Raw genomic sequence first — 119,734 nt, 5'->3', positions numbered from 1 at the left:
TTAATAATTGAATAAAGGATTTAAATAAATATTGAATAAATATATAAATAAATAAATGATTAATAATAAATGATTTAAATAAAAGAATGAATAATTAATAAATAATGTATTTAATTAAATAAATGAATAAATAAATAATTTGATAAACGCGAAAAATTACGGAGCGTTACATGAGATTCAACAGTTCCTAGGTTTGGCAGGATATTATCGCAGGTTTATTGAGGATTTCTCGAAAATCGCTCAACCGTTGACTTCCCTCACGCAAAAAGACAAGAAATACGAATGGGGAGACAAGCAAGAAGAAGCATTTCAGTTGTTGAAAAACAAGCTTTGTGACGCACCAATATTATCTCTACCCGAAGGCTCAGACGACTTCGTGGTATATTGCGATGCTTCGCGTCAGGGTTTAGGCTGCGTGCTAATGCAGCGACAGAAGGTTATAGCATATGCTTCTCGCCAGTTGAAAGTTCACGAGAAAAATTACACCACGCGTGATTTGGAATTGGGCGCAGTTGTGTTTGCTTTGAAAATCTGGCGACACTATTTATATGGCACGCGATGCACCATCTACACTGATCACAAGAGCCTGCAGCACATATTCGATCAGAAAGAGCTTAACATGAGGCAAAGACGCTGGGTAGAGCTGTTGAATGATTATGATTGCAAAATCAAGTATCACCCAGGGAAGGCGAATGTGGTCGCAGATGCCCTGAGTCGAAAGGAAAGGATCAAGCCCATAAGGGTTAGGGCTTTGGAAATGATCATACAAACGGACCTCTCATTGCGCATTTGTGCCGCGCAAAGAGAAGCTCTTAAAGAAAGGAATATTGAGAATGAATATCTCCGTGGGATGGAGAAGCAGTTGGTACCAAACGGGGAAGAAACGTTGTGCTTCATGAAACGAATTTGGGTTCCCTTGTTTGGTGGTTTGAGAAACGTTATTTTTATGAAGCTCACAAGTCACGGTACACGATCCATCCTGGATCGGATAAAATGTACCAAGATTTAAAATATTTTTATTGGTGGCCGATAATGAAAGGCGATGTTGCGATATATGTTGGCAAATGTTTAACTTGCGCCAAGGTAAAAGTCGAATACCAGAAGCCTTCAGGTCTCTTGCAACAACCTGAAATACCCCAATGAAAATGGGAACAGATTTCGATGGACTTTATAACAAAATTGCCAAGGACGCCCAAGGGCCATGATACGATTTGGGTAATTGTAGACCGTTTAACGAAATCTGCACACTTTCTGCCAATCAAGGAGAAAGACAACACGAGTAAGCTTGCTGAGCTATACCTGAGAGAGATTGTTGCACGACATGGAGTGCCTCTCTCAATTATCTCTGATAGAGATGGAAGATTCGTGTCAAGGATTTGGCAATCCTTTCAAGAAGCTTTTGGTTCTCAGTTGAATCTGAGTACTCCATTTGACCCGCAAACAGACGGACAGAGCGAACGAACGATTCAAACATTGGAAGACATGTTGCGAGCTTGCGTAATGGATTTAGGTGGAAGTTGGGACACTCACCTACCATTGGTCGAATTTTCATACAACAACAGTTACCATGCAAGCATTCAGGCCGCACCGTTCGAAGCTCTCTATGGACGCAAGTGTCGATCACCATTATGCTAGGCTGACGCGGGTGATAGACAGCTTGTTGGCCCGGAATTGGTCCAGGAAACGACTGACAAGATTATACAAATCCGAGAGCGCCTCACGGCTCGTGATCGTCAAAAGAGTTATGCGAACAGAAGAAGGAAACCTCTGGAATTTGAGGTGGGAGATATGGTTTTGTTGAAGGTTTCACCCTGGAAGGGTGTGGCACGCTTTGGGAAGCGTGGGAAGTTGAACCCCAGATACATTTGTAAGATCGATTTGACGATCAAGTGAGTCAATTAAAGTCAATACACCACTGTTTGAGTGGCGGAAACAAACAAACAGTGTTGAAACAGAGAGAATTGAGTAGAAAACAGAAGAATATCACTTTAACACTTGTTTCTCATTAATATATCACTTGAAAATCCGGCAGCAGTTCGGTATACAACTTTGGAATCCGTGCCAAATGAGAAACATACATGACTATTTTTAGCCTCCTGATTTCGCTTGAAATGACACAACACATTTCAAACGAAATTACTTACTTTAATTTCAAGCGGAATTATACATGACCATTCAAGCGAAATCACTATAAAACAATATAAAAATCCTATTTCTTGTAAATTGAACTTCTGTTTTCGTGTGTATGTATTGTACTTTATGTGAAGATGTGTATGTATGATGTCACTTGTATGATGTCATCATCAAGAATGATGACATCATTCTCGTTCAGATCCGCAACGAATCCAAGACTCGATATAAGACGAAGTCAACAGACATATGCACTAACAGTCTCCCCCTTGGATGTTGACGGAGTCTTTAGTACGAGACTTTAGTACGTCAAAACTTTAGTCTTAATCAGTCTTCACACTTTCTCTTTAATCACTAACATCAGCTATTCTTCAGACTCTGAGTCTGTTTCATTCACTCTTCAAACTCCCTATTGCTAACAGAATCCCCCTTAAGTTGTTCCGGGATCGTAATCTGATATAGCACTTTTACATGTTTTGTATCGGAAACCAGGCTTTAACTTTGCACAGGCATCGACTCGGGGATCTTCACAAATCTCTATCTTCTCACATTACCAACTTTCACAAATACAGGACCATCTCCTGGCTCTCCGTAGCAACAAGATCAGGAACCTGGCTTTTATGTCTACAGACTCCCCCTTTCGACAAGCTGGGATCGCGGTCTGGAATTCACTAGCTGCATACCTGCATACACTCTAACTAACAGTAAGATTTGACTTTATGCTTACCACTTGTATTTAAAATGATTAAATTGGTTTCAAATTAATGATCCATTTAGCCATTTCAAAGACAATTCACATTTCAACAAACTTTCCCAAACTTCTGTTCTTCCTGTTTAGCATTTAAACTTTGAATATCAGCTTTCCAACATTAGTTGTCGAAAATCTTTTTGGATGTTTCAAAATTTCTGCTAAAACACATTCTTTTTGGATTTTTGATTTTGATGAAAAGCAGCAAAGAAATATTTACAGATAATATTTTTGTGAGTTTGCGTAAGAGGATCATATCAGATTTTGAGACAAATCACTAGCACCATTAAGCTTTAAACATATTAAGTTCTAAACGATTCACATAGATTGACAATATATTTGTCCTCTTAAACTCAATCTAAAAACTTTCGAAATGCTTACCGATACGTTAAGGTATATTAATTTTGCACTAAATTCTTATGGACCCCACGATCTCAGCATATCCCCTCATCATGTAATACACTAACTCAAGTAATGCCTTTAAACTTTCATCAATTGTGATATGTGCGAAAACAACACAGAATGTTTAAACATTAACAATCAGGTCGATCTTTCGATATGCAGAGAAAGTCCAATGTTTAAACAAAATAAGAAATAAAAACAAGTTGAAATTGTTTAGGCTTTAACCACCAGGTCGATACTCCCGTATACGCAGAGGTGATCCAAAGCTAAAATGAAACACCAAAGAAAATAAAGCAGAACGTTTAGGCAATAACATCCAGGTCGATACTCACGTATACGCAGAGGATGTCCAATGCTTAAACAAAATAAAGAAATAAAACAAATTTAAATATTTGCAAAATGAAATGCACAATCACAGCGACTTTTCAGCAAAGTTGTGAAAGCTCACAAACTTAACTAGTTTTATGTCTTTCGACAATTAGCGATTACCGAGTAGGTACACAATCAAGAAGGACAAAACCAAGTACTATGCTTTCAACCATGTTTCCCACTAGAACTAGGCTTTTTCATTTAAGTTTGTATCATTATCGCAAATGTACTAGTCTAGCTGAGCCTATCGTCACATCTTTAGTGAGACCGTTTATCACATTTAATATTTCATTTCTTTAGCGTACGTGATAGTCTAACTGATGTACTATCATTTCCTCTTGTCTCAACAGAACTCATTTTTTATTTTTCGATGTTTTTGACATTTTTCAAATTTTATATTTTTTTAAAAAATTTTTCTCCCCCAAAAATCAAGATATGTTTCAATTTTGATTTTCTGAGAAAATTTGAAAACAAACTGTACAAGAACGTGACAACATGATATCGAATTGCTTCAATTCGCCATCCACTTGGCTTAAACAGTCAGAACTCCCCCTGACAACAAACTATTTTCCCATTATGATTTCAAAACACTTAAGTCTGTTTTAATTAAAATGGTTTTTCCGGAAAATTAGTTTTGTCTGCCATTTCACAAACATGGGGTTTAATTCATCACACTATTTGCAACCACTTGTAGGTGTATCACAAAAACCATTTTCCAATAATCATACCATTTTTAAGATAGTTAAATCAAGTACAACTTAATGTCCTTGATTAACCACTTGTAAGTCGAAATATCACAGTTAACAAACTATGAATATCTCAAGAAAGATGCCGATTCCTACTCCCCAATTACCAACCTGGGAGTTCCAGCAAGTCAGGTTTTTCATTTAAACAGTTTCACCCAAGCCTGACGGTCCTTGGGTGCTTTTGAAATTCCTTTTGACAATGATGGAAAATTTTCATCATTCATTGTCAAACCGGAATCACCACTTTTTACCTCAACCATTGGCTCCTCTGGTTTTGACAAACCAGATTCATTACCTGAACATGGCTCCTTTGACTTTGATGAGTCAAGATCATTGCCAACAACTGGCTCTTTTGTTTCAGAAGAAACAAATTCATCACCAGGAACTTTTCCTTTCTTCACACTCTATTCTGTCCTCAGATTTGCATCTGATGAATTCGTTTTGCTTGATTTGTCATTCTTTGGAGAGCAAGACAATTTATCAGAACTCTTCTCTGATTTTCTTGTTGTATCCGAGGACAAAATCCTTTCGAGATACTCTCGTGCTTTCTTCTTTTTCTTTCTCAATCGATCTTTCTGTCCTTGTGAAAGTTTCACTTTCCGTTCTTTCACTTCTTGTTTTTTCTGTGCTCTGGGCTTTTCATCAACTTTGACTGATTTTGTCACCTTTTTCTGAGATTCAGCCCTCGATCTTTCCATTGATCTCATTGGGCAATCTCTTGCAATATGTCCTTTGATTTGGCTGTTATAGCATCTCCTCGTCTCAAATCACTGATTCTGGCAATTAACAGCAATGTGTCCTTGAATACCACAAGTGTAGCACACTCTGTTATCGTACCATTCACCACTTTCACACCAAACGCTCAGATCATAACATTGTCTGGCTTTGTGGTAATCATCACTCCTCCTGAAAGCTGGATTTATCTTTGAAGCATTGTGGTCAAACCTGCACCACATATTACCAACTTGTTGTGAGTTTTGATTTTTCAATTTTTGTGGTTTTTTTATCTTGATTGGATGATTGAACTGATGAGCTTTTATTCTTGTTTTGAACATTTTCTGAATTTTTAACTTTTTGTTTCTGTTCTACTTTCTTCTTCAAGGGTTTTTGCGTAGAGCATTCACCCTTTTCAGTTGATTGCAGAACAGTTTCTTGAAAATTTTCTTTTAATTTCAAAAATATTTTCTTTTTCTCATTTTTCTCATTTTCATCATCAGTTTTCTCATCACAATCTTCAATTTTGACTTTGTCAAAATTTGTGACATTGTCACTTATTGGATCAGAATTGATTGGTTTTGGACATAATTGATCAATCATTGCTGAAGTGGTCACAAAACCTTTCAATTTCTTTTCAAGATCATCAATTTTGTTTCTGGCATTCTCAACTTCTTTCTCGAGTTGAAAAATCTTCTCAAGATGAAGATTGATTGCCTTTTCATTCACAATGTTATTCTCTTCAAGAACAGATTTTTCATTTTCAAAAACTCTTATTTGATCTTGAAATTTTGTTTTATTTTGTTTCAGATTTTTGTTTTCAAGTTTTAGCCAAAAATCTTCATTTTCAAAAGATTTTATCTTAATTTCAAAAACTTTTTCATTTTCTTTTAATTTTTTAATTTCCAATGTCAAACTCTCCACATCCTTCAAGAGTTTGACATTGTCTGCTTCAGATTTATCACATTTTGAGCATTTCTCGGTCATCTTTACAGCTTCAGCCTTCATCTCAACCTTGATAGCTGAAATTTCGTCAACTTGCTTCTCTACCACTTGAACATTTTCTTCAGATTTGACTTTTTCTTCAGTAGTTGCTGTTTTATGATTCTTTTCTCCTGAATCAGACTTTAATTTTCTAATCTTTTGGAACTCAAGTTCTTGAGCTTGAATCTTCTCGACGAACGCACTAAGGTTCAAATTAACATAATCTGAACTGTTCTTCAACACCAGCAAATAAGTACCCCACTCATCATTTGGTAAAGCATTCGCCAACTTGTCAACCCACATCTCATCCATTTTGTTAATGTTCAAATTTCTCATCTCTATATGCAACTTAGCATACCTCTCGATCAATTCTTTTGTAGACTCTCCCTTGATACCCTTAAAATTATCAAACTTGTTCTGTGCAACATAAAACTCAGAATCCATGTTTCGGTATTGATAGATTCACAAAGACAGATTTTCAAACGATACGAAAATTCACACAATCTAAGATCAGTTCTATCACTTTATCAAACAACTGAATCAAATGAATATCCGATTGAACGGAAAAAATCAGACGACAGTGGATCGAGTGTGGATTCGCTCGGGCGAGTATCCGATGCTTGACAAAACACTTTAAACACAGACAAACAAAACTGATTAGGATCAGGTGGCAACTCGTTCGGATTGCCACTCGATTTGATGCACTTTAAACTTGAACAAAACAAAATCCTTTAAATCAGTTTGTGATCTGATGAATGTGTTAAACAAAATCAACTTTCTGACCCAACACTTGACTAATAGTACTACACAACAAAAACAAATCACATGCAATCCTAGTTTCAAAAACACTTGATTAAATCACAAATGAATATGCAACTTGATTGAACCTAGATGATCACATGGGCTGATACATTCAATATGTTCACATGGTCCGACAAACTAAGTTCACTATGTGATTGAGCTTCTACTTGATATTAAACAATTACTCAACAAATTGATTGGACCGAGAATGTGTAGTGGGCTAACATGCAGACTTATATCAATACATGGGCCGAAAACCCACTAAGCCGATAACATTGTTTGATTGGACCTTTAAACTTTGAACAAACAAATGCAAAGTCTGATGAATTGTATTTCAATTGGACCTTTCAAATTTAATCACATGCAAACTTTTAAAACTCGCTGATTGAACCGATACTTTGAACAAAGATATTAATCACATGGGTCTTCACATGCACATTTTAAAAACTCAAATCAAATGCTGATTGGACCGGAATACCACTAAGCCGACAACTGTTTCTCATGCATTTCTCAATTAATGACCGATTGACTTTGTTCACGATATTAAATGTTTCACATGCAAAATATACATAACACACGATTGGGCCGCTATTGATATGATCAAATCACATGGACTTATGCAGTCAACATTCAAAAATCATTGGACCGTTCAACTGTTTTTTTTTTAATTCATTGGGCCTCACACTGAGTCTAATCACATGCAAACTTGATTTCGAACAATTGATTGGACCTATCAAATGATATCACGTGACCTGATAATATTTCATACGAAATTAGACAACTTCACATGCTCTGATGATTCACTTAATATTTCAGATAAAGTTGACTAAATGACCGATCAACCCTGATGCAACCTGACACAAATCACATGATCTCTTTTCCCAATTACTGACAACCTCGTAAAATGTTTCACAATTTTCAAACTTCACTGTTTCACAAGTCAAGTGGAATCAGAAGTATTTTCAAGCGGAATACCTTAATGCAAACGGAATCAGGTATAATTCAAGCGAAATCAGTTATTTCGCTTGAAATAACCTCAAATTTTTCAAGCGGAATCAAAAACTCGTTCAAGCGAAATCAGATTTTCAGTTCATTTTTAGCAGATTTAGGCCGAATTTTAATCTGATTCTCTCAAGGGTTTGTTAAAACACTGTTTTACACACAATACTAAAAACTCGGTCCATTTTGTCCGTTCAAACGTCCAGAAATCCAAAAAATGTAGAAAAAAATGCTCTGAATCAGGTGTATTGGCTCATAACTGGCTCTGATACCAATTGTAGGATCGATTTGACGATCAAATGAGTCAATTAAAGTCAATACACCACTGTTTGAGTGGCGGAAACAAACAAACAGTGTTGAAACAGAGAGAATTGAGTAGAAAACAAAAGAATATCACTTTAACACTTGTTTCTCATTAATATATCACGTGAAAATCCGGCAGCAGTTCGGAATACAACTTTGGAATCCGTGCCAAATGAGAAACATACATGACTATTTTATAGCCTCCTGATTTCGCTTGAAATGACACAACACATTTCAAGCGAAATTACTTACTTTAATTTCAAGCGGAATTATACATGACCATTCAAGCGAAATCACTATAAAACAATATAAAAATCCTATTTCTTGTAAATTGAACTTCTGGTTTTGTGTGTATGTATTGTACTTTATGTGAAGATGTGTATGTATGATGTCACTTGTATGATGTCATCATCAAGAATGATGACATCATTCTCGTTCAGATCCGCAACGAATCCAAGACTCGATATAAGACGAAGTCAACAGACATATGCACTAACAACATTGGTCCATTTAAAATCCTGAAAAGGATTGGTTTGGTTGCATACAAGTTGGATCTACCCGCTGAACTTAATGGCGTTCATGATACATTTCATGTATCAAATTTGAAAAAGAGTCCAACTCAAGAGACAATGGTCATTCCTGTCGACGAAGTTCATATTGACGACACACTCCACTTTACTGAAGAACCCGTTGAGGTTACTGATTGGAAGGTCAACAAAACACGCAGGAGTAGTGTCAAGCTCGTCAAGGTTCGATGGGATGGAATGCACGGCATGGCCCAGAATTCACGTGGGAGCGTGAGGATCGCATGAAAGCCAAATACCCACATTTATTCCCCAAGACCCCTGCATCTAGTAGCAGCACTAAATCGGGACGAAATTTTCTTAACAGGGGGAGAATGTGACAACCCTCATAATTACAGGTATCCGTACAATTAATTAATATTAAATCTGTGCTTAATGACTGTGCTTAATTACAACTGATGATGTAAACTGCTTTATGATTTCTGTATCATACATACATGTGCATCACATTTCATACTGTCACACCATTCATTACATACAAACTTTAGTGACATACTTGATGCACAAAGCACAGTTAGCAAGGTTAGCGGATAACTCAGAAATATACAGACAGTGCCAGTACATAGACAGACAATATTTTGAGGCCCAGTATGAGCCAGAGATAAGGTACTACACTAGTATGGAGTGTAGGGAAGTAAGGACCATAAAACTGCGTCACTAGGTGATAATTTAAGTGCAGGAAAGTGCCTAAACCCCATTCAAAATGCAGAATTCTGCATTAATTAACAAAATTCAGCATTTTAACATGCTAGTAATGTGAAAAAATATGGCAAAATGGTCCTTTATGCTTTCCTAAGTGCCGGGAATTAAAAGTGTCACAAAAAGTTACATAAAAGACACTATACGGAATAACTTAGCACTTTAACGGAACGGTATCTGTTGGATCTGAGTTTGATTTTGATTGTATTTTGTGTTTGTAATTAAGATGAAAGTGGATGAGTGTGCAGCGGAATTAAGATGAAAACAAACTTTGCATACAATCAAACGAGAGTAATACTTTGATCAAACATCTTTACACAATGAACCGAAAGATTGAATTTATTTCAACAACGATTACAATGATTGATGAATGAATGCAAACTCCCCCTCAGCAAGAGCTCAGTTGTTTGTTCGTGCAAAGAAGACGAATGATGCAAAAGAGCTAATAGAACAGTACAAAGTACTAAACTATTTATAGGCACTTGCAAACTACTGAGCATCTTAGCTGACGTCACCATGAAAGTGACATCTAACCTCCTAACAAACTCTAACCTCTGATCTATACAGACACTGCTTGTGTTAACTACTGCTAATACATTCTATTACAAAACAGACTTTAGAACAGCTGCTGCAACCTTCTACTGCTGTGAACCCAGCAGCACTTGTCTGGATTAGCAGTGCTTGACTCAAAGCAGTAGATTGAATCAGCACGACTTTAGTCTTCCATCAGATCTTTTACTTGAGCAGCAGTTGTAGGTCAGCACTTTGCAAGATCAGCAGATAGGAGGTCATCAGTTGTTGTAATCACTTTCAAGGGGAGAGACTTGTATGTAAACATCTGCTTATTCTGGATCCACTGCTCTGATCCAGTTTTGGCTTTAATTATCTGTTCCTCTGATAGGGTTCAATCCCAACAATCTCCCCCTGGAACAGATAATGCCAAAACTCTTCATTATTGTGGACATTTTATTGCCTCATTAACAGCTCCCTTATCTGACCTTTAAATTGTAGTTCAAAGTCAAGGGCATCTGTGTCTTCATCATCCTTGCTAAGTGGAAGATCAAGGAGATCCTGTAAATCTTCAAGACTCAGGCCAAGAGCTTGTTCCCTTGATATTTTCTCCACTTCTCCACCAGACCTGAGCAAAGTCAATACGCAGGTCTGTTTGTCAGTTTCCCACTTTAGTAATTTTGAGCCTGGTGGGTTTCTTGGGAGATGCTTATTTGCAGAGGTATTTGGTGAGGCTGGCCTATTCATAACTGGCTGAGTAGTTTGTGCAGATTGACCCAACCTAAGAGTTTCTATGATCATTTTCTTTATGCCTTCTTTTACAAGGTCATCTCCTTTTATCAACTCTTGGATGGTTTCAGCTCCCAACTGTTTGTGTATCCTTCTTTTGTAGATGGCAGTACCAGTTGGAGCAGTGGCCCTCCTGACTTGCAGCTTTGATGGTCTTTTTGAAACCTCTGCTTCAGGATAGTCAGGCTTTTGAGGAACTTTTGGATCTTTCTTTCTTAATTCCTCCAACCTTTTGTAGGTTGTCCTGACCACATCTTCTTTCCATCTTGCAACTTGTCTTTTGTTACCATATTCAGCAGCAACCAGTTCTTCTCTCATTCTTTTCAGTTCTACCTGTTTGTCAGGTACATTCTTTCTAAACTTTGCCCAGTCAGGAGGAGTGTGAGTGACTTTCCTTTTTATCATGTGTAGGATCGAATTTCGCGACCTAAACGAGTCGTTCGGAAGAGCTCAACTCCGTTTCAGAGGCGGAAACAAAGAAACGGATGCGTATACAGCTTGATTCACACTCTAAACCTCTTGTATATTGATTTTACACTGTTTTGATTACAAGGAACAACCGGCAATACCTCGGTACAATTCTGAACAACTGTTACAAATGAATTGACAAAGTACCTATATATACTAGTTCTGAACCGCTTGAAATGCATTGCCTCAAAAGCGGTTCACACATGATGCCATATAAGCGATTCCCATGATTACCTAAAAGCGATCCTCCACATGTTCTGTATAAGCGATCCGAAATGTCTGACAAATAAGCGATTCCAATCATCTCATAAAAACGATCTGCTTCAATTGACTTTCTTCATGTCTCCATGTTTGTCTTCTAGTGAACATTTATATAATTTGAACTTCACTAAAACCTTCATGTATTGGACCATAATTTGGAAGCATACCATTGGACCTCCTAATGGTCTAATCAACACCATCTTGCATTTGACTTTTTGTGAGTATGCATATTTCTTGTATCTTTTGTCATTAAACGGCCAACATCAATTTTGTAGATTCATGACATCACTTGTGATGTCACATGGGTGATGTCACTCGTGATGTCATCTCCGATCAGATCCGCACCGTGACTGAGACTCGACATGAGACGTAGTCGACAGATGACTGCACCAACAGACTCCCCCTCAGATGTTGACGAGTCTTAAGTGTCGAGTCTTCAACGACTTCAGTCTTCTTACAGTCTTTGGACTTCTCTCTCTCTATCTTCAGACTCCCCCTCTCGATTTGCTGGCATTCCTTTGATCTTCAGCAACATCTTTAGGATCGACGTCTGGCTTTCCTGCAAAAACTCTACCTCAGAGTAAATTTCTTTCACATATATTTATCAAACATATAAACTTGAACCAATCCAGATTCTCATTCAAAACATACTCAGATTGTGATGAACCACTTGAAAAGGTTAGATTATGAAAACAATTAATTTCACACACACACTCCCCCTCAAGAATTGCTCATCATGTTTAGCACTCGGAATTTTGAAAATCAGCTATTCAACATCAGTTGTCGAAAATCTTTTTGAATTTTTCAAAAATTTATGCTAAAACACACTGAAAATCTTTTTGGATTTTTGACATAAGAGAATTTAAAATGCAATAAAGAAATATTTACAAACATTATTTTTGTGAGTTTGTATAAGAGGATCATATCAGCTTATGAGACAAATCACCAACACCGTTAAGCTTCATTTCATTTTAAGTTTTAAACAATTTACCTAGATTGTCAGTATACTGATCCACTTAAATTTTCACACAAAGTTCAACTGATCCGAGATACGATATTAATGTTTTAAGCACTTAAACTTATCTGTGTGTCCCACTACTTGAATATACTCCCGTATCCAGATCCCAATATTCAGTCTTACAGGTGAGTATACCACAGCTGATATCTGTAAGGGGTTAGATGCGAAACCGTGAGAGCTCAGGTCAGAACTTCCGTTCAGCAGAGAGATGACGACTCGACTTTTGGTGGGTCCCCTTTAGAGGATCTTTTTTTTACAACAGCAATGACTATCAATTTTATTGTTTCATCGATTTGCTGAGGGCGGCGCTTTTTCAAGCATTTGCAGAAAGTATTATCCGGGGACTAGGTCAGTACTTCCATACAGCAGAAGTCCCGGGATAATACCCCAGATATCACTGAGCATAAAGACCTAGTATCTCAGAATAAGGGACCTTTCAAACAAGATTTCAGGGGTTACCTATATATCCAAGTTTGTGTTAACCCACAGAACAAGCAAGTTTGAAATTTAGGTTTATATCTCGTCACAGTTTATTAAATGTGCGAAAACCTACTGACATATCCGCAGTAAGATTGTTTAACACTTTTAAACTTTCCAATTCTTTAGCATGTTGTGATAGTCCGCTGATGTACTATCATTTCCTCTTTTTCACAACAAACTCATTTTTGAATTTTATCATGTTTTTGTCTTTTTCAAATTTTCTAATGTTTTTGGATTTTCTGAAATTTTTACTCCCCCTAAAATGCAAACACATTAACGAAAATTGAAAACAAACTGTACAGAAACATGACAACCGATATCAAATCGCATCAATTCGCCATTCACTTTGGCATAAACAATCAAAACTCCCCCTATCAACAAACTATTTTCTCATTTAGATTTCAAAACACTTAAGTTTGTTTTAATCAAAATGATTTTTCCGGAAAATAAGTTTGGTTGATTAAAAACCACTTGTAGGTTTATCATTTTTAAGTACCGGGATGTGGTTCATCATTTTGTCTATCTTTTACTCATATGTAGTAAATCAAGTACAACTTAATGTCCCTGATTTACCATTTGCAATCAAGCAATCTCTAAACCAATTGTAAAAATAACTACTTGTAGGAATGTTACGTCTACATCACCATTTTACCAATCAGGATGCCGATTCCTGCTTCGCACTTACCAACCTGGAAGCTCTGGCATAGTCCTCTCACCTGTAAAATTTTAACAATTTCAAACTTTCAAATCATTCTAATTAAACATGAAAGATGCCGATTCCTGATCCACGATATAATCTTGGGATCTCCGGCAAGTCAGGTTTTTCATTTAAACAGATTCACCCAAGCCTGACTATCCTTGGGTGATTTCGAATTCTTGTTCAACAATGGTGGAAAATTTGCATCATCCATTGCTAAACCTGAATTCTCCTTTTTTACTTCAACCAAAGGCTCCTCTGGTTTTAACGAACCAGAATCATTGCCTGAATGTGGCTTGTCTGATTTTGACCTATCAGATTCATCGCCGACATGAGGCTCCTTTGTTTCCGAAGAAACAGATTCATCGCCAGGAAGTGAAAACTTCACTTTCTTCTTTTTCTTCTCCTCTTTTGTCCCCATATTTGTATCTGATGAATTCTTTTTGCTTGTCTTTGCAACTGAGGGAGTAGATTCATCAGAACTGTTATTCTGTTTATCCCGTGAACCCGAGGACAAAATCTTCTCGAGATACTCTCTCGCTTTCTTTCTTTTCTTCCTCAGTCTGTCTTTCTGCCCCTGTGAAAGCTTGACTTTCTTTTCTTGAATTTTCTGTTCTTGAACTTTAGGTTTTAGAACCTTCTGTTCCTGGGGCTTGACTTTGACTGGAATCTTTGCCAATTTCTGAGAATTAACCCTCAATCTGTCATTCGATTTCCTTGGGCATTCTCTGGCAATGTGACCTTTGATGTTGCAATTAAAGCACCTTCTGGTCTCATAACTCCAATACTGGCAGTTAACAGCAATGTGTCCGTGATATCCGCAGCTGTAACACACTCTGTTATCGTACCGTATACCACCTTCACACCAAACGCTCAGATCATAGCATTGTCTGGCTTGGTGATATTCCTTCCTCAAGTTTGCTGGATTTGGCTTTTGAGCACTGTGGTCCGACCTGCACCACTTATTACCAACAATTTTTGAATTTTCATTTTTTACTTTTTGTAATTTTTTCTTTTGATTGGATGATCGATCTGATGAACTTTTATTATCTTTTTGTTTCTGTTCCACTTTCTTCTTCAAAGGTTTCTGTTTAGAACATTCACCTTTTTCAGTTGATTGTAGAACAGTTTTCTGAAATTTTTCTTTTAAATTTAAAAACAATTTTTGTTTTTCAATTTTAACATTTTCATCATCAGGTGTCTCATCACAATCTTCAACTTTGACAGAGTCAAAGTTTGTGACATCGTCACTTATTGGAACTGAGTTGATTGGTTTTGGACAAGGAATATTTATCTTGTCAGGTGAAGTCACAAAACCGATCAACTTCTTTTCAAGTTCATCTATCTTGATCCTCGAATTCTTAGCTTCTTCCTCAAGCTTAGATATTCTCTCAAGATGAGACTTGATTGAATTTTCATTTTCATTTTTCAAAATTTCAAGAACAGACTTTTCATTCGTCAGAACTTTTATCTGTTCCTGAAGCTTTGATTCATTTGCTTTCAGATTTTTGTTTTCCAATTTTATCCAGAAATCTTCATTTTCTGATGATTTCTGTTCGTTTTCAAAAACCTTTACATTTTCTTTTAAATTCTTGTTTTCAAATGTCAAACTGTTCAAACCATCCAACAGTTTGTCATTTTCAATTTTCAACTTCTCACTATTTTCCTTCAGAATACGAATCTGTTTATCATCAGTCTGTTTCTCATTTCTCAACTTCTTGATCTCCAATGCCGAACTTTCCGCATCTTTGACAAGTTTGTCATTGTCGGTCTTCAAGTTGTCACATTTGAAACACACTGATGCAGAACTTGAAGAGTCATTCTTCACAGATTCTTTTTCAGTTTTCTGTCCTTCAGCTTCCTTTGTTGAACTTTCTTCAACTTTTTCTTTTTCATGGATATCCAACTCATGCTTTTCAATTTCCTGAATAAACTGTGCCAGATTCATAACTTGAGACTTCCTCATTTGTTTTACAATCAACAGATAAGTTCCCCACTTCTGTTGGGGTAAAGCCTCGGCTAGCTTATCAATCCACTCATCATCCTCTTTCTTAATATTCAGTTTATCCATTTTCAATACCAGATGACAATATCGATCAATTGTCTGCGTTGTTGTTTCATCTTCAAAAGCCACAAACGTATCAAATAATTTCTTCAATAACGCAGCTGAAACTGTATCATCCGGTGTATCAAGAGCATTGTAAAAGTTCTCTTCCATGTTTCAAAAACCAGATAACACTTCGGGAAATTCGATAATGCTTCGAGAAATACCACACTGACTGTTATCACAAGTAATGGGGCGGTGCCTTTACTGCTATTGGCCCACAAGTTTAGTGGGCGGTGGTCAAGTGGGGGCGGCAACTATATGATGTATATTATAATTGGGCTGCACTATGATAAATGATGATTGGGCCTTGAGGATTAATGGGGCAGTGCTTTCAACTTTTATAGGGCCAAAATGAAGGGTTGGATTTTCAAGGAGGGTGCTTTTATTTTGGACAGTGCACTTTTAATTTCTTTTAAAAATCGATTTTGGGCTTCAAAAGTTATTAGGCGGTGCAATTAAAAACCGATTTCTGTTGGTTCATCACGTGCAGTCTATTTGTGCTTTTATATAAATGGGCGGTGATAACAAAGAATTTATAGGGCCGAGATCTTCTGACAAACAGACACGATTTTTAATCTGATCAACTTTTTCAAACAATGCACAGTTTACAATGTATTATTTTTAAGCGGTGCACACTATTGTTTCTAAAAGCGATTCAGATTGTTGACATATAAGCGTTCCGACATGAACTGTCTAAAAAGCGATCCTCATTATTGACTAATGAGCGGTTCAAAGCATATTTTTATGAGCGATCCTGGATATTTTACCAAAAGAGCGATCCTAACATGTTTTAAAGAGCGATCCACAATAGTATTTTGAGCGGTCCTGGATGTGATGTCAGCAAACACGAACCGCTTTTGAGTGAAAGTTCAATTTTAATCAATTTTAAGCCGAATTAAGGTCTGAAAATCTCAAAGTTTAGTTAAAACATGATTACGCACACAATATGTAAATTTGAAGCGATTTCGACCGTAAAAAGTTGCGTTTTTTCGAAACAGAATGGTGTAGAAGCAGAAAAAGTGATGAAAACGAGCTGTATATGCGAGATCTCCTCCTCCTTGGCTCTGATACCAATTGTAGGATCGAATTTCGCGACCTAAACGAGTCGTTCGGAAGAGCTCAACTCCGTTTCAGAGGCGGAAACAAAGAAACGGATGCGTATACAGCTTGATTCACACTCTAAACCTCTTGTATATTGATTTTACACTGTTTTGATTACAAGGAACAACCGGCAATACCTCGGTACAATTCTGAACAACTGTTACAAATGAATTGACAAAGTACCTATATATACTAGTTCTGAACCGCTTGAAATGCATTGCCTCAAAAGCGGTTCACACATGATGCCATATAAGCGATTCCCATGATTACCTAAAAGCGATCCTCCACATGTTCTGTATAAGCGATCCGAAATGTCTGACAAATAAGCGATTCCAATCATCTCATAAAAACGATCTGCTTCAATTGACTTTCTTCATGTCTCCATGTTTGTCTTCTAGTGAACATTTATATAATTTGAACTTCACTAAAACCTTCATGTATTGGACCATAATTTGGAAGCATACCATTGGACCTCCTAATGGTCTAATCAACACCATCTTGCATTTGACTTTTTGTGAGTATGCATATTTCTTGTATCTTTTGTCATTAAACGGCCAACATCAATTTTGTAGATTCATGACATCACTTGTGATGTCACATGGGTGATGTCACTCGTGATGTCATCTCCGATCAGATCCGCACCGTGACTGAGACTCGACATGAGACGTAGTCGACAGATGACTGCACCAACATCATGTCTTGAATTCTTGCTGCTTCATCTTCAAGCTCAGGAACAGTCCACTCTTTGTATATGTATCTCTCTCCTTTGTACTTCTTGTGAGCCATGATGCTTTCAATGTAGTATTTCTTCAAAGTTTCAGCTGCTCTTTCTGAAATTTGTTGACTGACATTTTTTGCAAATCGTTCAAGGGAGCTGACTTGTGTGAGCAGATATTGATAGTTTCTAGAAATTTCTTTGTCAGACTTCCCTTGAGTGTTTTTCTTTGAGATATCCTCTGCTTGCTTGGCCTTGATTTTCAAGTACTCATCAACATTTTTAGGCCAGGGATATCCTTTTATTGATGGCAAACTCCTTTTGGCAGGGTCATCCTCATAATAAAAAGATTTTATTTCTTCTCTAACAGCTTCTAGTTCAAGAGGAAATTGAACACCTACAGGAGGTAAGGGCTTGTGCATTGGAACTGAAGAAAGAGGAACTGGTTTTGGTATTGTGACAAGAGCTTCTTCTTTTCATCAATAAGATTTTTATCATCTCTTGATCCTGAAGTACCCTGATCCGGATAATCAACCCTGGCTTTCCTTTTGGCCTCTCTATCCCTTTTTACACATGCAACTGCTTCTGCAAGTGCATTTGTGGTCACATCAATTTTCTTGCTTCCATCTGGCAGAGGGATCTTTTTGGTCATATTTGAATTTTCTGGTGCAATGTAGAGGCCATCCTCTATTCCCTTTCTTCCCCATTCCTGAATTTTCTCCCCCTTTTTGGCATTATCTTCGGGAAGTTTATCAATGAAGAAAACTGGTGGAGGAGCAGTGCCAGTGGTATGCAGGATCTGAGATTTGAGAGCCTTTAGATCTGCCTGGGTGTTTTTGAATCTTGACTCCATTGCATTTCGCAGTTGTTGAACATGTTTTTCATGTTGCTGATCTGCTATTTTTGCTTGTTGATAGAGAAAAGGTTGAAATAGATTCCAGAGCTCTTTGGTAGCAGATGCCTGTTGTGGAGCAGGTGCTGGAGATGGAACAGCAGTGGATTGTACCTTTTGTACTTGTAACAACTGTTGTAGCATATCTTTGAGTTCTGCAACAGAGTTATCAAGTTTCTCAACACGAGCCGTCAATTTCTGGTACTTTAAACCAACACCCAACTTAATGGGATCATCTGATTTCCCACTATCAGTGGTTTTATCAGTGGTTGAAGTAGGGAGTGTACTCCAAACATTAACCACTGATGCCCCTTTTTCTTGGTACTGGGGTCTTCTTCCTTCAACACTTGACAACCTTTTGATGTTGCCAGTAGGATAAATAAATCCACTGGTGGTTGGCAGAGGTGTTATAAAAGGAATTGCCTCTAAGGAAGACTTATTGATATAACCACTGTCCAACTGTAAACCAGTGGGTTCAACAGTTGTAGTGGCTGCTTCACTTGGATTACCACAAAGAGTTACTTGTAACTCAATGGGTGTAACCTCCTCAGGTTGTGTTGGTGGGTTAGCAATGAATGATACAGCAGGTTCAGTCATTTGTTGAGGCATATTCTCATTAACAGGTGATTGAGAAGGACTGGGTAATGCCTGGTTCAAATCAATTGCATCCAACAGAAGTTGTGTTTTTGGTGGAATTGTGGATGTGATGGTGGGTGTAGAAAGCGGATTTGCCTCGGGCATTGAGCTGTGGATGATGGAAACGAGTGTATCCAGAGCATCATAATGTGGTGGCCCTTTGTGTACAACCTGTTCTTTTTGTGAAGAAGCAGGAGGAGTTATGGTTATGGGTTGAGATATTTGTACCAACTACTGTGAGGAAGAAGCAGCAGTGGTTTCTTGTGACATTTGTGTTGTCACAAGCATTAACTCTGGTATCTCATCCTCCAGAGATGCCATTTTGATTGGTTTAGGGGGTTTTTGATTTTTCTTTTTGTATAGCCTTTTGGGATTGGTAGGTATGGGTTTCAAACAGTTGGTCTGCTGCTTTGATCACCTAGAGCAGTAGGCTCAGCAGCAGATACCTGAGGAGCAGTGGTAGCTGCTAAATTCTGCTCAGGCACCCCTGCTTGTGTTTTGCAAGGTGCTAACATTCGTGAAAAAGTTTCAGATGTTAGGCAGTTTATTACAGTTATCTCACCTTGGTTTATTAAAGCTAAATCATCCTTACTGAATTTCTTTGCAAAATAGTAACTTAAAAACCTTGGAAACAGTAAGAATGATTTGGTTTCAACATTATTAACCAAATCTTTAAAGATTTCCCGAGAATAGTTAAAATTTTCTTCTTGAAGAATTGCATATCCCAGATTTTGAATCTTTATAGGGATCTCATTAAAAGAAGTGGTTTTGTTTGAAACACATAGTAGGAGGGTATGAAATAGGAATCTGGTTGCAGGAGGAAAATAACCTTTTTCTAAGGTAAGTTTCTTCATCATTGTGGCTTCATACCCTCGTTCAATGAAGTCAATGTGCAACTCGTTTTTAGTGAAGGAAGTTTTACCTGCCTGATCCTCGAGTTGAAAGACTTCGGAGATGGATTGTGGCGTGATTTGGACCTTTTTACCCTTTATAGAAGAGTGTATGGTGGTTGCAATGTCTCCTTGTTTTTCAAGGGTTGCATTCTTCCAAAACTCCCTTTGGGTCGCCAAATAGATTGGTGCATCGGCGGTGAACAAAGTTTTGTACTTTGATTTTGCCATGATGGAAATAATGGAATCGAAAACATTGGTGGTTCCTGGTTTTGTGAGAAGACCCAGGAGATTGTGAGATGATTTGAATGGAATTTCAGTGGAAGTTGCCTTTTGAGAGGCTGTTTTCGATGATGATTTGGATGAGGGTTTTGCAGATGGCTTCGATTTTGTCATTTTTGGAACGAATGATCGAAGAAATTTGTGAGAAATGAGAAGAAAAACTGCTTTGAGAAGAGAATTTTTAAGAATTCAATTCGACAGTAAAACCCTGTTTTGGTGGTGAGTGGGGGAGTTTATAGGGAAGAGAGTGAATGCTGACGTGGCAGCCGTTACAAAAGGTCTGACTGCTATGTACTGCCCACGTGATAACCCCTGGTGAAAAATGAAGGACAGTACTTTGATGAAAGCAACTGATGAAGGCAGTGGTAAGGAAGCAGTGGATGATTTTCACTATCAGTGGATAGCATATCAGTGGATAAGACACTGCTTTTGTGCAACAGAGGTTATCAAGAAATGAGAGAACAGAGGTTGCCTTTCAGCAGTGGGCAGGCTTTTTGAAGTAGAGCAGACTTTTGAACAATCGGTGGTTATGGCAGACTTTTAAGGATTTTAATGAAATTTTCATTTTTAGCTATTTTCAAGGATGGATTTTTGATTTTCTGAAAACATTTTGTTGCTTTTATTCATAGAAAAACAAGATGTTGCTTGTTATTCCATGTTTAGCATCCCAATCCTAGAGACCAGACTTTCAAAAGTGGCTGTATCAAGTGCTTTTGTGAGCACATCTGCCAGCTGGTCTTTAGTTGGGACATGATGCAGAGAAATCAAACCTTTTTCATAGCAATCCCTCACAAAGTGATGTCTGATGTCGATGTGCTTTGTGGTAGAGTGGGAAACTGGATTTTTGATGATATTTTCTGCTGCCTGGCTGTCCAACATGAGTGGTGTCTTTAAGGCAGTGATACCAAAATCCAGTAACTGATTTTGAAGCCACAGGAGTTGGGCTGTACAGCTTGCAGCAGCAATGTATTCAGCCTCAGCAGTGGATGTTGAAACTGCTGCTTGCTTTTTGCTTTGCCAAGTAACTAAGCAATCACCTAGAAACTGGCACCCTCCTGAAGTGGACTTCCTTGTGGTGTGACATCCAGCAAAGTCACTTTCTGAAAAACCTGAAAGCTTGATATTCCCATTAGCTGGATACCAGATACCAAGTGTGGGAGCACCTTTTATGTATCTGAGAATCCTTTTTACAGCAATGAGATTTGATTTTCTGGGAGCTGATTGACTTCTTGCACAGACACATGTTGCAAACATGATGTCTGGCCTAGATGCAGTTAGGTACAATAAAGACCAATCATGCTTCTATAAAGTGTTTGGTCAATCAGCTCATCCTTTTCATCAGACATGACCAGCTTATTTGTTGCCATGGGTGTGCTGCATGGTTTACAATCATTCATATCAAATTTGGTTAAAAGTTCTTTAGCATATTTGCTTTGATGAATGAAAGTTCCATTTTGCAATTGCTGTACTTGGAGACCAAGAAAGCATTGCAGCTCACCCATTGCACTCATTTCAAACTCAGCTGTCATGAGCTCTCTAAACTCTTCACACATTTTGGTACATGTGCTTCCAAAAATAATGTCATCCACATAAATTTGGACAATCATTAAATCTTTCCCTCTCCATTTAAGAAACAGTGTTTTATCAATGGTACCTCTTTTGAAACCATTTGAGAGTAGAAAGTTGGAAAGAGTTTCATACCAGGCCCTTGGTGCTTGTTTCAAGCCATACAAGGCTTTGTTTAGCCTGTAGACATGAGCAGGATAAAAATGGATCCTCAAAACCTGGAGGTTGACATACATACACCTCTTCATGCAATGTACCATAGAGGAAAGCACTTTTGATATCCATCTGAAACACCTTCATGTTGTGGTTGACAGCAAAGGCCAGGAACAGTCTAATAGCTTCCAATCTTGCAACAGGGGCGAATGTTTCATCATAATCAATCCCCTCTTCCTGTCTGTAACCTTGAACCACAAGCCTGGCTTTGTTCTTGACAACAATGCCCCTTTCATCTGTTTTGTTCTTGAAGACCCACTTTGTGCCAATGGGACTAACCTCTTCTGGCAGTGGTACAAGCTCCCATACTTGTTGTCTTTTAAACTGTTGGAGCTCCTCTTGCATGGCTTCTACCCAGCTATTGTCTTTTAGTGCCTCTTGGTACTTGACTGGCTGATGGAGTGATAGAAAACCAGCAAAAAGACAAATGTTTTGGGTTTGGCTTCTTGTGAGCACCCCTTCATTGATGTTGCCAATGATTTGATCAGGTGGATGAGATCTCAAGAAGATTAAATCTCCTTGGTATGGGATGATGGCATTTGTTGGTGAAGGCTGCAAATGTGTATCATCTAAGCTAACCACTGCTGGTGACTTTGATGACCCAGCAGTGGCTTCAAAAGGTGGTGGAATAGGAGGTAATGAAGTGGACCACTGCTGACTTTTATCCACTGTTTGAGGACTTTTGTCAGCAGTGTTTGAGGATGTGGAAGCAGTGGTGGATGGGCTACTTTGGTCAACAATTGTTGAGGTAGCAGTGGTTGAGCTTTGGCAGCTGTTTTGAACAACTGGTGCTTTTCCCTTTGTGGCAGACCTTTGAGGGATGATGATTTCATACCCATAGTCTGTTGTTGTATCCTCTATTGGACCTGCACTATTAGTCTTGACAGCAGTATTTTCAAAAGTAAACTTTTCAAGATCAAATAGATCAGCAGGATTTGCTGGGATTTTCATTGAAGAAAGTTCATTAAACTTTACACTCAAAGTCTCTTCCACTGCCTTGGTCCGTGTATTGAACACTTTGTAGGCCTTGGCAGTGGCTGAGTATCCCAGATGATAACCACAATCAATTTTGGCTGCAAATTTTGAAATGGAATCTTTTAAGTTCAAAATAAAGCATGGACAGCCAAATACCTTGAAGTATGAGATCAGTGGTTTGATTTTATACAGAATTTCATAAGCAGTCTTTTTGTGCCTGGGGTTTATTAAAACTCTGTTCTGGACATAGCAAGCAGTGTTTACTGCCTCTGCCCAGAAAGTTAATGGCAAACCTGAATCTGCAAGCATAGTTCTGGTAGCCTCAATCAGAGTTCTGTTTTTTCTTTCAACAACCCCATTTTGCTCTGGTGTTCTAGGGATGCTGTACTGCCTTACAATCCCTTTCTTCATACAGAAGGCATCCAACTCCTTATTTTTAAATTCTGTGCCATTGTCACTCCTGAAGCTTTTTACTGGAAGGTCAAATTGCTTTTCAACCTGTGTCACAAAGTCTTGCAAAATGCATGCAGTCTCATCTTTAGAGTGTAAAAAGAAAGTCCATGTAAACCTAGAAAAGTCATCAACAATAACCAAACAATATCTTTTCCTTTTAAGGCTCATGACTTGAACTGGGCCAAACAAATCCATGTGCAGCATTTGCAAACACTGGGCTGTTTTGGACTCTTCAATGGACTTATAAGAACTTTTATGATGTTTTCCTTTTAAACAGAAAATGCAATGTTCAGAACAAGAAAACAATTTTTGTGGTAGGCCTCTCACCAAACCATTTTTTGAAATTTCTGTGATTGTCTTAAGATTTGTGTGCCCCAGCCTTCTGTGCCAAAGTTCTGTCTCTTTGTTAGAGGCAGCTGAGAACAGACAGGCATCAGCTCTGGGACACTCTTTTGACATATCAACAGCATAAACATTGCCACTTCTTTGAGCAACAAGTTTAGTTTGACCAGTTTTGATTATTGCTTCAATCTTTTTGACCATGTCTGGTCCAACAATCCTACAACAATCTTTTGTGAAGAATGACCCAAACCCTTTGTCACTCATTTGAGATACACTCAGAAGGTTGAATTTCAGATTGTCTATTAGATTGACATTTTCAAATTTTACATTTCCAGATTGCACTGTACCAGACCCCAGAACTTTCCCTTTACTATTATTCCCAAAGGATATATCACCCCCTCCATGGATTTTAAAGTCTTTGAGGAGGGCTTTACATCCTGTCATGTGCCTGGAGCCTCCACTATCTACATACCAAAGACTATCAAAGCATGCAGAAGCTCCCTGCACATGAAGTAAAAGGATTAGTTCATTAAGGACTCCAAAGCCAACAAGGCTTTGGATGGAGTCTCAACAGTGTCTGGTATGGATGCAGTGTGATGGACAGTGGTTAAGTCAGGGGTTTGGACAGTTTTAGTACTGTTTCTAGCTAACCACTGTTGGGGGTCTTGACCAATCACCTGCTGATAACCAAAAGGATGCCTGTTCACTCTGGGTTTAGAGAGCTTTTTGTAGACCTCATAAACGTGTGGAATCCTTTGGTAAGACTGTTTTTCCTTGCCTTTTCTGAACTGATTGGCAGGAGGTGCATCAGTAACCTGAACACCTCTTTTGACAGATGTTTGGTTCAGCTGTTTTGTGACAGCTGTTTGAACTGGCACAAACAGTGGTTGTTTCTTGGTGAATTTGACAGATGGTGATGATGCTGATGAACTCAAGGATGTTTTAGCAATGTACTCATTCTTCTTCACATCAAAGTTTTTTAGATACACACATGCTTGAGTTTTATGGTTTGTTTTACCACAAACACTGCAACTTTCAGCTGAAGTAATGACACTTGTTTTGTTTAAATCATAAGCTTTTAAGTGGAAGCAGTCTTTTGTTAGATGATTCCTTTTCTCACAAAATTCATAAAACAAGTTATCAAATTTTTCTTTCTTCTTTCTCTTTTCAGACTCCTTTGCAGCAGAGGTTTTAACCACTGCTGGGATGTCCTTGAGAGGTATGACTTTAGCTTTTGGAGCTTTAACACCATCAGTTGATGTAAAGTCCATTGGCTTGAAATTTTCAAGAATATCACACTCATCAGACCATTTTGGTTTAAACTGATGATTTTCAATCTCCTCAAAAGCAGAGGGACCCATTGGTCTGTCAAGTGTGATTTTGTTACCAAGTTTGTCAGTGATCTTCACTTCTTGGCCATTCTTGTTTGTGGGAATGAACTCAGCAGTCCCATCAGTGGTTGAGACAGATTTTCCAAAAGCAATGTTTTCATCATCATGTTTTCTATAGCCAACCCCAAATTTCACATTGTTTTTTATCTGTTTCTCAAGCATAACCTCATACCCTTTGCATGATTCCACCCATCTCTCACATGTGATCTGGGTGGATTCTAACTCCTTTTTGCAACCTTGGTATTTTTCTACCAAGGTTTGGAGTTGGGTTTTGGTTATGCTTTGCTCTTCTTTCATGATGCTAATCTCTTTCTCTTTTTCAGCCAATTTGTTTTTAAGTTCTTTTAGAGATCTTTTAAATTTGACTTCATCAGATAAGATTTTATCACGAAGGTTTTCATTCACCTCTTTGATGTTAGCAAAAGCAATAATGCAATTGTCAGAACACAGTTTTTCAAGAACTTGAGGTGATACCTTGGCAGCAGCCATCATTGCACAATCACATTGAGGATTTTCCTCATCTTCGGCTCTCTCTTCTTTCTCACCTGCCTTTTCTTCTTCTGACCATGGATCTATCAGTGGTTCAATCAGGGTGCCTGAACTTTCTCCCAACAGTACTTCATTAGCCACAGCAGTAACCACTGCTTCAATCACCTCATCCACTGTTTCAGAAACCAGCTGTTCCTCTTCAGATTCAACACCCTCCTGTATTGACTCTAATGCCATCAAACAAAATTCATCATGAGAAGAAACCTTTGAAGCATAGAGTGCAAAATTTTCATCACTAAGGTCTTCAGGCATACTGCTCCAGTCAACAAACCCTTGAGTGAAAAAGCTTTGTTGATCTGGTTGTACTGCTGCTGGAGCAGTGGTTTGAGGTGCAGGTTGCACTTGTGCCTGAGGGACAGGGGTTTGAACATATTGGATCTGTGGAGCAGCTGTTTGGACATAATGTACTGGCACAGGGGCAACAGCATAGTGAGCAGTGTTCACTTGAGCTGCTGGGGCATATTGGGCATAGTGCACAGTGTTTTGATTTTGAGGTCTAGGGTTTGAACTAGGATGAGTGATTATGGGGCCAGCAGTTTGACTCCTACATTCCCTAGCAAAGTGTCCTAACCTATTACACTTGTAGCACTTGATTTTCGATTTATCCAACCCAACCCTTAGATTCCCATGCAACCCTGGGAATTTTTGCCCTGTTCTTTTATAAAATTTGCTAGTTCTAACACTTAGCAACGCCAGTTGATGCAGGATGTCCATTTCCTCTAAATCAGTGGGGTCAAAATGCTGTAGATCATTGAGTTCAAAGCTTAGATTGTCTGACATCTGGTTTTCGTTTGTAGTGAATGCATAACTTGTAGAGTGAGGATCAGGGTTGTTAAAATTTGCACCAGCAGTTATGTCAATGAAGTGATCATAACCCTGATCCTTACCACTACTCCCAGATTCTTCTTGACCCAAAAGAGCAGTGTTACCGAATGTATAATCATCAACGGTTTTTCCTGACTCTTGTAACTTCCTTTTCTGGTTCAACTCCCTTTCGTAGGTCAGGAGTCGACCATGGAGTTGGGTCAAGGTCAGATCCTTGAACTCAGGTGAATTTCGGGTGACAAAAGCTATAGTGTCCCATTTTTCCGGCAGTAACCTGAGGAACCTGCTGTTTTGAGTTGAGTTTGTAAAAGTGGTTTTAACAAGCCTCAGTTCACTGATGAGACAACTGAAATGCTCAAATTGTTGCGTCAGTGATTCACCTTTAACATGACAAAATGTTTCATACTGTTGGTTCAGGATTTCCCTATTATTTTCTATGACTTCTTCGGTACCCCCAAACTGTTCCTTAAGCGCGTCCCACAATTCTTTGGCACTGTTACAGTGTAACAGTCCAGCATATATTTCATTGGGCAGCGCTGATGCTATGATGCTAAACGCTTTAGCATCTAGTTCAATCCTTTGAAAATCGGTTTCCGTATAGTTTTCAATAGGTTTTGGAACGGATTGTTTAGCATCTTCAGCGCTTGGCACTATAGGAACATGGGGACCAAAGACGACAAACCTCCAACAACCTGTGCTTTGTTGAGCGAGGATGTGACCCATCCTCCTCTGCCAGATGTTGTATTCATTTCTTTTTAGCATAGGTGGTTTAAAAAGCGAGCCGATGTTGTTTTTATCATCCTGAGATTGTGACGTCATTCTTGTTGTTTTACAGATACTGAGAAATCAACTTTAATGGTGATTAATCCTTACTCTGTTTTTCAACGACGAACAAACGATCAGTATCAACTATTATGAGCTGAACTATTTACGTCAAAATGATTGTTAAATCAAATTTGACTGTCCTAGCTCTGATACCAATTGTTGGATCTGAGTTTGATTTTGATTGTATTTTGTGTTTGTAATTAAGATGAAAGTGGATGAGTGTGCAGCGGAATTAAGATGAAAACAAACTTTGCATACAATCAAACGAGAGTAATACTTTGATCAAACATCTTTACACAATGAACCGAAAGATTGAATTTATTTCAACAACGATTACAATGATTGATGAATGAATGCAAACTCCCCCTCAGCCAGAGCTCAGTTGTTTGTTCGTGCAAAGAAGACGAATGATGCAAAAGAGCTAATAGAACAGTACAAAGTACTGAACTATTTATAAGCACTTGCAAACTACTGAGCATCTTAGCTGACGTCACCATGAAAGTGACATCTAACCTCCTAACAAACTCTAACCTCTGATCTATACAGACACTGCTTGTGTTAACTACTGCTAATACATTCTATTACAAAACAGACTTTAGAACAGCTGCTGCAACCTTCTACTGCTGTGAACCCAGCAGCACTTGTCCGGATTAGCAGTGCTTGACTCAAAGTAGTAGATTGAATCAGCACGACTTTAGTCTTCCATCAGATCTTTTACTTGAGCAGCAGTTGTAGGTCAGCACTTTGCAAGATCAGCAGATAGGAGGTCATCAGTTGTTGTAATCACTTTCAAGGGGAGAGACTTGTATGTAAACATCTGCTTATTCTGGATCCACTGCTCTGATCCAGTTTTGGCTTTAATTATCTGTTCCTCTGATAGGGTTCAATCCCAACAGTATCTAACCGAACAACCGGACATTACCCGGAACACTAAAATATTGTTAAAGACATTGTTTTACTTTTTCTGAGCTAGTCATGGTTCCCGAGCACCCTAACATATTGTAAAATACATGATGCATTAAAACACTAGACTTTTACCTTAACCATTCACTAATTAACTTACTTACCATCAAAAATTACATTTACCCCCTTCCCCATATATAATTCACGGCCACTAGTGAAGGCCCCACCATAATCTTTAAGATTTCACTAAATCTTCTATAATATTCATTGGGATTTGGTGGGATTATGTAAGTACTTATGGAGACACATTACATATTGGATAATAACACTTAGGGATTATAAGAGCATCATCATCTTCCTAAAACCCAACACCACAATTCCTTCTCTTCCTTATAAAAGCTACGACCGACCCCTTGTCCACACACCCACCATATTTTGTTGCAAGTCCATCCATTTCAAGTGTAATACAAGGTGCTAGAAGGTCACTAACGAGGCTCGGTGCTCACGGAACTTGAAGGACCACCTCGTTTGCTATTATCCACCACATTTTCAACCTTGATCTTCCCTAGCTTTAAGCTAGTTGTAAGACTTCTTTAAACTCTTGATACTTCATATGTTTAGTGGTTAAAGATTATATTATGTTGAATCATACAAGAACACTAAAGATCATAAACTTAAAGCTTAAACATAAAGATGATATATGATGATATATGGTTGATATGATGTTGTTTAGTGAATGTATGATGTGTGCTTGATGATTACTAATAATATGATGATTGATCATCATATGGAACTTGTTAGAGTATGATTAAAAAATGGTTTAACAAGTTAGGAGATGGTTATGTGCTTTCATGAAATAATCATCTTCTAGACTAAACATGAGCTTGATAATAAAAATGATTTTCTTATAAAGTAACAAACCAAGTGAACTAGTAAACTTGTAAATCCAAGACTTGTGAATGATTTTTCTAAACAAACCAAGTTCAAGAGACGGTTTTTGAAAGATCATAACTTTTCTTACACTTACATTACTTTTGGAAATAAAATAAGTGTAGGAAGGCTAGTAAAACAAGATGTTGTAAATAAATATTTTTGTAAAATGAGTTCACAACTTGTAAACATCTAGAAATCCCGAGAATGAGATTTTAACAAAAGTAAATACACTTTGGAAGGTGACTAAAACCACTAAACACCTCACCAAGTTACTACGCGTTTTTTATAAAATATCAAGTTCATGTTGTATTATAAATGGAATAGTTTTGCACTTGGTAAGTGTAATATTGTTTAGAAAGGAAACTATGGCGAAATTTTCTAAAAATTATAAATGGAATATGCTTAATAGCGTGGACACCTTCATTTACAAAGGAAACTATGGCGAAATTTTCTAAAAATTCCAACACTTAGAAAATATTTTGTAACAAATGTTACAAGTATATTTTTAACTTTGTTTTTCAAAATAAACTTCGCCATAGGTTTTGTTACAAAAATACAAAGTATCGGAGGTTGGTTTTTGTAAATAAAAATGGACAAATATATATTTAGAATATATATTATATATTAAGACACTTGTGTGGATATTTGTTTATTTTGTGGAATAGTTATAATATTTTAGGGTAAAATAATATAACTTAACAAATTACCATGACATTTACAACTCCAAAATAATACCAAAAATTACAAGGAATAAAATATTTAAGTGACACTCTTGATATTGTGAAACCGAACGCTAAAACGTAACTTATGAAATATTCCGGAAAATACTTTTACAAACATATTTTTGGTAAATATTGTTTTGGAAACAAAGGAGGTGAAAATATGATTTTTGTGAATATTACAAAGTTATATCATATTTTCGACAAGAAGAAAATATATTATTTTTCGGAGATAAAAATATATATTTTCCTAATATATTTAGAAGATATATAATTTTTGGGAAATATATATTTTCTTGGGAATACATTATTTTTGACAATAAGTTATATATATTTCCTAAGTGGGACTTAAAAATATATTATTTCAGAATTATAATATACATGTATAAATACCCCCATCCTTGGGAAGGAAATTCGGAGTTAAAATACTTGTGAAGTATTAATACCAAAAATATTGATTAAACAATTATTCCAAAATTAACTATAATTTAAAGTTAAAATAATTATTATTTTAACAAATAGTTATAACTTGGAATAATATTGGAATAACACAAGAAACGCAACTCAAAACATTAAACTCTAAGCCAAGGCACGGTCCATTCGTCTAATAGACGTTAGTACGTTGTAGGTTGTCGTGTAGCTGACAGAGTTTGAGTTGACGATACTGAAGACGCACTACTGTGAGTTCATGTCCCCCTTTTTTCCTTAAACTGTTTTGTTTACTTACTTTGGGGGTGAAATACATGTTACAAAGGGATACTTACAATACTATTAGTATGATTAGCCTAGGAAAGAACCATAGATCATGTGATAGGGTAGGCAGATACTTGGGACCATTAATCCTCGTATCAGGACCGAGGGGCATGAGTGATAGATCTATTTGGGTGTAGCGAGCCCCACACCCATGAGGCCGGGGCGACCCATAGTGGTGACTATGTCTTCCAGCCGGAAGCCCGGTATAACTTTGCTAGGTTTGAGTCTTCCTACACCGTCACACATATCAGTGGCCTTGTAAGCCATTGGTGATCTTTTCCTTGTGGAATAGTTATATTATTTTAGGGTAAAATAATATAACTTAACAAATTACCATGACATTTACAACTCCAAAAATCAAAATAATACCAAAAATTACAAGGAATAAAATATTTAAGTTACACACTTGATATTGTGAAACCGAACGATAAAACTTAACTTATGAAATATTCCAGAAAATACCTTTACAAACATATTTTTGGTAAATATTGTTTTGGAAACAAAGGAGGTGAAAATATGATTTTTGCGAATATTACAAAGTTATATCATATTTTCGACAAGAAGAAAATATATTGTTTCGGGGAGATAAAAAAATATATTTTCCTAGTATATTTAGAAGATATATAATTTTTGGGAAATATATATTTTCTTGTGAATACATTATTTTTGACAATAAGTTATATATATTTCCTAAGTGGGACTTAAAAATATATTATTTCAGAATTACAATATACATGTATAAATACCCCCATCCTTGGGAAGGAAATTCGGAGTTAAAATACTTGTGAAGTATTAATACCAAAACTATTGATTAAACAACTATTCCAAAATTAACTATAACTTAAAGTTAAAATAATTATTATTTTAACAGATAACTATAACTTGGAATAATATTGGAATAACACAAGAAATGCAACTCAAAATATTAAACTCTAAGCCAAGGCACGGCCCGTTCGTCTAATAGATGTTAGTACGTTGTAGGTTGTCGTGTAGCTGACAGAGTTTGAGTTGACGATACTGAAGACGCACTATTGTGAGTTCATGTCCCCCTTTTCCTTAAACTGTTTTGTTTACTTACTTCGGGGGTGAAATACATGTTACAAAGGGATACTTACAATACTACTGGTATGATTAGCCTAGGAAAGAACCATAGATCATGTGATAGGGTAGGCGGATACTTGGGACCATTAATCCACTCAGGACCGAGGGGCATGAGTGATAGATCTATTTGGGTGTAGCGAGCCCACACCCATGAGGCCGGGGCGGCCCATAGTGGTGACTATGTCTTCCAGCCGGAAGCCCGGTATAACTTTGCTAGGTTTGAGTCTTCCTACACCGTCACACATATCAGTGGCCTTGTAAACCATTGGTGATCTTTTCCTTGTTTGCAATCATACCAGTACATACATACATTGTTTACAAAGGTTTATACATACTCACTTACACATGAACTCGCTCAACTTTTGTTGATTTTTCAAACTTCATGTATTTCAGGGAACTAGTGGATCTGGATGGGTATGCATGTGTCGTCAAGCTGCGTTTAAATAAAAAGATGTTATCCAGGGTTGTTGAGTTTAGAGGGTGTATCCCTTTCCTGGACGGGATACATAATTCTAAACTCAGGTTTTCTTTACGTACTTTTGTTGAGTCTTGTGAACTCATTTAAACACGTCATGGTTTGTAACTTAATTCGGTATTGATGTTTCTTTAAACAATGGTATTGTGGTAGTTCCTAAACTTTATTAATGGATAAACTCTTGTGTTTTTATCATATAGAATTATTGTGATTGATTTCTATGGTATTAAGAAGTCACAACAAATAACCACGCTTCCGCAAAAGTCAGGGTGTGACTGCTTGGTATCAGAGCCTCGATCATAGCAAACTAGGATTCTTTCTCGAGTCTAGACTATGATCATCAGGGCTCTCACGAAAACATTTTTACATTGCATACACAAAAACGTCCAGATCCAGGGAACAAACATTTTTACAAACAAAAGGCACAAATACACATTTTCAAAACTAATATTTATAATTCAGTCTTAGAGGCTGGGGATGGTTCAGTCTTAGAGACTGAGGGAGGTTCAGTCTTAGAGACTGAGGGAGGTTCCGCCTTAGGGGTTGGGGAAATTGAGTCTTAGAGACCGGGGGATTCAGTCTTAGAGACTGGGGAGGTTCAGTCTTAGAGACTGGGGAGGTTTAGTCTTAGAGACTGAGAAGTTGGTCTTAAAGGCCAGGGAGTTAGTCTTAGAGACTGGGAAATTTGGTCTTAGAGACCAGGGAGTTAGTCTTAGAGACTGGGAGGTTTGGTCTTAGAGACCAGGGAGTTAGTCTTAGAGACTGGGAGATTTGGTCTTAGAGACCAGGGAGTTAGTCTAAGAGACTAGGGAGTTCAGTCTAAGAGACTAGGTGGGATAGTCTGGGGAAGACTAGGATGATTACTTGCTTACATTGTTATTACTGCATACATGCTTACTTGCTGATTGTTGATATATGCGCGTATGTGTGATTGTTTTGTCACAGACACCATGTCATCATCCTCCGAGAGTGGAGTGTCAGACACCATAGACCCGATAGCTATAGTATCAGATGGCGAGATTCTTCCAGAGGGGGAGGTTTACACTTCAGATACTACGAGCAGTGACGACGATGACTTCCAGCCCTTCGCCTTACCGGATTTCGGAGACGATTTACCTTTAGCTGATGGTTTCCATGATGGGGATCTACCTCTCATTCAGATCCCTGCTCCTTTTCCGCTGGCTGCATTTCCTTTAGAGGATTTGCCTCTTGACGATATGTCCGATGACGACGTCGATCTCTTCATTGAGGGTCCCCCTGAGGACGACTAGGATGGCGGGGCTCCGATTGATGACGATGTTGCTATTGCTATTGATGAGATTCCTGTTGTTGATGTCATTCTACCTGTCGTGGTTCCTGTTGTGGAGGTTTTATCTGACCAGTCTGGTCACGATTCGTCTGGTCACGATTCTTTTGAATCCGTGTCGTCTTCTACTCATCATGCACTGGGATTACATCGATATCCCACAGACACTGATTCTGACACTTCGATGTCTGCAGCGCCTGATTCGCCGCAGGATTTTGAGTTCGACGATGAGTTTGACCCTGATTTTCCGTACGATTTCGATCCAGACCATGAGGTTGAGTTTATCCCTGAGGAGCAGCCTGTTGAGGCACCTGTTTTTCCTGATGGTCAGCACCCTGATGTACCCACTGATCATGAGCTTGCTCCCACCGACCCAGAGCCTGAGTTAGAACCAGAGCCCATTTTTGCTCACGACCCTTTACCTGTGCACGACCTTATCCGTGTTGAGGTGCCAGTCGTTGCACCACCCGTTGTTGATGCTCCAGTCGTTGCACCACCAGTTGTTGATGTCCCAGTTGTTGCACCACCAGTTGCTGAGGTCCCAGTTGTTGCCCCTCTGCTTGACCCTATACCTGTGTTTGTTGACCGTGCACCAAAATTAACTATAAAATACTTGTGAAGTATTAATACCAAAAATATTGATTAAACAACTATTCCAAAATTAACTATAACTTAAAGTTAAAATAATTATTATTTTAACAGATAACTATAACTTGGAATAATATTGGAATAACACAAGAAATGCAACTCAAAATATTAAACTCTAAGCCAAGGCACGGCCCGTTCGTCTAATAGACGTTAGTACGTTGTAGGTTGTCGTGTAGATGACAGAGTTTGAGTTGACGATACTGAAGACGCACTATTGTGAGTTCATGTCCCCCTTTTCCTTAAACTGTTTTGTTTACTTACTTCGGGGGTGAAATACATGTTACAAAGGGATACTTACAATACTACTGGTATGATTAGCCTAGGAAAGAACCATAGATCATGTGATAGGGTAGGCGGATACTTGGGACCATTAATCCTCGTATCAGGAAAAGGGGGTGCCCAACGTCATGCCTTTATCGGATCCGTACCATCCCTTTCACATTGGGTACTCTACGGATGATATACTTTTATCCTTTCAGTTATAGCAGGATATGTTGAGTCGGAGAGTCGTTGAGCTAGAGAGGATCCCGCGTCCTCCATCTGGTGCTGGTCCGTCACAGTTTGCTGTCCCACCTGCTCCTCTATTTCCTTACCCGGATTTCGGCATCCGATTTTTTACTATGGAGCAGCAGATTGCTTGTTTGTTGCGTATTGTTCAGGCACTAGAGGAAGATTTGGTGCATCTGTGCCATTTGCTTTTCATTCCTCCTCCTCCTCCCCCGTCAGCTTGAGGTTTTTGGTTTGTTGCAGATATCATGCTTTTGATGAGAGTTCAGCTATTGAGTCGATTGCACAGCATTTTGGAGACCACATTATGACTTTTGATATTTGACTTTTGGTTATTGTAGACTGTAGACGATTCAGACATGGGCGATGTGACCCTTAGTCTCTTTTGGATGTATGATACAATTGTAAAACTTGTAAACTGTACTTGTGGTCTTGTTATATGATAGCTCAATCGCAAAATCCTCATTACATGCGTTGTTGGATTAATTGTTTTGTGTTATAACATGGGATGTTATGTGTTATTTGTGTTGATGAATGTTATTACATACGCGTGCTCATTATACTTATTACGGCCTGACCTATACAATCTTCTTAGAGAAGATGCCACCACGAAGGGATAATCGTTTACCCACTATGGAGGTCGAATTGCAAGCAAGGATCTCCCAAGCAATAGCAGATTACAAGGCATCACGCGCCGAAACTAGCGGGGGTACCTCGAGGAACAACCCTCCAAATGGTAATGTTTAAGTCGCTTGAGACACGCTACATTTGGACATTCCATGTGCAATTGCTAATGCTTCCTGTGAATGACATTACTTGTACAGGCTGTACTTTTAAGCAATTTCTAGACTGTAAACCGCTAAACTTTGATGGCACCGGGGGTGCAGTGGCTTATGTTCGATGGACGGAGAAGACAGATTTTGTGTTAAGGATGAGCAAATGCGCACTAGAACAGCAAGTTACCTACATTTCCGGATTGTTCACTGATGGAGCACTTTCATGGTGGAATCTCTAGGTCCAAACTCTGGGAGAGGCAGCAGCATACGCTTTGAATTAGACAGGGCTGAAAGAGCTCATGCGTAAAAAGTATTGCTCCAGGGCCGAGATTCAGAAGCTGGAAACCGAATTTTGGAACCTAAAGATGGACGGCCCGAAGATCGCCGAGTATGTTCAGAGATTTCATGATCTATCTCACGTGGTACCATACATGCTTACTCCAGAATTCAAACGCATGGAGCATTTCAACTGGGGGTTGGCACCTCCGATTATGAGCATGGTAACATCTTCAAAGCCTGCAACAATTACTGAAGCTATCGATCTGAGCGTGTCACTGACTGAGGAAGCTATCAGGTTAAACAAGTTTTCAAACTCTGACCCCAAGAAAAAGGAGACTCATGTGGAGTCCTCGGGAGAGAACAAACGGAAGTTCTCCAACTTTAAGAAAGGTACCAGCAGCTCGAACAAGAAAGATGAGGTGAGCACACCGGTCAGGGCCAAAGGAAAGGGGTATATGGGCACCTTGCCCAAGTGTAACGCGTGTCAGTTGCATCACGAGGGACGATGCAGATCTGGAAAATGTGAATCTTGTGGAAGAGTTGGTCACTCAAAAGAATCATGCTGGGTTGGTACTGGCCGTGGCGGTCAAAGGGGTTTTGGTAACAACAACCGTGGAGGTAATGGGAATGGAAACCGCCCACAAGGAGGGAATGCCGGAAATGGTAATCGAGGAAATTTTGGAAACCAAGCTGGAGGTGGGAATCGCAACCAAAACAATGCTCAAGGTGGTAATGGGAATGGTCGAGGACCAGGGTGTTTCAATTGTGGAGACATGGGGCATTTCAAACGTGAGTGCCCGAAACTCAATCAAGCACAAGGAAGAGTTTTTAATATCGGTGCGAGTGAAGCACGCCAAGATCCAAATGTCATTACTGGTACGTTCCCTATTAATCAACGCTTTGCATCTGTGCTATTTGATACTGGTGCCGACTATAGTTTTGTATCGCTAGAATTTAAGAAAATGCTTGGGTTAACTGCTAGTAAGTTAGACATTCCGTACTCAATTGAACTGGCTAATGGAAAGCTAGTTGAAACAAATGAAGTCATCAGAGGATGCGTGATCGAATTGGGAGAGCACGAGTTTACATTGGATCTACTGCCAGTAGAGTTGGGAAGCTTCGATGTAGTAGTAGGGATGGATTGGTTGCCCAGCAACCTGGCCGAAATTGTATGTCATAAGAAGACCATTCGCATGGCGGATGGAGAAACGATTGTGGTACACGGAGAGAAGCGCGATACGCCCTTAAGGATCATTAGCTGTTTGAAAGCTAGGAAGTGTTTGAAGAAGGGATGTGTTGCCTTCTTGGCACACATCGTTGATAAAGAAGCCGTTGAGCCGAAATTAGAAGACATTCCATTCGTGAAGGAATATCCTGAAGTCTTTCCAGAAGACTTGCCAGGATTGCCACCACAAAGGCAAGTCGAGTTTCATATTGACTTAGTTCCAGGCGCCGCGCCTGTAGCTAAGGCACCCTATCGACTTGAACCTTCAGAGATGCAAGAGCTGTCAACGCAACTCCAGGAGTTACTGGATAAGGGATTTATCAGACCAAGCTTCTCGCCTTGGGGAGCTCCAGTGTTGTTCGTTAAGAAGAAAGATGGTAGTTTCCGTATGTGTATCAACTATCGCGAGCTGAATAAGTTGACTATCAAGAATAGATATCCTTTGCCAAGGATTAATGACCTGTTCGATCAATTACAAGGTTCAAGTTTTTACTCAAAGATCGATCTACGATCAGGATATCACTAGTTAAGAATTCAAGAGGAAAATATTCCCAAGACTGCTTTTAGGATTCGATATGGACATTACGAGTTCCTGGTTATGCCGTTTGGTTTGACAAACGCGCCAGCTGTATTCATGGATTTGATGAACAGAGTTTGTAAGCCATACCTCGATAAGTTCATGATTGTGTTTATTGATGAAATTTTGATTTACTCGAAGACAAAAGAAGATCATGAGCAACACTTAAGATCTATTTTAGAACTGCTTAAAAGAAGTTGTACGCAAAGTTCTCGAAATGCGAGTTCTGGTTACGGGAAGTCCAGTTTCTTGGTCATGTAGTTAATGGAAGTGGAATTCATGTGGATCCCACAAAGATCGAAGCGATCAAGAATTGGGAGACTCCAAAGACGCCAACTGAGATTCGACAGTTCCTAGGTTTGGCAGGATATTATCGCAAGTTTATTGAGGATTTATCGAAAATCGCTCAACCGTTGACTTCCCTCACGCAAAAAGACAAGAAATACGAATGGGGAGACAAGCAAGAAGAAGCATTTCATTTGTTGAAAAACAAGCTTTGTGACGCACCAATTTTATCTCTACCCAAAGGCTCAGACGACTTCGTAGTATATTGCGATGCTTCGCGTCAGGGTTTAGGCTGCGTGCTAATGCAGCGGCAGAAGGTTATAGCATATGCTTCTCGCCAGTTGAAAGTTCACAAGAAAAATTACACCACGCATGATTTGGAATTGGGTGCAGCGGTGTTTGCTTTGAAAATCTGGCGACATTATTATATGGCACGCGATGCACCATCTACACTGATCACAAGAGCCTGCAGCACATATTCGATCAGAAAGAGCTTAACATGAGGCAAAGACGCTGGGTAGAGCTGTTGAATGATTATGATTGCGAAATCAAATATCACCCAGGGAAGGCGAATGTGGTCGCAGATGCCCTGAGTCAAAAGGAAAGGATCAAGCCCATAAGGGTTAGGGCTTTGGAAATGATCATACAAACGGACCTCTCATTGCGCATTCGTGCCGCGCAAAGAGAAGCTCTTAAAGAAAGGAATATTGAGAATGAGTATCTCCGTGGGATGGAGAAGCAGTTGGTACCAAACGGGGAAGGAACGTTGTGCTTCATGAAACGAATTTGGGTTCCCTTGTTTGGTGGTTTGAGAAACGTTATTTTTGATGAAGCTCACAAGTCACGGTACTCGATCCATCCTGGATCGGATAAAATGTACCAAGATTTAAAAGATTTTTATTGGTGGCCGAGAATGAAAGGCGATGTTGCGATATATGTTGGCAAATGTTTAACTTGCTCCAAGGTAAAAGTCAAATACCAGAAGCCTTCAGGTCTCTTGCAACAACCTGAAATACCCCAATGGAAATGGGAACAGATTTCGATGGACTTTATAACGAAATTGCCAAGGACGCCCAAGGGCCATGATACATGTTACAAAGGGATACTTACATGTTACAAAGGGATACTTACAATACTATTAGTATGATTAGCCTAGGAAAGAACCATAGATCATGTCATAGGGTAGGCAGATACTTGGGACCATTAATCCTCGTATCAGGACCGAGGGGCATGAGTGATAGATCTATTTGGGTGTAGCGAGCCCCACACCCATGAGGTCGGGGCGACCCATAGTGGTGACTATGTCTTCCAGCCGGAAGCCCGGTATAACTTTGCTAGGTTTGAGTCTTCCTACACCGTCACACATATCAGTGGCCTTGTAAGCCATTGGTGATCTTTTCCTTGTGGAATAGTTATATTATTTTAGGGTAAAATAATATAACTTAACAAATTACCATGACATTTACAACTCCAAAAATCAAAATAAAACCAAAAATTACAAGGAATAAAATGTTTAAGTTACACACTTGATATTGTGAAACCGAACGCTAAAACTTAACTTATGAAATATTCCAGAAAATACCTTTACAAACATATTTTTGGTAAATATTGTTTTGGAAACAAAGGAGGTGAAAATATGATTTTTGCGAATATTACAAAGTTATATCATATTTTCGACAAGAAGAAAATATATTGTTTCGGGGAGATAAAAATATATATTTTCCTAGTATATTTAGAAGATATATAATTTTTGGGAAATATATATTTTCTTGGGAATACATTATTTTTGACAATAAGTTATATATATTTCCTAAGTGGGACTTAAAAATATATTATTTCAGAATTACAATATACATGTATAAATACCCTCATCCTTGGGAAGGAAATTCGGAGTTAAAATACTTGTGAAGTATTAATACCAAAAATATTGATTAAACAACTATTCCAAAATTAACTATAACTTAAAGTTAAAATAATTATTATTTTAACAGATAACTATAACTTGGAATAATATTGGAATAACACAAGAAATGCAACTCAAAATATTAAACTCTAAGCCAAGGCACGACCCGTTCGTCTAATAGACGTTAGTACGTTGTAGGTTGTCGTGTAGCTGACAGAGTTTGAGTTGACGATACTGAAGACGCACTATTGTGAGTTCATGTCCCCCTTTTCCTTAAACTGTTTTGTTTACTTACTTCGGGGGTGAAATACATGTTACAAAGGGATACTTACAATACTACTGGTATGATTAGCCTAGGAAAGAACCATAGATCATGTGATAGGGTAGGCGGATACTTGGGACCATTAATCCTCGTATCAGGAAAAGGGGGTGCCCAACGTCATGCCTTTATCGGATCCGTACCATCCCTTTCACATTGGGTACTCTACGGATGATATACTTTTATCCTTTCAGTTATAGCAGGATATGTTGAGTCGGAGAGTCGTTGAGCTAGAGAGGATCCCGCGTCCTCCATCTGGTGCTGGTCCGTCACAGTTTGCTGTCCCACCTGCTCCTCTATTTCCTTACCCGGATTTCAGCATCCGATTTTTTACTATGGAGCAGCAGATTGCTTGTTTGTTGCGTATTGTTCAGGCACTAGAGGAAGATTTGGTGCATCTGTGCCATTTGCTTTTCATTCCTCCTCCTCCTCCCCCATCAGCTTGAGGTTTTTGGTTTGTTGCAGATATCATGCTTTTGATGAGAGTTCAGCTATTGAGCCGATTGCACAGCATTTTGGAGACCACATTATGATTTTTGATATTTGACTTTTGGTTATTGTAGACTGTAGACGATTCAGACATGGGCGATGTGACCCTTAGTCTCTTTTGGATGTATGATACAATTGTAAAACTTGTAAACTGTACTTGTGGTCTTGTTATATGATAGCTCAATCGCAAAATCCTCATTACATGTGTTGTTGGATTAATTGTTTTGTGTTATAACATGGGATGCTATGTGTTATTTGTGTTGATGAATGTTATTACATACGCGTGCTCATTATACTTATTACGGCCTGACCTATACAATCTTCTTAGAGAAGATGCCACCACGAAGGGATAATCGTTTACCCACTACGGAGGTCGAATTGCAAGCAAGGATCTCCCAAGCAATAGCGGATTACAAGGCATCACGCGCCGAAACTAGCGGGGGTACCTCGAGGAACAACCCTCCAAATGGTAATGTTTAAGTCGCTTGAGACACGCTACATTTGGACATTCCATGTGCAATTGCTAATGCTTCCTGTGAATGACATTACTTGTACAGGCTGTACTTTTAAGCAATTTCTAGACTGTAAACCGCTAAACTTTGATGGCACCGGGGGTGCAGTGGCTTATGTTCGATGGACGGAGAAGACAGATTTTGTGTTAAGGATGAGCAAATGCGCACTAGAACAGCAAGTTACCTACATTTCCGGATTGTTCACTGATGGAGCACTTTCATGGTGGAATCTCTAGGTCCAAACTCTGGGAGAGGCAGCAGCATACGCTTTGAATTAGACAGGGCTGAAAGAGCTCATGCGTAAAAAGTATTGCTCCAGGGTCGAGATTCAGAAGCTGGAAACCGAATTTTGGAACCTAAAGATGGACGACCCGAAGATCGCCGAGTATGTTTAGAGATTTCATGATCTATCTCACGTGGTACCATACATGGTTACTCCTGAATTCAAACGCATGGAGCATTTCAACTGGGGGTTGGCACCTCCGATTATTGGCATGGTAACATCTTCAAAGCCTGCAACAATTACTGAAGCTATCGATCTGAGCGTGTCACTGACTGAGGAAGCTATCAGGTTAAACAAGTTTTCAAACTCTGACCCCAAGAAAAAGGAGACTCATGTGGAGTCCTCGGGAGAGAACAAACGGAAGTTCTCCAACTTTAAGAAAGGTACCAGCAGCTCGAACAAGAAAGATGAGGCGAGCACACCGGTCAGGGCCAAAGGAAAGGGGTATATGGGCACCTTGCCCAAGTGTAACGCGTGTCAGTTGCATCACGAGGGCCGATGCAGATCTGGAAAATGTGAATCTTGTGGAAGAGTTGGTCACTCAAAAGAATCATGCTGGGTTGGTACTGGCCGTGGCGGTCAAAGGGGTTTTGGTAACAACAACCGTGGAGGTAATGGGAATGGAAACCGCCCACAAGGAGGGAATGCCGGAAATGGTAATCGAGGAAATTTTGGAAACCAAGCTGGAGGTGGGAATCGCAACCAAAACAATGCTCAAGGTGGTAATGGGAATGGTCGAGGACCAGGGTGTTTCAATTGTGGAGACATGGGGCATTTCAAACGTGAGTGCCCGAAACTCAATCAAGCACAAGGAAGAGTTTTTAATATCGGTGCGAGTGAAGCACGCCAAGATCCAAATGTCATTACTGGTACGTTCCCTATTAATCAACGCTTTGCATCTGTGCTATTTGATACTGGTGCCGACTATAGTTTTGTATCGCTAGAATTTAAGAAAATGCTTGGGTTAACTGCTAGTAAGTTAGACATTCCGTACTCAATTGAACTGGCTAATGGAAAGCTAGTTGAAACAAATGAAGTCATCAGAGGATGCGTGATCGAATTGGGAGAGCACGAGTTTACATTGGATCTACTGCCAGTAGAGTTGGGAAGCTTCGATGTAGTAGTAGGGATGGATTGGTTGTCCAGCAACCTGGCCGAAATTGTATGTCATAAGAAGACCATTCGCATGGCGGATGGAGAAACGATTGTGGTACACGGAGAGAAGCGCGATACGCCCTTAAGGATCATTAGCTGTTTGAAAGCTAGGAAGTGTTTGAAGAAGGGATGTGTTGCCTTCTTGGCACACATCGTTGATAAAGAAGCCGTTGAGCCGAAATTAGAAGACATTCCATTCGTGAAGGAATATCCTGAAGTCTTTCCAGAAGACTTGCCAGGATTGCCACCACAAAGGCAAGTCGAGTTTCATATTGACTTAGTTCCAGGCGCCGCGCCTGTAGCTAAGGCACCCTATCGACTTGAACCTTCAGAGATGCAAGAGCTGTCAACGCAACTCCAGGAGTTACTGGATAAGGGATTTATCAGACCAAGCTTCTCGCCTTGGGGAGCTCCAGTGTTGTTCGTTAAGAAGAAAGATGGTAGTTTCCGTATGTGTATCAACTATCGCGAGCTGAATAAGTTGACTATCAAGAATAGATATCCTTTGCCAAGGATTAATGACCTGTTCGATCAATTACAAGGTTCAAGTTTTTACTCAAAGATCGATCTACGATCAGGATATCACTAGTTAAGAATTCAAGAGGAAAATATTCCCAAGACTGCTTTTAGGATTCGATATGGACATTACGAGTTCCTGGTTATGCCGTTTGGTTTGACAAACGCGCCAGCTGTATTCATGGATTTGATGAACAGAGTTTGTAAGCCATACCTCGATAAGTTCATGATTGTGTTTATTGATGAAATTTTGATTTACTCGAAGACAAAAGAAGATCATGAGCAACACTTAAGATCTATTTTAGAACTGCTTAAAAGAAGTTGTACGCAAAGTTCTCGAAATGCGAGTTCTGGTTACGGGAAGTCCAGTTTCTTGGTCATGTAGTTAATGGAAGTGGAATTCATGTGGATCCCACAAAGATCGAAGCGATCAAGAATTGGGAGACTCCAAAGACGCCAACTGAGATTCGACAGTTCCTAGGTTTGGCAGGATATTATCGCAAGTTTATTGAGGATTTATCGAAAATCGCTCAACCGTTGACTTCCCTCACGCAAAAAGACAAGAAATACGAATGGGGAGACAAGCAAGAAGAAGCATTTCATTTGTTGAAAAACAAGCTTTGTGACGCACCAATTTTATCTCTACCCGAAGGCTCAGACGACTTCGTAGTATATTGCGATGCTTCGCGTCAGGGTTTAGGCTGCGTGCTAATGCAGCGGCAGAAGGTTATAGCATATGCTTCTCGCCAGTTGAAAGTTCACAAGAAAAATTACACCACGCATGATTTGGAATTGGGTGCAGCGGTGTTTGCTTTGAAAATCCGGCGACATTATTATATGGCACGCGATGCACCATCTACACTGATCACAAGAGCCTGCAGCACATATTCGATCAGAAAGAGCTTAACATGAGGCAAAGACGCTGGGTAGAGCTGTTGAATGATTATGATTGCGAAATCAAATATCACCCAGGGAAGGCGAATGTGGTCGCAGATGCCCTGAGTCAAAAGGAAAGGATCAAGCCCATAAGGGTTAGGGCTTTGGAAATGATCATACAAACGGACCTCTCATTGCGCATTCGTGCCGCGCAAAGAGAAGCTCTTAAAGAAAGGAATATTGAGAATGAGTATCTCCGTGGGATGGAGAAGCAGTTGGTACCAAACGGGGAAGGAACGTTGTGCTTCATGAAACGAATTTGGGTTCCCTTGTTTGGTGATTTGAGAAACGTTATTTTTGATGAAGCTCACAAGTCACGGTACTCGATCCATCCTGGATCGGATAAAATGTACCAAGATTTAAAAGATTTTTATTGGTGGCCGAGAATGAAAGGCGATGTTGCGATATATGTTGGCAAATGTTTAACTTGCTCCAAGGTAAAAGTCAAATATCAGAAGCCTTCAGGTCTCTTGCAACAACCTGAAATACCCCAATGGAAATGGGAACAGATTTCGATGGACTTTATAACGAAATTGCCAAGGACGCCCAAGGGCCATGATACGATTTGGGTAATTGTAGAGCGTTTAACGAAATCTGCACACTTTCTGCCAATCAAGGAGAAAGACAACACGAGTAAGCTTGCTGAGCTATACCTGAGAGAGATTGTTGCACGACATGGAGTGCCTCTCTCAATTATCTCTGATAGAGATGGAAGATTCGTGTCAAGGATTTGGCAATCCTTTCAAGAAGCTTTTGGTTCTCAGTTGAATCTGAGTACTCCATTTGACCCGCAAACAGACGGACAGAGCGAACGAACGATTCAAACATTGGAAGACATGTTGCGAGCTTGCGTAATGGATTTAGGTGGAAGTTGGGACACTCACCTACCATTGGTAGAATTTTCATACATCAACAGTTACCATGCAAGCATTCAGGCCGCACCGTTCGAAGCTCTCTATGGACGCAAGTGTCGATCACCATTATGCTGGGCTGACGCGGGTGATAGACAGCTTGTTGGCCCGGAATTGGTCCAGGAAACGACTGACAAGATTATACAAATCCGAGAGCGCATCAAAGCGGCTCGTGATCGTCAAAAGAGTTATGCGGACAGAAGAAGGAAACCTCTGGAATTTGAGGTGGGAGATATGGTTTTGTTGAAGGTTTCACCCTGGAAGGGTGTGGCACGCTTTGGGAAGCGTGGGAAGTTGAACCCCAGATACATTGGTCCATTTAAAATCCTGAAAAGGATTGGTTTGGTTGCATACAAGTTGGATCTACCCGCTGAACTTAATGGCGTTCATGATACATTTCATGTATCAAATTTGAAAAAGAGTCCAACTCAAGAGACAGTGGTCATTCCTACCGACGAAGTTCATATTGACGACACACTCCACTTTACTGAAGAACCCGTTGAGGTTACTGATTGGAAGGTCAACAAAACACGCAGGAGTAGTGTCAAGCTCGTCAAGGTTCGATGGAATACACGGCATGGCCCAGAATTCACGTGGGAGCGTGAGGATCGCATGAAAGCCAAATACCCACATTTATTCCCCAAGACCCCTGCATCTAGTAGCAGAACTAAAATTTCGGGACGAAATTTTCTTAACAGGGGGAGAATGTGACAACCCTCATAATTACAGGTATCCGTACAATTAATTAATATTAAATGTGTGCTTAATGACTGTGCTTAATTACAACTGACGATGTAAACTGCTTTATGATTTCTGTATCATACATACATGTGCATCACATTTCATACTGTCACACCATTCATTACATACAAACTTTAATGACATACTTGATGCACAAAGCACAGTTAGCACGGTTAGCGGATAACTCAGAAATATACTGACAGTGCCAGTACAAAGACAGACAATATTTTGAGGCCCAGTATGAGCCAGAGAGAAGGTACTACACTAGTATGTAAGGACCATAAAACTGCGTCACTATGTGATAATTTAAGTGCCGGAAAGTGCCTAAAACCCATTCAAAATGCAGAATTCTGCATTAATTAACAAAATTCAGCATTTTAACATGCTAGTAATGTGCAAAAATATGGCAAAATAGTCCTGTATGCTTTCTTAAGTGCCGGGAAATAAAAGTGTCACAAAAAATTACATAAAAGACACTATACAGAATAACTTAGCACTTTAACGGAACGGTATCTAACCGAACAACCGGACATTACCCGGAACACTAAAATATTGTTAAAGACATTGTTTTACTTTTTTGAGCTAGTCATGGTTCCCGAGCACCCTAACATATTGTAAAATACATGATGCATTAAAACACTAGACTTTTACCTTAACCATTCACTAATTAACTTACTTACCATCAAAAATTACATTTACCCCCTTCCCCATATATAATTCACGGCCACTAGTGAAGGCCCCACCATAATCTTTAAGATTTCACTAAATCTTCTATAATATTCATTGGGATTTGGTGGGATTATGTAAGTACTTATGGAGACACATTACCTATTGGATAATAACACTTAGGGATTATAAGAGCATCATCATCTTCCCAAAACCCAACACCACAATTCCTTCTCTTCCTCATAAAAGCTACGGCCGACCCCTTGTCCACACACCCACCATATTTTGTGAATGATTTTTCTAAACAAACTAAGTTCAAGAGACGGTTTTTGAAAGATCATAACTTTTCTTACACTTACATTATTTTTGGAAATAAAATAAGTGTAGGAAGGCTAGTAAAACAAGAAGATGTTGTAAATAAATATTTTTGTAAAATGAGTTCACAAGTTGTAAACATCTAGAAATCCCGAGAATGAGATTTTAACAAAAGTAAATACACTTTGGAAGGTGACTAAAACCACTAAACACCTCACCAAGTTACTATGCGTTTTTATAAAACATCAAGTTCATGTTGTATTATAAATGGAATAGTTTTGCACTTGGTAAGTGTAATATTGTTTAGAGTATGATTGTTGATGGTTTGAACGATTTTTGGAAAAGAAAATGATATGCTTAATAGCGTGGACACCTCCATTTACAAAGGAAACTATGGCGAATTTTCTAAAAATTTCAAACACTTATAAAATATTTTCTAACATGTGTTACAAGTATATTTTTAACTTTGTTTTTCAAAATAAACTTCGCCATAGGTTTTGTTACAAAAATAAAAAGTATCGGAGGTTGGTTTTTGTAAATAAAAATGGATAAATATATATTTAGAATATATATTATATATTAAGACACTTGTGTGGATATTTGTTTATTTTGTGGAATAGTTATAATATTTTAGGGTAAAATAATATAACTTAACAAATTACCATGACATTTACAACTCCAAAATAATACCAAAAATTACAAGGAATAAAATATTTAAGTTACACTCTTGATATTGTGAAACCGAACGCTAAAACGTAACTTATGAAATATTCCGGAAAATACTTTTACAAATATATTTTTGGTAAATATTGTTTTGGAAACAAAGGAGGTGAAAATATGATTTTTGTGAATATTACAAAGTTATATCATATTTTCGACAAGAAAAAAATATATTATTTTTGGGAGATAAAATATATATATTTTCCTAGTATATTTAGTAGATATATAATTTTTGGGAAATATATATTTTCTTGGGAATACATTATTTTTGACAATAAGTTATATATATTTCCTAAGTGGGACTTAAAAATATATTATTTCGGAATTATAATATACATGTATAAATACCCCCATCCTTGGGAAGGAAATTCGGAGTTAAAATACTTGTGAAGTATTAATACCAAAAATATTGATTAAACAATTATTCCAAAATTAACTATAATTTAAAGTTAAAATAAATATTATTTTAACAAATAATTATAACTTGGAATAATATTGGAATAAAACAAGAAACGCAACTCAAAACATTAAACTCTAAGCCAAGGCATGACCCATTCGTCTAATAGACGTTAGTACGTTGTAGGTTGTCGTGTAGCTGACAGAGTTTGAGTTGACGATACTGAAGACGCACTACTGTGAGTTCATGTCCCCCTTTTCCTTAAACTGTTTTGTTTACTTACTTCGGGGGTGAAATACATGTTATAAAGGGATACTTACAATACTATTAGTATGATTAGCCTAGGAAAGAACCATAGATCATGTGATAGGGTAGGCGGATACTTGGGACCATTAATCCTCGTATCAGGACCGAGGGGCATGAGTGATAGATTTATTTGGGTGTAGCGAGCCCACACCCATGAGGCCGGGGCAACCCATAGTGGTGACTATGTCTTCCAGCCGGAAGCCTGGTACAACTTTGCTAGGTTTCAGTCTTCCTACACCGGCACACATATCAGTGGCCTTGCAAACCATTGGTGATTTTTTCCTTGTTTGCAATCATACCGGGACATACATACATTGTTTACAAAGGTTTATACATACTCACTTACACATGAACTCGCTCAACTTTTGTTGATTTTTCAAACTACATGTATTTAAGGGAACTAGTGGATCTGGAAGGGTATGCATGTGTCGTCAAGCTGCGTTTAAATAAAAAGATGTTATCCATGGTTGTTGAGTTTAGAGGGTGTATCCCTTTCCTGGACGGGATACATAATTCTAAACTCAGTTTTTCTTTACGTACTTTTGTTGAGTCTTGTGAACTCGTTTAAACACGTCATGGTTTGTAACTTAATTCGGTATTGATGTCTTTTTTAAACAATGGTATTGTGGGAGTTCCTAAACTTTATTAATGGATAAAAATCTTGTGTTTTTATCATATAGCATTGTTATGATTGATTGTTATGGTATTAAGAAGTCACACCAAATAACCATGCTTCCGCAAAAGTCAGGGTGTGACAGTGGTGATGGTGGTGGAAGGCGGTGAAGGTGGTAGGTTGGTGGTGGCGATGGTGGTGGTGGGTTGTTTATGGTGGTGGTAGTGCTAGAATGGTGGTGTGAAGAGGGAGAGAGAGGGAGAGTTAAGAGAGAGAAAAAGAATAAGAGATGAAAGAGAGATCTGTCATTCAAAAAGAGAGAAAGAGAAAAGATCTGAATCTTTATAATTTATTTTTTTAGTATTTAGGGTAAAATGATCAATATACCCTCACGTGGGGTCCATTTGGTCAGATTTAACCACAAAAATTAACCGAGTTAGGGCTAAAGGACATAATTTGCAAGGGTTTGCAAACATCGAGTACGTTTTTTGTAATTATTGAAGACAAAGGACACAGTTTGCAATAAGTGACATACATAAAGGACGATTTTTGTAATTTACTCTACTTTTTACTCTTTTATCAAGCTTTAAATTTATAAAACATGATATAACACTATCACTCTCTACAACAAGCTAGGGCAAGTACACCCATCGTTGGCGTAGTATAGTGATGGTAAGATATCGAGGTCGTCCTAAGACACAAGAGCTTTTTATACCGGATTATTGTCAACGTTTAATCGACCCAAATTTTGAGAAAGGGTTTTTTAACAAGTAAAAATAAAGAAAGAAAGAAACTAAAGTAATAAAAGAAACAAATAAACAAGAGATAGTCACTTGGTTCCGACTCATCTATTATGCATCCTTTGATAATTTCTGCACTTTAGTTTTTTTTAAGAGATTATCTTAGTTATAGTGGCATGTCCCTCTTTTGGAGGCGACGCTACCCTCAGCCATATTGGTCTGAGTCAGCAGGGATACAGTCCTGCAAGGCCGGAATATTGAAAGATAATTAACTAAGTTATTAATGCAAAATGTGGCATGTCCCTCTTTTGGAGGCAATGCTACTCTCGGGCATATTGGTCTGAGTCAGCAGGGATACAGTCCTGCAAGGCATGTTTAAAGTTTTAATAGTAGTTTATTTATAAGGGATTTAAGCTATTCTTACTTCCCCCGATTTGATGCTATCTGCCTCAAAGGAAGTCCTAATAAGCTTGACTCAAGTCCTCGCAGGATCTATACACTGAACGAGGCAAGAACTTTACCCAAACCACCCTTCTAACCCCCTTCCAGGCAGTTAACACGCTTTATGTAGACCGTAAAGACACAAATGAGTGAATCAGCAAAACAAGAAAAGATGATAGGATAAAATTCACTTTCAATATAAAAAACTAGTTATTAAAGTCATTAATACAAACCCAATTAAAAAGTAAACCAAATATTGGAAATCAAAAGTAATACATAAAAGATTTTGTTTTAACCAAGTGATATAAGAGATTAACCAAGCATGACTATAGTTTGACAAAAGCTCTTACTATCAATCTTGGATCCCGAGACTACTACCCACTCTAACTCTAATGATTATGGTGGATGATGGTGGTGTTGTGGTGGTGGATATGAGAGAAATAGTTTGCCAAGGGATGAGTTGCAATTAAACCAAGCACCCCTATTTATAGTTGGAAACAAACGATTTACACGGCCCCGTGCCCTCCTTCTTATCTGTCTTCATTTAATGAGTTTGTCAGTCCGGATGCTCACACGGCCTTGTGATCATTGTAGTTGTTGTACGATCCAAGATTTGCATATTTGGGCATTGACCACGGCCCATGGGACACGGCCCCGTGTCTTTTGTCTGCTTCTGTTTGTCTTCTTCTTCTTGGAATCTTGGGTGGGGCACGACCCCATGCCTTGGTGGCACTGCCCGTGCTTGTCTTCTGATTCGTTGTTTTTGGTCTTTGGGTGAAGCTCAGAGGGTTGGTATATTGTATCAACGTCCATTCTTTTGTATTATGATGGTTTTTGCCGTTAGTTTGTTCCTTTTGTACATTTAAGCTCTTTTAATGCTGAAAATCAAAAGTATACAAAGAAATGCACTTTTTCCAACATTAGTACTAAAAGGGTAATTTTTATACCTTATTTGATATAATTTATATGTTGCATTTGGCGCATATCACACAAGAGAAGTCGCCCTTATATGTTTGTATAGTTAGCATCCCGTGTTAGAAACCTATTAGAAATACTACCCCTTGCATCCCTTACACATCCCGGATGTATTATTTCTAGTGGGACTGGGAGGATATCCAAATTTATGGTAACTTAACCATGAGGTGATCTGGACCCGAGACCGGCGAGTTTACAACTTCTCCAAATACTAGATTGCGTCATGTTTGAAAAATGATTAGACATCCAGTTCCGGTCTAGAGAGTGTATTTTAAGATCCCGGTAACCAAATTCCAATTATCCAATCCCGAGAGCTGTGAGCGAGTCAACATGATTCCTTCCTAGGTAGTTGCTTTCTCATTATTTGATTTCGTGATATTCATTGTGTAACTTGTTTGGTTGAGTATTTGCATTCTTAATTGGTTTTAGTAGTTAATAAAAATGATCATTCACTAAAAATCATTGTGTGTCCTTGGATTGATTTCGGTCTTACCAACTTGACTACATAACAACCGATACACTTGCTGATTGTGTGTTACTGAGTTCCGAGTCCTTTTTAGTTTTGGTGTTTACAAAATATAGATAACATTTACACATCAATAACCTACCATGACGTTAATAATCAAAAGCCAGTTTAAGATTCTTGAATTTTTAACGCATTAGGTGCGAGGAAAGAATTTTACATAAATGGTGGTTGGTTTTGTTGTGAAGGATGATGTTAACGTGAAGATGAGGTGAATTGAAAATGGTTGACACGCGTTGCATGATTTTCAGAAAGTGTATTCACTCTGGTGGTCTTTTGGAGTGAAAGTCTAGCTATGGATGCCCTTATGGTGTTTGACGAAATGCTAATGTTAAAATTTTGGTATTTACATCCAATTTCGCGTTTCAATGTGAAGCGTGATTCACTTTGACGTAATGACAACCCCTTCTTCGTCTTCGAGTGGCTCATGGTCGTGTCCATTTCATATGTTTTATGTTACCCGGATGGTGAATAATTGATTGAAGAAAAAGTTATAGGTTGGACATGCAACGTTTTTAGGACTGGACCGGATGCCGAACCAGTCTCTTTACCGGTCCACTGGTCAAACCGGTTGGACCAGATGTGATGTCATAAAAATTATAAAATACACAAGGTAAAATTGAAAAAATTAATTAAAATCCGGTTCAACCCCCCAAAAATTTGGTTCAAACCCCCGGTTTTCTGATCCGAGTAGCCAGTCCGGTCCAATTTAGAAACACTGGAAAATGGTATATACACTAGTCTTAAACATCTCATTTACTATTTCAATTTGATCTTCACTAGTCTTAAACATCTCAAAATTAAATCAAGTGGACCTTCATTTAAATACATTACTTGTTCATATATTAATAGTAACCCATAACTTGCAACTCACATCTAAAATAAATACTTGGAAAAAAAATTTTTGAAATTGAGTTGAAATAAACCGTTCAAATTCTTGGAAAACAAATTCAAGTGTGTTTAACAATACTTGCTTTAACAAGTGTATCTTGTGACTCAATCACTTGGCGATAAAATGACACCAATGTCAACGAATGAAAAATGTTTTCCTTCCGGTTTAAATTCACAATCAATTGTTTTACTACCACTATTTCTTCGTTGGACTTTTTTACTAATGTAGATACCGATACCATCACATTAAAATAATATACCTGTTGGATGTGATCTATTAATTACAATGACATAACCATTATAATGATCTATACCTTGCACTGTATCTATTGTAACTCTTGATGCGATTTGAATACCTAAAGATGTGTTTTGTAAAAATGTAGAAAAATTACAAGAAAATAACATTATTGAATGCATACTAATAAAAATACATATCATGTTAGTCTCAAATTGAGACGTGCTCTAAACAAATTCATTACTCCCGTGAGTCCGTCACCTTGTTGCTTGCATAGATATACACAAACTTTTAATTAAACTTTATGCATCACCAACTAAGTCACTTAGATGTCTACTTTGATAATATGATTTAATAGGCATGGGAATGGAAGAGGCAGAGATACGTGAGCCAGCCAGCTGTCCATCCAGACGTGTGTGTATCCAAGAAAGAGCCAGCTAGATGCGTGAACAACCACTTGTCCATCCTATTAGCCAGACAAATTCTATTGTTCATTTCCTTTCAAAATTAATGTGTACGAAAATATAAAATATATTCTAAGAAATGTTAAGTGAACATACCTAAATCATTTGCATCATTAAAGAAATTCCAAAGGTTTTTCCAACTCCTTTACGTCAACAAGTTTTTCCCCATGTAAAGATCAAATTGAAACAATAAAGGAGATGTTTAATAGTAGTGTGTATACCATTTTCAACCAACCATTCTATGTCACGCCCGAGGCGTAGTGTTTCACGTGTTAGCTCAGCCTTTTGTCCGTGTAGACCAAGGGTGAACACTCATTGTTTGGATTCTATCAAAAGATAAAATAATTTATCAAATTTCATAGCAAATTAAATATAATTATTTTTCTAACTTTGAAAAGTTATATTTAAGAAATAGAATAATTTACTTATGACAATTTTGTAAACCGTATGAAAAGACGAAACGAAAACAAAAACAAATATGTACACCGAAACATAAATATACATGAGATACTAAGACTGACACCAAAACAAGTATTGAAAACGGATCCTGACATATATGAAACTAAATGTATAATACGATGTCTGAATCTATACCAGAAACCCATAATGACTCTGAGACGGATATTGATACAAAACAGATACATGTGTTGAGACAGAGACATATTCAACTAATACAGAAACAAAGCCAGATTAGAAAGAGATTCATAATCAAATACAGAAACATAATCAGAAATTGAACATATCATAAACATAAAAATCTGATACACGATCAAAAATATAATCAGAGCAAAATCAGATGCATATATAACTTATCAGAAACGGAATGTACTCACATTGAGAATCATATACTAACTTACTAACATGAACATGAATACAAGTATGTTGTATGACATTCTACAACACACTAAAAAACAAAATATACAAAACTGATTAACAACTAAATACTCGAAATTCATGAATGTTACATTCTACTTTATATTTAAATAACTTCTGAATATTTATAATATTTCCAACATATATAACTAAAATTTTCAATATATTCTCATAGTTTCCAATATATTATTTGTAAAAGCATAATTTACTTTATATTTCTATCACTCGCAATATATTTTTACAACTTCAAACATATACTACTACATTTTCCAATATATTCCCATCATTTCTAATATATTCTCTTTGTCATTAGATTTACCAATCACACCCTAATGATGTGACATTTTACCTTTCATATTTATTTTTTATTTCTAATATTATATATATATATATAGGGGAAGGTTCAAATGAAAACCACTAGTTATTGTGAAAACTCGAAAACTAATTAAAAAAAGCCAAAAAAACATACAAAAAAAATTTTTTTTTTAATTTTTTTTTTTTGCAATCAAAATTTTGCAGGTTTTTTAATATAAAAAAAATTTCAAAAAAAAAAAAAAAATTGTGTAGTGCACATGTGTAATACTGCACATATGTATGTGTACTACACATGTGTATTATTACACATGTGCACTACACAATTTTTTTTTTTTTGAAAAAAGTTTTTTTTATATATAAAAACTAGCGATTTTTATAAAAAAAATTGAAAAAAAAGAATTTTTTTTGTGTGTTTTTTAGGCTTTTTTTAGTTAGTTTTCGAGTTTTCACAATAAAAGTGGTTTTCATTTGAACCATCCCCTATATATATATATATATATATATATAACTATTTATTTTTAGTACATATACATGTTTGCATGATTGAATGTTCTTCACTTTGATTAAGATAAGATGTTTGTGATTGTAATCAACAAATAAGGATAGAAAAAGTTATAAGAAAACAACAATTAATCTATGAAAAATGATTCAAGACCTATAATCCCCAACCCTTGGCACAATCCATATGTATGGTGATTGTATACAAACTCATGACGACTTTTAGGGTTTCATATATGTGTGGTGATTATATACAAACTCATGAAGACTTTTAGGGTTTCACAAAATACACATCTCCCATGGTTTTAGACTCGCAACAGTGGAGCTTTTCGTGGGCCACCCCTACTTTTTTTCGTTTCGTAGCGTTAGTTTTACCCCCAAAAAAACATTGTAGTGTAAAAAATGGATTTTGAGAGTCCCCCGATTTTATCAAAAACTAAGTTCAAGATCCGCCAATGCATGTAGGGTTGTTGATGAGCTGAGCCGAACTGAGCAAGCGTCTGCTTGTACTCTGCTTGAATTGAAACCGAGCGGCTCGACTCTGTTTGAATTTAAGGAAACAAGCAAAAAATGTTGCTCAAACTTGCTTGGTTTACAACCGAGTAGCACGGTTTTGCTCGTTTTCGCCCAGTTTCAAATTTAGATTATATTTTAATACAAAGACTTCAAATTTAAATGTCACCATTGTTTCATTCAAAATTGCTTAACTCAAAATGTTGCTCGTTTTCGATAAATTGTCATTCACTCAATATACATATTAGTTCAACAAATACAAATATAGAAGTGCTCCATTAAAAAACAAAAAGATCTTAAAGTCCAAGCAACCATCGGTGGTGAAGTCAAAACAAATGAAATTAGGTTTACTGACTTAGATTAGGTGTTGGGCTTTTGATAATTTGGGCTAAATCCACTTACAATTCCAATATTTAATAGGGTGATGATAATTATTAAAATAATTATATATTTGTGCACATAAATTATATATAAAATGAATTAACAATATATGAGCTAAACCAAGCCTAGAGGACTTTTGTTCGTGCTTGGCTCGTTTACAAGCCGAACTGAGCCGATCGGCTCGTTTACAATCGAGAGAGCATTTTGCGAACAAGCGACCAGCACTTTGCCCAGCCCTAGTGCCCAGCCCTAAATGCATGGTCGTGAGCCTGATGACGTAATTGTGTATATCCTGATCTGGGATTAATATTTAGCCACGATTAATATTGTGTTTGACCTAGTGAGTCTAAACAAACCTACCTAAGGTAAGCCCATTAGGGTTTGCCGACTTGACCTCCGTAAATAAGAGCTTACCCCACACAAGCAAGAGATGGTATTACAACTATTTTACATGCTTATCTTGTGTTGGATGGTGTAATGGGACTTCGGCCGCATTAACTTCATTTTGTGTTACGACTCATATGAGGACCTTCTTTGGGGGGCTGGAGAGCGCTAGGCACATGCTCAATCTAAACACTAAGGGGCTGTTTGTTTACCTCTTAATGAGCCTCTTAATGGTTCAGCACTTAATGGTTTAGACTGTTTGTTTCACTAGCAGATGTCTGAATGGTTAAGACATTTGCCTCTGAATGGTTAAGCATTATACTGAGTCTGAATGATTAAGACCTCGAAACTGAATTGGTCAGGCATTTGCCTCTTAACAGTTAAGCATTATACTGACTCTTAATGGTTCAGACCTCTTACTAATTTAGCACTTAATGATTCAGACCTATTACCGATTCAACACTTAGTCATTCAGAAGCTGCCAAACAGCCCCTAGGCCCGACCCAGATTTTGATGTAGTAACAACAATCAAACAATTCAAGAAAAGGGAAGAACTTAAAAGAGAAATATCATTATAATATTATTTTGTATACTAGAAATCTTATAATAAATAGTCATGAAAAAGCAGCACAAGTTAACTGAGTGCTAGACAAACTATCTACCCACTTGTTATTTTAATAATTTATCAAATACAATCATAAATCACTATATATATATAGAAAAATAAGATAAAATCATTCAACATTAGTAACTCAAAAACAAGTATATACAGGAAAACTATGATTAAGGTTTATTAAACTTGACTATAATGATGAGCAAAATAATCTGACCCACAAAAAAAAAAACAAAAGATGCCCCCTTAGTTTAAGCATAAATGAAAACAGCTACAACTAACTAAAATAAGCAACTGTTATCATTTGCTACTATTGCTTGAAAGCATGTCTGTCAATAAGATAGCACGGTCCGGCGTCTGACCATCTTCCCAAACCTTAAAATCGAACGAGAAATAGCCGTAATCATTCCACTTGTTCAGATCAAATCTTGAAACGGGCCCTTGTATTTGTCCTTGTGGATCCAGGTAGAACCATTTCGGACGGGAGACTTCATTCTCGTCCTCTTGCCTGTGTGTTTTTGCTTCATCCACTTGCTCATGGGTTTCCTCTTCGTCGTCACTTAGTTCAATCAAGTTTGACAAGTCAATTATCTGACGTGAACATTTGGTCTCCGGCATCTGCTTGTCTTCTACTCTTTGGACGCTTGTCAAGCGTTCTCCAGAACCCACATTCTTTGTTGGTTCTGTGTTGCATTTATCAAACACTTCAAGAATTATCACTTCATCTTCTGCAAATAATACAAAAACATTACTTCAATATACTTGTAAAAAAAATACACGAAAAAGTCGCTGAACTATTTTTTGTAAAGTGAACTCTCTAAACTGATCTAAAATGCATGACTTCATGAGCTTTTTTTTTTTTTTTTTGTTTAGCTAATGACTTGCTAACTCTTAGATTTGGCCAACTTTTGATAAAGTGACATTCAACATTTTTGCAAAATAAGAAATTATACCATCTTATATGGACCGATTTAAAAGTTAACAAGTAAATATTTGAAAAGTACACTTTGGTTGACTTTCAAGCATTTGACCTGTTCCTTCCTTTTTATCCATGTTTTTTGTTTGACCCATTAACAATAACTCATAACCAAAATCGACCCATTTATAAGTAAACTGGACAAACTAGACATACCTTCAGCATTGGAACACAATGGCAACATCTGATCTGTTTCTAAATTGTTACTGGGATCTGGAACATCTTTATGAGCTACGAGTGGTAAATTATCGGGCTTTTGTATATCTTTTAGTTGTTCCGGTGGCGTTGTGTATTCTGGCTCTAACTTGTCAGCGGTCACCTTTGGTACTTCGGTCAACAACTTTGACTGCTCCGATGGTGTTTGAAGCAGCTTCTTTCTTTCTATATACGCAAATAGTGTAATACCGAAGCAAGTAAAGGTTTCCCAAACATATATACACATGTCATATTAGTTATGATGAATTTGAATAGAAAGATTGTTAGTTTATACATTTATGTGGTTTTTTGAAAATTATCTTAGCAACATATATCAAGGCAAAAAGTAGATTATAAGGAAAAAATGCAAGGATATTCTTTGCGCCATCCCTTTTCATTGGCACGATCTATTAGGTTTTGTAAACGGACAAGTTCTCTTGGAAGCCACTGTAAACAAACAAGTAAGCTTATTGAATACAGATACGTAAAAGCATAAAAGGAACACCAATTTTTTTATGTGTATAAAGTGTAAGCCCTCAAAACTTGATATAATATCATATTTACCAAACGCAAAATCGTCATCATCATCATACTCAGTAAATCCCACCAATAGCAAAGCTAAGGTAGGGCCCGACGAGGGTAAGATGTAGACAGCCTTACCTCTACCCAATTGGAAACAGAGAGGCTGCTTCTAGTGAGACCCCCGGCTCCATAGTAGTTTTGTATCAAGCCTTGGACATAAGGCACATAACACTCAGCAACAATTAAGACAAAGGCCGATTAGTGCATGTACTCCCTTGTCTTTCGGCTATCAACGCCACCACATGATGCATGATTAACCATCCCCCTCTTTTAAAGTTATATTCATGAAAATAGTAAAATAACGTTAAAATTAGTGCATTTTCAGTTTAGCCCCCCGAGCGCCCACACATATATACATTATATGCGCATACCAAACGCAAAATCATAATATCAAATATACCTATCTTCAATTTTATGACATTTATACCCTCCCCTTAAAATTTGCATTAGGATATGAGAGTTTTGAACGTAAGGAGAAAAAAGGGCATAATTGTCATATAATATGTCCAACATGGAAAACTGATAAAATGTTATGTTGCATCATAACGAGTATTACTTACGTGTTTTGTTATATCCTCATGCAAGATTTGGGCCTTTTGTTCAACCTCCACCTACCAAGGAGAGTTTTATGAATAATGAATAAAAAATAATATCGTAAAAGCATACGATACGACTATGAAAAAACACAGAAACTTACAACGGTAGGCCTCTTAAGCAAACCATCCTTAATTCTCTGACATAAATCCTCAATTTCTTCCTGCACAAGAAATGTCAAATTCAAACCAAAGAAAAATTGCCTGTTGAAAAGCGAAAAAAACTGTGCATACGATTGGACCATGGTAAAATGTAAGTTACCTTTGAGAAGTCATCATCGGAGAGCATACGGATAGGTATGTCTTTAATCATGTTTGGAACTTGAAGAAGGATTTCTTCAAGTAAGCCAACATTTTTTACCCCTGCATAACAATAAAAGGCCACAATAAGAATAAGACGCAGAACTTAATACATGCACTTTTGTGATAACTTCTTTAGCGCATAGATTACCAAAACAAACCCATGCTCATGACCAAAATATCAAATACTAGCAACATATTTACTGATGTTAATCACATAAAAAAATCAAACATAAGTCCGGTCGCTTTGATAACGTCTAATATTTCAAATTAAAATTGAGAACATACATGTCCATCAAAGGTATCACATCCCATATATGATTCATAATAATATAAAGAGTAATTACCGTCAATATATTCCGTTATGTTCTTTTTTTAGCTAATTTTTAAATTCTGAATAGCTAAGTGCTGAACCGGTAAGAGGTTTGAACCACTAAGTGCTGAATCAGTAAGAGGTCTGAACCATTAAGTGCCAGTATAATGCTTAACTGTTCAGAGGCAAATGTCTGACCAATTCAGATTGGAGGTCTTAATCAGTATGTTCCGTCAGTATATGCAACCGATGTGGTACAAGTCCCATACCTTGCAATGGTTTCAGTCCATAACACTATTTCTTAACTTTCATAATAGAAAAATTCTATAACGAAAACAGCACTACACCTGTAACGGGATGAAGCTGATGCGAGGTCTTCCGAGAGAAATCCAATGGATCCGACTTTATCCTGATGTAACTTCCTAACAATTTTTCTTCAAAGCTTTCAGGCTGCTTAACAAGTTCCTGAACTAAACTCCTCTTTAAATATAAAAGCTTTACGTTTTCCGGAACAATAGCTGCAAAGCAGCTTAACAAAGTCCCCGACGCATTTTCAGTTTGACTATGAGCTTTTTTCTCCGCACTAGAAACCTTTCGTTTCACGCGTGTTGAATTTACATCCTCGTATTCTTCTGAACTATTCGAATGATCATCCTCGGAAGAATCACGGTTATCAGCAAAGTGAGAGTGCAGGAGCTCGTGTATTTTAATTCGAGGAATTTGTTTCTTTCGAAACAGAGAATGAAGTTTTTCATCACAGATGACCCTTTTCTTTTTCTGAGGATGAAGAAGCTGGAAATTGTGCACGTAATCATCGACAATGGCGGTCACCTTATGGTGAGAAAGTTCCTTGCCGGTGTCCTTCCCGATTGATTGAAGAAACTCGATTAAAGATTTAGAACCCCATCCGATAAACTCCAACTTTTTCGACTTCAAATTTCTACGTTGTTTCACAACCTTTGGCGTCCGCTCATTCTTCCCATCTCCCTTTCCCATATTGGTTGACTTGGACTTTGACTGTTACACTTTTAAAGCCATATATAAACTGCAGATTATAGTAAGAATGTAGACTGATCAGATAGGTAATACAGCAAAAAAACGACAGCACGAATTGTGTTTGGTTGAGTAAAGAAGTTTCGCTTTAGAACAAAATAATGAAACATGAAAGGCCTTAAAATATAGAAGAAAGTGATTTTAATAAACAATCATGACAGTTGAAATCAAGATAATGTAGTAGAGTTACAAAGCTAAATTATATGATTGAATCAAATGGATTTATGACCCAGTGACAGATACTGCTATGGACCCTGTAAAGATTTTGGGATGTTGTTTTGTACAATGTTACACTCTGTTCCCGAGTCTCATTTAGCAGAAAAGGGGGGGGGGGGGTGAAGAGATGAAAATATGAAAAAACTGATGTGTGCCACATCTACCATCTCCAAGACCCACGTCCAACTTTATTCACACGCATATTACCATTTTACTTATTTCTTAATTAGTTATTTTATAGTGGAGTACTGGGTAGTTTTGCAGTTTATTTCCGTCAGTTGTTTCCTAAGGCTATAAAGCCATATGCATTTGTTTCTAAAAGATTATGAATGAGAAATATGCTTTCAAGCTTCTTATCTATTTTCTTTGGATCAATTGGTTAACGATTTGGTTCGTAACAATGATGTGGTTCCAACCGGTAAGCGATTGGCCAAAGAAAATACACGGAAACCAGATTAGAATTATAGAAGGATAATCAGACTAATTTCATAATTTCATTCCTAATAATTTAACAAAACAAGAATGCCTTATATATAGGCTTACAAACATGAAGGAAATCTGCAGATAACTAACTCTAATGAAAACATGGACCTATCACTATTCCTAATTTAATGCAATAAAAAGGGAAACATGGAGATGATGGAAACGTGGGATTTCGGCACGTATCAAAAACCATGTTCCCGAGATTTTTTAAGGATAGAAGGGAGGGGAGGGGAAAGGAGGGTAAAGGGAAGAAAAATTGTACCTATATCTTATTAATTACTAAATTACCCTCATATCTAATGAAAATGTTTTATGTTTAAAGGGTATAATGGTAAAATTGTTTATTTGTTTTCTTTTCCTCCTAACTCGGGAACACATAAAATGCTTGATTTCTTCTCTTTTCCTTTACTTTTCATTAAACTCAGGAACACGAAAAAAAACACATCGTTTCCTTCCTTTTCTCTCTTAATTCACTTTCCTTCCCCTCCCCTGTTAAATGAGACTCGGGAACACAGTTATGGTTTAAGGTTATAAACAAAAGTTAATCACCAAAGGGCTTGTACAAGGTGTGTACACAGTGGTGTCGTTTTCCATGACGTTGAGGGTTTAAGCCCCATGGTGCATAATGGTGTAGATTTAAGAGTAGGATTAAGTGAGTTTATGTTTGCCATTCTAAGAAAATAATAAATAAGAACTTGATTATAGTTCCATATAAGTCACTGAAAAACAGAATAAAATAATGGTAAATAAAATAATGGTGTAGATTTAGAAGGACAATTAGCGGGGTGTGTTGTTCTAAAAAAGTTAAGGTTTCATATAAGTTACTCAAAACGATGAAAATAATAATGTAGATTTACAAGTAAAATTTCTAAAAAAAAAAAGAAAAAATGTTAGGGTTCCATATAAGTCACTCAAAACCATAAAAATGATGGTGTAGATTTACAAGCAAAATTTTCAAACTAAAAAGCTAAGGTTCCATGTAAGTCACTCAAAACAATGAAAATAATGTTCTAGATGTACAAGTAAAATTCCTAAAATAAAAAGTTAGGGTACCATATAAACCATTCAAAACAATGATAATAATGGTCTAGATGTGTTAATAAAATTACTAAAATAAAAGGTTAGGGTTCCATATAAATCACCCAAAAGGAATAAAATAATGTTGTAGATTCATGAACAAAAATTCTAAAATAAAAAAGTTAGGGTTCTATATAAGTCACTCAAACTAATGAAAAGATTTAGAGTTAATTGCTCGGATGGTCCCTGTGGTTTCAAGTTTTTTCACGTTTAGTCCTCACCTTTTGAAAATAACATGTATGCTCCCTATGGTTTGTTATTTTGTTACTCGGATAGTCCCTGAGTAGATGTTAGTTAGTTTGAAAATAGCAGGTATGCTCCCTATGGTTTGTCACTTTGTTACTCGGATAGTCCCCAGAGTAAATGTTGGGGGACTATCCGAGTAACAAAGTGACAAACCATAGGGAGCATACATGCTATTTTCAAAAGGTGGGGACTAAACGTGAAAAAACTTGAAACCACAGGGACCATTCGAGCAATTAACTCAAAGATTTATGAGTAAAATTTCTACAAATAAAAAGTTAGGGTTCCATACAAGTCACCCAAAATGAAGAAAATAATGTTGTAGATCTACGGAAGAAATTTCTAAAATAAAAAGAAGTCATCCAAAATGAAGAAAATAATGTTGTAGATTTACGGGTAAAATTTCTAAATAAAAAGTTAGGGTTCCATATGAGTCATCCAGAATGAAGAAAATAATGTTGTAGATTTACGGGCAAAATTTCTACACTTATATGGAGCCCTAACTTTTTATTTGTAGAAATTTTACTCGTAGATCTACAACATTATTCTATTCATTTTGAGCGGTTATATACAACATTATTCTTTCATTTTCAGTGACTTGTATGTAACCCTAACTTTTTGTTTTAGAAATTCTACTTGTAAATCTACACCTACAATTGCTTTTAGGGTTCCATATAAGTCATTCGAAATGAATAGAACAATGTTATTCGAAATGAATAGAAACCCTAAAAGCATTATTCTACACCTATTCATTTCGAATAACATTATTCTATTCATTTCGAATGACTATATGAAACCCTAAAAGCAACTGTAGGTATAGATTTACAAGTATAATTTCTGAAACAAAAAGTTAGGGTTACATATAAGTCGCTTAAAATGAAAAGAATAATGTTGTATATAACCGCTCAAAATGAATAGAATAATGTTATAGATTTACGAGTAAAATTTTCTACAAATAAAAGGTTAGGGCTCCATATAAGTGTAGAAATTTTGCTTGTAAATCTACAACATTATTCTATTCATTTTGAATAACATTATTCTATTCATTTCGAATATCTTATATGGAACCCTAAAAGCAACGGTAGGTGTAGATTTACAAGTAGAATTTCTAAAACAAAAAGTTAAGGTTACATATAAGTCGCTCAAAATGAAAAGAATAATGTTATATATGACCACTCAAAATGAATAGAATAATGTTGTAGATTTACGAGTAAAATCTCTACAAATAAAAAATTAGGGCTCTATATAAGTGTAGAAATTTTGCTCGACAACATTATTCTATTGATTTCAAATAACATTATTCTATTCATTTAAACCCTAAAAGTAACGGTAGATGTAGATTTAGAAACAGAATAAAAAAACTCGATCAATACAGATTAAAATAACAATCCGTAGGCCAAAATTGGTGGGTAGCGTTGTAGATTTATGATAGTAAAAGAAAATGTGTAAAATTTCGGTTACTAATTTCAAAGTTTGATTGCTCAAAGATTAAGAAGATGAAAACAGAGATGAAGAAGACGAGCGAGAAAACGCCAAGTGGTTGTTGGGTGGCGGTTACCAGCTGATAGAGCATACGTACCTACTACACTGATATGGGTTTGATTTGCAGCAGCATTCAACAATGCAAGAGGGATGAAGCCTGAAGGTGAAATGCACGTATGTTGCAGGGGTTGCTTTTTCTTCTGATTTTCTCGAACTTTGGTACTTTCGGAAGTAACCTTGTGCAAAGCGCGTGAGTATTATTGTAAATTGTGCTGTTTCTTTCTATAGTAAATATACTACTTATTATATCGTAAATTGTGCTATTTATTTCTATACTAAATTACTTTTTAGTACTTTTGTTACATTCGTTTTAATCATTTAACTTCAAAAGAGTTAATTACTGTTTTCGTCCCTGAGATTTTTCAAAAATAACGGTTTCAGTCCATTAGTTTAAAAATTGCGATTTCAGTCCATTAGTTTTATTTTCGTAACCATTTCAGTCCACTAACTTAACTCCATCCATTTATTTTGTTAACTTTGAGTTAACTAACTAATTCAGGGACGATTTGCGTCAGTTTTAGAAACACAAGGACTTAAGTGTAAACTCTAAAACATTAAAACAAAAAAAAATAGTAAATTCCAAAAAATAAAAAAAAATTCCAAAAAATCAAACAAATTCCAAAAAATTCTAAAAAATAATAAAAATTCTAAAAAATCATAAAAATTCTAAAAAATCCAAAAAATCCGTTTCGGCGCGAACTGTTTCGACCCGAACCGTTTCGAGCTGAACCGTCTGTACCGTTTCGACCCGAACCGTTTCGACCCAAACCGTTTCGAGCTGAACCGTTTCGACGTGAACCGTTTCGACCAGTACCGTTTCGAGCCGAACCGTTTCGACCCGTACCGTTTCGAAGCCGAATCGTTTCGAGCTGAACCGTTTCGAACCGAACTGTTTCGACCCGTACCGTTTCGAAGCCGTACTGTTTCAAGCCATACCGTTTCGAACCGAACCGTGCCGTTTCGAACCGAACCCTTTCGAGCCGAACCGTTTCGAACCGAACCGTGCCGTATCGTACCGAACCGTTTCGAACCGAACCGTTTCGAGCTGTACCGGTTTGACGCGAATCGTGCCGTATCGAACCGTACCGGTTCGGCTTCGAAACGGTTCGGGTCCAAAGGGTTCGGTTCGAAACGTTTCGCATCGAAACGGTACGGTTCGAAACGGTACAGCTCGAAACGGTTCAGTTCGAAACGGTTCAGCTTGAAACGGTTCGGTTCGATACGGCGCGGTTCGAAACGGTTCAGCTCGAAAGGGTTCGGTTCGAAACGGCACAGTTCGGTTCGAAACGGTACGGGTCGAAACAGTTCGGTTCGAAACAGTTCAGCTCGAAACGGTTCGGCTTCGAAACGGTACGGGCCGAAACGGTTCGGCTCGAAACGGTACGGGTCGAAACGGTTCGGACGGTTCAGCTCGAAACGGTTCGGGTCGAAATGGTACGGGTCGAAACGGTTCGCGTCGGAACGGTTCAGCTCGAAACGGTTCGGGTTCGAAACAGTTCGCGCCAAAACGGATTTTTTGGATTTTTTAGAATTTTTTAGAATTTTTAGAATTTTTATTATTTTTTAGAATTTTTGGGAATTTGTTTGGTTTTTTGGATTTTTTTTGATTTTTTGGAATTTACTATTTTTTTGTTTTAATGTTTTAGAGTTTACACTTAAGTCCCTGTGTTTCTAAAACTGACGCAAACCGTCCCTGAATTAGTTAGTTAACTCAAAGTTAACAAAATAAATGGATGGAGTTAAGTTAGTGGACTGAAATGGTTACGAAAATGAAACTAATGGACTGAAATCGCAATTTTTAAACTAATGGACTGAAACCGTTATTTTTGACAAACCTTAGGGACGAAAACAGTAATTAACTCACTTCAAAATTAAAAAGTTTAACACTCTGAGTCTCTAATAACTCATTTTTTTAACGTTTTAAGTCCAATTTATGACAGTTGTACTTTTTTATTTTTGACTCAAATGGTTAAAACAGAGGGGCTTAAAACGTTAAAAGTTAGTGGTTAGGGACTCAAGACGTTAAACTTTTTTTTTTTTAGACTCAGCTAGTTAAACCATTAAAACACAATAACCAAAAAGAAATTTACTCTAATTTCTGTTTACTATCATTATTTTAGTTCAATTTTGTTTTAATGTAACTATAATATTTATGAAAATGACATCTCATGTTATGAAAATGACATCTCATCTTATGTTTCTTCACCTGTTTAGATTGTAGTTAATGAATAGGTAAATGTGAAATTTCATACAGTATAGGAAATATAAAGAAAATAATTAAGAAAACGTTTGTAGGAATGTATGTTGAATATATACTTGAAAAAAATAGATTAAAAAAAATTAAACATTAATTTGCTCCTCTGTGTGGTAAGACCCAAAAATCAACTTGTACGCCTCTAAGAAAAGTATAAACGTAAATACGTAGCTAGTTATATGTTATACTAGATTTGATGTTTACTCTTTTATTTAAGTTAAATCTAATATATTTATGTAAAGTGATGAAAAATGCAAACGTGAATAGGGCAGGTGTTCATTCTTTCTTTAGGGACGTACAAGTTGAATTTTGGGTCTTACTAGAAGGGGGAAATCGACGTGTACGTCATGATTATAAGTTATTATCTTCTTTCTTTTCCACTAATTTGTTATCTTCGGAGTGTAAACTTCAAGTTTTTTGTGTGATTATAGTCCGGGATGAAGAACTATTTGTTAAAAACATATATGTACATAATAATAGATCATATAGTGCACTTGCTTTTTTAAGAAATTAAAATATGGATGAGCTCGGTACCTGTAACGGCACCGAAAGTGCCCGATCCGGAAAATCATCGAAATTAGATATCGGCACCTAAAATGCTCGGTACAATACGGTATGGTATTTGAAGGTAAAAATCAATAACTATAGGTATGATGCTAGACCGGTGCCGAACCGAAAGTAACGATTCTGAATAAGTCAAAAGGTGGGTACCAAATTGGTACCGAAAATGATTTGGTATAGTAAATTTGGTATCGACACGATACCGGTTTGATTACAGGATTTGATACGATTTGCTCATAAATAATCTAAATATCCAAGTTAATTTTACATGCTACAATTCATTCATTATGTAAAAAGACAAAAAATAAAGCAAGATAAGTTGTTGTGTATATAAAACCTCATTCAAACGAAATACAGTTTCCTTACTGTGTGTATGAAAAGTAATCTAAACTGTGCAATTACTTGTACGTTGCTACAGGATTTGATACGGTCGGTACTGGTACGGCACCGGTATTTGAGGGTAAAACCCGATGAATACAGGTGCCGAACAGATTCCGAAAATACACCCAGTTTGATAAATTTGATATCAGTACCAGTACCCGATACTATTCATTTACTTTTCATTCAATACTCTTTTTAATATTTAGAATACTCTTTTTAATATTTAATATTTATTTAGACTGTTCATTTCATTGAGAAATTAATATATAGGAGAATGAGAGTAATGCTGATTAAATATTTACAAAGTGTATGTTTTAAATATTAACTATGTGAATTGATAAGTTAAAAATATATCTTATTCATTTTTGAAGGTCTAATAAGCTAAAACTGTAAAAACAAATAGAAACCATACCGTAACTAGATTTTAATGATTAAAAATAACTGCTAAGACCATCCGTAGTGGAGTTTTTTGGGCGTTCCCAAATTCCACTCCCGGGGGCGTTTTTTCCAAGAAATTTGCTTTTGGCGTGCTTTTTCCACGCCTTGCTTCATTGGTTTTGGTCAATCACCATTAATCTTCCTTTGTTTGTCCAATAAGATTTTTTGAGGGTTTTCTTTTTATTTAATTTTATTACACTTTTTTAACATAATGCTCACATCCCCACTACACCCATCTTAGAAAACGTCCCATTGCTAATTGGGCTGTCACATAATGCAAAATGTACAGAGGTAGGGACATTACCACTACATATGGTCTAATGATTTGGCTTATGACTTAAATTAAAACCTCAACATGAACACTTCTAGTTTTTTGCGTGAAAATAATGTGCGGAAGGAATGAAAGAGTAAATAAAAATCTTTCGTAAAAAAAACAAAATAAAATAGATACGAGAAAAGGAGAGGAGAAAAGTTTGCAAGGAGAAAGAAAGATTGTGAATGGAACAAACAGAAATAAACTTTCATGTGATTTTTTACAATCCAAAAAACAGCACTACCAAATATACTCAAATAATAATTGCTTGTCAATGTGGGCTAGCCATTGCTATAGCATACAAAGTGGGGAGGTTTCATATTCATACTTTTTATTAAACGGTAAATTTGTATCATTGACTGATCATTAGAGTATTATCATGTTACGAGCGGAATCATTCGATTATATCCGTTTCCACTAGGCGTAATGTCTATAAATCAATTCACGAGAAAACTATTTGCCCAAACCTTTATTCCACTCCAAAGGTGTCACTAAGCTATAAAGCTATGGGCAAACAAAGAATAATTTATGATTATTGGTGTTAACAAGTAACCTTTGCGGTTTGCAGTTGAATTTTTCTCTTTTTTGAACAACAAACTTTTTTACTATATGACTTGAACCCAAGACCTCCCCTTCTAAAGTGTTTAAATACATTGTCTTTACCAATGGACCACCACGCATTGGTTGGTTTGCAGTTAAATGATGATGATGATAATAATAATCTATATATATAATAAACAAATAAGGTTTGGGACACGTGTCCTTTGGTTGTGCAACCAAATTGGATTTTTGGCGGGAAAAGTATGAGAATCCTTATGTTTACGCACGGGATCCGAATTGTGAAATCCATGCCCGCAAATTTTGACCCGACTATATAACGCTTCTAAAATACCTCATCACTCATTCACCAAACCCTAATACGCCGTTCAATCTCTCTGCCGATTCTCCCCTGCCTTCGATGCACAACTGCAAACCCTAGAGGTTATCCACAACTGTGATCAACATAAATCAACATAATTGTCCAGTTCACCACATAGTCGTGCCATCTACATTGAAATCGACGTACACATCAAAAACCCTAAAAGCTCCCACGTTCTTCTTCAATCGCCTGACAAAGGATTCCAAAATCAAACCGATTCACTTCCAGGTATGTCGATTCTGTAGATATTGATTCTATACTTTACATTCGTTTATGAGCTCATTTTTTTTCTAAAATTTGTCTGTTTCGTCAACCAAGAGGAAGATGGTGACGGTGGTGGTCACCTGAAGAGGGAAGATAACAACGACATGGGTTGATTTAGGGTTTCTCCATTGGTGGTCTTGTGATGGTGGTTGTGGTTCTAGGAAATGGCGAAAGGGCGGCAGCTAGGGTTCCACCAACACATAAATCTGACCGATTTTGGTTTCGGCAGGCACTGGTAAGTTGTTGATCTGTTTTGTCCAATTGAAATTAGGATTTTTAAGAATGTATCTCCTTCATATTTCATTTTCATTAATTGTTAAAAGCCGTGTTTTTCAAGCAAACTACAACCTACACACCCCTGTAGTATACTTGAATGATATTGAACTAGGTAAAAGATGTTAATTGAGCGTGAACTTTGTTTTCAAAAAGATGAAGTGCTATTAAATCGTTTATAAAACTGATCTTTGTGGCTTATCGAGGTCGTTTTACTTTCTTACAGGTGAAAAGCAACAGGAAATGAATGTGGGTCATCTTACCTTGGAACAAGCTAGCATTATTGATAGGCATTATTGTGGTAAGTGTGGAAGCTTTTTGATATGGAAGTTTTTTTTAATTTTGGTTTACTTTTTACAATCTTTGAATAATACATATCTGTCTTTGAATTGTTATTGAATTATGATTATAGTAGTTATTAGTTGAAGATATTAGTTGAATAAAGATCAGATGCAGGAACCCTCTGATTATGGAGATTGTTTATAAATTGAAGTTTTATATTGCTTTGATTTAGTTTTACATCTTAAATTAAGAATATATGTGTCTGACGATAATTAAAGCTATCAGTATCAGATGCAGGTTTTCAGTTGATTAGGAATTGAATTTTGTTCAGTTTACTGGTCATAGTTTAGTATCTTGAATTTTGGGTTCCTACTTGCTACTGTTGTTGGTGTTTTGCAAGTTGCAAACGGTTAATTTGTTAATGGTAGGAAAGTATACTGGTTTGTTAGTAACAGCAAATCGATTGGTGATCCGTAGACAGTTGGCCTTGGATGGCAAGAGACACGGGAGAACTTTCAATTCAGATCGTTTGAACGGAAATTTATCAACAAAAAGTGAGCAAAATAGCGTATGTGGGATGGCCCCTGAAACATCAAATCATATATTGGTTTCTTGTGATGTAGCGAGAACCATTTGGTTTATCGTAGCATCTTTGATAGCCATCTTCCCAGCCAACGGTCACTAGCGGTAAGATTTTTAACGGTCGATAACAAATTAAAAAGAAATCTGCGGGGTAACGCTAACTTGGGCTATTCAGGTTGGGTAAAAACTGAACTGAATTAGAATTCGGTTGTCAAGTTAGTTTTGCCAACTTCGTCGACTAGATTTTTTTTCGACCAAAAAGTATTCAATCTTTAAACTTTTATTGTCGTGTGAACCTTTGCAGATTGAGAAGCCTTTGCATTGACATGGTGGTAGGCTTGAGCATAATTAAACAAACCAATATGTTTGTGTTTATAGTAGTAGACATTGGTCAACGATGACAATCATATGCTATTACCTGGTCATTTGTCAAATTTAGTAAATAAAAATATCATCAGCAGATTGATATTTGATAATTTATCAACGTTTTAGCATGTGGCATGTGTAAAATTTGATGTTTTTGATGAACTTTTGTTGTACTGATTTAACTTTTTGGTTCACTGACTGTTCTTTGCCAGATGGATGGTAGAACTGGTGGGTTAAATCTGACTGGAAGTGGACGTGTGATTCAAATATCCGCAGCTTTCATGCTCTTCTTTTCGGTCTTTGGTAAAAAGTCTCGCCTTGTCTTGTATCTTCTTTCGAGAGGGAGTTCGTTTATGTTCATTACTTAATAAACAAATGAAGATGAACACGTTTTTTTATTCATTTAATTAAATGAACATACATTCTTTTATTTTCCTTTACATGTTCATTATTTCATTTAACTTTATTTGTTAGTTACTCTTAATACTAATTGACAATTACATTTCACTTAACAAACTAGAGTTAAACTGCAAAATACTGTCAAGATTTAAGTGATGATATGTAAATGTTAGTCTTAATTCGTTTATTCAGTTAAAGTTAAACGAACGAATACAACTAAATATATTTCAACTTTTCTACAGGAAAATTCGGTGCTATTTTCACCTCCATACCTTTGCAAATCATTGCGGCTTTGAACTGCGTCTTTTTCGGTTGTATTTGTATGTCTCGGGTCCAAATATATGCTACATTTTCTTTTTTAATGCTTTTCATTTTCCATTAATAGTTTACCTGTTATTGTTTGTATTCAGCTTCTGTGGGTCCAGGTCACTTGCAGTTTTGTAACCTCAACAGTTTCAGGACCAAGTTCATTTTAGGCTTGTCTTTCTTGATCGGACTTTCACTTCTACACTTCTTCCGCGAAAAGTGTGTAGTGTCCGATCACGGTCCGGTGCTCACACATTCAAGATGGGTATGTTTTAAGTTTTCATTTATAACCATACAAGAGATCTTATATTTTTGTGACTCATTTTTAGTGGGGAAAATTACAAAAATAGTCATCTTGACCATGTAGTTCTCCAAAATAGTCATGGAAATTTAGCTTCACCAAAATGGTCGGCCTGTATTTTCGACAATCAGAAGCCTCTATGATTTTTATTATTAATCTAAATTTCTCTGTTATATGCATCATTTATTCAATTGATTCAGATTCAACACAGATCGCTATGTATTATAAACCTGTATGTAATAATACTAAAAAATGGTGCCATGGATGTTAGGGTTTGATGTTAATGACATGTGTGAAGATGCAAGATAAGATGCAAAGGAATCCTTGATTCATATTTGTTGCCTTTTCATATTGTTATTGATGTGTGTAAAATGCAACATATAAATCACATCAATTAAGGCATAAAACTAACCCTTTTTTAGTACTAATGTTGGAAAAAGAGTGTTTTTGTCTTCCTTTTGTATTTTCAGGATAAATGAGCTCAAAATCACAAAAGAAGCAAAAAGACAACTAATTCTACCATAAATACAAGAAAAGGAACAAAAGTGGACTGCCCGGACCCTCAACGGCACCTCCCAAGGCAAAGGAGAAGAAACAGAGTCTGAACACGCCCCGTGTCCAGCGAACACGGGGGCGTGCCCAGGAAGCAGCAGAAAAGACAAACCAGTAGAAGCTTCCATTGCCCACCACGGGACCGTGTCCAGCGAGCACGGGGGCGTGGTGAAAGTACAGCAGGCGCATTAATTGTAATTCGCAATTACAATTAATGAAGTGAGAGAATGTCAGACGGGCACGGGGCCGTGTCCAGCGGACACGGGGCCGTGTCCAGCCTTCTGTTCAGCCTATAAATAGAGGAGCTTGGCTTCATTCTCTCTCATCCCTTGGCACACCACCTCTCTCACACCTCATCCACCACCCACCACCACCATAACACCATCATCCACCACCATCATCCATTGTCCATCGTAGAGTGTGTGAGTCGTCTCGGGATCCAAGATTGATCGTAAGAGTTCTTGACAATCAAGGCCATGTTTGCCTAAGTCTCTTACATCACTTGGTGAAGACAAGTGTTTAGTATAATACTTTTTATTTTTAATCTTTTGCACTTTTTATTTGGTTTTGTATTAATGACTTTAATAACTAGTTACTTATGTTGAAGGTGATCTTTCCTTATCGTTTGTCCGTGGTGTCTTGGCATTATTTTACTGTCTATATAAAATAAAAGATTTTCACCATTCATATCTCCACGGTCTATATGGAGGTATGTTGGCTACCTGGTCGGGGGTTAAGGGAACGGTTTGGTAAGGGTCTTGCCCTTGTTCAGCGTTTAGAGGTCCTGCTTGGGACCTGGGTCAAATTTAGTAGGATCTCCTTCAATGCCCATAGGTATTGGATGGCGGGGATCCAAACTCTTTGACCCCCTCATAAGTTAACTACTATTAATACTATAACCCGGCTATTTAGGACTGTATCCCTGCTGACTCAGACTACTTAGCCGAGGGTAACGTCACCGCCAAAAGCGGGGCCTACCACAATTTGCATTAATAACTTAATTCATTATCTTTCAATAATCCGACCCTTTAGGATTGTATCCTTGCTGACTCAAACTACTGGGTTGAGGGTAACGTCGCCTTCAAAAGAGGGGCCTACTACAATAACTAAGATAATCTCTTAAACAAGTGCAAAAGTGCGAAAATAATCAAAGGTTATACTAATACACGTGTCGGATCCAAGTGATTCATCTTGTCTATCTGTTTTTATTTTATTTTTATTTTCAGCATTTAGTTAGTTTTTATTTTTCTTAGTTTAATAACTCAATTCTCACTTTTTGATTTGATTAGACGTTGAGGATAAACCGGTATTAAAAGCTCTTGTGTCCTTGGACGACCTCGGTATCTTACCAACACTATACTACGTCCACGATGGGTGCACTTGCCCATATGTGTGTTTAGTGTTAGTGAATATCGTGTTTTATAAATTTAAAACTTGGCTAAAAGTGTAAAAAGGGCTTAAATATACATCAAAAATATAACACACTTTACGCACATCAAGTTTTTGGCGCCGTTGCCGGGGACACAAGGATTTTAAGAAAGTTAGGAATCAACGGCCTAATCATATTTTTATTTTTCTTTAATTTTTTTAGGATTTTTCTTAGATTTTTTAGCTTCTGCAGAGCTCAACACGGGGCCGTGCCCGCTGAACACGCCCCGTGCTCAATCATTGGAACTGGCAATCCTATTTTAAGTCAGACAGTAGGCTGAACACGGGGCCGTGTCTACTCAACACGCCCCCGTGCCCAAGATTCAGTTGCTGAAAACAGAACCGTTAGATCCCGGCGGTTGGTAATTTCTGACACAAACATGAGTGATAGTAATTCTTTTTACTTTCGGCACTCTTATGGTTTGTGGTGTCGAATATGTGGAGGCGAACATGAGGAATTAAAATGTTTTTTCCTCACTTATAGGCCCCACTATATAGACCCACCGATTCCTTGTAACCTTAAGAGGGGCGAAAGTAAAAAATAAGCACTATTTCTCCCTCGAATGCGCTCAGCCAGATATTCTAGGAGAAATGCTCCTTGACGAGCTATTTCAACTAGAAGAACTACTTCTCAATTGGTCAAAAGAACTCAGGAAGGATTTTTTAGATCCATCCCAAGATGATGACCATGAGGAAATGTTGGAACCGCATTCCGACAACCTCGTTGCTCCCGAAAATACCTTCTTACCTAGAAAAGACGCGGACGATAGTCGTCCCTGTGCCGATTGTGCCGTGAAGGACTCCCCATCGACTTCGTTCGATGCATACATAGACCTGAGCGATTCGGCATACACCTTCTTTAACGAGAGCCCGGGAAAGGGTTGGACTTGTCCACCTAGAATGAAAATAGGAATTACCCTCACCGACAACCTCTTGCGTTCTCGCCTTAGTATAGGACAATTAAGGTATCTTAGGCACTTTGGGGTTGTTCCAACAAGTCAAGAGCCACCCGATATAGATTAGTTCCTTAGTAAAGACAAAACTCCATAAAATAGCCTGCCGACACGGGGCCGTGCCCGGTCAACACGCCCCCGTGCTCACTCAGAAGATTCTCTGCTGATTCTGTCAGAATACGGACAAAATGTGTCAGGATTTTTTCTGCACACGGGGCCGTGTCCAGCGGACACGGGGCCGTGTCCAGTGTGCTGTCGTTTTCTTTAAATGCAGCCTGAATCCTGCTCATTTTTGACCACTTCACCAAGTAGAGATTCCAGGGATCTTCACATATACCATCCTAGGTAAGTGCTAAAAGAAGGTTCCTAAGGACCCTCTTGTCTTTTCCACTTTTGTTCATTTCTCCTTCTTCCAAAAATTTTTCAAAACTTACCTCCATGGAAGCTTGGAAACCCATGATTCCAACCTTCTATGAAAAGTTTGTAGGAACTTTTTCTACGGATTCTTGTCTAAAGTTAGTTCTATAACTTTGTTTTAAATTATCTGAGCTTAAAACACAATAAAAGTGTATTAAAATAATTTAAAAACCTGGAATCGATAGACAAAAAAGTCCTGCAGACAGCTGAACACGGGCCGTGCTCACTAAGCACGGGGCCGTGTTCGAGGTACTGTTTTGCAAAAGTTTAGTTATCTTCGGTTTATTTCGCAGAAAATGGCCAGCAGAAACAGCGGAACATCTTCAAGAAATAACCGAAATGGAAGGAGATCGTCCACGGCGGAGGATTCCCTAGTAAACTACGTTTACGCTTTGAGGGAAGCCATAGACGAAATGACGGGGGTAGAGGAAGCATTGGTGGACCGTATTAATCATCTGACGGTAGGTTTGGAGGGCTGCCTGCGAGAAGTAAACCTCCTGCACCAAAGGTTAAACCTTCTCGCTTCCCCGCCTTTGGTTCCAGTGATAACCCAAAGGGCGTGGAATGTAGTACCCGAGGTCATCATTCCAGCCGAATGGCACGCCATGCACCAAGTACCTCAACCAAGGGTGGTGCAAGGAGTCCCGGTGAGCGTTCCTCCTCGAGACACGGAAGAGAATGAAGCTACCTTCTACCTCCCAAGGGAGATAGAAGAATGGCTTTGAGTAACAACCGAGGAGTCATCGGCTAGGAAGAGTTACTACATCGGGAAGCTATTCCCGAAATTTTCCTAAATAAGTAGAACCCTTATGATAACCTTATGTATCCCTTAGTTATTTAGCTAACTTAATGTAATGTCTCTCTATTAGCAATGTTATGATGGTTTTTAAGATTGATGGTTGTTTTGAGAATAAAACACACTCATGGTGGTAATGGATGAAAAAGGGAACGAGAAAAATGGAACCATGCACGAAGAACAGAGCAACCCGACAAAAATCTCCATCACAGAAGGCTCAACACGGGCCGTGCTCAACCAACACGGCCCCGTGCTGAGCCCCTGCAGAAAATCACCCAGTTCAGGTAACTGGACATGGGCCGTGTTCAGCGGACACGCCCCCGTGTCCAGGCTTCTGTTTCAATTCTGTAATTTTTGTTACTGGCACTTGACCACGGGGCCGTGCCCGGTCACCACGGGGCCGTGTCCAGGATGCCAGTAACATAAATCTTTGCTTTTTAACCCACTTTTATACATTCTAATCAACCAAAAACTTTATTTTTGGACACATTGAGGACAATGTGTAATTTAAGTGTGGGGGGGATGCTAAAACCTTGAAATTTTGCAAAATCCTAAACACAAGCCTTACACAAAACTCTATTGGAACCGCTAAACACCCCAAATTTTTTCAAAAACTTTTTCATTTTTTTATTATTTACTTGTCTTAGTTTAAGTTGGGAATAACAAGTTCTAAAAAGGTTATATTTTTACAAGTTTACAACCGATAGCGTCGTGATAAAAAAGGAACCAACATAAGAAAATTATGAAACGGTATAACAAGTCTAGTTAAAAATTCGATTATATATGCTTGGTCACATTAAAAACCCATTCCCACAAAAGTGAGTTTTGAGCCTTTATTGAGCACAAAAATACACATATTTAGATTAAATGCTCATTTTTCGTTTCTTGTGTGAATAGCCGCTCGGTCCTTACAAATCTAGAACTTGCCACGACGATACATTCCCGGTCCTTACCAACTTAAACCCAAGTAAGTAAATGATGGAGGCATTAGGACTAACCATTTTTCTTTCAAAACCATTATTTTTCATTTTTTTTACCTACCCAAAATCCCCCTAGATAGCCCCTTTGAGCCTAAACCTTTCATTTCATTACCCCAAAACCCTTTTTACCCACCAAAAACCTTTTTATTTTTAGTAACAAGTCCGCTTTTTCGTAAACTCACCTTTTTATGTGACGATCGAAAAAAAAAATGATGATGATGAAGTCAAAAACAAACAAAAGCTATAAAAGCTTGTTTGGAGAAATACTTCAAAATAAAAAGTCACTAAAAACAAGGTACTACACGAAAACCGACGCTTGTTACGATTTTCGCCCTTTTTACTAACCACTAACCAACCACCCACCTTTAAACCCAAGCCTTCACCCCAAAAAGTCCTCTTGATATTTACAAAGGTAAAAAGTTAAAAAGGAGGAGGATTGATTGCTTGGCAAGCCTATGGAAGACGTAAGTTCCGTGCCGCTCTCGAGTGATTCACTAAAATATACACCTTCGGCCGAGTGTTGAGTGATCTCCCGTGAGGTATGTGAACTTGTATATAAATGGAATTTTAATAAGGCATGCTATGCCCAAATAAGTAATTCATCTTATGAAACGTTCAAAATAAATCATAACGAATAGGATTGTAAATAAATAAAAATAAAACCTATAAAAACCTTGGATTCCCGACACTCTAGGACAAGCTAAAAAACTTCTCTTCTACCTACTCCATTTGGGAGTGTAAGCCACATTTAAAGAGTTTTGCTTGAGGACAAGCAAAAGTTCAAGTGTGGGGGTATTTGATGTGTGTAAAATGCAACATATAAATCACATCAATTAAGGCATAAAACTAACCCTTTTTTAGTACTAATGTTGGAAAAAGAGTGTTTTTGTCTTCCTTTTGTATTTTCAGGATGAAATGAGCTCAAAATCACAAAAGAAGTAAAAAGACAACTAATTCTACCATAAATACAAGAAAAGGAACAAAAGTGGACTGCCCGGACCCTCAACGGCACCTCCCAAGGCAAAGGAGAAGAAACAGAGTCTGAACACGCCCCGTGTCCAGCGAACACGGGGGCGTGCCCAGGAAGCAGCAGAAAAGACAAACCAGTAGAAGCTTCCATTGCCCACCACGGGGCCGTGTCCAGCGAGCACGGGGGCGTGGTGAAAGTACAGCAGGCGCATTAATTGTAATTCGCAATTACAATTAATGAAGTGAGAGAATGTCAGACGGGCACGGGGCCGTGTCCAGCGGACACGGGGCCGTGTCCAGCCTTCTGTTCAGCCTATAAATAGAGGAGCTTGGATTCATTCTCTCTCATCCCTTGGCACACCACCTCTCTCACACCTCATCCACCACCCACCACCACCATAACACCATCATCCACCACCATCATCCATTGTCCATCGTAGAGTGTGTGAGTCGTCTCGGGATCCAAGATTGATCGTAAGAGTTCTTGACAATCAAGGCCATGTTTGCCTAAGTCTCTTACATCACTTGGTGAAGACAAGTGTTTAGTATAATACTTTTTATTTTTAATCTTTTGCACTTTTTATTTGGTTTTGTATTAATGACTTTAATAACTAGTTACTTATGTTGAAGGTGATCTTTCCTTATCGTTTGTCCGTGGTGTCTTGGCATTATTTTACTGTCTATATAAAATAAAAGATTTTCACCATTCATATCTCCACGGTCTATATGGAGGTATGTTGGCTACCTGGTCGGGGGTTAAGGGAACGGTTTGGTAAGGGTCTTGCCCTTTTTCAGCGTTTAGAGGTCCTGCTTGGGACCTGGGTCAAATTTAGTAGGATCTCCTTCAATGCCCATAGGTATTGGATGGCGGGGATCCAAACTCTTTGACCCCCTCATAAGTTAACTACTATTAATACTATAACCCGGCTATTTAGGACTGTATCCCTGCTGACTCAGACTACTTAGCCGAGGGTAACGTCACCGCCAAAAGCGGGGCCTACCACAATTTGCATTAATAACTTAATTCATTATCTTTCAATAATCCGACCCTTTAGGATTGTATCCTTGCTGACTCAAACTACTGGGTTGAGGGTAACGTCGCCTTCAAAAGAGGGGCCTACTACAATAACTAAGATAATCTCTTAAACAAGTGCAAAAGTGCGAAAATAATCAAAGGTTATACTAATACACGTGTCGGATCCAAGTGATTCATCTTGTCTATCTGTTTTTATTTTATTTTTATTTTCAGCATTTAGTTAGTTTTTATTTTTCTTAGTTTAATAACTCAATTCTCACTTTTTGATTTGATTAGACGTTGAGGATAAACCGGTATTAAAAGCTCTTGTGTCCTTGGACGACCTCGGTATCTTACCAACACTATACTACGTCCACGATGGGTGCACTTGCCCATATGTGTGTTTAGTGTTAGTGAATATGTGTTTTATAAATTTAAAACTTGGCTAAAAGTGTAAAAAGGGCTTAAATATACATCAAAAATATAACACACTTTACGCACATCAAGTTTTTGGCGCCGTTGCCGGGGACACAAGGATTTTAAGAAAGTTAGGAATCAACGGCCTAATCATATTTTTATTTTTCTTTAATTTTTTTAGGATTTTTCTTAGATTTTTTAGCTTCTGCAGAGCTCAACACGGGGCCGTGCCCGCTGAACACGCCCCGTGCTCAATTATTGGAACTGGCAATCCTGTTTTAAGTCAGACAGTAGGCTGAACACGGGGCCGTGTCTACTCAACACGCCCCCGTGCCCAAGATTCAGTTGCTGAAAACAGAACCGTTAGATCCCGGCGGTTGGTAATTTCTGACACAAACATGAGTGATAGTAATTCTTTTTACTTTCGGCACTCTTATGGTTTGTGGTGTCGAATATGTGGAGGCGAACATGAGGAATTAAAATGTTTTTTCCTCACTTATAGGCCCCACTATATAGACCCACCGATTCCTTGTAACCTTAAGAGGGGCGAAAGTAAAAATAAGCACTATTTCTCCCTCGAATGCGCCCAGCCAGATATTCTAGGAGAAATGCTCCTTGACGAGCTATTTCAACTAGAAGAACTACTTCTCAATTGGTCAAAAGAACTCAGGAAGGATTTTTTAGATCCATCCCAAGATGATGACCATGAGGAAATGTTGGAACCGCATTCCGACAACCTCGTTGCTCCCGAAAATACCTTCTTACCTAGAAAAGACGCGGACGATAGTCGTCCCTGTGCCGATTGTGCCGTGAAGGACTCCCCATCGACTTCGTTCGATGCATACATAGACTTGAGCGATTCGGCATACACCTTCTTTAACGAGAGCCCGGGAAAGGGTTGGACTTGTCCACCTAGAATGAAAATAGGAATTACCCTCACCGACAACCTCTTGCGTTCTCGCCTTAGTATAGGACAATTAAGGTATCTTAGGCACTTTGGGGTTGTTCCAACAAGTCAAGAGCCACCCGATATAGATTAGTTCCTTAGTAAAGACAAAACTCCATAAAACAGCCTGCCGACACGGGGCCGTGCCCGGTCAACACGCCCCCGTGCTCACTCAGAAGATTCTCTGCTGATTCTGTCAGAATACGGACAAAATGTGTCAGGATTTTTTCTGCACACGGGGCCGTGTCCAGCGGACACGGGGCCGTGTCCAGTGTGCTGTCGTTTTCTTTAAATGCAGCCTGAATTCTGCTCATTTTTGACCACTTCACCAAGCAGAGATTCCAGGGATCTTCACATATACCATCCTAGGTAAATGCTAAAAGAAGGTTCCTAAGGACCCTCTTGTCTTTTCCACTTTTGTTCATTTCTCCTTCTTCCAAAAATTTTTCAAACCTTACCTCCATGGAAGCTTGGAAACCCATGATTCCAACCTTCTATGAAAAGTTTGTAGGAACTTTTTCTACGGATTCTTGTCTAAAGTTAGTTCTATAACTTTGTTTTAAATTATCTGAGCTTAAAACACAATAAAAGTGTATTAAAATAATTTAAAAACCTGGAATCGATAGACAAAAAAGTCCTGCAGACAGCTGAACACGGGCCGTGCTCACTAAGCACGGGGCCGTGTTCGAGGTACTGTTTTGCAAAAGTTTAGTTATCTTCGGTTCATTTCGCAGAAAATGGCCAGCAGAAACAGCGGAACATCTTCAAGAAATAACCGAAATGGAAGGAGATCGTCCACGGCGGAGGATTCCCTAGTAAACTACGTTTACGCTTTGAGGGAAGCCATAGACGAAATGACGGGGGTAGAGGAAGCATTGGTGGACCGTATTAATCATCTGACGGTAGGTTTGGAGGGCTGCCTGCGAGAAGTAAACCTCCTGCACCAAAGGTTAAACCTTCTCGCTTCCCCGCCTTTGGTTCCAGTGATAACCCAAAGGGCGTGGAATGTAGTACCCGAGGTCATCATTCCAGCCGAATGGCACGCCATGCACCAAGTACCTCAACCAAGGGTGGTGCAAGGAGTCCCGGTGAGCGTTCCTCCTCGAGACACGGAAGAGAATGAAGCTACCTTCTACCTCCCAAGGGAGATAGAAGAATGGCTTTGAGTAACAACCGAGGAGTCATCGGCTAGGAAGAGTTACTACATCGGGAAGCTATTCCCGAAATTTTCCTAAATAAGTAGAACCCTTATGATAACCTTATGTATCCCTTAGTTATTTAGCTAACTTAATGTAATGTCTCTCTATTAGCAATGTTATGATGGTTTTTAAGATTGATGGTTGTTTTGAGAATAAAACACACTCATGGTGGTAATGGATGAAAAAGGGAACGAGAAAAATGGAACCATGCACGAAGAACAGAGCAACCCGACAAAAATCTCCATCACAGAAGGCTCAACACGGGCCGTGCTCAACCAACACGGCCCCGTGCTGAGCCCCTGCAGAAAATCACCCAGTTCAGGTAACTGGACATGGGCCGTGTTCAGCGGACACGCCCCCGTGTCCAGGCTTCTGTTTCAATTCTGTAATTTTTGTTACTGGCACTTGACCACGGGGCCGTGCCCGGTCACCACGGGGCCGTGTCCAGGATGCCAGTAACATAAATCTTTGCTTTTTAACCCACTTTTATACATTCTAATCAACCAAAAACTTTATTTTTGGACACATTGAGGACAATGTGTAATTTAAGTGTGGGGGGGATGCTAAAACCTTGAAATTTTGCAAAATCCTAAACACAAGCCTTACACAAAACTCTATTGGAACCGCTAAACACCCCAAATTTTTTCAAAAACTTTTTCATTTTTTTTATTATTTACTTGTCTTAGTTTAAGTTGGGAATAACAAGTTCTAAAAAGGTTATATTTTTACAAGTTTACAACCGATAGCGTCGTGATAAAAAAGGAACCAACATAAGAAAATTATGAAACGGTATAACAAGTCTAGTTAAAAATTCGATTATATATGCTTGGTCACATTAAAAACCCATTCCCACAAAAGTGAGTTTTGAGCCTTTATTGAGCACAAAAATACACATATTTAGATTAAATGCTCATTTTTCGTTTCTTGTGTGAATAGCCGCTCGGTCCTTACAAATCTAGAACTTGCCACGACGATACATTCCCGGTCCTTACCAACTTAAACCCAAGTAAGTAAATGATGGAGGCATTAGGACTAACCATTTTTCTTTCAAAACCATTATTTTTCATTTTTTTTACCTACCCAAAATCCCCCTAGATAGCCCCTTTGAGCCTAAACCTTTCATTTCATTACCCCAAAACCCTTTTTACCCACCAAAAACCTTTTTATTTTTAGTAACAAGTCCGCTTTTTCGTAAACTCACCTTTTTATGTGACGATCGAAAAAAAAATGATGATGATGAAGTCAAAAACAAACAAAAGCTATAAAAGCTTGTTTGGAGAAATACTTCAAAATAAAAAGTCACTAAAAACAAGGTACTACACGAAAACCGACGCTTGTTACGATTTTCGCCCTTTTTACTAACCACTAACCAACCACCCACCTTTAAACCCAAGCCTTCACCCCAAAAAGTCCTCTTGATATTTACAAAGGTAAAAAGTTAAAAAGGAGGAGGATTGATTGCTTGGCAAGCCTATGGAAGACGTAAGTTCCGTGCCGCTCTCGAGTGATTCACTAAAATATACACCTTCGGCCGAGTGTTGAGTGATCTCCCGTGAGGTATGTGAACTTGTATATAAATGGAATTTTAATAAGGCATGCTATGCCCAAATAAGTAATTCATCTTATGAAACGTTCAAAATAAATCATAACGAATAGGATTGTAAATAAATAAAAATAAAACCTATAAAAACCTTGGATTCCCGACACTCTAGGACAAGCTAAAAAACTTCTCTTCTACCTACTCCATTTGGGAGTGTAAGCCACATTTAAAGAGTTTTGCTTGAGGACAAGCAAAAGTTCAAGTGTGGGGGTATTTGATGTGTGTAAAATGCAACATATAAATCACATCAATTAAGGCATAAAACTAACCCTTTTTTAGTACTAATGTTGGAAAAAGAGTGTTTTTGTCTTCCTTTTGTATTTTCATGATGAAATGAGCTCAAAATCACAAAAGAAGTAAAAAGACAACTAATTCTACCATAAATACAAGAAAAGGAACAAAAGTGGACTGCCCGGACCCTCAACGGCACCTCCCAAGGCAAAGGAGAAGAAACAGAGTCTGAACACGCCCCGTGTCCAGCGAACACGGGGGCGTGCCCAGGAAGCAGCAGAAAAGACAAACCAGTAGAAGCTTCCATTGCCCACCACGGGGCCGTGTCCAGCGAGCACGGGGGCGTGGTGAAAGTACAGCAGGCGCATTAATTGTAATTCGCAATTACAATTAATGAAGTGAGAGAATGTCAGACGGGCACGGGGCCGTGTCCAGCGGACACGGGGCCGTGTCCAGCCTTCTGTTCAGCCTATAAATAGAGGAGCTTGGCTTTATTCTCTCTCATCCCTTGGCACACCACCTCTCTCACACCTCATCCACCACCCACCACCACCATAACACCATCATCCACCACCATCATCCATTGTCCATCATAGAGTGTGTGAGTCGTCTCGGGATCCAAGATTGATCGTAAGAGTTCTTGACAATCAAGGCCATGTTTGCCTAAGTCTCTTACATCACTTGGTGAAGACAAGTGTTTAGTATAATACTTTTTATTTTTAATCTTTTGCACTTTTTATTTGGTTTTGTATTAATGACTTTAATAACTAGTTACTTATGTTGAAGGTGATCTTTCCTTATCGTTTGTCCGTGGTGTCTTGGCATTATTTTACTGTCTATATAAAATAAAAGATTTTCACCATTCATATCTCCACGGTCTATATGGAGGTATGTTGGCTACCTGGTCGGGGGTTAAGGGAACGGTTTGGTAAGGGTCTTGCCCTTGTTCAGCGTTTAGAGGTCCTGCTTGGGACCTGGGTCAAATTTAGTAGGATCTCCTTCAATGCCCATAGGTATTGGATGGCGGGGATCCAAACTCTTTGACCCCCTCATAAGTTAACTACTATTAATACTATAACCCGGCTATTTAGGACTGTATCCCTGCTGACTCAGACTACTTAGCCGAGGGTAACGTCACCGCCAAAAGCGGGGCCTACCACAATTTGCATTAATAACTTAATTCATTATCTTTCAATAATCCGACCCTTTAGGATTGTATCCTTGCTGACTCAAACTACTGGGTTGAGGGTAACGTCGCCTTCAAAAGAGGGGCCTACTACAATAACTAAGATAATCTCTTAAACAAGTGCAAAAGTGCGAAAATAATCAAAGGTTATACTAATACACGTGTCGGATCCAAGTGATTCATCTTGTCTATCTGTTTTTATTTTATTTTTATTTTCAGCATTTAGTTAGTTTTTATTTTTCTTAGTTTAATAACTCAATTCTCACTTTTTGATTTGATTAGACGTTGAGGATAAACCGGTATTAAAAGCTCTTGTGTCCTTGGACGACCTCGGTATCTTACCAACACTATACTACGTCCACGATGGGTGCACTTGCCCATATGTGTGTTTAGTGTTAGTGAATATCGTGTTTTATAAATTTAAAACTTGGCTAAAAGTGTAAAAAGGGCTTAAATATACATCAAAAATATAACACACTTTACGCACATCAGTTATTCTATATTGGATCCTTGGTTTTCGATGTTTTTAATGTTTTCTTTTTGGATCTTTGTTTCTGATTTCACCAGATTTCAGAACCTTTGTTAGGTATCGATTTTATGGTATAATGGAGGTCGTCTGTACGCCTTCTTAAGCAGAAAGAAAGAAAACATGGGACGAGAAGAATGAGGAAATCATAACTGAGGCGAAGAAGCATCTTGAAGAGTTTTGACAAGGTTGTTCCTACTGTTTCATTTTTTTAGTATCTGATAAATGATGAATATTGTGCAAGTTTAATTGCATATAAATTGCATCAGCCTTCAGCCATACCAGTGGAATGATTTTTTTTAAATTTTTTTACAACCAACCATACTGTGGATAAAAATGAATCTTGATAGTGTGGAATGACCTTTTTACAATCAACAATTGCAGGGGTAGAAGTATATAATTATGTAGAGTTTTTACCATGGATGTTTTAGAAATTTATTTGAGTGGTGGTTGTTTAATCTCATCAGTAAAACTAACTACTGGACTGGGGGGAGGAGGGCCATCGGTCTGAGGCGGAGATACAGTCGTTAAGGGCGGCATCACACAAGAAGTGGTGGGGTGGCATAAACTTGACCATCCTAACGTCACTAAGGTCATAATTTCACCATCTACAAACTTTTTGGGACAATTTTTTTATATCTTACAACCATCAGAATTCAGAAGTTTTTAGGCTAGATTTTGTATAACGGGTCGATGCCTCATTATCATAAAGTCGAAATGCTGGTCAAACAAGAAGTCAACTTTTCTTGTAGTCAGTTATGTAGTTGCTGATGATTTGATGCTAACACAATTGGTGTTGTAATGCAGTTTATTGAAAGGCCTCAAATTTATCCTTTCTTTTATTTTTACTTCATCTTCATGTGTATATATTAGTTCTTATAACTTTTAATATGCCTTTTTCCTTGCCTATAACAATTATGGGTATGTCAATTTTACATAAAATTACAGGAAAAGAGTTCATAAATATAGGATCAAAAGTAAGTAATTATTTTTATCCGCAAAAGGCCTCAATTCTTTCGTCTGCTTTGGGCGGCCAAAGCAGTTGAGCCGGCCCTGAAACCGAAAATGCTCAAATTGGGATGTGAAGAGGGTATGCCCTCCTAACTTTTTATCTTCTAGGTTTGACTTTTCAAACTCAAGACTTGTTACGGATTTGCTGCTGAATCTAATAAAACTTCCGCTTTTGTAGCCGGGTATTAATTAAAGTCACTAATACTCGAAGAATCCAATGTGGATTAATTTGAAAGTTGGGTTGTTTGACTGTATCTGTTGACTTTGACCAGGGTAAGTTACCCGCATTCCCATAAGATTGTACACAGAGATGTGAAGACTGAAAACGTGTTGTTAGACAAAACCAGAACCGTTAAAATTGCTAATTTTGGGGTTGCACGTGTTGAAGCATCTAACCCAAATGACATGACCTATGAAACTGGGACCCTTGGCTATATGGCCCCTGAGGTAGGTTGGGCGGGTCGAAACCATTTTTAAATAAACGGTTCAAGTTGCAATCTCTACTTTTGGTTCTTTTGTTTTCAACTACTAATATGTGTGTTTTTGTGGTTTGTTTCAGGTACCGAATGAGAATCCGTATAATAGAAAGTTTGACGTGTACAGTTTTGGCATTTGTTTATGGGAAATATATTGTTGCAATATGCCATACCCTGACCTTAGTTTCTCGGAAGTAACTTCCGCTGACGTTCGCCAGGTACAAACATCAGATCAGTCATTATGCATTAAAAACATTCACTTTAAGAAATATCCTTTTGGGTCTTATAAAGGTTTTGTTGGTTAAAATCGTGCAGAATCTAATGCCCGACATTCCAAGGTGTTGCCCGAGTTCTCTTTCTAATGTTATGAAACTATGTTGGGATGCAAATCCCGACAAACTACCCGAAATGGACAAGGTTGTTAGGATGTTAGAGGGAATTGATACAACGAAAGGCGGAGATATGATTCTGGGTGATCAAGCTCAGGTTGTCTTTGCTTCCGGAAGTATCGCGGGCCTTAAAGACTTGTACCATGTGTTGAGAAGATGGTACACTTATATTTGAATATCGAAAGGTTTTGTTAAGTTGAAAAACTAAGTACGAAAATTTAATAGATTCCTTAAAGTATGAGTATTTTAGATGGTGGATGGGTTAGACTTGTGGTGTTATGCTACATGTTTAAATTATGTAAAGTTTTATGTTTTTATTTACTAGAAGTTATGTTTGATAACGATACTAAAACTTATTTAACGATATCGATTAATTTTTTTTCCAGAAAGAAATCATGAATATTTCTCGTGTAAAGATTACATCATAATGATCAGAGTACTAAGTTTAACATTAATCGGTGAGTCTTAATAAAAGAAAAAAAATACATATAATTTCTTAAAACACGTTTATAATATGTTAATGAATTTTATTAGTCGAAAATTCAACTAAAAGAATAATATAATTAAAAAAAAAACAATATAACATTTTGTATCGGTTTACGAAATATTTTTTAACTGAGATCTCATTAAGAGTTAAAGGTAATAAGCTTTACACGAAAACTATGAATACACATGGAGATAAAGTTAGGATAATGATGAAACGAAACAAATAAATTATTGCGGGAAGGCAAATAAGATACTAACGACTTTTAAAATGTTGTTTATGTACCTTTTATTATTGAAAACTAAATTTTCAAAACCCGGGATGTTCCCGGGTGATAGCCTAGTTAGTTTCTAAAACCTACAAAACCTGTATGTAATGTAAAACATCCTAAACAACAACCGCCGGCAATGGGTAGCAGCAACCGGCAAATGAGGGCCTTCAAACGGTGGATGAACCACCACTCAATCCACTACAGCGACACTATCGACATCCTCATACACCAACACCAAGTATATGTGCAAGCATTATACAACATACACGAAGGCGACCTCATCGCCACCATCCCTAACACTCTGTTCCCGAGTTAACTTAACGAGGGATAAGAAAAGAAAGCAAAAGTGAGAAAGGAAAGGATGAGAAAGGAAAAAAAAAGATGTCTTTCCCACCGTTTCCTTCCAAATCGGAAGGAATGAAAAATTAAAGAATTTAGCCTAATTTTCCTGTCATTTCCTTTCTTTTCCTTCCTTAAATGAAACTCGGGAACACGACATGTTTTATTTTCCTTTCTTTTCCTTCCTTAAATGAAACTCTGGAACACAAAATATTTTTACTTTCTTTTTGTTTCTTTTCCTTTCCTTCCGTTAGTAAACTCTGGAACACAGTGTAAACAGAGCTGCCTCACCGTCAAGTCCTCGGGTGCCTGCGACCTCATCGAAGGCTTCGATCTCGAAGGTTATATGGCACTCTCTGTTGCTCTTATGTATGAGAAGAGCTTGGGCCAACTGTCCCCTTGGTTCGGTTATCTCCAGCTGTTGCCTGATAGCAACCCCGATGTTCCGTTGCTATGGTCCGTTGATGAGATTGACCAGTTGTTGCTAGGTACCGAGCTTCATAAGGTTAGGTTCCGCGTCTAGTTGGTACATTTTTCCTACTTATTTGTGAATTATGAGCTGCATTGTTTTTAGGTTTTCAACAGATAACGTCTAGTTTGTCTAATTTTGCTACTTGTTTGTGAATTGTGAGCTGCATTGTTTTTAGGTTTAGCAATAGATAACAACGTCTAGTTTGTCTAATTTTCCAGACTTGTTTGTACCCATATTATCGGCGATATTGACCGATGTAACCGATATATCACCGATATTTGACCGATATAACCGATATTTGACCGATAAAACCGATATATCACTGAATTATTGGTGTTAAATTGCTATATATATAAATTCTGCATTATATTAAAATTACCGATATCTCACCGAGATAACCTATATTTCAAATATCGACCGATATCCGATATTTTACCGCATTAACTGCATAGTAGTACGGATTTATGAATTGTACGCCCCGCTTGCAGTGTGCACATATATACAAGGGCGTAGCTTTTAAGGGGCCGGGAGGGGCGCCCGACCCCTCGAACTTTTCGCTCAGTAGTGTTATGTATGTACGTTTCGTATAGAAATTTTTAGGTATATACGTTTTCGCCCCCCCCCCCCCCCGGATTTTATAAAAAAGTTTTTACTTATATAGAATTTTTAGGTTCGGTGACTTCCGACCCCCCGATGTAAATTTTCAAGCTTCGCCACTGCATATATGCGTGTGTGTGTGTGTGGGGGGGGGGGGGAATTGCACTAATTTTAACGCTATTTTACTAATTTAGTGAAAATAACGTTAAAAGCGGCGGACGGTTAATCATGCATCATGTGGTGGCGTTGATAGCTGAAAGACAAAAGAGTACATGCACTACTCAGCCTTTGTCCCGATTACTGAGTGTTACGTGCCTTATGTCCAAGGCTTGATACAAAACTACTATCGAGGCGGGGTGTCACTGGAAGCAGCCTCTCTATTCCTATAGGGTAGAGGTAAGGCTTTCTACATCTTACCCTCCTCGGACCCTACCTTAGCTTTGCTATTGGTGGGATTTACTGAGTATGATGATGATGATTTATGAATTGTGAGCTGCATTTAATTTTAGGTTTTGGGATGGATAATGCCTAATTTTTTGTACTGATTCGTGAATTGTGAGCTGCATTGTTTTGTAGGTTTTGGAACAGATAATATCTAATTTTTTGTACTGATTTGTGAATGGTGAGCTGCATTTAATTTTAGGTTTTGGAACGGATAATGCCTAATTTTTTGTACTGATTTGTGAATTGTGAGCTGCATTGTTTTTAGGTTTTGGAACAGATAATGTCTAATTCTTTGTACTGATTTGTGAATTGTGAGCTGCATTGATTTTAGGTTTTGCAAAGGATACCGTCTAGCTTGTCTAATTTTAGTACTGATTTATGAATTGTGAGTTGCATTGTTTTTAGGTTTTGGAATGGATAACGTCTAGTTTGTGTCTAATTTTTCGTATGAATTGTGAGCGGCATTGTTTTCAGGTTTTGAAACTGATATTGTTTAGTTTGTCTAATTTTCATACTTATTTATGAATTGTGAGCTGCATTATTCTGATTTGCAGGACTTGTGGTAATCGGTTGTGTAGTTAGGGTTTACATGAACTTTGATCTAGAAGTCTAATTTTTTGTTGGTAGGGATGCCAATAGGATTAATTTAGGAATGCTATTGGTAATTCCAGTACAATTCCATACCTGATTGTAAAACCTTTTCCCATAATTATAGGGTATATGTCGGGTATTTACCCGTCAGATATCGGGCATACCCATTAGTTTGTTAGTAAATACCCATTTGGATTTCCTATTGCATTTCTCTACAACAAATTATTAAAATATAATAAAATACACATATATGATAATCATCAAACAAAATGTTTGAATCATCTAAAATATATGAATTTTATTATGATACAAATCTCAGAATATCATTCAATGTATTAATATTAATAATATTATCAAATTCATATACCCAAAGAAAAGATCATTTTCTGTGTAATCAAGCTTTACACAATGAATCATTACTGGGTCAAAGATAAAAATATTAACAATTAGAAGTTTTCGGGTATTTGATTTGGTATATGGTTCGGGTATTTGGGTCATTTTACATGTTGGATTAACACTTGAGAAGTTTGTGATTCAAGACAGACAGTTAAAGAAGACAAAGCTCTTGTATACGAGGACTGGAAAGCATGTATTGTGCCGTTTGTCGAGTCGGCTCAACTTGATCCTTCTGATTTTACTCTCGACCAGTATTTTGCCGCAAAAAGTTTGATCTCTTCGCGTTCGTTTCAGATAGATGATTATTATGGATTCGGGATGGTTCCTTTGGCAGACCTGTAAGTTTTTATATTCTCAGCTGTACATCTATATTAGAAAGTTCGTAATTTAACGTCTTTAGTTATTTAACGTGCATCCAGATTCAATCACAAGACAGATGCTGAGGATGTACACTTCACCTCTGTATCTTCTCATTCCGATTCTGATACCGATTCATCTGAAAACATAGAAAACCGGGTTGATGATCATCCGGACGGGGATTCTTTGTATCAAATTCAAAATGAATCAACCGTCACCTCACCGGAAGGTGATCTTAGTGCTGGTGATGATACATATTCCTCGAACACCGAAATTCTTGAAATGATTATGGTGAGGGATGTTAAAGCTGGATCCGAGGTTAGTATCTTTTCATGTCATGTTTCGGTTCATGTGTCCTATGCAGTTATAGCGGTCCAAAATCGAATAGCGGTCAAGGTCCGCTATATGATATATAGGTTATAGCGGTGGTATAGCGGTAATTTTTATACCATGCATAATTTATGTGTGTATATATATATATCTTTGAAAAATATTAATAGTAATATCAAAATTCATAGTAATATCATTCCATTATCAAAAACCTGTTGCAAATCAAATACTAATAGTAACTTTGAAGTATTTAATTTAAGAATTAACACAATCAAACACCGTTACTGCTATAACCGCTATAGGCCACCGCTATAGAGGTATTTAGCGCCGCTAATAGCGGAACCGCTATAGGCCACCGCTATTTGGACCGCTACACACCCTGATGTCCGCTGACCGCTATAGCACTGCTATAGCACCGCTATTGACTACTTAGCATGTGTCCGACATGATTCCCGGGTTCGTGTCCAGTTTTTCGGGTTCAGCCCGCCAACCTGCGGGCACGACCCGTTAAACACTCTAATACATACAGTTAACTGTAGTTATCTCAAACTGATAGCTGTGTCTTCAATTTCAGGTCTTCAACACTTACGGGTCAATGGGTAATGCTGCATTGCTTCACAGATATGGATTTACAGAACCCGATAACCCATACAACATAGTGAATATAGATCTAGAGTTAGTCCTCCAATGGAGTTCATCTCTTTTTTCATCTCGGCACACTAGAAGTCGTCTTTCTTTGTGGAAAAGATTCCATGTTTCTGAATTTCCAAACCAGCAGATCGATTATTTTGAAATATCATCTGATGGTGAACCGGAAGTTGAGCTGCTTAAACTGATATCTATAATCTTGCTACCCGAAAAAGCTTACAATGAGTTTGATAGATCAAAAGTAGCGTTGACGTCTAACAAAAAAGGGATCGTATGGAGTGAGATTACCGAAACAAACAAGAGACTTTTACTGACGGAAAGCGTTCGAGGCGGTTTGTTGTCACTGGCGGATATTAGGGAAAGATGTTATGGGTTGAGGTCTGTTGAGGATGATGTCGAGGCACTAGAGGCTTGTCCTGTTACAGAAAGAAAGTTGTACCATTCTTTGGTGCTGCGCATCAGCGAGCGGAGGATTCTGGAGAAGCTTAGGGTGTACGCGTCTGTAGGGTACGGTCACTAGGTGTTTGTAATGGATCTACCATGAGGAAGAAGTTACAAAAGAGATGACAGACCCACCCTCTTTTCAGGAGTTTATTATTTGTTGTTTGTCAATTTTCTTGATTACAAGTTTGAATGTGAACTTGTGTCGGTTAAAGCTTGGCATTAAAGTTCAGGTCTTTTTCGACAATTTCAGAATACATGTGCGCGTTGTTAACACTAATTGTCGTTCCATCATAATGAATTAGTCGGTTGAAACCGGAAACCGTTCAAAATAAAGAAAATTGTTTGGTTTGAAATTCATATGGTTTGTTTGGTTTTGGTGGTTTGGCGGTCTAACAGGTCGATTTGATTTGAGTACAACCTGATATATACCGCAACACAAGGATAAGAATCATTTCAACTTCTGGTAACATATATCAAACTTTAATAGGAGTTGCTAAAACACTAGTAATTTTTCAAAACACATAAGGAAAGCATAAATACCGTCTTTAAACAGTAGCTGCAAAACTACTTGTAACAAAAACCCCATCCGTTCCATCAAGAGCTTTTCGCATCATCACATTCTAAAGCAAACCTCTACGTCTCTTATAGTCGCTAACCGACAGGGTCAACGCATGCCTCCTTCCATCGTTCTCAGGGACCTGGCACCCAACTGTTGCTTCTATCCTCTGTTTCCGAGCCATGAACCCCGCCTGGACTCCGTGGGCCCCACCAAACTTCTGAAGTGACGCCAACGAAATCGGCAGGTCAAAATCATGCAACATGTTTGACTCGGTCCCTTGATCCACAGGAGCATTAGTATCCACCAACTTCCCCGCATCGGCTGCAGCTTCCAGTGCAGCCGCAGTAGCCACAAGGCCCGCTTTAGGACCCACTCCTGCAGCCGTTTGCGCGTCCCCGCCATTGGCTTCACCTGCAGCGGTTTCACCGGGCTTCGAAACATAGTAATTCCTGGACCGAGTCCACCTTCTTGAAAACGGGTCGTAACCCGCTTCACCAGCCTTCAGACCCGTATTCACGGGCTTCATTTCAGAAGCATTCTTGAAGTTCTCGACGCGATTCTTTCTATTCATTTCCGCGAGTCTTATTGCCTTCTTATCTTTCTCTTGACCTTGACGAGAAGCTTCTAGTTCTTGAAGTCTTGCTTTAATCTTCTCAACTTCCGCCTCATCGTGTTTCATTTGAGCGAATTCCATGTCTCTCCTTAACCGGTCTTTCTCAGCCGCAACGTTTAATGGTCTTCTTATGGTTGACTTTTTCTCCTGTAACATTTGCTTCACGGTTTCCGCAGAGTAGACGAACGAGTTGGTTTTTTCAATGGCTTCTCGTTTTTCCAACACCTCTTGTTTACTAGGCATCCTTCCACCGTGCCGGTCAACCTCTCGAAGTAGTTGGTCAAACTCTTCTTTGACTGGTGGCGAGTCTGATATCATAGCCATCTGCCACCTGGCAGCAGAACTTTCGTTTCCCCAGACAACATTCAGATATTTATGAGTCATCTTGTTTTCCAACTTGTATTGTCGGTCGGGATCAGCTGCATCCACGTTTCTAACTATACAGAGCCGGTAAATCGGGCCCGATTTCGACTTTCCGATACCAACCCTCACAAAGCAACCGATAATCAACTCCTCAAAGAAAGGCTCCATAAACCATTTTGCCAATTTCGACCGTCTTATCGTAATTCCCTTCACATCCTCGTACGTAAGGGTTGACGAATCTGACACATTTTCATCATCCGTATCGCCCGTTTCGCGTACTGAATCTTCATCTTCACTCTGGGACCCACTAACGCTACGACTTGCGGTGCTTAAAGCACCTGTGAAGCCCTTCTGTTTGCCTATGGAGTCGGTATCTTTACGCTTCCAACGAGACTCTGGATCTTGCTGACGTTGCATTTTCTTGTTGCGTAGTTGATTCAACGCACCGTCTTTTTTATCCGCACGGTCTAACCGAGCAGAAGAACGGAGCTTAGCTGTATGTGGTGGAGGATTGTCTTTTCTTGATTGATTCGACTTTTCTTTCTGTTTCTTATCCTTTAGAGTGTTTTTCAAATCTTTATCGTTTCTCTTAGTTGCACGGTCAGCGAGTATCATCTCTCGTTCAAGCTCCGACATCTTTGCGAGCCGTTTTCTATCTTCTTCGTTTTTGTAAAGATCACTTCCAACAGAGTCATCATCACTGTCACCCTCACGATCATACCTATCATCATCATCACCGTCTTCATCATCTTCACGGCTGCTGCTATGTTCATCGTCTCGTTCTGTGGGGTCCAGTCTTTTCTTCAACGGAACTTGAGAACCGGAAGGCTTCCTGCCAGCATACCCACGGTCATCATCCGACTCGTCATCTCTTGAATCACTTCCATCATCGGAATACGAGCCCTTACGCCGTCTCCTAGATGGCGGTGGGGAATCCGGGTTGTTTACTCCTGCCGCTTTAAGAAGCATCTCATCCAATTCGTTCATTGTTCCTGCATATTCTGTAGTAATTCAATAAGCAACCAAAATAACTATAGCATTTGGCAAAATAACAAAAGGACCAATCCTACTATAGTGCTTTATGTGGCAAGAGTATATTTAGGATCTAAAAATCGAAAACAACAAAAAACTAAAGAAAATTTAAAAAATAAACAAAAAACAACCAAATAAGTAAAATTTATGGCGACATGCTTTCAGTCGGTATTGGTTCGATTCGTTACAGTACAGGTAGCATACCGACAATCGTACAACAACCAAAAGAGATATGCTGTGTTTACGTCCACCAAGAACCATAATAAAACCTACTGTTACCGAACTTGTTCAGACACGTTACAGTATTATGAGCGAATAGAACACGTTTTCAGCAAAAAATTTACGGACAAAAAAACGTAACAACGAATAACAAAAAAAAATGTATTATACAGTAACATTCAGGCAAAAACACATCTCAAAATTGTATACGAACAACATAATAATGTGGATTCAATACGCTCTACGAATACACATTTAAACATCAATATCTGAATTGAATAGAAAGCTTGCGCAACACGAAACAAATCAAACCCTAGATCAGATATTCAGAACACAAACACGGTCACTATTTAGGGCTCAATACATTCAATTTATCAAATTAACGCCGATAAAAGTTCTAATAACGAATTCACTATGCGATTGAAGGCCAAATCAACAACAAAACGAACGAAAAGTATCAACGATTATAGAAATTAGGGATTTAGGGTTAGGGTTAGGGTTTTACCTGGTTTCATGATAACGACAACCAGATAACTAATAGCAGCAAATGGTTATTCACCGGAGGAGAACGACGTCGTCGGAATAATATCGGCGAACAGGTGTAGAGTTGATCTGTGGTTTGTATGATGATTATGAAGGTGTTGAGCTTATAAATTTTGCATCCTATTTTTGGAAGTTCATATCAACCCCCCTAGTTGTGGGAAATTACATAACTGGTAAAAAAAAATCTAGATAATATTACATTGTTTGAATTGAGTATTAAACAATGGGTAAATTACACCTTTTGTCCTTTATCTTTTTATCAATCAGATTGTAATTGATGCACTTTAATTACAACAATTACAGTGAAAATCTTGTCTTTGATTAAAAAAACGTTACATTTTATGTAACACCTCGAAATTTTGCGAATTTTTGCGTCCAATAATGTATTGACACGTGTCTTAGGTTTACACGTGGTGTTAAATACTAAATAAAGGACTAAAGTTGACAAACATTGAAAGTATGCAAATTCGAGGATTAAAAATGTCGACAAGGGATAATTATATCGTACATTAACCCTAAATGATGCCCGTACCTTCAAACGAATAAATCACGGATCGTACGGAACGAAATATAGAATAAAGTGAGGGATTACAAACTTCAGGGGCCAAATGTGTCAACATGTTTAAGTTATACCTCTGAGTGACCTTTCGACAAACCCGAAGCTTTGTACGGTTAATTATGCTCACTAGAATACTCGACAAAAATTTCATAAAATTTCGTTATCGTATGAGCAAGTTGTGATCAAATTCGTATGCGAGGGATTAAAACGTCAACGTTGAAAGTTAAGACTTTTCGGGTAACAATAAAGTTAACCGGGGACTTAACGAAATGGGTATAAGTCTTGAAGCCCCTAAACGTAAATTTTTAAGGCTCAAAATGCAAGAAACTGATGGCCAATCAGTGTTTGAAGAGCCAAGGATCAAATCGCAAAAATCAAAAAATAGAAGATCTGCTGCAGAGGGGGGTCGCGCGACGCGAGGCCCAAGGGGGGGTCCGTCGCGTCACGCGAGGGGCTCTCTGATCGTTTTTCTTTTGCTCCATGCTTGCCTCTTCACTCCAAACCGACTTAACTCCATTAATGCTGCAGCATGGGCGCCCCCTACATGCTTTAGAGCCCTTAGGGACACTTGTGGATGGGTTGTGGTCAGTTGTAGACTTACATGTCAATAATCTATGGTGCCTTGAACACTATATAAAGCCATGAAGTTGCAACTCATTCTTCACACCTTCAATCTGCATTTGTGAAGACTTCTGGAGCTCCAAAGCAGAACCAAGCCATCCCTAGTCGTGCATAGGACTTTGGTAAGCTTCCTTAACCTTTCTTAGTTGAGTTTTTGGTTAGTTATAGCCTAAAAGTCAAACCGTCATAATTAACGGTTGACTTAACGGTTAATCACAAATGGTCCAGTGATTAACCGAATCAAAGGTAGCTATATGTTGGTAATCATGTGGGCTTTAAACCCCAAAAAGGGCACCCTCTGATTCCCACTCTAACTAGTCCGAATGTCGAGTCAAACTTGCTTAGAAAAAGTCAACAGAATGCTATTTTGCGATTTTATGCATAATCAGTAATGTAGATGGCGTGTAACCTGTTTTAACACTCATACAACATGATAATAAGTATATTAACTAGTCTAAGCTTGTTTGATCCAACCATTTACTGTTTTGACCCGGTTCGGAACCGAAAGTCGCAAAACTTTGACTTTTGCTTTGCTTTGACTTCAGTTCTGACCCGTTTTGGTATGATTTAGATATGCCTTAGGACTCTCTTAGGACCAGGTTACATGATGGTATAACCCTCTGTGACCGGTTTGTTGTTTGTCCAAGTCTTTAGCACATTTCCGTTAAATGCTTAAAAGTTGACCGTAACGCCCTTTTTACTTTAAAACGAGAATTTTGAATATGTGAAGGGACAATAACCTTAGTTACTGATTTCTAAGCATGTCCCTAAAATTTCATGTCAATCCGAGGTCTAGAATAGGAGTTATGCTAAATAGCGCAATTACGGAAACTTTAGTAATTAAACGGCGCATTTAGCGTGAAGCCTATCTAAACCTAAATTTCGACACCAAACCTTTTACACACTGATGTAAAATAATATTTTGAGATTTTTAAAGATTTTTAACCATTTTTAACCTGCTCATAACTTGCGGTTATGGCATCGGTTCGGTAAATACCGAATATACCCTTTTCGAGCATAACTTGAGTTCTGCAAGGTATTTTGACCTGATTCCAGTTGCTACTGATTTTAAATAATAAATAGAGTATTTTGGACTTTATAAACTGTTCGGAAAACTCAGATTTCCTGTAGAACTCAGAAACCTCTTTTATAATCTTTAAAATGACCGAAATACCCCTACGGGGCATATAATGGATTTAAACTCGTTACGGGCATTATGGAAGGTATCCTACTGATACCACAACCTCTTTAAAGCATATTGACTTAGGAAACTTGTGTAGGACTCTTACGGTTACCCGTTACGCCTTATGCGCGCTCAGTTCGGCTTATGTAACTAGTTACATAAACTAGCCGAAACAGGTCAAACCTTATTGTTTTGACCTCAAAATCCAGAGTGTGATTATATTACCGATATAAAACAAGTCTTCAAACTTGTTGGGTCCGAATCACATTCCATTTCCGGTTTTCGCCTTTCACGCGATTAAACTGTAATTATCCTTTGAAACTGACCGGTCTAAGCTAAGGCTAAATTAAAGACCCGTTAGGATTCTAATAGGTTGTTTAAACCTTCGTTCCAGAATAGGAGACCAGTAAAAGAAACTTGCATTTTGTTTGATTAAGGATTAATACTTTCTCAGGTAAATACTTTTAACTTATTTTCCGTTATACGGGCTTGGGTTACGGTATTTAAAATACCGCTTGGTCGGGCAATTGACCCCAACTCATTAGTAGTTGGGTATTATCAATGTGACCCGTTTAAAAATTGGTTTTGTTGGCTTTACGCCTTTGGGAGCTTAATGACCATGTCCCGGATATCCTTGGCATCATTTTACGAAATGGCCACGACCCCGACACACGGGTGTAGGCGTACGCCCGTAATGTGTCTATATTATTAAAGGTATAACCGTTGGTTTTCCCGCCACGGCTTTATGCTTTGTGGCGTGTCTATTAACCTTTAACCCGGCACGACCCGGGCGACCGAACGCATAGTAACATGTAATTCTTTTACAAGATTAAATTATAAATTATCCCAAGTTATAAAGAGTTTGTGCCATGTGCATCCAAATCAATTTTATTAAGCATTTACAAAAGTGTCGGTTGAATGTATTTACCAGTGTAAACTGACGTATTTTCCCAAAAAGATTAAATGCAGGTACTAAGCGTAATAGGCTGGATAATTCTCCTTAGCATCAATAAAGAGTCTCGCAAACTTAAAATGCCTATGTCTGTTGAACAACACTTATATTTTATTTTGATCCTCTGTGGATTATATTTCGACGATTGTGATACTTTGATATTACATTCAATGGTTGAAATATATTTATCTTTATGCTTCCGCTGCGCATTTATATATTGTGGTTTGACTATATTGTTGCCAACTACGTCACGGTAATCCCCCACCGGGCCCACCGGTGATACACGTGGAAATCAGGGTGTGACAGGTTGGTATCAGAGCCAACGTTGAGTGAATTAAACACTATCCTTATGTGTTTAATCTCAATGACACAATTGCACATACTTGAGTCTAGACAAGAACATAGGACAAATTCGAATTGTTATTCCAGTTTGTCTTTATTTGTTTATTGTGATTTAAAGAATTGTTAAGCAGGAAATATGCCACCAGCAGTTAAAAGAGGAGGAAGAGGCAAAGGGCCGATCACTACTCACAATGATCACGAGGCCGGACCTTCGAACATGCGAGCTCCTTCCAGTACAAGGAGTGAAGAACCTCAGAGACGTAGAAGAAACCTCTTTGAGCCGGCAAGACGGTCTACCTCACACAGTTCGACACCTTCATACCGTCACTCTTTCGGACCAGATTCGGAAAACAATCCCAGTAACCCTCAACCTTCGTTTATACCTCTCCAGCGATCTGCTTCGCACCGTTCCTATGGCGATCCTACTCCTTTCTTTCAAGGCCGATTTAACCCGGCTGATTACGTCCAAGAACCAATAGGTTATAACCCTTTAGGACCTGAAGACCATTTCTCCGAAGATAATGCGGTAGATATGGATGAAGACACGGATCCCATAGAACCTGCAAGGGGTACTCCCAACCACCCTATCGAGATCTCTGATGGGTCATCCTTCCATGGAACACCCTATCAAGGTCCCGACAGTTACCAGGCGAGGTTTAACCAGTATGATTGGTACTTCACACCTTCTCATCACTTCTCGCCTCATGAGCAGCAACAACAACAGGATCCTTCCGAGGATTCGCGTTTCGTGGCAGTTACGCCACCGCCTCCTCCGCCACCAGTTCAACCAGCACCTCCTGATCCGCCAAGGCGTAGGAGATCAGGCGCACGGATGTCTACCCGAGGAGGGGAATTCCACTTTAGCACCCCTCGCCACTCGAGTGCAAGTCACTTTCCGCCAGTGCCTGAAGAACCACAGTTAGGGGAACCTTCTGGTTTCCCTGCAGAGGTGAATTCTGCACCAGTTGCACCACCTCCGCCACCATTCGGCTATGATAACCCTATACCAGCGTACGCCGGTTCCACCGCATACAACCCGTTTGAGCAGCCGACTCACACGCACTACAACTATAATTATGATGCCGACCCATACGTGGTAGCGGCTAATTACAATGCCCTCCATCCCGACAGAGCTTATGGAAACCTTTGGGGAACAGATTACTCAGCTCATGGGTATCCAGTACCTCCTAGACCTCCGGTTCAACAACCGTCGCAGCAGCCACGTTTTTCTCCACCAGAGCAAGAAGAAATCCTCCACCGTCTAAACCGAGTGGAACGAGACTTTGAGCAAGAACGTAAAAGTAATCGTGGATTCCTTAAAGGCCTAGCAAACCTACTAAAAGGGAGGAAGAAACGAGATCATTAGTCTCTTTATGTACTATCGTATTTACTATTACAATCAAGTCCCTGCGAGGACAATTGCCTTAAATATTTTAGTCCCTGCGAGGACATCTATCGTGTTTAGTCCCTGCGTGGACAATTGCATTTCAGTCCCTGCGTGGACTTATCTTTTTAGTCCCTGCGCGGACATCTGTCTATGTATTTGGTCCCTGTGTGGACTTGTTTTCTGTAAACCTCTGCGTAGGTATTTATTTATTTAAAAGTCCCGTTTAGGGCAGTGTGTAATCATTATTATGATTAATGGAATGTTAAGCCTATAAATTTCATCTTTGTCATTATATACATTATTATATGAAATAAATGAATCAAAATCATTCCTTTTAAATTAATCTGCTTAAATAAAGAATCTTAATAGTGAAACCTAGCCTGATGTCATTATATGACCCGGCCAAGATGGTAAGACTTAATTAAAAGATTCAGATTCCAGTTAACCTCTGTAAACATGTTAACATCCTTGGCAGATGTGATTCGTTAAAATCACACGCGCCATTCTTATATACGAATCCATTAAGGGATTCCAAAACCCAAATTAATGATTGGTAAATCATGGGTTAGATCGTCAATAAAGATGATCATTTATTTAAAACATCCATTAGTGATGAAGTGCCTACGGGCCATACTTATTGTCATATAAGACAAAAGACAGTTGTAGTCTATGACTCCCTGTCAGAAAAGGTAAAAAGGACTACGGTTCAAACCTTCATGCCTTGATTCTCTGTAATCCCGGCTTATATTATAAAAACGTCTTTGTGACTAGGCTTTTGTGCCACTAACTATATTATTTGTAAATAGGATAAGTTATATTCAAATCCTAAATAACAGTGAGTAACAAATTAACCCAATATGGTCTATGTTTACCATGGTTAATGAATTGCCATAAAAGACAATTCCATAATAAACTCCTAAATAAATCTTTGTCATTATCTTCTGTAGCAGATTCGAGTTACAATGGCTGAACCAAGTGGAGTTAATAGTCATTCGAAGGAGGATGACAATGATAACGCCCATATTCATTTAACGGGCGCTGAACTAAAAGCTTTGGTAGACAACGCTGTTAAGGCAGCCTTGGATCGGCAGTACGAAGAGTACACCGAGTCCCGAAGCAGAACCCTATCTACACCACACTCAAAGCCAAAAACCCACTCTAAATCTCACAGCAAACCACCTTCAACTCCGTCTAAGCCAAAGAAGGACGACGATAGACACTCATCCAATGAGAACAGCGTCCACCCTAAGAAGAAAGTGGTCGATGATACACCTCGCGCCAGGGGTTGCACATATAAATATTTCGTATCTTGCAAACCCCGAGATTTCACTGGGGAAAAGGGCGCTGTGGATTGTATGACCTGGTTAGACGAGATGGACACTGTTGTGGACATCAGTGGTTGTGCTGAGAGAGACTTAGTGAAGTTTGTTTCATAGTCGTTCAAGGGTGAAGCCCTAGCATGGTGGAGATCTCTGGTTCAGGCCTCTGGGAAGGCTGTTCTGTATAGCATGACGTGGGAGGAATTTATGGCTCTCATCAAGGAAAATTACTGCCCTCAGCACGAGGTTGAGAAGATAGAGTCTGACTTCTTATCGTTGGTCATGAAGAACCTGGATTGCCAGGCATATCTCACGACTTTCAACACTCTGTCGAGATCGGTTCCGTATCTTGTAACACCGGAACCCAAACGAATTGCGCGCTTCATTGGGGGTTTGGCCCCAGAAATAAAAGCTAGCGTAAAGGCTTCTAGGCCTGCTACTTTCAGATCCGTGGCAGATATATCTCTGTCTCTCACGCTTGATGTAGTGAGACAGAGATCGTTGAGAAATGCCGATAGCGAAAAGAGAAAACGTGAGGATGATGATTCACGTAGATCCAGCAAGAAGCATCGGGGCAATCGTGACCACAAGAAGGGGTCAGAGAACAAGAAGAATGATCGACAGACGGGCGACAAGCCCTTGTGCAAGGTTTGTCAGAAGCACCACTTTGGAAGGTGCAGGTTTGAAAAGAAATCCCCACCGAAGCCATGTGGGATATGCAAGTCCTCTGAGCATAGGACTCTGGAGTGCAAGAAACTCAAGGATGCAACTTGCTATAGTGCATATCAAGACGAACTGCCCGAAGATAGTGAAAAGGGCTGAAGATGGGAAGAAGACCAATGCGAGGGTCTTTCAGATGGATGTTAAAGAGGCTATTTAGAACGACAATGTCATAACCGGTACATTCCTTATCAATGATGTTTTCGCAAGAGTCTTATTTGATTCCGGAGCAGATAAATCCTTTGTGGATGATAAGTTCTGCGAGTTATTAAAATTGCCTGTTAAAACCTTGGATGTAAAATACGAAGTAGAACTAGCTGATGGGACTATGGGAACAGTCTCAACTGTTTTAGATGGATGTGTTATATCCATTAGGAATCACTCATTTCCTTTATCCCTGTTGCCCTTTAAATTAGCTGGTTTCGACGTAGCGTTGGGTATGGATTGGTTATCGCATAACCAAGCCCAAATCGTGTGCAACCAGAAACAAGTGGTAATCAAGACTCCGTCTGGAGAACCACTTACCATCCAAGGAGATACTCGACATGGATTTCCTGCACATGTATCTATGCTAAAGGCATCCAGATGTTTGAAGAAAGGATGTGTCATTTAGGTTGTGTTTGTTTTTGCTTAAAGTGTCTTCAAAGGGCTTATGTCTGCGGGCGGGCAGACATAAGTGGTTAAAGACTGTTTGTTTTTAAAAAAAAAGAAGACCTGAAAGGGGTCTTTATTTGCTTAAAAAAGCTATGGAATATTGCTTCAAGATCTTCACACACATCTTCACACACCACCAACCCTTCTTCTTCTTCTTCTTCCTGCCACCACCACCTCCGCCACCACCACCGCAGAGAGAGAGAGAGAGAGAGAGAGAGAGAGAGAGAGAGAGAGAGAGATCTGTGAGAGAGAGAGAGCTGAGAGAGAGAGAGAGAGAGAGCTGTGAGGGAGAGAGACCGTAGAGAGAGAGAGAGATCTGTGAGAGAGAGAGAGAGAGCTGTGAGAGAGAGAGAGCTGTGAGAGAGAGAGAGAGGTGGTTCCGTGACGGTGGTTCCGATCTATTGCTCGTTTGTAGTCTGCGAACGATGACGGTCTAGGGTTTGTTACAGGGGGCTAGGGTTTGAACAATGACGGCAGGAGACAGAGAGAGAGAGAGAGAACGATGAGAACGATGACGGCGGTGGTTCGATCTGACGGCGGTGGTGGTGGTTTCGCGGCAGGAGACAGGGGCTAGGGTTTGCGGTGGGTTCTTGGAGTGGGGGCTAGGGTTTGCGGTGGTTGTTGGTTGTGGTGGTGGCAAGTGGACGGTGGAGGAGTGGTGGCGGACGATTGTGATGGTGGTGGTGAAGGTGGTGGTGGTTGTAGAGAGAGAGAGAGAGTGTTTGTAGAGAGAGAGAGCAGAGAAAACTCTTGTGTGTGTTGTGTGTGTGTGAAGTTGTTTTTGAAGAAAAAAAAACAAACCCTCTTCTCCTTGCAGGCTGCAGACATTTGGGCCACATCTTCTCTTGCAGATGCCTGCAGATGTGGTCCGCAGACTACAGACATTTTACATCTGAAAAAACAAACAGCACCTTATATGGCACAGATAACCATCAGTGAGGAGAAACCCAGAATTGAAGACATTCCAGTCATCTCCGACTATCCTGAAGTTTTCCCAGAAGAACTGCCTGGTTTGCCACCTGACAGACAAGTGGAATTCAGTATCGACATCATTCCAGGAGCCGCGCCTATCGCAAGAGCACCTTATAGATTGGCACTCACGGAAATGAAAGAATTGAGGACACAGCTAGATGATCTGCTGGCCAAGGGTTTTATTAGACCAAGTTCATCTCCTTGGGGAGCACCAATCCTGTTCGTCAAGAAGAAAGACGGTTCGATGCGTCTATGCATCGATTACCGCGAGCTGAACAAAGTGACGATCAAGAATAGGTATCCTTTGCCCAGGATCGACGATCTGTTCGATCAGTTGCAAGGAGCGAGCTACTTTTCCAAGATTGACCTAAGGTCAGGGTACCATCAATTGAAGGTCAAGGACGAAGATGTGCACAAAACTGCGTTTAGGACTCGATATGGTCATTTCGAGTTCCTAGTGATGCCTTTTGGGCTCACTAATGCACCTGCCGCATTCATGGATCTCATGAATCGCGTTTGCAAGCCTTATTTGGATAAATTTGTCATTGTCTTCATCGATGACATCCTTATCTAATCGAAGAGTCAAGCTGACCACGAAAAGCATCTTCGATGTATTCTTAAACTACTTCATCAAGAAAAGCTTTATGCCAAGTTCTCTAAATGTGACTTTTGGCTACGAGAAGTCCAGTTCCTTGGACATGTTGTCAGCGAGCGTGGTATCCAGGTGGATCCCGCTAAAGTTGAAGCCGTCATGAACTGGCAGGAGCCGAAGACACCTACGGAGATTCGTAGTTTCCTAGGTCTAGCAGGATATTACAGACGCTTCATCGAAAACTTTTCAAGAATTGCTACACCCCTAACTTCTTTAACTAGAAAGAAAATAAAGTTCGATTGGGGCCCTAAGCAGCAAGAAGCTTTTGATATCCTCAAACAAAAGCTGAGCAATGCTCCAGTGTTGACATTGCCAGACGGAATGGAAGAATTTGTCGTATATTGTGATGCATCGCACACCGGTATGGGTTGTGTGCTTATGCAGAGGGGCAAGGTGATTGCCTATGCTTCGCGGCAATTGAAAGTGCATGAAAAGAACTACACCACCCACGACTTGGAGTTGGGTGCCGTTGTATTTGCACTAAAGCTTTGGAGGCATTATCTTTATGGCATTAAATTTGTGATCTATTCTGATCACAAAAGCCTTCAGCATCTGTTCAATCAGAAGGATCTGAATATGAGGCAGCGACGTTGGATGGAAACTCTGAACGACTATGACTGTGAAATAAGATACCATCCAGGCAAGGCCAATGTAGTCGCAGATGCCTTAAGCAGAAAGGAGAGAGTGAAACCGATAAAAATCAATGCCAAGAGCATTGAAATTAAGAACAGTCTGAATGAACGATTGTTAGCTGCACAGAAAGAAGCTGTGTTAGAAGCTAACTATCCAAACGAGAAGCTAGGGGTAACTGAGGAGCAGTTATCCTATGGCAAAGACGGAATTTTGAGATTGAATGGAAGGATATGGGTTCCTGTTTATGGAGGTCTTCGTGACGTTATTCTTCAGGAAGCCCATAGTTCCCGATATTCCGTTCATCCTAGTGCTGATAAAATGTACCAGGACTTGAAGGCGAATTTTTGGTGGATAGGCTTGAAAAAGTCTATAGCCACCTATGTAGCAAAGTGCTTGACTTGTGCACAAGTAGAAGCCGAGCATCAAAAGCCGTCAGGCTTGCTACAACAGCCTGAACTTCCCGAGTGGAAATGGGAAATGGTGACGTTGGATTTCATCACCAAATTACCAAAGACAAAGAAGGGAAATGATACAATATGGGTAATAGTTGATAGACTGACCAAGTCAGCACATTTCCTACCCATAAAGGAGACTCATAGCTCCGATATATTGGCCCAGTTGTTTGTAGACAAGATTGTAGCCCTTCATGGAGTGCCTATGTCTATCATCTCTGATAGAGATACCAGATACACATCACACTTCTGGAGAAGCTTCCAACAATCTTTGGGTTCACGTTTGAATTTCAGTACGGCTTACCACCCTCAGACTGATGGTCAGAGTGAGCGTACGATCCAAACGTTGGAAGACATGCTTCGTGCATGTGCAATCGACTTAGGTGGTAGTTGGGATAACCACCTACCATTGGTCGAATTCTCCTATAACAATAGCTACCACACAAGCATTAAGGCTGCACTTTTTGAAGCTTTATATGGTAGAAAATGTAGAACGCCCGTTTGCTGGGCAGAAGTTGGAGATGTCCAGATGACAGGACCTGACATAATATTCGAAACAACGGACAAGATTGTCCAAATTCGCGATCGATTGAAAGCTGCCCAAGACAGGTAGAAGAGCTACGCAGATTTGAAGCGTAAGCCTTCCAATTTCGAAGTAGGCGACAAGGTATTACTTAAGGTATCACCCTGGAAGGGGGTGATGCTATTCGGTAAGAAAGGCAAGCTAAGCCCGAGATATATTGGACCCTTCGAGGTAATCGAACGTGTCGGATCGGTTGCCTACAAATTAAACTTACCGGAAGAGCTCAGTGGTATCCATAATGTGTTCCACATCTGTAACCTGAAGAAGCGTTTCGCTGACGAATCACTGGTTATACCGCATACAGATGTACACATCGACGAGAGCTTAAAGTTCGTTGAAAAACCTGTGTCGATCGAGGATCGACAGGTTAAGAAACTTCGCAGGAAGTATATACCAATAGTGAAGGTAAAATGGGATGCCCGTAGAGGTCCCGAGTACACGTGGGAGGTAGAGTCCACGATGAAAGAGAAGTACCCTCATCTATTACAATAAATCTCGAGGTCGAGATTTCTTTTAAGGGGGTGAGGATGTAACACCTCAAAATTTTGCGTCCAATAATGTATTGACACGTGTCTTAGGTTTACACGTGGTGTTAAATACTAAATAAAGGACTAAAGTTGACAAACAATGAAAGTATGCAAATTCGAGGGTTAAAAATGTCAACAAGGGATAATTATATCGTACATTAACCCTAAATGATGCCCGTACCTTCAAACGAATAAATCACGGATCGTACGGAACGAAATATGGAAGAAAGTGAGGGATTACAAACTTCAGGGGTCAAATGTGTCAACATGTTTAAGTTATACCTCTGAGTGACCTTTCGACAAACCCGAAGCTTTGTAACGGTTAATTATGCTCACTAGAATACTCGATAAAAATTTCATAAAGTTTCGTTATCGTATGAGCAAGTTGTGATCAAATTCGTATGCGAGGGATTAAAACGTCAACGTTGAAAGTTAAGACTTTTCGGGTAACAATAAAGTTAACCGGGGACTTAACGAAATGGGTATAAGTCTTGAAGCCCCTAAACGTAAATTTTTAAGGCTTAAAATGCAAGAAACTGATGGCCAATCAGTGTTTGAAAAGCCAAGGATCAAATCGCACAAATCAAAAAATAGAAGATCTGCTGCAGAGGGGGGTCGCGCGACGCGAGGCCCAAGGGGGGGGGGGGGGGGTCCGTCGCGTCACGCGAGGGGCTCTCTGATCGTTTTTCTTTTGCTCCATGCTTGCCTCTTCACTCCAAACCGACTTAACTCCATTAATGCTGCAGCATGGGCGCCCCCTACATGCTTTAGAGCCCTTAGGGACACTTATGGATGGGTTGTGGTGAGTTGTAGACTTACATGTCAATAATCTATGGTGCCTTGAACACTATATAAAGCCATGAAGTTGCAACTCATTCTTCACACCTTCAATCTGCATTTGTGAAGACTTCTGGAGCTCCAAAGCAGAACCAAGCTATCCCTAGTCGTGCATAGGACTTTGGTAAGCTTCCTTAACCTTTCTTAGTTGAGTTTTTGGTTAGTTATAGCCTAAAAGTTAAACCGTCGTAATTAACGGTTGACTTAACGGTTAATCACAAATGGTCCAGTGATTAGCCGAATCAAAGGTAGCTATATGTTGGTAATCATGTGGGCTTTAAACCCCAAAAAGGGCACCCTCTGATTCCCACTCTAACTAGTCCGAATGTCGAGTCAAACTTGCTTAGAAAAAGTCAACAGAATGCTATTTTGCGATTTTATGCATAATCAGTAATGTAGATGGCGTGTAACCTGTTTTAACACTCATACAACATGATAATAAGTATATTAACTAGTCTAAGCTTGTTTGATCCAACCATTTACTGTTTTGACCTGGTTCGGAACCGAAAGTCGCAAAACTTTGACTTTTGCTTTGCTTTGACTTCAGTTCTAACCCATTTTGGTATGATTTAGATATTCCTTAGGACTCTCTTAGGACCAGGTTACATGATGGTATAACCCTCTGTGACCGGTTTGTTGTTTGTCCAAGTCTTTAGCACATTTCCGTTAAATGCTTAAAAGTTAACCGTAACGCCCTTTTGACTTTAAAACGAGAATTTTGAATATGCGAAGGGACAATAACCTTAGTTACTGATTTCTAAGCATGTCCCTAAAATTTCATGTCAATCCGAGGTCTAGAATAGGAGTTATGCTAAATAGCGTAATTACGGAAACTTTAGTAATTAAACGGCGCATTTAGCGTGAAGTCTATCTAAACCCAAATTTCGACACCAAACCTTTTACACACTGATGTAAAATAATATTTTGAGATTTTTAAAGATTTTTAATCATTTTTAACCTGCTCATAACTTGCGGTTATGGCATCGGTTCGGTAAATATCGAATATACCCTTTTCGAGCATAACTTGAGTTCTGCAAGGTATTTTGACCTGATTCCAGTTGCTACTGATTTTAAATAATAAATAGAGTATTTTGGACTTTATAAACTGTTCGGAAAACTCAGATTTCCTGTAGAACTCAGAAACCTCTTTTATAATCTTTAAAATGACCGAAATACCCCTACGGGGCATATAATGGATTTAAACTCGTTACGGGCATTATGGAAGGTATCATACTGATACCACAACCTCTTTAAAGCATATTGACTTAGGAAACTTGTGTAGGACTCTTACGGTTACCCGTTACGCCTTATGCGCGCACGGTTCGGCTTATGTAACTAGTTACATAAACTAGCCGAAACGGGTCAAACCTTATTGTTTTGACCTCAAAATCCAGAGTGTGATTATATTACCCATATAAAACAAGTCTTCAAACTTGTTGGGTCCGAATCAAATTTCATTCCCGGTTTTCGCCTTTCACGCGATTAAACCGTAATTATCCTTTGAAACTGACCGGTCTAAGCTAAGGCTAAATTAAAGACCCGTTAGGATTCTAATAGGTTGTTTAAACCTTCGTTCCAGAATAGGAGACCAGTAAAAGAAACTTGCATTTTGTTTGATTAAGGATTAATACTTGCTCAGGTAAATAGTTTTAACTTATTTTCCGTTATACGGGCTTGGGTTACGGTATTTAAAATACCGCTTGGTCGGGCAATTGACCCCAACTCATTAGTAGCTGGGTATTATCAATGTGACCCGTTTAAAAATTGGTTTTGTTGGCTTTATGCCTTTGGGAGCTTAATGACCATGTCCCGAATATCCTTGGCATCATTTTACGAAATGGCCACGACCCCGACACACGGGTGTAGGCGTACACCCGTAATGTGTCTATATTATTAAAGGTATAACCGTTGGTTTTCCCGCCACGGCTTTATGCTTTGTGGCGTGTCTATTAACCTTTAACCCGGCACGACCCGGGTGACCGAACGCATAGTAACATGTAATTCTTTTACAAGATTAAATTATAAATTATCCCAAGTTATAAAGAGTTTGTGCCATGTGCATTCAAATCAATTTTATTAAACATTTACAAAAGTGTCGGTTGAATGTATTTACCAGTGTAAACTGACGTATGTTCCCAAAAAGATTAAATGCAGGTACTAAGCGTAATAGGCTGGATAATTCTCCTTAGCATCAATAAAGAGTCTCGCAAGCTTAAGATGCCTATGTCTGTTGAACAACACTTATATTTTATTTTGATCCTCTGTGGATTATATTTCGACGATTGTGATACTTTGATATTACATTCAATGGTTGAAATATATTTATCTTTATGCTTCCGCTGTGCATTTATATATTGTGGTTTGACTATATTGTTGCCAACTACGTCACGGTAATCCCCCACCGGGCCCACCGGTGATACACGTGGAAATCAGGGTGTGACATTTTAGGTCCTTTAACACTAACCTGGTTAAATTAAAACGTCAAGTCATATCACATGATTCTCATGTGAGGGCATTTATGTCCTTTTACCCTTTGATTCTTCCCACTTTATAAAACCCCTCTTTCACCCTCCTGCCCAAATTAGGGTTCCAAACTTCAACCCGCTATCCAATCCAAATTAGGGCTCCAAAAGAAAAATAATTACTGGGGAGATGGTGTTATGCGAACGTGGGAAACAAACAATTATCCTCACCTCTTGGACTGATAGGAACCCAGTTTGTGGTCTTTATGTGTGTCCTGACCAGGTAAATTGCAACCACATGATTGATTGAGATAAAATGTTGTTCTTATGGTGTTTGTGTTTAAAACAGGGATCGATATGCCGATTCATAGGATGGGTTGACTAGACAAATTGAAATGCATGTGCGAACTTCATCCCTGCTCTGCTATGAAACATGAACATGTTAGCGGAATCAAATAACAATATTGAAGAGAAGGTGAAAGAGCTTAAATCTGAAGTAAGGAAACTGAAAAAGATTCTGATTCTTAGTTGGATTTGTTTCATGCTATATGTGTTTATGTATTAGATTTCAACCTTATGTATGTTAGGCACTTTGTAAATCTTGGTTTGATGTTAATGTAATATGCATGTAATGCAGAATTTTGTATGGTATGAAATGTATTGTAGACAACATATGAATGTAATACAAATATTGGTGTGAAACATTGACCCATTTGAAATGCAGTTGACAATGAAAAATGCATAAACAACTTTGTATGAAACATTGAGCCATATGGAATGGTATGATTTTGTTGGCATTTGAAATGCATAGATGAATTGAAAATGGTATGCACAGAGAACAACCTTTGACCCATTTCCACCTTTTACATTGACATAAACAACAACATTTGTGCACAAGTTAAACAAACATAAACAACATTGACTTTGCCCAATTTGACCCATTTCCACCTTTTACAACCTGCAACAAACCACATGCACTTACTTGATCCATTTCCTGCAACAGACCACATGCACGGACTTAACAACAAATATACCACAAAAATTGCAACATTGGCGTATATCATATAAAAGACATGTTATAAACATGTCCAAAAGTACTAATTATTATTATAATCTAAACAAAATATATTGTCCCAAATTACTAAGTTTTAACATAACAAACCAAAGACAAAAAGTTGAACCCCCTGCCAAACATCTAAGCACTTTGGCCCTTGCAAGTACTTTAGTTGTGTCTCGTTTTCCTAGCCCCTGCAAGCACAAGTCTTGTGTCCCAAATCAACAACACGTGTGTGACCAGGTTTACCACTTACCCCATATTGGTCTCCTCCATTCCACTGCACAAGGTAAAAAGCTGCATCTTTCTTGATTGGTTGAAGCTACTCTTGGGCCCAAGGTGACAGCAGTCCTTCAATTTTTTCTATAACCCTCAACGCAATCACAATCCTCCTCATTAGATACTCCATAATATACTCAAGTGCAGCTATGATAGGCTTGTCCCTTCCTCCCACTATCTTGCCATTGAATGTTTCACACATGTTAAGTAACATGTCACTTAGTCCCTACCTATGAACCACAATCAGTGAATTGTAAACCACAAATGTGCATCAATGAATTGTAAACCACAATGTACATACCAAAGAAATGGGACCTTGACCAATGCAGAGGTGGAAATTTGGATATCCACAAATGAGCTTTTTTTATTAAAAGCCTCCAATGCATACATTGCATTTTGAAACTCAAGGATTGTTGTTGCACTAGCACACTTCCACAAGGCATCTTTATATTGTTTACCTTTAAAAGTTCCCTTCATATTCTCATGAATATGCTTGATACAGTATCTGTGCTCAACACATGGGAACAACTTGAAGCAGCCTCTTTATTCCTACGGGGTAGAGGTAAGGCTGTCTACATCTTACCATCCTCAGACCCCACCTTAGCTTTGCTACTGGTGGGATTTACTGAGAATGATGATGATGATGACCGAAATATATTCCATTATTGCGATTGACACCCACTGCACTTAAGATTTGCCATGGATAAAGACCTTTCATGAATGCACCATCCAAACCAAGCAAATCCCTACCTAATGCTCTAAATCCTGCTTTAATGCTCTCAAAAAAAAAAAAAAAACATAACTCCTTTTAAACTTTCTTGTAAGATCCCTTAGATACCTAGTTCAACATCTATCTTAACAATAGTATCAAGATTTTTACTCTATAATTCAAGGACGTTGTGACAACCCTCATAATTACATGTATCCGTACGATTTATTAATGTTAATTAAAGTGCTTGATGACTGTGATGAATTACTTAACTGCTTTCTGATTTCCGTGTCATACTTATATGTGCTTTTTAACATACTAGTCTTGTGCAGAAAATTGACTAAATGGTCCTGTATGTTTTCTTAAGTATTGAGAATTAAAAGTGTTACAAAAGAAACATAAAAGACACTGAACGATATAACTTAGCACTTTAACGAAACGGTATCTAACCGAACAACTGGACATTACCCGGAATACAAAAATATTGTTAAAAACATCGTTACACTTTTTCTGAGCTAGTCATGGTCCCCGAACACTGAAACACACTACTTATTGCATGGTACATACTACACATTAGATTTTACATCTTAAACCTTACTAATCACCAATTGCCCGTTTAAATTACAATTACCCCCCCCCCAGTTGCAAGTAATCGGCTCTCATGGCCCCACCCACCAAAATCACCTAATCTTCTAATATCTTCAACAATCTCTCATTGGATTTTGTGAGATTGTGATGTGATCATGTAAGTACTTCCACTAAACCCTAACACTTACACTTAGCACCCTATTAATCATCCTCCTTACCATCAAATGTTGCATTTAACCCCCCCCCCCCATGGCTGAATTTTCAGACCAAAGCATGGCCCCTCAAGATATTTTTAAATTTTGCTCAATCCCCATGCAATCTCTTTAGAGATTGTGAAGTGACTATGTGTGTATTATTGGTGACACAAGATCCTATGGATAATAGAGTTTGAATATTAATAACCATCATCACCATCAACTAATCATCTTCCTCATTACAACACAAACTCCCTCTCCCCCATGCAAGCTTAGGCCGAGATACCCCCTTGCCACCACCACCATTTTCAATTTTCCTTCATCTATTCCAAGCTCACTACAAGGTGCACAAAGGTGAATCACGAAGTGTGGAGCTCACGGATCGTCAAAGACCTCCCGCGTGTGCTTTTATCCACCCGTTTTTCTCTAGTGTTTCTTCCCTAGCTTAAAAGCTAGTAGTAAGCCTCTTGATCCTCATTTACTTCATATTTATGATGGTTAATAGTTAGATTATGATGAAAATACATGAACACTAAAAATCATAAAGATAAGTCTTGAACATAAGCTAACTTGATGATGAAATCTTGATGATATAAAATTGTTTTGAGTATGTGATGATTATTAGATAATTTCTTGATGATATGATGAATGATCATCATAGTAAACTTGTTAGATCATGATTAAAAACATGGTCTAACAAGATGAGAGGTGGTTATGTGTTACATGAAATAATCACCTTTTAGTACTAAACATGGACTTAAAAGAAAAATGTTTTTCTTGTAAAATAACAAGTAAAGTGAACTAGTAATCTTGTAAATCTAAGGCTCGTGAATGATTTTCCAAGGAAACTAAGTTTAAAAAGATAGTTTTTAAAAGGTTATGATTTATGTTCGACATACACTATTTTTAGTAACAAGATAAATGTGGAAATACTTTTAAAAGTAAGAAAATCCAATAAATACACATTTTTGCGAAACTAGTTTACAAGTTGTAAAAACTTAAAATCTTTAAGGATAAGGTTTTAATAAAAGTAAACACACTTTGGCGGGTAACTAAACCCACTAAACACCCTACAAAGTTACTACGCGTTTCTACGAAAAACCAAGTTCATGTTGTTATGTAAAAGTGCATTGTTTTTGCACTTGACTAGTGTAATGTTGTTTGGTAACTTGTTGTTGATTGATTGAATGATTTCCGAAAAGAAAATGATATGCTAATAAGCATGGATACCCCCATTTACAAAGGAAACTCTAGCGAAATTTTCTAAAATTCCAACACTTAGAAAATATTTTCCAAAACAAGTGTTACAAGTATATTTTTAGCTTTGTTTTCAAAATAAACTTCGCCAAAGGTTTTGTTACAAAATACAAAGTATCGGAGGTTGACTTTTACAAGTAAAATGGATAAATATATATTTAGAATATATATTTTATATTAGAACACTTGTGTGGATACTTGTTTATTTTGTGAGATAGATATATTATTTTAGGGTAAAATAATGTAACTTAACAATATACCTTGACATTTGAATTGTGTGGTATGTGATAGAAGTAATGAGTAAATAAACCGTACATAGGATACGTGTTATGCATGAGAAACTGATTGTTATCCGTACCTTATTAGGACGTGCTTGATTTCTGATTATTAGAGTAACTAATCTAACCGAGCAAACCAAGGTGAGTTCAAACACTTTCTAAGGCATGGGATTCCCGGTGGTTGGGAATGGGCTAAAGAATTTAAAACGGAACTTACATATCCTCCTTGGGTAGGATATGTACCGCCATCCTCCATAGGTAGGATGCCAATATTAATCCTGCGTATTCTTCTTGGGTAGAATATGTACATTCGTCCTCCTTGGGTAGGACAACAACCTTAAAACTTACTAGACAAAACTCTATCATTAAGTCCCTCATCATATATCGTCTTAATCGCCGAGGCCGATGGCGAGCGGGTCATTAGTTAATAGCGCTATTAGGTTTAACAAACCTCACATCGTGGTAGTCAGACGGGCGTGTACTAATGGACTATGGCAAACTATCAGTGATGATAGACACTGACGTAGGGCACAACTTATTTTCGTTAGTAGTCGATATTATAACAGTCTAGTGGTTCACATGGGGAAGCCCCCACTAAATATGGTTTGGGAAAGAGAAATTGGTTAAGCATATTTTCAACTATGGGGTAACCCCCACGGCAAGTAAGCCAACTAAATAAAAACTATGTTTTCGGAAACAACTTAAAACAATACAACCAATCGTGAACTCACTCAACTTTGTTGTTGACTCGTTGTTACATGCCTTACAGATCGCTAGATGCTTATGGAGCTTGCACGAGGAGGAGGTCGTTGTGGGATATGGATTGTTATGTCCCGTGCTTAATGTTTAATCCTTATGAACCTATTAAACTTACGTTTTGAACTTTAAACTTATGAACTATGGAACTTATGTTTTGGACTTACGTTTTATGCTTCCGCTGTTAACTTAAAGTCGGTTACTTTCCTTTGGTCACCAATTGTATTGTGGTTGGTTTTATTTACCTAATTACGTTGTTCAATATGATTGGTGGCTCGATCCTGGTCATGTCACGCCTCCAAGCGGTGATACTCCGCATGGTGGATTTTGGGGGTGTGACAGATTGGTATCAGAGCCATTGGTTATAGTGAACTTGGTTTTAAAAAGGGAAAAGCTTTTTGATTAAACCAGACTATAACCTGTACATTGCTCAACGATCCACAACGACGCTTCGCTCCACGTGCAAGACTCAACATTCTAGGTGATATGGTTTTTGTTTATATTACCTACTTGTTAGTTACATGGTACATTGTTCATGGTATGCATTAGTTAATGTGATAATTGCTATTTGAACCTTGTGTGCTTACTCTCTTCTGTCACTCCACACTTACGCACTTTGCGACACCTTTCTTACGTGTGTTCCTTCGATGTGAAGATCATGAGTGGACGTCTCGACATGACCCAGGGTCAGCTGACAACCTTAATTAACGAACGGATTGCTGAAGCCTTAGCAACCCAATCAGGGAGTCAACCCATGCACACCCAATCACGCATAGGCACTTTCAAGGCGTTCTTGGAATGCAAACCTCCCACTTTCGACGACACTGGAGGAGCAATCGACCTTCTACACTGGATCCGAAGAATCAAATATACATTCGAAGAGAGTGAAAGCCCTGCCAGCAAACGAGTAGATGTAACACCTCGAAATTTTGTGTCCAATAAATAAATGACACGTGTCAAATACGACAAAAATAATATAAACCGGATTTAATTAAGATATGCGGTAGGATTTTCGAATATGTCAACATGTTAATTTCTACCTCTGAGCGACTTCGTCATTATGAATCCCAAGACCCTAAGCAAAACTAATAAGCATCTAATATATCTTAATCCGGTAATTACTAATAATCAAAAGTGTCCATGTTTGCTAAATATTGGATTTTAAGAAATAATGCAATACAAATAATGGTTCTTAAACCCCATCCTTATGCAAGCCCATAATACATGGTGATATCTGGCTAGGCATGGGTTAAAAGGGGCCTCATACTGACTTGTCCCGGATTCAAAAACATATATTGCAAGTTGACCGTTCAATGCATGAAAGGTTAATTTTTTTTGCCACTGATGAGAGTTTACGGACCGTAAGGGTCATGCCTTACGGACCGTAAGGGGGTGAAAGGGTAAAACATTTTCCGCCACAAGCTTACGGACCGCAAGGCCCATGCCATACGGTCCGTAAGCGACGCCCAGCGACAGAAAGTTGGCTGTTTAAAGCGGTAAATCATTAATGAAAGGATCTTCCAGAGATATGGGCGACCCCTAATCACTCCCTAACACTTTAGGACAGTTGTTGATCATCAAGGAACCCTTGTAGGCCTTGTTGTGATGATCTTATGGGTCTTCATTGCCTATAAAAGGCCACATTGTGCAAACAAGTTCCTCACACCTTGTTCTGCCTTCATTGATCACATCTGGAGCTCAAGAACACTCTCTACACATCTCTTGTCTTGCATAGGACTTCAGTAAGTGTGCTTGACCCTTTCTTATTTAGTTTTTGCTTAGTTTTAGCTTAAAAGTCAATCCGTCGTAACTAACGGTTGACTTAACAGTTAATCACAAATGGTCCAGTGATTAACCGAATCAAAGGTAGTTATATGTTGGTATTCATGTGGGCATTAAACCCTTAAAAGGGCACCCCCTGATCACCACTCTAACTAGTTCAAATATCGAGTCAAACATGCTTAGAAAAAGTCAACAGAAATGTTATTTTGCGATTTCTTGCATAATCTGTAATGTAGATGATATATAACCTGTTTGAACACTCATAAAACATGATAATAAGTATATAAACTAGTCTAAGCTTGTTTGATCCGACCATTTTCTGTTTAGACCCGGTTCGGAGCCGAAAGTCGCAAAAGTTTGACTTTTGCTTTGACTTCAGTTCTGACCCGTTAAAGTTTGATTTAGATATGCCTTAGGACTCTCTTAGGACCAGGTTACATGATGGTATAACCCTCTGTGACCGGTTCGTTGTTTGTCCGAGTCTTTTACACATTTCCGTTAAATGCTTAAAAGTTGACCGTAACGCCCTTTTTAAATTAAAACGAGAATTTCGGACATGTGAAAGGATCATAACCTTGGTTACTGATTTCTAAGCATGTCCCTAAAATTTCATATCAATCCGAGGTCCAGAATAGGAGTTATGCTAAATAGCGCAAATTGCGAAACTTTAGTAATTAAATAGTACAATTAGCATAACGCCTATCTAAACCCGGATTTTGACACCAAACCTTTTACTCACTGATGTAAAATAATGTTTTGGGATTTTTAAAGATTTTTAATTATTTTTAACCTGCTCATAACCTGCGGTTATGGCAACGGTTCGGTAAATACCGAATATACCCTTTTCGGCCATAACTTGAGTTCTACAAGGTCTTTTGACCCGATTCCAGTTGCTACTGATTTTAATTAATAAATAAAGTATTTTAGACTTAATAAACTATTCGGGAAACTCAGATTTCCTGTAGAACTCATAAACCTCTTTTATAATCTTTAAAAAGACCGAAATACCCCTACGGGGCATAATATGGACTTAAACTCGTTACGGGCATTATGGAAGGTATCCTACTGATACCACAACCTCTTTAAAGCATGTTGACTTAGGAAAACACTGTAGGACTCTTACGGTTACCCGTTGCGCCTTTTGCGCGCACGGTGGGCTTATGTAACTAGTTTACATAAATTAGCCGAAACGGGTCAAACCATATTGTTTTGACCCTAAAATCCAGAGTATGATTATTATACCCATATAAAACAAGTCTTCAAGCTTGTTGGGCCAAAATCACACTCCATTCACGGTTTTCGCCTTTCACGCGATTAAACCGTAACTATCCATTGAAACTGACCGGTCTAAGCTACGGCTAAATTAAAGACCCGTTAGGATTCTAATAGGTTAATTTAAACCTTCGTTCCAGAATAGGGGACCAGTAAAAGCTATCTGCAATTTATTTCAATTAAGGAATTATACTTGCAAAGGTAAATACATTTAACTTATTTTCCGTTATACGGGCTTGGGTTACGGTATCTAAAATACCGCTTGGTCGGGCAATTGACCCCAACTCATTAGTAGTTGGGTATTATCAATGTGACCCGTTTAAAAACTTGTTTTGTTGGCTTTACGCCTTTGGGGGCTTAATGACCATGTCCCGGATATCCTTGGCAGCATTTAGGAATGGCCACGACCTTGACATCCCGGTGTAGGCGTACACCCGACATTATGTCCATGACTATAAAAGTGTAGCCGTTGGTTACCCGCCACGGTTTTATGCTATGTGGTGTGTCTATTAAACTTTAACCCGGCACGACCCGGGCGACCGAACGCATAGTAACATGTAATTCTTTACAAGATTTGATTATAAATTATCCCAAGTTATAAAGAGTTTGTGCCTTGAGCATTTAAACCAATTTTATCAAACATTTTACAAAAGTGTCAGTTGAATGTATTTACCAGTGTAAACTGACGTATTTTCCCCAAAAAGACTAAATGCAGGTACTATGCATAATTGGCTGGGATTTCTCCTTAGCATCATTAGAAGTCTCGCAAGCTTAAGATGCCTGAAGTCTGTTGAACAATACTTTTGTTATTTTATTGATCCCCTGTGGATTTTATTTCAACAATGGTGATACTTTGATATTACACTTAAATGTTGAAATACATTTATCTTTATGCTTCCGCTGTGCATTCATATATATTGTGTGGTTTGACTATAATGTTGCCAACTACGTCACGGTAATCCCCCACCGGGCCCACCGGTGAGACACGTGGAAATCGGGGTGTGACAGTAGAGTACGCTACTGGCATGTTGCAAGGGAAAGCGTATTCTTTGTGGAACGCGCAAGTTCAGATGCTCGGGTTGGCAGACGCGAATGCCACCCTCTGGAGCGACTTCAAGGATTTGAT

The 119,734-nt window shown here is 38.4% G+C and overlaps 7 protein-coding genes across 13 annotated transcripts; 5 read left to right on the top strand and 2 right to left on the bottom strand.

Moving 5' to 3' along the window:
• Positions 1 to 33,838: 33,838 nt before the first annotated feature.
• On the top strand, positions 33,839 to 34,273 carry LOC110880925 (early nodulin-75-like). The gene has a single exon (XM_022129350.1). It carries the CDS (start codon positions 33,839 to 33,841, stop codon positions 34,271 to 34,273), a length of 435 nt encoding a protein of 144 aa, XP_021985042.1.
• A 7,632-nt stretch (positions 34,274 to 41,905) lies between these two features.
• On the top strand, positions 41,906 to 52,979 carry LOC118486500 (cold shock protein 1-like). The gene is made up of 2 exons (XM_035982982.1): positions 41,906 to 42,326; positions 52,897 to 52,979. Exons 1-2 carry the CDS (start codon positions 41,906 to 41,908, stop codon positions 52,977 to 52,979), a joined length of 504 nt encoding a protein of 167 aa, XP_035838875.1.
• Positions 52,980 to 56,682: 3,703 nt separating this feature from the next.
• LOC110884369 (uncharacterized protein At5g08430) lies at positions 56,683 to 64,359 on the bottom strand. The gene is made up of 8 exons (XM_022132077.2): positions 64,190 to 64,359; positions 59,886 to 60,583; positions 59,188 to 59,288; positions 59,030 to 59,089; positions 58,893 to 58,943; positions 58,127 to 58,197; positions 57,712 to 57,953; positions 56,683 to 57,307 (listed from the first exon to the last, which is right to left on the bottom strand). The coding sequence occupies exons 2-8, from the start codon at positions 60,532 to 60,534 to the stop codon at positions 56,880 to 56,882; spliced, it is 1,602 nt and encodes a 533-aa protein (XP_021987769.1). The 5' UTR covers positions 60,535 to 60,583; positions 64,190 to 64,359; the 3' UTR covers positions 56,683 to 56,879.
• Positions 64,360 to 68,991: 4,632 nt separating this feature from the next.
• On the top strand, positions 68,992 to 85,434 carry LOC110884368 (nucleobase-ascorbate transporter 7). 5 transcript variants are annotated; one of them, XR_004878537.1, is made up of 9 exons: positions 68,992 to 69,246; positions 69,337 to 69,517; positions 69,782 to 69,856; positions 70,315 to 70,524; positions 70,998 to 71,088; positions 71,427 to 71,504; positions 71,595 to 71,755; positions 85,048 to 85,194; positions 85,391 to 85,434. XR_004878537.1 is itself a non-coding variant. In XM_035982716.1 (8 exons), exons 3-7 carry the CDS (start codon positions 69,803 to 69,805, stop codon positions 85,084 to 85,086), a joined length of 423 nt encoding a protein of 140 aa, XP_035838609.1. In that variant the 5' UTR covers positions 68,992 to 69,246; positions 69,337 to 69,517; positions 69,762 to 69,802; the 3' UTR covers positions 85,087 to 85,194; positions 85,391 to 85,434. The 5 variants fall into 5 exon arrangements, 2 of the variants coding, with proteins under 2 accessions (XP_035838609.1, XP_021987768.1); XR_004878538.1 differs by having other exon boundaries at positions 69,762 to 69,856; XM_035982716.1 differs by lacking the exon at positions 70,315 to 70,524 and having other exon boundaries at positions 69,762 to 69,856.
• Positions 85,435 to 85,802: 368 nt separating this feature from the next.
• LOC110880924 (serine/threonine-protein kinase STY13-like) lies at positions 85,803 to 87,153 on the top strand. The gene is made up of 5 exons (XM_035982715.1): positions 85,803 to 86,096; positions 86,196 to 86,199; positions 86,290 to 86,464; positions 86,577 to 86,711; positions 86,809 to 87,153. The coding sequence occupies exons 1-5, from the start codon at positions 86,072 to 86,074 to the stop codon at positions 87,055 to 87,057; spliced, it is 588 nt and encodes a 195-aa protein (XP_035838608.1). The 5' UTR covers positions 85,803 to 86,071; the 3' UTR covers positions 87,058 to 87,153.
• A 582-nt stretch (positions 87,154 to 87,735) lies between these two features.
• On the top strand, positions 87,736 to 92,546 carry LOC110884367 (N-lysine methyltransferase setd6). The gene is made up of 5 exons (XM_022132074.2): positions 87,736 to 87,931; positions 88,250 to 88,481; positions 90,624 to 90,814; positions 90,896 to 91,151; positions 91,738 to 92,546. Exons 1-5 carry the CDS (start codon positions 87,774 to 87,776, stop codon positions 92,329 to 92,331), a joined length of 1,431 nt encoding a protein of 476 aa, XP_021987766.1. The 5' UTR covers positions 87,736 to 87,773; the 3' UTR covers positions 92,332 to 92,546.
• Positions 92,547 to 92,699: 153 nt separating this feature from the next.
• On the bottom strand, positions 92,700 to 95,700 carry LOC110884366 (protein RTF1 homolog). Of its 3 annotated transcripts, XM_035982714.1 has the most exons (3): positions 95,547 to 95,700; positions 92,842 to 94,791; positions 92,700 to 92,811 (listed from the first exon to the last, which is right to left on the bottom strand). In XM_035982714.1, the coding sequence occupies exons 1-2, from the start codon at positions 95,554 to 95,556 to the stop codon at positions 92,876 to 92,878; spliced, it is 1,926 nt and encodes a 641-aa protein (XP_035838607.1). In that variant the 5' UTR covers positions 95,557 to 95,700; the 3' UTR covers positions 92,700 to 92,811; positions 92,842 to 92,875. The 3 variants fall into 3 exon arrangements, with proteins under 3 accessions (XP_035838607.1, XP_021987764.1, XP_021987765.1); XM_022132072.2 differs by having other exon boundaries at positions 92,700 to 94,791; XM_022132073.2 differs by having other exon boundaries at positions 92,700 to 94,782.
• Positions 95,701 to 119,734: the final 24,034 nt, after the last annotated feature.

Source organism: Helianthus annuus, chromosome 14 (assembly GCF_002127325.2).
Source record: "Helianthus annuus cultivar XRQ/B chromosome 14, HanXRQr2.0-SUNRISE, whole genome shotgun sequence".
In the NCBI taxonomy this organism is placed as follows: domain Eukaryota; kingdom Viridiplantae; phylum Streptophyta; class Magnoliopsida; order Asterales; family Asteraceae; genus Helianthus; species Helianthus annuus.
The sequence above is the reverse complement of the archived record's forward strand: the minus strand, read 5'-3'. Positions and strand labels throughout refer to the sequence as shown.

Excerpts from the sequence above, each read along its gene's own strand:
- LOC110880924 (XM_035982715.1), top strand. The coding sequence starts at position 86,072 with ATGCTCAAATTGGGATGTGAAGAGG. Across the intron at positions 86,465-86,576 it reads TTGGCTATATGGCCCCTGAG|GTACCGAATGAGAATCCGTA; the intron begins GTAGGTTGGGCG and ends GGTTTGTTTCAG. Across the intron at positions 86,712-86,808 it reads CTTCCGCTGACGTTCGCCAG|AATCTAATGCCCGACATTCC; the intron begins GTACAAACATCA and ends AAAATCGTGCAG.
- LOC110880925 (XM_022129350.1), top strand. The coding sequence starts at position 33,839 with ATGTCTGCAGCGCCTGATTCGCCGCAGGATTTTGAGTTCGACGATGAG.
- LOC118486500 (XM_035982982.1), top strand. The coding sequence starts at position 41,906 with ATGGGCACCTTGCCCAAGTGTAACGCGTGTCAGTTGCATCACGAGGGC. Across the intron at positions 42,327-52,896 it reads AGATCCAAATGTCATTACTG|GCATGGGAATGGAAGAGGCA; the intron begins GTACGTTCCCTA and ends ATGATTTAATAG.
- LOC110884369 (XM_022132077.2), bottom strand. The coding sequence starts at position 60,534 with ATGGGAAAGGGAGATGGGAAGAATGAGCGGACGCCAAAGGTTGTGAAA. Across the intron at positions 59,289-59,885 it reads TCAGCTTCATCCCGTTACAG|GGGTAAAAAATGTTGGCTTA; the intron begins GTGTAGTGCTGT and ends ATTGTTATGCAG. Across the intron at positions 59,090-59,187 it reads CCGATGATGACTTCTCAAAG|GAAGAAATTGAGGATTTATG; the intron begins GTAACTTACATT and ends TTTCTTGTGCAG.
- LOC110884368 (XM_035982716.1), top strand. The coding sequence starts at position 69,803 with ATGTGGGTCATCTTACCTTGGAACAAGCTAGCATTATTGATAGGCATT. Across the intron at positions 71,505-71,594 it reads CGTCTTTTTCGGTTGTATTT|CTTCTGTGGGTCCAGGTCAC; the intron begins GTATGTCTCGGG and ends GTTTGTATTCAG. Across the intron at positions 71,756-85,047 it reads TGCTCACACATTCAAGATGG|ATTTCAGAACCTTTGTTAGG; the intron begins GTATGTTTTAAG and ends TGATTTCACCAG.
- LOC110884367 (XM_022132074.2), top strand. The coding sequence starts at position 87,774 with ATGGGTAGCAGCAACCGGCAAATGAGGGCCTTCAAACGGTGGATGAAC. Across the intron at positions 87,932-88,249 it reads GACCTCATCGCCACCATCCC|TAAACAGAGCTGCCTCACCG; the intron begins TAACACTCTGTT and ends TGGAACACAGTG. Across the intron at positions 88,482-90,623 it reads TAGGTACCGAGCTTCATAAG|ACAGTTAAAGAAGACAAAGC; the intron begins GTTAGGTTCCGC and ends GATTCAAGACAG.